This window comes from Marmota monax, unplaced genomic scaffold (assembly GCF_021218885.2).
Source record: "Marmota monax isolate L192 unplaced genomic scaffold, Marmota_monax_Labrador192_F-V1.1 WCK01_AAM20220418_F8-fsc00011, whole genome shotgun sequence".
Taxonomy (NCBI): Eukaryota; Metazoa; Chordata; class Mammalia; order Rodentia; family Sciuridae; genus Marmota; species Marmota monax.
The window spans coordinates 16,240,160-16,384,338 of record NW_026693082.1 but is presented as its reverse complement, the minus strand read 5'-3'; the positions used below and the strand labels follow the sequence as shown (position 1 = coordinate 16,384,338).

Here is a 144,179-nt window from a genome sequence, read left to right as displayed (position 1 = left end):
AAGAACTCTTGAATTTGGAAAATAAATGAGTTTTAAAGGAGTACATATACAGTACATCTAATTTTGTTCTAATTATTGCAGCTTTGGCAAATGATTTTTTTTTAAGAGAAAGGGAATAGCCCTGGATTTTCAGGTTGCCTAAGTAACATTTCAGGAGGGCAGTCTGGCATGACCTGCCTCTCAGTTTCTGATTACAAAATGTAACGCCTGGAGACTATCCTTTTCCTTGGAGGGAAAAAATAAAAGGCTGCTTGATTTCCTAAACTGTTATGATTATTTGTGTAGGTGTGCCTAATAGTATTGAAAAGTGGGGATCATCATAAAAATGGGGGAAGGGTAAAATGTGGAAGTGTTTTAATAATTTTTTTTTTCAACTAGATACTAGGAGCTTTAACCTCAGGGGGAAATATGGTGTTAACCATCCTTCCCGTAGATACAATTTTAATAGGACAGAAATTCTTGGCTTGGGTTGACATATTTTTTTAAAAAATTGTTTTTTAAATCTTCCCAGTCCCTTTCCTTTCATTCATCCTCATTCTCTTACACTTTTTATTTTTTGGGGGTGGGTGGGTACAGGGGATTGAACTCAGGGGCACTCAACCACTGAGCCACATCCCCAGCCCTATTTTGTATTTTATTTAGAGACAGGTCTCACTGAGTTGCTCAGTGCCTTGCTTTTTCTGAGGCTGGCTTTGAACTCTTCATCCTCCTGTCTCAGCCTCCTGAGCCGCTGGGAGGACAGGCCTGTGCCAACGCACCTGGCTCTTCTAAGGAATGTTTTACTCTTGTCCCTGGGTGCCTTTTCTGTCAGGCTTTCTGTTTGAAACAGACATTAGGGTTTTATCCACCCTCTTATTTCTTCTTCTCTCCCATTTCTTTTACCAGAGCTCCCTTTCCTATGGTAATTGTAATGGAAAAAGGGAGCGTGGGATTGGGGGGCACATAGTTCTCTAGTGGAGCTTTGCCTGTGATCGTTATGGGTATGTTTCCATGAAGTTGGAACTTCAGAGCAGAAGATTCAATATGATCTCCCAACTCTTAAACTTTTAGCACAACCAGAGAATCAAACCAGTCTTGAACACTGGACTGGTGCCTTCCTACCTTGGCTCTCTGAGCTAGGAACATAGGAGAAGCCAACGGATCTGCTTGTTTTATTTGTTTGGTCATTTTAATCACTTTTGTTTCAAAATATTATTGAGAATGCGTTGAAGAGTTGAAATAAGGTAAAAGATGCTTCAAAAATAAAGACTTGTTGAACATGACTAAAATGACCCTTTGTTTCACATGGAGGAAAATACTACAACAGATTCTTAGATTTATATTTATATAAAATGCAATATTACATATGCCAACATAAAGAATATGTCCTTTTAAATTCTCATCTGTTCCCTACTATTCACTGTTTGTTAATTAGCAACTAGAGTCTTCTAGAGGGTGATCCGACCATAAAACACAAATGAACCGTAGAAGTGATCAAATGTCAGGCTTCTGTTGGAAAAGTCATATGCAAATTTTATTTGGTCCGTTCTTTCACCTGAAAATTGAAACTACATTTAGAAGGCCCTTTTGTGCCTCTCATTCAAATATGTAAGCTTTCTCAGAAGCTTAAATTGTAGACTATGAAGGATAGATCATTCCTAGATAATGGTAGATAATTGTTAAAGAAACATTAAATGAATTATTATTATCCTACTTAGTTTAGCTAAGAACACAGTCTAATACTTTGTTCTTTTGGGTATCAGGGGTTGAACTCAGGGGCACTCAGCCACTGAGCCACATCCCCAGCTTTATTTTGTACTTTATTTAGAGACAGAGTCTCATTGAGTTGCTTAGTGCCTTGATTTTGCTGAGGCTGGCTTTGAACCTGTGATCCTCCGGCCTCAGCCTCCCAAGCTGCTGGGATTACAGGTGTGTGCCACTGCACTCAGCCAAAATCTAACATTTTCTAAGTGTCAATTTTAATATGAGATTCTATTTATCAGTGGCTTATTTTTTAAAGAATTTTGAGTAACTATTATTCCAATGCCAGAGTAAAATAAATAGTATATACGATGAATAATATACATCTGCCTTGCAATCCTTCATTTTATTTAACACGATTTACACTGTCCTTTAAATTTCATCTTTTCTTTAGCTCCCTTACATTTCCATGCCAGTATTTTCAAATTTAACCCTTGTAGGCAAAGCAATGTAGTATAGAAGCTAACAGATTGGGCCTCTGTGGATGATTGAAACATCTGCCTAGAGAATCCAAAAGGATCAGTTGAGCAACAATTTGAATGAATGAATGCTTACTTCAGATATATCCGGAGGTGTGATTTGCTGTCCTAATAAAACAGTTTGACAGTTTAAGAATAATCAGCTTTTCCATATATTGCAATAACCAATTAGAAATGTCAGAAGGAAAAATTCTAATTAATTCATAATAACAACTAATTTATAAAATAACTGGAAATCAACAAAGAAAACATTTTCAAGATCCATGATAAATATATATATATATATATAACTAAAAGTTATTAAAAAAACTAAATAGGTAGAAAAAATACTCCCTCTCCAACAGAATAGTCCAATATTATAAAGATATCAATTTTCTCTAAATTAATCTAGAAAAACAACACAATTACAATGAAGCTCATTCCAACGTTCATCCAGAGGAGAAAACACCAAAATATCCTGGGAAAATTTTTAAATAAGATTAGGAGAAACTTTCTTTTATATATATCAAAATGTACTATAAGCTACAGTAATTTTAAAACTGTGGAAATGGTACAAGTATAGATCAATAGAGTTTATACATGTATATATACACACATGTATTTTATTTTTGTCAGATCACTTGAAAAATAGTGACGACAATTGGCTATTGTCTTAGTCTGTTTGTGCTGCTATCACAAAATACTAGACTGGGTAATATATGAAGAATAGAAATTTATTTCTCACAGTTCTGGAGGTCAGGAGTTCAAAGCCAAGGGCTGATAGGTCTGGTGTCATTCTTTTTGCTTCCAAGACTTCACCTAGTTGCTGCATACTCTGGGTACCGCATGCTGGGCCCTCACATTGCAGAAGGGAGAAGGCAAAAAGGCATGAATTCTGTCAAACTGTTTTATTAGGACAGCAAATCACACCTCCCGATATTATTGCTTTGGTTGATTGTTTCAACATGAATTTTAGAAGGAGCAAAACCACTTAAACCATAGCAACTTTCTATTTGGTTAAAAAATAAATAAAGTTATATCTGTTTTCACGTCAAGTGCATGCATAAATAGCAGATAAACTAAAGAGCAAATGTGAAATATCTAAACTATAAAAGTATGGGGAGAAAATACTGTTAGATATATTTATAATCATTGATCAAGGAAGCATTTCTGAACAAGATACAGTATTCAGACATTGTAAAGGAAAAGTATAAAATGTTTTTACATAAAATATTAAAAATTTTATTTGATGGAAGATAGCATAATTCACATTAAAAAAAGTGATAGTCTGGAAAAACATTTGCAACACAAAGCAGTTAAAGGATGAATATGCACTTATACAATGATCAACTGTACATATTTTAAAGGACATGGATTTTGATTAAATGTAGGCAAAAATATATAGAGGGAATCCAAGGTTCAACAAGCATGAAAAGATGCTTAACCTCATTAGTAGTCAGGAAAATGTAAATTAAATCGATATGCCATGGGACCCTCCTATTCCCCAATCTTTCACTGGCTGAAATAAAAGTCAGTTCATATACATTTTGCCAGACATGTAGGGTAATGTCTAGTCTGCTATGCCATGGGTGGGAATATGCAGATTCAGTCTTTGGGGAGGATAATTGCTGTCCTATAGAGTACTGACACATAAGCACAGTTGTATACCCAGTATGTATAATAAAATAAAAGAGAAAGGGTGTGGTGGGAAGAACCAAAATCCCCAATTTAGAGGAATGGAATGGACAAATAAAACCAGGAAACACAGTGAAGCATTAGGTCCCTGTTACAGTGAATACTATTTTAAAGAAGAGGAAGAATTCTATAAACAGGGAAGGAAGGATGGCATGAAATAATCCACTCACTTGGCGAATATCAGAGCTGATTGAGCATCTTCCCTGGCCAAACTCTGCTCTGGAGGCAGGGACACACAAATAAGATCAAATTCCTCCCACACAAAGTTTACATCTTAGTGGAAGTTTGATGACAAACAAATTAAATAAATACAACCCACAATGTCCAATAATAATAAGTACTATGAGAAAAATAAAGCTTATTATATTTTTTACTGTATTTATCTATCGGATAAAATCCAATTGGTAGGAGCTTAAATAAGGATTTATTTAGCATGTTTAACAGACACTCAATAAGGGGGAAAGATGCTAGTAGATAGTTCATCAAGGACTGGAGAAGCTTCTCCTAGCTTCCTGCTCTGTTGTCATAGCTCATGGCTTTGGTCCTCTTGTTTTTGTGATGGCCACTGGATCTCCATGCCACAGGTCAGCATTCTAGGCACAAAGGTGGAGGAAGAAATAATACAGACAATAGCAGAGCTCCTTTTATACAGCAGCCCTTACTTGAAAAGAAGACTGGGAAATGAAGTGTTTGGATTTTATGGCATTAAGAGTACAGGCTGTCAAAAAAGAAGAGTCAGAAATGTGTGCCACACGGAGTAAGGGTTAGAACACATGGGGACTTTCCCTTGGGTAGTGTGGGCAGGGTGGGGACACTGGAGCAGAGACCTATGGGAATTGGGTGGGGGGAGTAGGCAAGGTGGATGTCTGGGCTCACAGTGAGGTCAGAGGTGGAAAGGTGTTGGTGGTGTTTGGGAACCACAGAGTGTGGTCCGAGCAGAATGAGTGCCGTGGACTGTGATGGAACAAGAGAAAGTGCTGGAACCAGATCACATACCTAGCCTTTTAGAAGGATATTGGACTTTTTCTTAACTTCTCAGTTTGAAAAGAAAAAAAAAAGTTCTAAGAACATTACAAAGAATATTTCTTTGTGATATTTGCCTAAAATTGTGATCAGTGATCAGCATTTTGCCACATTTGTTTCAGCTCTTCTTCAGTCTCTCTTTCTCACCAAATATATATTTTTAAACTTCTCTGAGGGTAAATCACTGCTATCATGGCACTTGACCCCTTAAGATTTTTTATGAGTCTTCTGAATAAAAGGATATTTCTATGATTTGGAAATAATCCCCAAAAGCTCACCTACTGAAGGCTGGGTCCCTAGCTAATGGTGCTGTTGGGAGGTGGCGGAACCTAGGAGGTGAAGCTTAGTGGAAGCAAGTTAGGTCACTTGGGACTTGACCTTGAAGGGAATACTGGGAACCTGGCCATTTCCTCTTGTTCAGCTCCTAGCCATCATGAGTGAGCAGCTCTCCTTCACTCTGTGCTTCCTGCCATGATGATCTGCCTTTGTCACAGTTCCCAAAACAACAGAGTCATCTGACCCTGGACTGAAACCTCTGAAACTGTTTGCCAAAATAAACCTTTACTCCTTTAAGTTGATTGTCTTGGATATTTTGTCATAGTAACAGAAAACCAACACAGATATGCACTTACATAATCATGATATAATTATCACATCCAGGAAACAGAATATTGACAGGTTACTACGATCCAATATATTCAGATTTTATCATTTGCCCCAAATAATGTCCTTCAGAAATTCCCCCATCCTTTTTTTTTTTTCCTGGATCAGACATTACATTTAATTGTCATGCATCTTTAGTCTTTAAAGCTGGAATTGTTCCTCAGCCTTTGTTTTTCATACATTAATATTTTTAAGAGTACAGGAAAGCTGTTATTTTTTGGTAGATTTTCTTTTCATCTGGGCCCATGTTAAAATTACCTCAGTTTGTGTTTTTGGCAGTGGTACTACATAAATATATTGATCGTGTGGGGAGACAAATGATGTCAATTTGTTTCCTTGGTGGTATAAACTTTGGATGGCTCATGTAAGCTAGGCTCCTATGCATAGGTAGCTTTTCTACTTTATAATTAATCACTTATACAGAGATATTTTGAGACTATATAAACTCCAGTTTCCCCAATACACTTTGACCCAGTGTTTCCAAGGACCAGATTTAAAACAATGGGAAGCCTCCAGAAGGTAGTGGTTTGATTCTAATATGTTAAAAATTACCAACATACCTGAGAGAATAAAAACCAAATGACTAACAGTGGACTTCTACATTGTTTAAGTATTTCACCAAAAAAGCATGTCCTCGAATTTCCTGTGTAACTTTCAAAAACCATTTTTAAAATACACAAGCAAAGTCTAAGACATGGATTTAGTCCCACAACTCCTATAACTAGCTGGTGAAAATTGCATAATTTACCTAAACTCTTTGAGATTCAAGTGTTTCATGTGTAAACTCGGGATAAATATTAATATATGAATTAAATAAGAAAAAAAATATATAAAATGCAAATTTAAAATTTATTTAAAATGCAAAGCAATCACTGAATCTTTTTAAAATTCCCCCCCCCCATAAGTTTTCAGATACACTTTTTATACTGGTTTCTTTTCATCAAATAAATTTCACAGCTTAAAAATTCCATCTCTCTGCCAGGCATGGTGGCACACGCCTGTAATCTCAGCAGTTTGGAGGCTGAGGCAGGAGAATTGCTGGTTCAAAGCCAGCCTCAGCAAGCTAGCAAGACCTTAAGTAACTCAGTGAGACCCTGTCTCTAAATAAAATACAAAAAAGTTCTGGGGATGTGGCTCAGTGGTTAAGCACCCCCTGATTTTCTCCAACAGTACCAAAAATAACAACAACAACAAAAATTCCATCTTTCCTCAATTCAGCTTATATCCATCATCCACAGCTGAAGCAGACTTCTTAAAAAAACCTATGTATCTCCCTGCATTCATGTCCTCACTTCCAATTCTATTCCCTCCATCTCTCCTCCACTCCTGCAAGGGTACCCTTCCTAAGATCCAGCCAAATCTTGGAAACTTAGAGGCCACTTGTCAGTCTCTCAACCACTCCACTCTTGACAAGCTCTCTTCTCATGGCTCCTGCTGCCTGCCTTCTTTCGTGGTTTTCACCCAATTCCTTGTTAGTCCTTCCTTGTGGATCCTTTCTCTCTTTGGTCCTTAAGTGTCAATCTTCCTCTGGCATCAAGTGTGGCCTTAAGCAAAGACTGCATTTAGAATAGGTTCATGGTAAAACTGCTTTTAAGAACATTATCCATTATCAATCTCAATACCCCTCATACAGAGGTTCATCCTCCCAGCAGATTTCTGATGGAACTTAGAGCTTTGAAAATTTTTTTCTTTCCCGATGAACTGGTATGAAGTCATGTTGCCCGTCATTTCTCTTCCTGTTTTGGCTGTCAGAAACAGAATAATGTTTATTCATCAAATCAGAGGCCTTTCTCATGCTATGATTTCTAAATAATCATTTCCTCCAATCTCTCACTCTATTTTACATTTTTACACTTATAAATATACATGTGTATTATGTCTGTATATGCGTCTATATTTATGTGTGTTCTCTTATATATCTATGTATCCAAATCTAAATATAGTTGTTGTTATTTTGCTTTGTTTCCATTCTTGTAATATCTCTCTGAGTATAAAAGATCTGCATATTGTATTATGTATTAGCATCCTTGGAAATCTTTGGAAATAGGAGAAATAGTGTGTACCATCATTATATGTCAAATGTGGGATTCTGTTTTTCTGTAAAATAAATTTTCATGCACGTTTCAAAAAATACACAAAAATCTATTGAAAGAAACTTAAGCAATATAATTTTCAAATGTTGCATGTAGCATTTCTCTAGATCTTTTTTCTAAAAATCCAACTGCCAAAAAAGGGCAATTTTTTAGATGATTTGGGAAAGATGAATATAGACTTTTAGATGATATCAAAAATAGGGGCCTGGAGATAAAGCTCAGTTGGTAGAGTGCTTGCCTCGCATGCACAAAGCCCTGGGTTCAATCCTCAGCACACACACCCCCCAAAAAATTCTTGAGATGATACCAAAGATAATTGGTACTTTTATTATATGTGATAATAGCATTGTGGCTATATAAGAAAATATCCTCATATTAAAGATAGGTGCTGAGTTCTGTAGGAGTATAATGATGTGCTCTCTGTGGTTTGATTTTAAAATCATTGGAAGTGAGGAGAGAAATAGAAGGGAAGAAAAAAAAAGGAAAAGAAAGAGAAAAGAAAATATTGGCTTTGGCAAAAATGTTGATAATTTCAGAATCTGAGAAATGAGCATATTGGGGACTCCTGATATTATTCTCCCTTATTTTAAAATAGTAAAAATAAATAAATTAAGAACTAAATGTTAAATATGTGATGTTTCTAGAAAGAAGACTATGAATATCTATAGACTTAAAGCTTAAAGTTTACAGTTCAGATGCAGAAAATCTCGGGCTGATTTTGATAGCTTCTGATATGTGTGCCTCCTGCCACGTGTAAGAGGGGCTAGCCAAGGTCAGCAGATCAGAAGCAAGTTCACTGGCAGCTTCAGTGGGCACGCTGAATGAGTCAAGAGAGGTAGGAAGCCGAAAACAATGCCTGCCACGTGGCAACTCTTCATAAGTACTGGTTCTTATTATGACTTCTAAAATACCATTGGATCCCCCACTTCTATTTTTAGCCTCTCGTGTTTATATTAAATCCAAGATCAGCTTCTCAAGCCCCAACATCTGCATGTCTGGCTTCTACTGCTTCTCACATCAAACATATTTTCTCTATAAACATAACATGAGCATCACGTGAGATCACCAAGAGAGGCAGGGTATTTGGTTGATAAGAGAGACAGCTATGCTCAGGACCACATTTCCTTTAAGTAGTTAGTGGGGTAGCTCTGTGTTTATGGGGTATGTATATCTTTAATTTAATATTATTTTTTAAAATAACAATGAACACTCTGAAAAGGAGTGTTAAAAACTCTGGGTTTTAATAGGGAATATAGCCAAGATGCACAGAGACCTGCTGTTGAGATGTTTACCTTATTGCTTAGAAACCTTAGGAAATAGAGAAGCCATGGAGAAGCACTCAATTTTGGTACAAAGGTGACTATAAGCCTATTTTTCATATATAAACACATATATTGTTGGGAGTCTAACTGAGAACTCTCTGGGCCTTTCAAACATGGCGGTGGGCAAATTGCCAGTGGGTGGGTAAAACTCCCCAGGCCTTTCAGATAAGGAGCCCCTAATGCAACATGGCGGCAGGCAAGTTGCCAGTGGGCAGATAACAAGTTGTTTTGAAAATTTTCTAATTAGTCCTCCTGTCTTCCGTGATCGTGGACAGCTCGTGCCCTCCATGAATCTTATGCAGGGCAGACGTGCGTGCACCTTAGGTGATGACCTGACCTTTACTATGATTGGCCCTGGAGCTTCCTGGTTTAAGATAACTGACTCTCACTTCCTATATAAGCTAACACCAGCTTACAATAAGGTGCTTCATCTTTGTCACTGCTATCTGTGTGTGTGCATTTTAATCTCCAACGACGAACCTTGGCCTTTCATATATGGTACATATATATGTATACTATATATATTTTTGTCAATAAAGTGTGTGAATGCCAAAATATTAATTATTTAAGGCGTAGTCATTTGGTGATTTGTTTCGTCAAGGTTATTTTCTTTAACCTCATTTACATAATTAAGAGGGTGGAAAATAAATTGTAGTGTATTATACTAGAAACACACTGAAAACAGAAGTATAATGTAAGTACTGGTGTAGGATAATAATCAAGGCATACTGCATTTTTTAAAGTCATGGAACTAGTAAACAGCGATTCTAATGGTTTCTTTTAAATCACTCAAGAAGATATGTACCTATTGTTACTCTGGCAATGGCAGAAGAGTGAACTGGTCTCATAAATCTATGCTTCAAAGAATGACTATAAAAATAGGATAAAATAAAAATATTTTAAGACAGCAGATATGTATTAGAAGAGGGCCTGACTGAATCAGTGAGAGCGTTTAAGTTCAAAAAACTCCAATGATTGGGGTAAAGAATGAGAAGTTGGTGGCTTTCTGGCCCAAGGACACTGCCCAATTGCTGGGACTATGACTGAAACACTATGGAAGGGAACCACATGTTTATTAGTTAAAGGTGCCAGAGATAAGAGTTGAGGGATTGGAAAGCACCCGAGAATCTAAAGGAAAAGACCTGGTAGTGACAGGCAAGAGAAAAAGTAAAACACAAATGGTGAATATAAATTCTTCCCAAATCCCTAACACTAAACTCCCAAGACATAGAAGAAACCCACAGGGTCAAAAAAAAATTGCCATGCAGAAGGAAATCTACTCTTCACAGACACAGTTATGAGGCCAGATCTGAGTTTCCTGCCTTTTTTTTTTTTAACTTAGCATATTCCTGAACCACACAACTACTTGGGCTTCAGAAAGGCAAATCTTTATAAGCCTGAGGATGAAGGACAATGCCTATGGTCAGCAGAGCTGCTGGAAATTAGGGGGATCCCCAGAAACAGAGAAACCACTGAATGAATGAAACCCATCTCTGCCCCAAAACTTGGATCACTGACAAATAATGGTTTTTTGTTTTGTTGTGGTGCTGGGGATTGAACCCAGGGCCTTGTGCATATGAGGCAAGCACTCTACCAACTGAGCTATATCCCCAGCCCTGACAAATAATGGAAACACAGAAGGGGCCAGACTAGAAAGCAGCAGTGGGAAAGCATGAAATGGAGTAAGATCCCCATTGCTTCACTCATCAGGGCAAAGTTTGTAGTTTGAATTCACCCATGTTAACTACCTAAGAGAATAAAAATCAATCATCCCCCGAAGAACTTAGAAAATCAGAGTCACTATAATGTATTCAGGAAAATGTCTAAAAAGTACTAAACACATAAAAACAAAAAAAAAATATGATCATGCTAAGGAAATAAAGTTAACCCATGAATTTGACAACCAGTGTGTCCAGATGCTGAAGTTAGCAAAGACTACAAATAGCAATTCTAAAGAGGTTTAAAGATTTAAAGGAAAATATTATGACACTGAATAATTGAATAGGATAACTCCACATAGAAATGAAAACTCTAAAAAATAGTTTCTAGAATTCAAAAGTGCAAAAACTAAAATTAAGGCAGGCATGGTGGCACACACCTGTAAACCCAGTAGCTTGGGAGGCTGACACAGGAGGATCGCAAGTTCAAAGCCAGACTCAGCAAAATCGAGGCACTAAGCAACTCAGTGAGACCCCATTTCTAAATAAAATAGAAAATAGGGCTGGGGATGTGGCTCAGTGGTTGAATGCCCCTGAGTTCAATCATCAGTACCAAAAGAAAAGAAAAAAAAACTAAAATTAAATTTCACTGTATGCAAAATGCAGCAAAGTGGTCGATAAATAGAAATTACTCAAGAAAAAATAAATAGAAAAAAGGGACTGAAGAAAAATGAACAGAATTTCAGAGACATGTGTGACAATATCAAACAGTGAAAAATATATGCACTTTCAATCTTTGGGGGAAAGGAGAAAAGGTAAAGAATAAGCAATAAGACATTTGAGAAAATAATATCTGAAAAGTTCCCAAGTTTGGTGGAAAACATGAATTCCCAGATCTAAGGAGTGTGATTATTCTTAAATAGGATGAACTCAAGAAAAACCACTCCTAGACGCATCAAACAGCTAAAAGGCAGAGAAAGAGAAAATCTTGAAAACAGTGAAAGAAAAAATCAGGTTACAGAAAGGAGGACAATGAAAGCTCACCCCACATCACCACAAAAGCCAGACTTGGGAGTGCTGAAGGAGAAAATGTCAACCAAGAATTTCATATCGTGTAAAGTTATCCTTAAAAAAAAAAAGAGGTGAGACAAAGATATTTTTAGATAAGTAAAAACAGAGAATTTGCTGCAAGTAGACCTTTGCTGTAGCCAAGGAAGGAAGGCAGGCAGGACTGCAGGAAGGCAGGTCTATCTTAAGGCTGAAAGGAAATAATACCAGCAAGCAACTGAAATTGAAATATACAGGAAGAAAAAAGAACACCACAATGGGAAAATGTGGATAAATAAAATTACTATTAATCTTTCAGTTTCTTTAAAAGACAAAGCTATTTAAAGCAAAAAATTAACAAAAAAAATAATGCCCAGGTGAGTGAAAATATACCGAAATGTCATCTATCTCACTAAAATAGTCCAAAGTTTGGAAGAGGGTGGGTAAATGGAAATATACTGTGTGAGATTTCTATATTTTACCTGGAGGAAGTAAATATTAACTTTAAGCAGACAGAGCTATGCTAAATATTGTAATGCATACACAAAAAAGAAAGCAGAGTTATAACTATAAAGTCAAGAATAATCGAAGTAGAATACTAAAAAACATCTAACTTTAGGGAAAAAAACAGGAGGAAATAAAAAAACAAGAACATAGATGAGAATTAAAAAAAAAACAGGTAGCAAAATGGCAGCCATAAATATAACTACTATAACATTGAATATCCTACAAATATTAAATAACAAATTATTATAAATAATTTTATACAAATACTTTTACTTTAAATAAAATGTATAAATTCCTTAAAGGATACAAATGGCCAAAGCTTGCTGAAAAATTAGATATCCCAATTAGAGTACAATATTAGAGAAATTAATTTATATCTAATAAAGAAAATATGTAGCTAGAAATATTCCCATAAAAATTCCTTATTCAGATGTATTCACTAATGTATTCCACCAAACAATTAAGGAAGATACAATGTAAGTTCCATATAAATTTTTCCAAAGAAATTGAAGAGGATAGCACGTTTCCAATACATTGAGATAATCATTATTCAGATAGCAAAATTTACCAGAGATAGTCCAAGGAAACTGTAGATCCATCTCCCTCATAAACATAGCCCCCCAAATTACCATGAAAACTTCAGCAGGTTAGATTCAGCAATATATTAAATGATTAATTGAGGTTTATTCACAAATGCAAGGTAGATTTAATATTTGAAACTCCTATGAAACACATCATATTAATAGTCTGAAACAGAAAAACTATATCATTCTATTAATAGATACAGAAAAGGAATTTGACAAAAATTCAACATTCATTCCTGATTAAAAATAAATAAATAAAACTTGCAGCAAACTAGGAATAGAAAGGAACTTCTGCATACAAAGGCAAAGACTGAGTGAGTATTCCCAAAGGTGGGGACACAAGATCAAGATGTCCCCTGTCATCCCTGCTATTCAACATTGTTCAAGAAAATTCTAGTCAGTGTATTAAATCAAGAGAAATAAAAGCCACCAAGGTTGGAAAGGAAGTACCAAAACAAACTTCATCTGCATATAACATGATCATCCATATAGAAAATTTAAAGGAAATCTACAAAAAATAAAAACTATCAGGACTAATAAATAAGTAGAGAATGTTTTCAGAATAGAGGGCAATACAGAAAATCATTCATAATTTTATATGTTCATAACACACTCTTAGGAATTGAAATTTAAAAGGAAGTACGGTTAAGAATACAAAAATATATGAAATAATTAGGACTAGATTTGACAAAATATGTGCAATGCCTGCCTGCTGAAAATGACAAAATATAGCTGAGAGAAATTAAAGAAGACTGAAATAAAAGGAGAAATATATTGTATCAATCAATCAAAAGAATCAAATATTGTTAAGATCTCAGTTCTTCCCAAATGAATATACAGATCCAACATGAACTCACTCAAAATATTGGCAGACTTTTTCACATAAATTCACAAAGTGACACTAAAATTCATGTGGAAATGGAAACAACCCAGAATATCCAACACAGCTTTGCAGAAGAATGGTGCTTATTTCAAGACGTCCATAAACCTAGTAATCAAGGCAGATCGTTGTTGAATGAACGAGGCAAACAGATCAAGGACAGATCTGAAGCGAGGCCAGGAACAGGCCTATACACGTATGGTCAATTGCTTTTTGACAAAGTGCTAAGGCAATTAAACAGGAAAAGAAAATCTTTTTAAAAATCATGCTGGAATAATTGCAAAATATTTAGAGTAGCCAGAACAATTCTGAAAAAGAAGAATAAAGCTAGAGAATCTGTACTACGCATATATATTTCAGTGACTTTTGACAAATTCAAAGGAGAAAGGAAATTTTTAAATAAATAGTGATGAAAATGTTGTAGTTATTAGAATTTGTGTAGCATAAAAATAAAAATAATTAAAAATTGTGCTAGGAAAAAACTGAATATATTAAAATAAACTTCAATCTCTGTGTCATTCTATAGAGAAAAATTGAGATTCATCATAGCTGTAAACCATATAATCATACAGTTTCTACAAAGAGAGGTAAAATAATCATAAAGTTCCAAAAATGCTAACTGTATTAGCAAAAATATTGATAAATTAGATTTCATCAAAATTTAACTTTTTAAGAGTCATCATTGAGAAAATGAATAGTCAGGTCACAGAATGGAGAAAATATTCACATACATATCTGACAAAGGACTTATATCTTGATTTGTACAAATTAAGAATTTAAAAATTCTAATTTTTAAAATGGGTAAAAAATAACTTGCTTTCACAAAAGAAGACATGAACAGCCAACAACACAGTTACTTAATGAAAAACAACTGAATTTCATTACTCTCTAGAAAAGGCAAATTAAAACCACAATGTGAAATAACTTCACACCCACTAGGAAGGCTTAAAAACAATAGAGTGACTGAAAGATTGACAACTACAAAAATGGGGAGGATAAGGAACAGTCAGGACTCTTGTACTTTGAGGGTGGGAGTGTAAAAAATGATACAAGCAATTTGAAGGAAAGTTTGGCAGATTCTTATAAAATTAAGTATACATGTTCCCTATTACTCAACAACAACATTCCTAGGTACTCACCAAGAGAAATGCAAACATATGTTAACAAAAGACTTGTAAAAGAATGTTCATAGCATTCTTATTCACAATAGCCAAAAAACACATGTCAATCCACTGGGAGAGTGGATAAACAGCCCGATAAGTTCACAGAATGAAATGCATTGCAAGAAAAAAAGTTTGAATCTTACAGGTAGGTGTAAATCTGGTTGCATCAAGTGAACAACAACAACAACAACAAAAAAGTACTTACTATTACTTTAGGTTTCAAAACTGGCCAGTAGGACATTCATTAAGATGTGATGCCTGTGAATATGCTATACCACATGACAAAAGGGGCTTTGCAGATGGTGGCCCATCAGTTGGCTTTAAGATGGAGATTATTCAGGATTATTCTAGCAGATGCAATTAATCACCAGAGTTCTTCAAGGCTGAGGCCAAAGGGGCAGTCAGAAGCATTCCTGGAAGAGTTCTGTCTAGCTGGAAGATGAAGGAATACAAGTGGATAGTTGAAGAAAGAAAGCGATTCTATCAACAACCTATGCTTGGAAGAGGAGACCTGCTTGACAGAACTTCAGACTCAGCCAGCACCTTGATTTTGGCCTCTTGGGACCTTGAACAGAGAATTCAGCCCCGCTCCACCAGATATCTGACCTACAGAAACTGTGAGATAATCAATGGCTGTTATTTTGAATTTGTGGCAATGGTTATGCAGAAAGAGATAACTAACACACCATCTGATTTCATTTATTTGAGTTACTAGAACAGGCAAAACTCCATGATGATCTAAGTGAAAAAGGCTATCAATTGGGAAAACAAACTAAGATGCCCAAGGGAAACTTCTGAGCTAATAGAAAAGTTCTTCATGTTTTACATGGTGATTACCTGGTTTTAAAAAATTGTCAAAACTTTTTAAACTTTATGTCTCTGTTAAAGGACACACATACAATGAGACAACATTATGTGTCTTTTTTAAATATATTTTTAGTTGTAGATGGACACAATAACTTATTTGTTTATTTCTATGTGGTTCTGGGGATCGAATCCAGTACCTCATGCATATTAGGCAAGCACTGAGCCACAACCCCAGCCCACTATATGTCTTTTATATTTTTAAATAAAAATAAAAATAAGACCAACAACAAATGCTTGTACAGATGAGGAGAAACTAGAAGTCTCAGGCATCGCTGATGAGGGTATAAAATGGTACAACCCGTTTGGAGAAGTGTTTGACAGTTTCTTACAAAGTTAAAAAATAGATGTTCTCCCTATCATTCAGCAGTTACACTCAGGAATTTATCTAAGAAAAAATGAAAAATTATGTCCACAAAATGTTTGTGTAACAATGTTCATAATAACCTCTAGTTGAAAATAACCTTATAGTCATTGACAGGAGGATAGATAAACAAAGTGTAGAAGATCCATATTGTAGATTACAACTCAGAGATAAAAAGGAATGATACCACAACCAAATGGATGAATCCTAAAATTTTTGTATTGAACAAAATAATCTCTGCATGAAAGAATGCATAATGTTGATTCGATTTAGATAAAGTCCTTGAACAGTTAAAAACTGTCTGTGGTGGTAGAAATTGGAGAATGGTTGCCTCTGGATTAGAGGGGTGGGTAAGTAAAGGGAAAGGGACCTGGAGGAAATTTTGGGGGGTGATAGAAGTATGCTGCATTTTGTTTTGATGGTGATGACAGAGGAATAAATAATTATCAAAACTCATTAGACTGAAGGCTTGAATCCAGTGCTGTGGGAGGCCATCCTCGCACGTGATTTGAGTTACCTCCCTGGCTGGGTGAGAGGCGCTTAGACACAGCTGTGTCTGAGCCTTCCCCACCGTTTCCCAGGTCCAAGGGCTTGTTCCTGCAGAGGTGTGCCTGGCCACTGACCTGCAGACCCAATCGTCGTCCTTGACCTTGGGATGCTGCCCCCCTTAACCTTCATTGGAAGGGATTTTCCCCGGATTTTTGGTTCCCCAATAAAAGCTCACTCCCTGGTGTGCTCTCCCTCTCTCGCTAGTCTCTTCTGTAAACCTCTCCACCACATTAGGTGGCTGGAGGCGGGAGCTAGGAGAAGCCACCTTGGAGCTGGGATTAAAGGTAATGAGAGTCTGTCTCTTTAATTTAAAACTCCCTAGTAATTTCTTATGAACTGAACCTTCTTTCATGAAGCGAGCGCTGGTCGCATGGCAGAAGGTGCATTATATTATCTGTAAATCATACCCCACTAAAAAAGAAACACAAACATCCAAAGAAAGTAGGAACAGTATTCAACCATCATTTACCATAGGTAAGGCAGTTCATTACCAAGTGCCCACTGTGTGCCCAACCCCTGCTGAACCCTTAAGCTGGAAAGACCATGGTGGGTTGATATCTCTAAACAGTTATCTTAACAGATGTGTTTCAAACCAGTCCTGTTATTCCTATTCTTAATGACAAATTTCATCATTTCCAATACATCTTTATTACATTGATAGTGGAAAGTTATATACTGTGAATAAACTATTAACCTGAAACATTTGTATTTCCAACAACTTAATAAGAAACAAACTGAAAAGTTCTTTTCCCCATAGGAAATGGAAAATTGTATGTCCAAGGAATAGTTTGATTTAGAATTCTGAGTCCACCCAAACTTTATGGATTTGAAAGCTTTGAGTTAAACTGAAGGAAGATATTGGTTTATTCTATTTTTATTTTTCATTGATTTCAATTCTGGCAGCCTGTGTTTGCTATATACCATTAATTCCCTGCATCTACCCTTGCTGATATTATCTAAGATTTGTCTTAAAAATTGTATTGTGGTATTCTAAATGTTTAAACGTTTTATGGAGAGTAGAGGGATTACCATAGAGATATAAAGTTTATTTAAAAATCTCATTTCACTGAGGCAGAACGTTTTGCTTCAAAATTTAAAGCCATTTACAATTCAGGAAGGGAGAAATACAAATGACTCACAAAAGCATATGATAGAAGTTAAATCATTCTTGTAATCAAAGAAAAATAAGTTAAAAATTAAATACTATGCTTTTGCCTCTCACAAGTTTAAAGTGACATTTTCCAGCTTTGGCTGGGGTATAGCATAAGTTGCTAGTGGAAATGCAATTAAGCAGTTTTTGGAAAAGCACCATGGTCATATGAATCCATATAACCTTACACAGACAGCCCTCTCTTTGGTGGCGCTGTGTTTATTAGAAACTCAATCATAGCAGAACCATGAAAAAATGAAGAATGTTTTATATTCAACAGTTCCACCTCTAGGAATCTATTTTTTTTTAGATAATAAAGATGTATAAAAAGATTAACATACAGAATTATTTATCATTGTAAAAATGATAAATAATCCACATATCCAACCACAAGGAATTGGTTAAGTAAATTATGTTTCTATATAGTAGAACACTATGCTCCCATATGTTTTCAAAAAATAAGTAAGAATATTTGGAAATGCTCATGATATAATACTCAATAATAATAATAAAAATTTTAAAACCCTGGATACAAATTACCAACAGAATGATCTCAATTTTATGTTCATGTGTAAAAGTGTGCTCCCAAGGACATCCATCCACATATGACCCTAGTTTAAGTTGAATCAAAATGTTAAGACTTTTTCCGAATGATGAGATTATGGAAAATTCGTCATTTTTCTGAAAGATTGCTGTACTTTGTTAAAGAAAAAAATTTCAATGATGCTTGTTAAATCATGATAAAGAAGACTTTTATTCAGGACCATTGAGATCGGTTTGGGGAACACACAAGGAAGATTTGCAGTGGTGGGAAAAAAATTGGGCTGAGCTCTGAATCAAGCTCGGGAAAATGGGATTTTATAGCCAAGAAGCAGGGTGGGGGGTCAGTGGGTGGAAAATTACCCAGAGGAAACATCGCAGGAAACAGGGATTCTGGCTAAATGGACCTAACAGAATTCTTGCTGAAAACAGGCCAGAATGAGCAGGCAGTCTGAAGGCTGGCAGAGGATGAGGAACCCAATCAGATATTAAAGGCGATCAGCTATCAAGAGTGAAGTTTCCTGCTAAACAGAGTTAGCAGAGTTCTTGGCAAAATGGGATTTCACCAGGAACTACACAGCAGGGCCTAGGAGAAGGTTCAGGGGACTATCTAAAGTTTGGTCAAGAAAAGAAGCTTTGTCAACTTCCCTAAACTTTGATATAAAATTGGCTTTTTAAATTTTAGATTTGATTTTTTAAAGAAACAAATATACGTTATAACACATTTCTTTTAAAAAATATTGAATAGGGGAACTCTGGATAGGGCAGAGGGGTGGGAGGGGATGGGAGGGGGCAGGGGGTTAGAAATGAGGGTGGAATGTGATGGACAACATTATCCAAAGTACATATATGAAGACACGAATTGGTGTGAATATACTTTGGATACAACCAGAAAAAAAATAAAAAGAAAAGAAAAAGGAAAAAAAAAAAAAAAAGTAAAAATCTTGAACTCTCTAGCATAAAATAGTAAAACACCCAGTTTATTTCCTAGTATTAGTGATCATACAAACCATTTTCTAGGTCTTTGCTTATAAAGGCATATGTCCATATTTTAAAATGACTTCATTGAAGTATAAACTACATAAAATATTCTCCATTCATTTAAAGTGGTCCATGTAATGAATTATGTGCATCTCTATTAAATCTCTACCATAATCCAAGCATAGAACACTCCATTGCCTCCCAAAGGTCATTTATGCCCCTTGCAATCCCAGGTCATTTATGCTCCCTTGCTCCTTCCACTAATTAGTTATTACTGTAGATTAATTTGTTCTTTCTAGAACTTTATATAAATGGAACTATACTGATATAGGCTTTTGTATCTAGCTTCTTTTTCTCTTCATGATTGTTTTGAGAGTCTTCATCTGGTTGTATATATAAATAGCTCCTTGCTTTTGTTGCTGGATAGTATTTAATTGTGTGAAGACAACACATATGCTCATCCACTCATCTGTTGAAACATGAGTTTTCTTTGGTGCTTCACTACTATGAATAGATCTGCTGTAATCATTTGTGTACAGGTATTTGTGTAGACATTTTTCATTTTTCTTGGGTAAACACCTAGGAGCGTGTAATAATCTAGATTCTCAAGAAAAGTAGAACCAATAGGATGGAGATATACATATATTTATGTAAGGAATTGGCTCATATGACTATTTAAAAAAAATTGAGAAGCCCAAGATCTGCGGAAGGCAAACTGAAACCCAGGAGAGCCAATGGTGTGAACTCTGATCTGAGTTCAAGAACCCAAAACAGGAGTGTTCCATCTTGAAGACAGTTGAACAGAGAAAGAGAATCCTTTCTTATTCAGCTTTTTATTTTATATTCTAATGGATTGTATAGGGTCTATCTACATTGAGGAGGGGCATGTTTTATTTAGTCTACCAATTCAAATTTTAGCCTTAACAGAAACACCCTTATAGGCACACTCAGAATGTTTTACCAAATATCTAGGAAACTCATGACCCAGTCAAGTTCACATGCAAAATAAACCAACATAAAGTGGAATGATTATTTGGTCATGTAGTAGGTACATCTTTCCTTTATTCAGAAATAAAAAATTATCCGAAGTGCTTGGACCAATTTATATTCACACCAGTAGTGTATAGAGGTATATTTCCTCTCCATCATCCCCCACCCTCATACCTGAGAGTCTTTTTAACTTTATCCATTTTAATAGGTGTGGAATATTCACTTATAGAAGTTTTAATTTGCATTTCCCTAATGATTAATGATGTAGAGCATCTGTTAATGTGCTTGTTTGATATCTGTGTGTGTTTGCGCGCGCACGTGTGTGTGTGTGTGTGTATATATATATATATAAATAAAAATAAAATTTGCTATCTTTGATAAAGTGTCTTCTCTTACAATATTTTGCCCAATCTTTAACTGGGTTGTTTCTTGTCTTAATATTGAGTTTTCACACACACACACACACACACACACACACACACACATCTTTATGCCAATACCAAACTACCTTGATTACTGAGAAATTATGTTCAGCTTTGAAACCAGGTAATCTTAGTCCTCCAATTTTCTTCTCCTTTTTTTGAAAATTGTTTGTCTATTTTTTGTCCTTTGCATTCTTATGCACTTTAGAATAAGTTTGTTCTTTCCTACAAAGAAATCCTATTGGGATTTTGATTGGGATTCTGATGAATCTATACATCCGTTTGGAAAAAATTGACATCTCAATTATACTGAATCTTCAACTCATGAACATAGTATCAGTATCTTTCTATCATCTATCTGTCTATCTTAAACATTATTAAAACTATCAACTAGTTAAAATTATCTGCAGTAGGTAGAAACATAATCACACATTTTTCTCTCTATCCCACTCCTTTCTGAATATGGTTAAAACCAGTCAATTGTGCAGAGATACGTATCAAACTATATATTGACATTTTCCTTTCCATTCTACTTAATAAATATATTATTCCATTGTTTTTTGTCATCTTTTTTTTTTTCTTAGAGAAAAGCAGTCAACATTCTTACTGTTGTTTCAAATATAATGTATGTTTGTTCTTGGGATGCTTTTAGGATTTTCTTTCTGCCTTTGGCTTACAGCAGTTTGACTATGATGTGCCTAGATGTGGTCTGCTTTGTATTAATCCTGATTGATTGGTGTTCACTGAATTTGTTAAATGTGTGGCTTGGTGTCATTCAACAATTTTAATAATTTTTGGTCTTGTTTTGGCAAATATTCTGCTTTCTTTTGTACTGAGGACTGAACCCAGGGATGCCCTTTCACTGAACTACATTCCCAGTATTTCTTACTTTTTATTTTGAGACAGGTTTCACTGAGTTGTCCCAGCTGGCCTAGAACTTGCAGTCTTCCTGCCTCAGCCTCCCGAGTAGCTGGGATTCCAGATGTGCACCACCATGCTTGGCCTCTTCTGCTTCATTTTCTTACATCTTATTCTAGACCCATTATTATAAATATGTGAAACAGTTTGGTATTTCTTACGTTTTAAAATAAATTTTTAAATGAATAGTTTTTAAATTCTAGAAAAAGTGCAAAGATAGAACTGTTCCCACATAATCTACTGCCAGTTTCCCTTGTTAAATCTTACACTAGCCTGGTATATTTTCGACAATCAATAGTGAATACTAACATATCTTATTAACTAAAGTCTGCACTTTATTCACATTTCCCTGGTTTTTGCCTCATGTGCAGGGTCCCAACCGGGATAGCACATGGTGTTTGATCATTACACCCTCAGGGGTCTTTCAGACCATAACGGATTCTCAGACTGCCCTTATTTAGATAACGGCCTTGACAGTTTTGACAAGTTCTTCTCTCATGATGTCCACCTTTCTCACTAAATAATCTGATGAATTTATCATCATTTAGCATTTTCCTGGCTACTGATTCTAATATCTGGACCATCTGTGGGTCTGTTTTTAATGACAGTCTTTTCTCTTTAATGACCCCCATTGTCCTATTGTTTTCAGTATTTCACAATTGTTGTTATTGTTGTGTGATGGTGTAAAACAACAACAGTGACTAAGGCAAATAATGAGTACGCCTATAAAATGGTGGGACCCCTGTGTCACCAGCTGGCTGGGCTGGCGAGATGAGCTGGGTTCAAAGGAACTGGCTACACCAATGAACGGAGAAAACGGCTAAGAAACCACGCAAAACAGAACATTGTTTCTAAGGTCAAGGGCGGGACTACTTTGTGACCCCAAGGGTCAGCTTGCTGGGCAGCACTGGAAAGAGAGCAAGTGAACACACCCAAACCTTCCTATATATTGGGGAGAAGACATTCAATAGAATATTCCACCCAAATAAGGCAAGGGGTAGGGTTTCGAAGAGTGGAGTCTAGCTTGGTGATGTCTTGTGGTTAGTAGATTGATTGACATCTTGGCAAGTCACACCCATCTCAGGTGCTGTGTGGGATCACAGGCAGAGCCAGAGGAAAGGCACATTTGCGTGGCTCAGCCCAATCAGCACGCAATACCAGACCAGTCCCCTCATAGACTCAAATGCGCGTAGCTCACACACACAGCCCATGGCTCGCGACACCCCTGCTCTTTCAGCCCTCTGACTGGGAGACAGAGTCCCTCTGATTTAAGGGTGGGCAGAGTCTGGGCTTCACTGCACCTTATTGGAATTCATTTCATGGTTGTTTTCAGTGTTTTAAAAGTGAGGTTGGGACTTTTCTTTCAGTTATCTTAGAGCCCGACAGCCAGCAAGTCTCTAGAAATTTCTCTGATCTTCATATCCCAGCCCCCCACTTTTTTAGTTGCAGGAGACCTCTTCATGCTTTATAGCCTGGCCACCATCTTTGGGGGTTGCTGGGGCCTTGACTTTGCTCTGTGACTCTGCCTCCACATCTCAGAGCCTTCGGATGGCTCTTTTCATCATGATGCCCCGTCTCAGCATTCAGTACCTGGTACAACATGCTGAGAAAAACACCTGGTGTGGGAGGTCCGGGAAAGGGGGGAAGAATTTCTCTCCCTTCTCCAGCTTTGCCCCAGCTTCTGCAGACTGCTTGCCTTGCGCTTGGTGAGAGCCCAGTGCTTCTCTCAGCTTTTCTGCCTCATCGTCCCTATTTGTTTGTTTATTTTTGGTACCAGAGATTGGACCCACTGAGCCACATCCCCAGCCCTTTTTATTTTTTATGATACTGGGTCTTACTAAGTTGTTTAGGTCCTTACGAAGTTACTGAAGCTGGCTTTGAACCTACAGTCTTCACGCCCAGCACCCCCAAATCTGAACAAAGACTCACTGCTGCTTGGCTTCCAGTGTTCAGCAGTCTCCTTTCCTGTCCTTTGGGGACACATGGTGTACATACATCTACAGGGTCTCTCAGTCCACCTACCCTGGCACCAGCTTTCAGTGTGTGACTCCTATGGGCTCAGTGGAGGCCGGGTGGGTATGGATTGTCACTGGAGCACCTTGGGATTCTAATCAATTATGCCAGCCCACATTCAATCATTCCAAATTTGTTTAAATAAAGGGTGGTTTCTCCCTTCCCTTTCTGCAATCCTTCTCACACATCCTAGGGATGAAAACCACTTTCAATGGAAAAGGTTTGAATCTTTATGAAATTTAGTTATTTCCTTTTCAAACATTTATTTATTTCTTTATGTATGTATGTATGTTGTCTGATGGGTATAAAAGGTGCAAATAAAACAACAAATAAAATTGTGGGTTTTGTAGTGTTTCTGGCCTGTTCTTGTTGAGATGCTCCACCACTTTCTGCATTTTATACAAAATCCCTCAGATTTTGTGCACTATCATCAGATTATAGGTTGTACACGTGTCACTAAGTTATCTTAAATGTGTGTGCACATGCGCATGCACACACATACACACACACACACTTATTTTTAAAAATGTTTGAGCAATACTTCAAAGTTCTAAGTTCAACATCCATACCAAATGTGGAAGAGCTTAAACTTGCTTTGGTCTTCAAACCCCACCCCCTGAAAGATACTCACATAATAAGTTTATTTGACAAACATTTACTGCACACCTACTATGCGCTAACGATCATTTCGGGACAAGGAGATATGAGACAAGTGTCCCATGGAGCTTACGTTCTAGTGGACTTCTGGAAAAATGAAAGGATCCTGACTTAGCTGTGAGTGCTGCACAATATGCAAGTTCACTGCAGTCTAGAGTTTGAAACAGTCATTTCAGGAGCCAAATTATTAAGGATAATTTATTCCAGACCTCTGCTGAAATAAACAATGCTTCTGACTTCTATACAGATGTGCAGCCAGCAGGGAGCTGACTGCCTCCATCAGTTTCTAGCATCCTTTCAGCAAAATCAGAGCTCCACATGGAAAACCAAGTATTCATCGTCCTCTGTGCACATTTAGGCAGCCCTGGGGCCTCTGGCTAATGAGGAGATTACACTCTTCTCTGTGTATAATTTTTTCATCTGTGACAGATTTAATGTGGATAATAATGCTCAGTCAATAAGCAGTCCAGGATCACTTAACAGAAGTTCAAATGAGTCCTTCATCTGTAATTTTAAGGGGGCCATATGTATGACAGGGGAGGACAGTGGGTGAAGAGCTGACCTAAATGCAGGACATCCTGAATGACCCTGTAGCCTTCATTTTTTCCACTTCACTCACTGAGGTTATGAACAATGGAAGAATGCATTTTATGGTAGATATAATTTGGGAATGACATTGAGAGCTTAAACCAAAGGATGATACTATTCATCTAAGACATGACATCATGTTTACTTATCCCATTTTAGGTTATTGACCAAAGCAGAGGTCAGCGAACTTTCTCTACGGGTCCAGATGGTAAATGAGTTAGGCTTTAGTTTCTGTGGCAACTACTCGACTCTGTGGCTGCAGAATAAAAGCATCCATAGACAGCAGGCAAGCGAATGAGTGTGGCTATGTTCCAACAAACTTTACTTACAGAAGCAAGTAGCAGTCTGCATTTAACCTTTGGGCCACAGTTTGTCAACCCTCAAAAGAGAGTTGGGAGCGTTGGAGCTATAATTCAACTCTCCAGAAAACGTGTGTGGCTGCAGGTAGAAATGGTGGCTGCCTTGGTTTGTGGGCAAAATATGACACTATTATGAAGCATTTTAGACCTAGATGATGGAATTTGTGAGTGAGCTTCATATTAGTGCAACACAACCCGCTCCTGGGTGTGGTTGGGGAAATAGATTCTCAACAGACTACTGCAGACCTAAATAGATTCTCAACAGACCTAACTAGTGGTTAGGTCTCCTGGGCTTGGGGAAAACATTGATTAGATGAAGGCTACTTTAAAGCTACAGATGCTTTCAATACGATTCATTCATTCAACCAGTCTTGATGTTGTTCACATTGTGCTAGAAACCAGGAACACAAAGATAAATAGAAAATAATATCTGCACCCAAGGGCTCACAGTTTAGTGACAGAAGGTGATGAAAAATAGTTAGAGTTCTTTTAACATTCCATCTTAACAGCATGAACAAAGCACTCTGGGATCAGGAAAAAGAAGCTCTTGACTTTGCTTGAAGGTAATGGAAGTACCACCCAGTAAGAGAGATGTTAAAGAGCAAAAGCAATATCTTTTCCTCACCCATCACAAGGTTCATGGCTGAGACTCCTTCAGTAAGAGACAGATTAACCAAAGAAAAGCATACAAGTGTATTTAATGTAAATTTTATATGATACAGGAGGCTTCAGAAATGAAGACCCAGAGAAAAAGGTGAACTAAGTATTTTTATGGACAGTCATGCAGAATTCCAGAGGGAGCGCAACAGGGTAGGATCTAATGGTACCAAACTCAGGGCAGTTTGATAAGGCCTATTTGTTCATATTCTTTTTTGTGTCCCTGTGTCTTTAGAGATAGGGATTTTCCTCTTTTCCAGGTATGGGAAGGATACCTCCAGAATGAGGGTCTCAGGACCTACTTTAAAAGAAAGTCAGATAATTCTTTTATGCCCTGCTTCAGAAGAGAAAGGTGTAATGGCACCCTCTTCTCCACAGAAAATCTTAACTAAGCTTCTCCAGAACTCTTCACCATAATTGGTTTTAAGATTATCAGGAAAAGAGTCTCTACAAAAGAGTTCAATGTAGGTAAACTTCCTATTTTCCTGTTGCTCTATTTTACTTGGCCACTGGCCTGGAAGATATCAGCAATCCAGATGCTAAACGCCCCCTTTACTAGTTTTTCACAAACATTTATCCAGTATAATAGTTTGTAAAAGTGTGTTTGCAAATGCAAAATGTGATAAGAAAATTAAAAAAAAAAAGGCAAATCCTTTAACAAGGCCTCTGGCCTTGAGCTGGGGCTTCACAGAGATGTCTACATTTCTAAGATAAGAGAAGTTATCAATTGGGCTCTGTGGTCACAGCTGGTAGGGGGAGGATAGAAAGGGGAGAAGAAGCTCTCCCCTTCTCAGGTGTTGTCCTTGAAGGGTTAACTTGCCCAGAACAGTGAAAGAAAAAGCTGCTTTTATGTGAACTTCTGCAGACTGTGAACTTCTGAACCCCTCCCCTTACATTCTGGGTATAAAACTCTAAAACTGTCTGAATTCGGGGTTCAGCAGGATTGATTGATTACAGCTAAAGCTCTGCCCTCTGAACCTGGCTGCAGCCAAATAAAATCAGCTTCCAGTTCCTATTTGGTGTCTTTTCTCGTCTGTTCCCTGCAACAGGAAAAGATCAGAAAGTTACCGTGTTGCTTTAACTGTGTCCTCAAATGCCCAGGTGCCATACTTTGAGTAGTATTATGGTTTGTGGATCTGAAATGTCCCTCAAAGTCTCTTGTGTTAGAAGTGGGGATTTTGGGAAGTGACTGGATCCTGAGAGCTCTGACCTTATCAGTGGGTTAATCCACTGATGGCTAAACGGACTCCTGGGAGGTGGGACATAGTTGGAGGAAGCAGATCACTGGGGTGTGCTCTGGAAGAGGCTTTATCTTCTCTCTGGCCTCTTTCTCCACTTGGACCCCCACTTCCTGGCTGCCATGAGCTAACAAGCTTTCCTCCACCATGCCCTTCCGCCATGACCTACCTCACCTCGGGTTCAAAAACGAAGCGAGCCAACCATGGAGTGAAACCTCTTGAAACTGTTGGTCAAAACTAATATTTTCTCTTCTAAGTTGTCCTTCTCGGGTATTTGGGGCACAGCAGTGAAAAGCTGACTAACACATGTACCATGTCCTGAATGCCATCAGACCTCAGAGCCAGGGAGCCAGCCAGGGGTGTGAAGGTGTGGGATAAAGCCTTCTGGGCCTGAGCTTATAGTAACCTGTGAAGTTCTTAACTACCCTTATTTTATGTTTCTTCATTTATAAAGTCAGAATTAATAATAATAATAATAATAATATCTAATCTATTCTGCCTTTACCCAAGATTATTAGGTAGGATCAAAAGAATCACTGTATATAAAATAAACCTGCCTGGTATGTAGGAAAAGAATATACTGTAATAGTACAAAAAACCTCCTGTTGGGGGTCACCAGGCAGTCTCAGTGATGGAGAATATGGTCTGTCTTTTCCAAGAATATTCCATGTCTCTGGGGACCTTCAGGCCTTTCTTCTCCTGGCATGCTTCCCTCCTGCCCTCCGTGCCAGGAACCCTCAGCATGCTTCAAGCTTACTCCCTGACTCATCTCCTTTCTTGCAGGCTTTGCTGAGTCTCTTGGGTGGAGTTTGTGGATCGCTATTGTACACAGCTTTCTCTGGCCATTGCTTTTGGTGTCTTTCACCCTTAAGCCAGGAGCATTGTCTGATATATCCTTTCCTCCCACAGGACATGACAAAATCAGTGGGCTTGCAGTAGGTAAGGGCTGGGGAGTAGTATAATAATTCCTGAGCAGCTTTTGCCTGCTCTCAAGGGCCAAGTGGGCACATCATTTTGGGTTCTGCAATGTCAATGAAAGCTAGAAATATGGCATTGTTGGGAGTATTTACACCATAGAAATCAGCAATGGCTACAAATCCCATCTCCTTCCCCCACCAGCCGGTAACATTTACCAGCACACCATGCAGCAAAGGGGAGAGTGAACCCAATTCCTAACACACAAGTCACAGCCAATATAGCTCCATGCAGGAAGGTGAATTAAGCTTTATAAAGGGTGCCCATATTCAAATTAGGTCTTCATAGGCTATATAAATATGAAAAAGCCACCAGACCTTTCTACTTCACTGTCAGTGACCTCCTGTTTTCATCAAGTGTATTACAAAGGAGATAGATGTGCATTATTGTCAGAGTATAGAAATAAAAAAAAATGATTTAAAAATTCTTCCCAGCGACTCGAGAAGCTGAACCCAGGAGGCGGAAGCAGGAGGATCACCAGTTCAAAGCCAGCCTCAGCAATAGCAAGGCGCTAAGCAAATCAGTGAGACCTGTCTCTACATAAAGTACAAAATAGGGCTGGGGATGTGGCTCTGTGGTTGAGTGCCCCTGAGTTCAATCCCTGGTAGCCCCCCAAAAAACAGAAAAAAATTCTTTCAGCATATGTTTGAGGGAGCATATAAAGACCTGACAAAACTTTTAAATTGCATAATTAGCTATGAGGAAAATGTGATTGCAAGGCCTTAGTTTTTACATTTCAGCATTCATGATATTGGACATTTTTTCTCAATTTTAGTACAAAAGAGATTTTGTTTTGGACAAAGAGGAAGTGAGAGCTGATACAATCTCATCATGTGCAAATGGCTGTATAAGGAGGCAGGGACCATGGTGAGCACCCAGGGGTCAAAAAGAGAGTGGTTGAAGTGAAATGATCCATAGCCTTTTCCATTTCCATTCCTTTTTAATCCTTTTTTTAAGAAATTTGTTTTATTTATTTATTTTTACCAGGGATTGGACCCAGGGGCACTTCAGCACTGAGCCACATCCCCAGCCCTTTTTATGTTTTATTTAGAGACAGGGTCTCACTGAGTTGCTTAGAGCCTTGCCAAGTTGCTGAGGCTGGCTTTGAACTTGAAGATCCTCCTGCCTCAGCATACAGAGCCTCCGGGATTACAGGTGTGGGCCTTCACCTGGCTTAATTCGTTTTCTTAAGGTCAGTTTCATTACATAAAACACTATAAAGTAAGAGATTTCTTTTCTAAATTAAAGAATAGGATTAATTAAATCTTTTGCTCTATTTACATGAATAAATAAACTTAAAATTTTATTTTCAAAATACTTGCCTATAATTTCTTAGTAATAGGCCCAGTTCTCTGGGTAGGGGAGTATGGGTTTGGGAAGGTTGTATGCATTTGTCCCCTTGGTTTTGTCTTTGAAGGTTGGATCTTGGTTGGAGCCCATAGGACTCTTAAAATATTTTCAGACTATAATCCCAGTGACTTGGGAGGCTGAGGTAGGAGGATTGCCAAATTTGAGGCCAGTCTCACCAACTTAGCAAGGCCCTAAGCAACTTAGTGAGTCCCTGTCTCCAAATTAAAATAAAAAAAATTTAAAGGACTAGGAATGTGGTTCAGTGGAAAAACAACCCTAGTTTAATTTTTTTTTCCAGAGAAATCACTCACACTATAAAAGAAATGAGAGTAAATGAAGGCAAAAGGGGACATGGGAAAGAGAGCCAAGAAGAGGGAAGATAAAATAGAGGGGCTGTGGTTTTGACACACAAAGCCTGACAAACAGGAAATGAAAACAGAAAAAGAAATAAAATGTTAAAAGCTATGAAACAAAGTAATGAGAGAAATAAAGTCTTAGATATGAAAAAATGTGTAATTATAACAGAATTATCAGCTGCTTTGGCTAGAGGTACTGACTCTTCACTAGGGCCTGCAGATGCCCAGAGGATAACTAAAAGCAGGATGAAGTTTAGCATCTCTGCCTTCACCTTAAACGGATTCCTGCTCAGCCCTGAATGTAGACATCATCACCTGAGGAATGCAATATGAGGTTTATTAGCCCTAAATTTAACTAACCTAACTCATCCCTCTTGAAGACTGAGATAAGAGTAACTGCATCATTTTCAAAAATTTACAGGGACATCCAACTGCCAGCCTTTACAACATCACATCCTAGTCCAAACTCTCTGTGGGTGCCTGCAGCCTCCAGTCATTGCCCTAAACGTGCAGTACCTTGGCTTTCAGGAACAGTGCAGTCTCACAGGCATATCATCCCTTGATGAGATCACAACCCTAATGGAGCCGTGATCCCAGGACGGAACAGAGGCAGCCCCCAGGAAGCAGAAGCAATCATCTATGGGAACCAGATTGGCTCCTCAAGTGAAAAGGGCTTCTCCAGAGCCAACTCACAGGCCCAACCCTGAAATAATAATGGACCAGATTGTAGTCCAACCAGGGTGACTCACTCTACCAGCTCTGCAAACCCCTCAGTCATGCAAGCCCCCAACTCTTGCCTTTGTTCTCCTTTTCTATAAAACCTCAAAGTTTTTCTCAGTCCTTTGAAGACAGCTCTTTAGTCACTGAACCCCTATATCTGTCCTTTCCCACATTGCCACGCTGATTAAAGCTTCTTTCCTGCCCTTCATTACTGCCTGTCTCTTTGATTGGCATATTGGGACTGGTGACAGAGCCTAGTCTTTTGGAAACTTCTGAGCTAGGACCTTCATCTCCAAACCACTGTAACATATTAGATAACAACAGAAGAGTGACCCTAGCCTCCTGAAACCTCCTCAATTGTACCAAAGGGAGACTTGGCCTAAGGGTTCTCATGGTCATTGACATCTATGAAATAAGGATAGTAGCTATCAATTCTGAAATGATGAAAAAATAACCATGTAAAGGAGAGAGTTGGATCTAACACTGGCCAGTATGAGTCAGATACATTCACTTCATTAAAGTGCCCTGCAAGGGTGAGTTGGCTTTTTAGATTCTATGAGCCCATCAGAATTCTGTCTCCGCTTGGACTCTCCGACTGGATGGTGTTGGTACCAAAGCCTTACAAATATGGTTTATATAGAGAAATCGATGATGTTAAGAAAGCAATTTTTTTCTAAGAAACATTTCAGAGAGCAGTAACATAAAATGGTGAACATGCCAAAGATATGAAAAATAAAGACTATTATTACAAGATGCAATGGCTCTGGATGTTTGCTTTTATGTGACAGATGTTTTTAAGCAAAGTCCAACACTGGCAGCTAGGATACACTTCTGATTTTAATTTGTGTTCTCTCCCCTTTCTATATTGATATCTGCTTGCAACATTTGCAAAGGCTCTGGAACCTGAATTTGACAGGGGGAAAGTGAAGAGCCCGCTTTTGGAGGGCTTCCATTAAGTCCACGCAACAGACTGTTAACAAAAATCTTAAATAGCTATTCTAATCATCAAGAGCAATCTTACACAAATTAAATTAGACCCAAAGGGCCCCATTAACTTTAAAATGCCTTACAGGCATGTAACATAAATTGAATCCCCCCACCCCTTGGAATAGAAATAGAGGATTGTTCAGTGTGAGTCAGATGCACAGTTAAAAAGCAAAAAAAAAAAAAAAATGTTAGCCTGCATGTTGGATTCATACTGGCATGGAGACAGGGTTTCATTTTCTTTATCAGGAAACCACACTTCGGTGAGTAGAAATTCAGTTAGACCATGGCCAGGCCTACTTGTTTACATGCAAAGTGGCTTGCTTTGAGAGAGGCAGGGTTTTCACAGATGGGATAGATCCCCTAATAGGCTCAAGTAATTCGTATTATTTAAAGAAAGGAGCCATATGTAAACTGGCATTAACATTAAAATAACGCCATGGCAGAGGGAAAGATTCAACTAGAATTTCTCAATTCAAACCCACTCATCAAGAAATAGGTTAGATGCATGATTTAAAGTGTAATTATCCCATGAATCAAGGCAAGATGCTTTTACAAATGTCTGCCCTTCTCTGTTTTAAATCTCCAGAAGTCTATCCAGATATATTTCTTGAATTTTCATTCATCCCATATCCTGGTCAGCAGGTTCATTATCTCTTCATCTGCTATAGTCTCCAACTCTCACATGCATTTGGTAGTTTTTCTTAGGTAACTTCCCTCTAGCTGCTTGGAACATGGGATTTCAACTCAAATCAACAGCTGTAAATGAGAAACCCAATTCATACTAAATAATAGAAACCATTAGAATCACCAAACTACATTTTGGTGGGCTTATTAGTTTGAGGAACACATGTTCTTGCAACTTCTAAAAAAGTATTAGACACCCATCTTTGTCCACAGCTTGGTGTTCGGGTTCCCTCACATAAGACGCTTGCTCCTTTCTCCCACCAGCCCCAACAGTATATTAGAGTCATGGGAGATGCTCATTGTCTGGACAGTATTCATTTGCACCTTACAGAATCAACGCACTTTTGAGAAACTACCTCTTATTCCACAGATCTCAGGAAGATTCAACTTCATCAAATCACCAAGGCTAGAACTTTATTAATTTAAACCAAAGGCCAGTCTCAATTCACTGAGATTAGGACAAGGGTGGACACTTTATCAGAGATGATACAGACACAATAGGAAAGATGGTGGAATGAGAAGGACATCATTAGCCTAGGTGCACGTATGATTGCACAAATGGTGTGATTCTACATCGGGTACAGTCAGAGAAATGAAAAGTTGTGCTCCATTTGTGTACAATGAATCAAAATGCATTCTTATGTCATGTATAGCTAATTAGAACAAGTTTAAAATAAAAAAGACTCAAGGGCTGGGGGTGTCGCTCAGTGGTAGAGCTCTTGCCTAACATGCAGTTACATTGGGAGCACAAGGAGACCTCTGGAGTCCAGTTTGTATATATAAAGATTTTTATTGCTGATATCATTTTGAGTCAGGGATTTTGATTCCTTGCAGATTTTGATTTCTAGCCAACTAATTATAGTGATTTCATGAGCAATGTGTATTCCAATGTCTCTGAATTTTCCTTCAAATTCAGCCATTCGTCCACAAGGACTAGCCCAGAACAGGCTCTCAGTAATGGACAACATATGCATATGTTCACTAGCGCTGGGGAACCGTGATTGACCCAAGCACATGTGCTCCACTCTCTTAGAATGGGTTATTTTCCAAAAGAAGTCTAGCTTCATGCCAATTAACTTTGCCTATCAAATAGGCCCTGATGTGCCCTAAAGAATCAGGCTGGGGTCAAACTGGAACCCAGATTCATGAAGAAATGTGCTTTTATTTGTGTTTAAGCAAGTCAATTTTTTAAAAATCCAGCTTAATCCCCCCTTTTTTTCAGGTGAAACCTAGAATGGGGATGTGACTTGACCAAGGAAAGAATGGACTGAAGACAGGGACAGGAAGAGCCCAAGGTTCTGTGCTCAGTCTACTACCCTGGTCCACTGAGGCCACAGGCTCCATCGCAGTGCCCTCTCCCAACAGTGTGTGAACATTATATAAGCATTATATTGGGAATTTGGAATTAAGCTGTTACTATTCCATAGTTTAGAGTTATCACTACTATACTATCCATGGTTCCCTTATGTGTTTCTAACTATTTCATGTGTGTGGATCTTCTTAAACTGGGATTATAAGCTTTTTAAGAATAAACAATACTATTTTTCTCTCTTATATTCATTCTATGGAGCATTTTTGTGCAGCATGGAAATTCAAAGCTTTCTTATAAATGCTTATCAATTGATGAATAGAAATAACTGTAATACAGGTGAAAGGGGGCCCCTCCCTGCACCCCTGCCCTCCCCATGCCTTTGTTGCCACTGGGTACCACTTGCTGCTCACATTGGATGGGCTCTGGAGGACTGAGCACTAGGCTTTCTTGGTCTCTTCCATGGCTTGCTTTCTGTCTTGCTGTAGCTTCAGAGCAGAACAGCAATGACCTTCATACTCATAGAGTGGGAAGATGGAATCTCAAACTTCAAAGCACATCCATGATGCTATAATTCCCTTCTAGTTCCAAGTAGGATAGAACCTATACTGACTCAGCAGAATTCTTATTCTCCCAAGTCCCCAGGCAGGGCCAAGCATCTTGTGCACACAGTTAGTTTTAATGTCTAATCTCAGTGTCTCTGGCTGCAGCTCAAGACTCTTCCCTTTATTACAACCCTGAGTGAAAACAAAAACTAGGGCTTTCTTTGCTGAAAATCATGTCCTCACCACACAAGTGTTCTTTTAAAAATGTATTGACCAGCTTGTTTTCTTTACCAAGTTAAAGATGTGGTGTCATTTTTTATATCTGGTCTCAGTTTTAAAATAAATGGCCATCTGTGGTGCTGATTATAAAGAGGCCAGTCCTTTAAACCTTCAAACACACAGAACATACAGAGAAATTTTGGCATGTTTGCTTTGAATATTTTATTTTTAAAAATAAAGATATTATAGGGCTGGGGATATAGCTCAATTGGTAGAGTACTTGCCTTGCATGCACAAGGCCCTGGGTTCAATCCCCAGAACCACACACAAAGAGAAGATATTATAGATATAGGTGATTCTGCCTTCATACCATTGCATATTCCTCCTCCTCAAAAATAATGACTGTTCTGGTGAAGCTAGGTGCATATTCCTCCTGGCTAGTTTTAAAATTACATGTATACACACACATTTATAATATACACCAATCATATACACACATGACATGTACATGTCTGTTCTTATTGACGTGCATTGCTCATTGTTATCATATCAATAAGCTTATTGATTATTAACATCATTGCTTATTACTTGTCAATACATGTGCATATGATTATGTATGTATATGATATATACATATATTATTCATAGACTATATATTCATATGTTCCACTTATACTATGTACTATTTTTGAGTGTTCATATTCTTTTCTACTAAATATGTATCTCTCTAGAATTTACTTATGTGTTGGAGTCCTCGTGACTCACTGGAATAGAGTGCCCACCCGTCTCTGCCTGATTCTGGATCAACAGGCTCATAGAACTGCCACGCCAGCCCCAACTGACTGGATTTCCTCTCCATTGATGGTCTATGAAGATGTTCCTCTTGCTTGATAACAAACATTGCTTGTGTGGATTAGTGTGGGAGGCCATCTTGAGCTGGCATGTCCTTTGTTTTGAATTGCCAAGAGGGGATGAAAGAAAAGGTCTAATTTAGTTCTTCATTTAACACCTAGTAGGAACTTGGGCATTGGGCGAGTCAAGGAATGATTGCTTCATTAAGATGAGCTGAGAATTGGTGGAATATCAACAAAATCTTGATGGTCGGGGAATTCTTGTTTGATCTTCACAGGTTGTATTTTGAAGGTTCAAAACTTTTGAATAAAGTAATCTTTATAAGCAAAAATAAATGATAACTTTAATTATGCATAATTTTTCCTTTTATAATTATTCTGAAGCAATTATTCTTGATATCTAGATTTCAAAAAATCATGTATGTTCTATGAACAAGAACATATTGAGCTTTGATTATGTGCCAGTCACTGTATAAGGAGAAAAAAGACAAGATAGTTAGGGTCCTGCCCTTGTGGAGCTTATAGAAATTAACTAAATACTTGATCACAGGGCAGCTTTGCACAGCTGGGATAAGTGTTCCTCAGACCCTTCCTTCCATTTTTTCCAGTCACAGACCTTACAATGTCTTCTTCAAGTCTGTGGTTATGTTTTAACTGACGTGCCATTAAAATTTTTTTTTGATGTACTCAAATTCACCAATCTTTTCTACAGCTTTTTTCTTTTTGAGTCTTGTTTTAAATTCACAAAAAGCTATATATGTACCTCCTTCTTTCCCTGCAGGCTGTCACTGAACATGTCACATCCCTTGAGAACCTTCTCCCCAGCCACCATCATTCTGTGGTTCAGAGCAGCATCCCATTTCAGGATACTTACCACAATTATTTACTTTTAAAAGTCTATCATCCCGACTACACTACGAGCTCTACGGGGAGCCTGTTTATTTTATTTCGTTTCTAGTCTTTGCTGTCCTCAGCCCCTACACAATGCCTTGCTCATAGCTGAAACTTAGCAAATATTTACTGAATGAATCTGAATAAGTGAACTAATAAGAGAGGACCTAAAAGGGAGAAGGGCATGCAGAGGGACCAATCTGTGCCAAGTCCTTGAGGGGGGGGGGGAAGGATGTGGCACAGTGACCAAGTGGCTGCAGGCATCTACTCTATTTGTGATGACTGAGAATGCCAAATTGAGGATTTCCTTTTATTTTCTTTTCTCTCTCTCTCTCTCTCTCTCTCTCTCTTTTTTTTTTTTTTTTTGGTATCAAGAATTGAACCCAGAGGCACTTAACCACTGAGCCAAATCCCCAGCGCTTTTCATTTTTATCATTGAGACAGGATGTCACTAAGTTGTGTAGGGCCTTGCTAAGTTGCTGAGGCTGGCTTTGAATTTGAGATCCTCCTACCTCAGCCTTCAAAGCTGCTGGGACAAACTGAAGATTTTTCAATTTTAGTTGGAAGGTGGTTTGGAAGCCTCTGAAGGGGTTAAAGCAAAGAAGTAACTACTATTTCCGTTTTTCATTTTTAAAATGTTGTCCAATATGGTAGCCATTAGTTCCATATGGGTATTCAAATTCAAATTAATTGAAAATAAATTAAAATGAACAATTCCTTTCTTGGTCACAACCATGTACACTGCAAGTGTTCAAAAGCTCCCAGGTGGCTAGTGGCTCCCTTACTAAGAGACAGCCCAGATACAGAGAATTTCCATCACTGCAGAAAGATCCCATAGAGAACAGTGGGCACTGAGGCTGTGTAGAAAGTGGGTTGAAAGGATGATTCAGTGTATTATATGTAACACTTAAAACCATCCAGTGGTAAATCTAAGAATGTTTTGCAGCAACAAAAAAATAAAATTAAAAAAAAAACCTTTAAAGCTGTAATCTAGCTGAAAATAAATGTTGAGTTTTGAAAGGGCAATTTAACAGTTCAGGAAAGTACCCATTCTAGTATACTCGTAAAACTGTGCTGCTCTCAAACATTTCTTTCTAAATTATTTTATTTTATTTTTTTAGTTGCTGATTAACCTTTATTTTATTTATTTTATTTTATATGTGGTGCTGAGAATCGAACCCAGTGCCTCACACATTCTAGGCAAATGCTCTACCACTGAACCACCACAGCAGCCCCTGCTCTCAAACATTTTTAAAAACTCTCAGAACATTTTGAGATGCAGTTCTAAAATTTGCACTGTTTTCTAAAAGCAAATATATCTAGCGACTGGTCTGCAGATAATGAAGAAAAATCTACTTGCAAATTTACTCATTAAGGTCATGTCAATGCTTTAATGAACACATCAAACATTTGTTTATTTGTAGTAAAATCTCTGGGTGACTACCATAAATATTGGCTGTCTGTCAGAAATGATGTACCCAGATTTCACATGTTTTACATTTTCTAGTAGTGACCCAGCCCACACAATATCTTTATATAATGACAGCTGTCGTGAAAGTGGGATATCTTATAATACACATTGGATTTTGATTAATGAACTAATGGTGGTTCCCTGCTTAAAGTCATTAGCCCTTACATGGTTTTTAGCCAAAGCACACTCAGAATTGACAATGATTTTGATTATATTATCCACGTGTTAGGGCGTAGCCAAAATGACCACATTGCTTATGGCAATGCTTTTTAAACGGCAGATCACAACCCATTACTAGATTGTGAAATCAATTTAGTCAATTTTATTAGCATTGAATAAAGGAAAGAAACTAATAGATTAGAACAGCCCCCAAAATACCAGACTACATTGAACACAATGTACAGATACTGGTGTGTGAAATCTCTGTTTTAATCCTGTGTGTCTTTTGAGGGACTTCTGAGTCTGCTGGAAGATGTACATTTCATTGTGTTCTACAGTGAAAATATTTTGAGAAACACTGGGCTTCCTTTGGGTGTTTCATTGAAACTAAAATAATTTTTTTTTCCTCTTGGCCACATAATGTTCAAGGTGATTTTTTTTTTCAATAAATGATTATGCTCCTTTGCCCCTCCCTAGTCAGCCCATGATGGGTCCCATTTTAGTCCCATTGATGGGTACTGGGTCCTCCCTTCTCCAGGCTCACCTCTTGCTCATTCCACAGCTTCCTTAGCTGACCTTGAACATACAAGGAAAGCAGCACCCACAGAGCCCTTACACTTGCTCTTCCGCCTCTCAGAACACCCTTCCTTCTGACATTCACAGGTCTGACTCTTTCCTTCCTTCATGTCTTTGCTCAAATGTTACCTTCTGTTTGGGGCCCACGCTGACCATGTTACAATATTTAAAATTATAACCTTCCTCATACACATGAACCGCCCCCCCCATTTCCTGTTGTATTTTTTTGATTGCATACCACTAACCACCTTCCACCATCCTCCAGAATTTATGTATTGTGTGGATTGTTTCTCTCTCTCTCTCTCTCTACTGGATGTAAAATCCTGGAGGGTAGGTATCATGTTTAGTTTACTGACTTAACCCAAGCCACCAGAACAGTGTCTGGCACAGACTAGGTGCCAATTCAGATTGGCCTAAATCATGAGGGAGAGAAAAGAGAGAGGGGGGGAGTTGGGGGTGAGAGATACACGTAAGTATTAAATACAAATTTATGCGATGTTCATTTTGCATCCTTAGCGTGTTTCCTGTCTTTTATCAAAAACTTCAAACTCTTCTTGAAAGTAGCTCCTCTATATTACACTTTTGTCTTTCCAGGGCCCAGTCTTCATCTGGCTGTGTAAGACTAGAGCAAGATCTTCAATCAATTCCTCTTAGGAAACCATCCTCGAGGAGTGTATTGAAAGTTAAAAAACTGAGCCTCTGGTTACAATTTATAGTCTTAATATAGTGAGCCTAGGCAAAATCAGCAAAACATGTGCCTCTGCTGAACTTATTTATCCAATATAGAAAAGGAAATAGTAAAGGAGTTCAGAAGATAAATCTTGGGTTGGTTGGTTTACAACATGAAACTAAGGGAGAAAAGTAACAGAATCCATATAATGGGCCTGGATTCTCCCCCTCACCCGCCGCTGGAGCCAACCAGTTTGGTGAATATAGTAAGTGGTTGGGTTGGCTCTGCTCCTAAGGAGGAGGACCATGTGCTTGGACATCTCATTTATTTCCCACTTGAAAATTTCCACTTGTTTAGAGAGAGAAGCTGCTCCCTGCAACTAAACTAGTCTATAGTTGCTGAGGTTGGCCTTGAACTTGTGACCCCCCTGTCTCAACTTCCCTAGTTGCTGGGATTACAGGCATGCACCACCACACTGGGATTACAGGCATGTACCACCACACCTGGTTTAATGTCATCTATAGTGACTTTGTGTGAGGCCTTCACAAAAGGTAGCTTGGGCCAGACTTTGTTAGGAGGAGCACTATGAAGTAGTTTCTGGTTTTGAATGAGAATTAGATTATTACTAAATAAATCACTTCTGGAAAAACGGTAGAAAATCACTTTTGAGTTGTATGGCTGCTGTAGGAATGTCATTTGTAGGATGGATCGTGACACATCTGATGTTAGAAGTTAGAAAAAAAAAGGAGGCAATTTCAAGTAGATGGATATCATATTAATGTCAAACAAATGGAAAGACTCACAGAAGCTCAGCAGGGATGTCTAAAGATGTAACCCTTCCTTTTAACAGTGCCTTAATCTATGCTCATTTATTTCACATACTGTTAGAATTACATGAAAAAGTGAAAGCAATATTTTTTCCTTTCTCCATAAATTTATACTTCCTTTCCCCCAGTCTGTGCTGATAGTCTGAGTAATTTGAACATAAACTCAACTGTAAGAAGTTCCCTTTAGCTCAGGGTTTAATTCTGAACATTGCACCACAGTTTGCTCATAATTCTTCTTTCTCCTCCTCTTCTTCTCTTTTTCTTTCTTCTCCTTTTCAAATCTTGAGATGCATTTGAGAAACCCGCCTGATTGGGATCACAAAGAAGACAATAAAGAGTCTGTGTCATTAGAGGCCTGTCACTTTTTAGTTAATTGAATCACAATTTAGTTTATTGTTGGCAAAGCTATGAAATAAATATTGTGCTGAAGTCCAGTGCAATTCTTCCACATTTTAACTATTAAATCATTTTGAAATCTCTTGGGTTTCCTCCCAACTCCAGCAACAAAGGATGCTTGATTTGTTACACATTCTTCACCTCTGGTATGATCTTAATAAGAAATACTTATGTTACTCATTTGCTCTGGGCTTGAAGTTTTGATAAAGACATAAAAAAGGTATGCTTCATGTTCATGCTAAAAAATAGAAAAATCATAAGAACTTTTAAGGATAATCCTTTTATTAATTGAATTACATTCACAAAGACTTAGAGCTATTTGATGAGCTAATGAAGTTTTTAGGCTTGTTGCTCTTGCGTAATCAAATTACAAGAGTCAACATGAAATTGGCTATTATCCTGTAGAAGTCACAATAATTCCTCTTTAAATATTTAACCAATATTTCTTATTTTTGCTTTGAACAAGACATTGTGAAACTCTCACATTACTGGAAAATGTTTTCATTTTTGACACTACATTAGTCATATTTAACAGTTATAATTCCTGTTCTCAGATGCTCTGTTATAATGGGTTAATAAAATATTGTGTCTTACTAGTATTTGAAGAGTATTTTAATTATAGGGAAGAAGCAGCAGACATAGGTGCTTCAATGTTACCAATGTATTTCTCTCCTTATGCCTCTTTATTTTAGAGAGCATTGGTAAAAGTGAACAGGAAATGCCAAAAGAGAACCAGGATGTTATTGTCTAGGTTCATAGGAAGAAGCACAGAGTAAAATGAAACTAGGAATTAATACTATTTCCATTATCAAATTAAATATTAATGGAACAATTTTAGAAAATATATCTCAAAGTAGAAAAATGATTGAAGAGGAACTATGATTATATTTTAGTTGACTGTCTTTTATTTTATTAACTTTTTCTTTTAAGCTGTAAGCATAGTCACTATGCAAATTTGCATCTGGCTTCTGAAAAATAGATATTTAAATGCAAAACAGCCAATATTTTAGTAATTCTCAATTTATTAACTTGTTGGCAATGCTTGAAAAAAACACAATTCCAGTGTATTGTGCTGTAGAAAATATTAAGAGCATATATAAAAACAAAATAAGTGAAAATAACTAAAATGTCAGGATATTAAGATTATACGAAGTATGTGGTGATTGCCTAGCCTACCGTGCAGCAAAACATGTAATTATCTGGTAATCCAATTGACTTGATTTTGGTAGCCTACCTGTACATAGAGTTCAGGCACAAAAGTATACTTTGGAGTTTGAATTGTCTGAGTTTTCTAGCTACCTTGATTTTATATGAACATATATGTATTGTGTCTATCTGTATACACAGATAAACACATATGCACATGGAAATGTGTAAGCATAGTGACATAAGCTTCTGCCAAAGAAACTAGAAAATCTCTTTTGGTAGAGCAAGTTTGGTTTGAAACTCACTGCAGCAAAGGAGCATACACACTTACTGAATTCTAGGCATCTCAGAAAGACGTTAGAAAGAAACTTTATAGGATTGAAGCTCTGATTGGGCAGTTTGAGGGAAGGTCTGAGGAAGCAGGGATTCACTCTAGATTGGATGCTGTTAGAAAGTAGAGTGGTCTGAGAGCATTTCGATGGCTCTTACTCTTAGTGAGTGTCACCCCTCACTTTGGTGAGGACAAAGCTATGATTAGTTAACAGATAGCAGTCCTCATGTGGGCTAAGAAATAGGTTGTTTGGCATTTTATGGGTAACACAGTGACCTTATTTTTAATCTGTGCTTAGAAAAACTTATGAAGTGAACCTGCTTGGTCTTATTTTTTCAAGGTCTCAGAGTAGCCTTATCAGAGATAGGTATTCTGAAATGGCTGAAGTCTGAGAGGAGAACCTAGTCATGAAAGTCAAGCCCATCAAGGGATAATATTCATTCTTTCTCAATAGCTTCATCCTTATTCTGTAACTGGCAGACCTCATGATTATTGTGTGTCCATGTGTTAAATTGCCTCTTTTGCTACAAGTATAATTCAGCTTCAAGTAGGTGTGTTAGCTCTCCATTGCTATGACAAAATACCTGAGATAATGACTTTAAAAAGAAAAAATATTTATTTTGGCTCACAGTTTTAGAGGTTTCGGTCCATAGTTGTTTGGCCCCATTGCCTTTGGGTCTGTGGTGAAGCAGAACATCATGGCAGGAAATAGTTAACAGAGGAAAGTTGCTTACTTCATGGAAGCTGGGAAGAAAAGAGCAAGAAGAGGTCCCAATATTTCCTTGAAGGGCTCATTTCTGGTGACTTACTTCCTTTCATTAGGCCCTACCTTCTAAAAGTTCCTCCATCTTCCAATAGTGCCATCAGCTTTGGGACCAAGCTTTGAATGCATGAGCCTTTGGTGGACATTTAAGATCCAAACCACAGCGGTTGAATTAGAAAAGAAAGAACATGAAGATGATATTCTCCCCAGAAAAACAATTATTACTTATTGGTCCCCTGGCTAAAGAGTTGCCTTTTGGAGGGCTGATCTGCTTTCCATCTCACGCTTTAGGATCATGTTTGTTTTCTCCATTGTCATTAGAGGAGCATTTAGTAACAGGACAAAAACAAGATAGCAACTTTTTCCCCAATAAATTGTATTTTTTTATCTTATTTTGAAAGAAGTATTAACTTTTCAATAATATGTAGAAGAAAAAAAATTCTTCCACTACCTTTAGTTCTATTTCTCTCTGATCACCAGTAAGCATTGCTAAAGGTCATCTGACACTTAACTATTCCCCTGCCCACAGTTCCTTCCCCACTAAAAAATTAATCTATTGTTCCCTTTTTTAAAATTAGTGCATTGTATTTATATGTAACAGTGGGATTCGTTTTGACATACTCATAAATGCATAAAACATAGTTTGCTCCAATTCAATCCCCAGTACTTCCTCTTTTCCTCCATTCCCCTCTCCCCCAACCCCTCCCTCTATTCTATTGGTCTTCTATTTTTTAAATTTGTTCATTATAGTTACATATAAAATTAGAATGCATTGTGATATATTCATATATGCACAAATTATAATTTAGGTTAACTTCATTCACCAGTTCTTCCCCTTTCCCTCCCCCCCGTCTTTTCCTTTGGTCCCCCATCCCCTGTGCTTCTACTTTACTGATGTAAGGAAGATCTAAGGTCATCTATTTTTGTGAAATCCCCCTTTTTAAGTTCCTTTTATTCCAACTTCCACATGAGAGAGAACATTCTACCCTTGACTTCCTAAATCTTGCTTATTTCACTAAGCATGTTATTCTCCGGTTTCATCCATTTACTTGCCAATGACATAATTTCATTATTCTTTATGGCTGAGTAGAATTCCATGGTGTACGTACATACACCACATTCTCTTAATCCACTAGTCTATTGATGAGCATCTAGGCTGGTTCTATAACTTGACTATTGTGGATTGTGGTGCCATCAACCTCGGTATGCATGTATTTCTATAATATTCTGATTTTTTTTTCCAATACATATCAAGGGGTAGGATAGCTGGGTCATATGGGCCCATTCCTAGTCTTTTGAGGAAGCTCCATACTGCTTTCCAAAGTGGTCATTTGGGGTCCTACCAACAATGTATAAATGTTTGTTTTCCCAGTAATTTATCATTATTTGTATTCTTGATGATTGTCATTCTGCCTGAGGTGATTTTCATCTTCCTGATTGCTAAGGAAGATGTGTTTGTTGGCCATTTGTATTTCTTCTTTTGGCTAGTTTCTCAAGATATTTGCCCAATTACTGACTGTGTATTGGGTTTTTTGGTGTTAAGTTTTTGATTTTTTTCCTATATTCTGGTTATTAATCCCAGCATTCAGACACTTGTGGTTCTACTCAGAGATGTTAAGGTTGCTGCTCCCTCTTATTCTCTGAAGAGTGACTTACTTGTCTCTTTGTATGTTAGTGTGACTAGTACAGACTAGTATAAAAATTCATTTATGGAGTATTTTATCACATACTGGATATAATCAACTTGTTCTTATTTATAAAATCTGGGAATACCACAAGTTATTGACCATTGTCATGACTACTTATCTGCAGTCTGTTGGCATAGATATTTATTAAAATAATATTTGCCCACCACATATATGCCCATAGACATTGGGACAACAGAGAGGGAGGAAGGAAGGCTAAGGGTCCAGTCTTAGCTCAGGTACTTTTTTTTTTTCTTTTGAGAGAGAGAGAGAGAGAAAGGGAGAAAATTTTTTAATATTTATTTTTTAGTTTTTGGTGGACACAACATCTTTATTTTATTTTTATGTAGTGCTGAGGATCGAACCCAGTGCCCTGCACATGCCAGGCAAGAACATTACTGCTTGAGCCACATCCCCATCCCAGCTCAGGTACTTTTTAGGTGTCCTATCATAATTATCCATTTCTCTGAACTGTGTCCTTTGTACAATGTGGGTGACCACAGTAATACTTGACCTTAGGGCTGTTTCAAGAGTTGAAACAGTCAGAGATTAGTGCAGGGCTTGGCAGTGAGTATTCAAAGAGAACCACTGTAAATTTTTGGAAGATAAAGTGGTGAGCTACTAGATGCTCTCTTTCCTTCAATGAAGTAAGGGGCTCTTACTACCTCATGAGATCAACAGGAAGACCAAGACTTCTCACTTATTCTTGGGGTCATTGTTAGCAGGAGGGGAGAGGGGATATGGAAAAGGCATTATCTAAGTGACACTTGATGGATGAGTTAAAGCCACCCCAGTGGTGATGCATGGTAAGGGAGAACTAGCAAAGTGGAGAGCTGGGGCCCTCAGCATTGGGAACACAATGTCAAGTGCTGGGTGGGCAGAAACACAGGCAGTTCTTTGTGGCAGAATGTGGATAGAAGAGGACTGAGATATCTGAAATTGTGGCTGCAGAGTCCAGCAAGGACCAGATCTTAAGGGTTGTGTTTAAAGCTTAGTACCTTGAACTTTACCTTGAGGACGACAGGGACCTAGAATCAGTACACACACTACTACTGGTCTCCCTTTCAAGAAGGTATTTGATATGTATTAAGTGAGGGGGGCACTTTCTTATTGTTTTGTGCTGCTATAAAGAATACCCAAGACTGAGTAATTCATAATGAACAAAAACTTATTTGGCTCTGGATTCAGGAAGCTCGAACTACATGATAGGGGGTCAGCATCTGGTGAGGGCCTTTAAGCCCTCATGATCTAAACACCTCCCATCAGTCCCACCTCCTAACATTTTAACATTGAGAAGTAAGTTTCCAACACATTTTTTGGGGCGGGGTGTGTGTGTATTCAAATCATAAGAAGAGACAAAGGAAATTGTTTAGAGAAGGTGCAGAGAGTTCACTGTACTCTTATACCACATGAATGTGGCCCATGTGAGCCTGGGCCTCTTATTTGATTTCTTCTGCCCTTCTTTTCCTGTCTCATTCACCTCCACTTTAAAGACACCCATTTTTTATGTTTTACACATGGCCTTAAATATGCATGTATCCTTGTAAAACATATAGGACTGGTTTTATGTATGTTTTAAATTTACCTACATAGTACTTTGCTATAATTTCCTGCATCTATTTTTTCCCCTTTGCTATAAAGCATTCATATTGTATAGGTGCATCTAGTTTGTGCCGGGTACTAATTTTTCAATTAAAAGTTTAACCCCCATTTCATGATCACGACTTCTTAAACATAATTTTTTCAAACTACTGCATAGTCCATATTGAAACATTATTTATAGTAAGTTTGAGATAATATTAATATTGTACACTAGAGAATGGCTAACTTTAGATTAGTAGTGTGAGATCACATGCCTCCATTAATAATGACAGTGCTGGATACAATGCAAAACATTTTTATGACAATGTTAAGTGAGAAAAGCAGACGAAATTGTCTTTATACTGTGAAAACAACCACATAAAGATACATACTCAAACAGCCAACGGCTGGAAAGGATGAGAGAAAAATGAAACCAGCTACACATGGTGGAGCAAGGGAACCATGGGTAGCATTTCTCCCTTAGCTGTTTTAGTAATCACCATGGGGATTTGGGTTTATACTACAGTGTCAGGGAAGGTCACAGCAGTACTAATCTGCTATCTGTTCCAGAATCTGCATTAGGATGCTGTTCCTTTCCACTGGTGTCCTGCAAGTCCATTTGAGCTGTGTTTGTAAGCCTGTGAGAAACAAGCTTAAAGTTAAAAATATTTTCAAATGACTCAGTTAGATCTAAGTGGTACAGAATCCACGTATCTTCAGGATTAAACAAGAAAAGCAAAATACATAAGAGTTATGCATATTATTCTCCCATTTGTGCAAAAAATAAACGTGAACTTGTATTGGCAAGAGAAAATTCTGGAAAAACAAGGAAATGTTGGGGATCTGCAAGTGGGGCACACAAACATTTACTGCTTTCTAAAAACCCTGTGCCGGGTACTAATTTTTCAATTAAAAGTTTAACCCCCATTTCATGATCACGACTTCTTTAAACATAATTTTTTCATAAAAGTCATTTTTAACTCATTACAAAGTGTTCTCTAAAATTAAAAAAAAATCATATTTTGAGCCCCAAACTGTGCACTTTTTTTGTTGTTGTTGTTTGTTTTTTGTGGTGCTGGGGATTGAACCCAGGGCCTTGTGCATAGCACCTTTTTTTTTAAAGTGATGAGGTGCAAGCCCAATTTGAGGGCTGTGGGGTGCATTATAAACCACCACGCACACAACATTCTGACTTTAATTCCAAAGCAGACCTAACTGATGTCAAGACACGTTCAACCAAGACTTAGAGGCCAAGTCCCTGGGTTACAGTAAGATTCGGATGTGTCAACTGTTGTCCTTAGAGAGCTGTTGCTCTAGGAGTCTCCTGATCCTTAGAGTGCGGGGGGCGTCATTTGTCCTCCAGGCCCAACATTGCAGGGACCCTGGCAGCTGCACCACCTCGCAAGAGCGCCCTGACAGTCTGGCTGTGCGACTCCGCCCGCCGCCTCAGCGTCCCCGGGTCGCCGCCCTCTCCGCCGCGTCACTTGTCCCTGGGGGGCGCGGCGAGCACCTACCACTGGTGGAGAAGCGCAGGGGAGAGGCGAGCGTCTCTTCCCCGGCCTCGCGCCGCTGATCCGGGCGCCTCGGCCTGGCGCTAAATTTAAAAACGTAGCGCGAACGAGCGCAGTTTGGTCCCGGAAACGAAACCGAATTCAACCCGTGGGTCGTCTCCTGGGCTCGGCCAGTCCCTTAGCGCGCCGCGCCACCCGGAGTAGACCCTCCTCCCGCCATTTCCGGCGGGGCGCGGGGACGGGGGCCTGTGGCTACGGGTTTGTGGCCGCGCGCGCGTCCCGGAGGAGGCGGGCGCCATGGCCACGCGCGTGGACTGCGGGGACGGGGCTCGCGCCCGGCAGCACGTATTCCTGGTTCCAGGTAAATACGGCCGCCCCGCGCGGCGGCGGGCGGGGAGGGCGCGGGGACGCGCTCCTACTGCGGAACGACGGCCCGCTGTGCGCAAACTCCGCGCGCCAACTCCCGCGGCTCCCAACCCTGCCCAGGGAGCCGGAAGGACTTCTCCCAGACACCCGCACCGCGTCTTGGTCACGTGTTATAGCCAGCCGCGGTTTTCAATCGCGGGAGCGCTCCAGGGAGCCGCTCTGATCCTCCTGGATCCAGTGAGCGGGCGGGAGCAGACCCCGCCTGCAGAGGGCCAGTGGGTTCCAAGTCTCCCGTGCGTGTGGTACCCTGGAGGTTCCTGCACGTGTCCCCAGTTGAGCAGCTGGAATAGCATCTTCCATCCTAGTGCATCGGAGACAGGGATCCAGTACGCCCGGAGTGGCCTCAGATACAGCTGTTTTTACTGGGCCTCTTACCTCGAACTGGCCTGGCATGGCCTAGCAAGAGGGAAGCTGGTTGGGGGTGATGGTTAGGCCAAGGATGGTCATAGCTCTGCAGGATAATGACCACAGTAGCCCTAGAGCCAGGCCCTTCTTCCTCTCTGTGCACGGATGACCAGACCTCCAGAGTATGCAGGGAAGTGGGTGGAGGAGGAATGGAAGGGTGGATAGTCGGTGCCACAGGAAGAGGGACCCTTTAAGCGCAGAGTAAATTCCTCATACAAATGCCACATACATATGATAGTATAACTTTGGAAAGAAGGAAAGTCCCCTGTTCATTATATTTAATGTCGAGATTTAGACTAGCAACTGCATTGTATTTTTGCAGTAAATATACACTGATATGACACAGTTACCCACTAATCTAGATTTTTTCTAAAATTACATGGCAGTGTATCAATATATTTTGCATATATGCTTAATTCTCCCACCCCTTTGTAAATAGTTATAATGTACATGCAGTAAAATATAGGGATTTTAAGTGTGTAATTCACCCAACCTTTCATCTGTTGTGCCCCAAGTCAAGAAGTAGAACTTCTCTAGGTGCCTCCTCTAGATATCCACAGTTGTCTCTGTGCTGACCTCACTCACCAGAGATTAGTTTTGCCTATTTGGATACTAGCGTACCCTTCCGATTTTTGGCTTCTTTCACTCACCATTGTATCTATCAGATGTGCCTGTGTTGTGGGTACCAGTGCATTAGTTTTTTGGTTGGTTTTTTTCATTGCTGCTTCTGGTTCATGATATGAATACCCATGCTATTTGTCTCCTTTACTGAGGATAACATTTGGATTGTTTTCAGTTTGTAACTTGTATAAGTTGTACTTCTAAGACTATACTTGTGAGGCCCTTGGTGGACATGAAGACTCATTTCTCTAGGGTATATACTTTGGAGTGGAATGGCTGGATCTAGGTACTTGCATATTTATTTGGCTTTAGTAGTCACTGCCAAATGGTTTTCCAAAGTGGTTGTACCGATCTGCACTCCCACCAGCAGAGCATCAAAGTTACTGCTGCAAAATTCAGGATTTTGACTGAGTCTAGCAAGGGGTTAGATGTATATACATGCTTTTCATTTTAAAAAAGAAAGAAAGAAAGAAATCCTACTTTCATTTCACTTTTGTCACATCAGTACAATTAAATTTTTAGGATAAGAACTCTAATCTTTCAGAATCAAGTACATTGTTATTATGACAATGCAATTGCTGATAATAATTCGAGTTTCTTATTTTGTTGTCTGTTTACTAAGTATTGACATTTTCATTCTTAAAGTATATTTGTGCCTTCATTATATTGAACACCCCCCCAATAATTAAATATTGAACGTATCCCTGAAGGTTGAAGATTTAAAATATCTACTGAGAGGTGGTGAAGAATTTTGTCTCAGTTCCTGTTCAAAGATGAGATGTACTGTCACCTTTTAAGCACTGGGGAAGTTGAACAACTGTTAGGGAACTGATGGTGCTGTGTGGTCAGGTGGGAGGAGAAGAGGAAGGCCTGGTTTCTGGAACACTTAAAACTTGAGCTCCCTCCCTTCCTTCTTCCAGCTGGCCTTTAGTGCCACCTTCAGGCTCTGAGGGTACAAACAGTTTGATAGCTACAACTTGCCACAGTGGTTCTCAAATTTGGAGGCATCAGCCACCTGGGGGCCAGGCCTCACCTCCAGAAGTGCTGGGGCCTGAGAATGTGCATTTCTAATGATTTCCCAGGTGCTGCTGCTGGTGGTCCAGGGACCCCCCGCTGAGAACCACTTCAGTGAGGTCCAGCCCTTGGGAGCTAGATGGAGATGTAGGAGTTTGAGCCTCAAGCTTAGAGCTGGTTTTGCAATGGGCCAGAGTTTACATAGTCATCAAGTATGCAGAAGTGCAGTGTACCAGGCCTGTCTTCATGCTGTTTGTATTTTCCAGGAAATGGGGCAGTGCAGTTAGTTATGCATCCAGGAGCAGGAAACTGAATACCCTTTGCTGAATGAGCATGTTCGCTACAGTGAGGTTGGACCCTTAATAAGGTCTTATGAAAATTTTCAAAAATTTTGGTAGAGATAGTGTGTATTCAGTTGTAGAAAACTTCTGGGATCTGGAGAACCTTTATGTATTGAACAGTGAGCACATTGTCCACCAGAACAACAGAACTTTTAAGGAACTTTTAAGCCACCTAACCTTGTGATGACGCATGTCCAACAGTTAGTTTGTATTTTCTGAGTTGACTATTGTACTGTTGTATCATGAAGGAAATATTAAAAAGTTGAACCCACTTTTGTTAGGTCCCTAGACGGCTGGCTGCACCTTATAGAGCAGCCTGGCAGATACTCTCTGTCAATAAACCTTGGCTTGAACTCAGAGCTGTGTCTCTCTTGGATATTTGTGCCAGCTACCCTAACAGCATTGGCTTCTAGTTTGCAATTTTGGTTGGCAAAACTCAAATATCCCAGATAAAAGCTGGAACTTGGGAGGGATACTTGTAAGATATTCAGACTTAGCACCTGCATTTTAATAGGCAGGTGGAGACAGAACTGCTTCTCATTTCAGCAAAGGTAAGCACTTCTTTTAGTTCAAGGTGTTCTTAATGTTTCTCTACAATTATCTGGCATACTAGGTTATTGGCAGTTGTAGTTTCTCTAAGAGAACGTTAACATCTCTGCTTTTAAGAACATGTTAGAAGTTTTGCCCCTCTCTGCTTCCCTAAGAGTTTTATATTTTTAGTATTTTTCTTTAGTCCAAGTTTTGTACACTCGTCAGTTCTATTAAGCTGGGATGGCCTAGGGGTGAGGATCAACTGGGAACACACTGGTTGAGTGGGACAGACAAGTTTATTATTGCTATTGTGGCTGAATCATTAACAGGATTCACCTCCTATTAAGTATTAAAACATTTGGAAAACCCAATGTTCTTGTGAGGAAAAATGGGAAGAACAGAAATTATTTCAAGACAATTTTTAAAAGCCCAGAACTTGGGCTGGGGATGTAGCTCAGTTGGTAGAGTGCTTGCCTCACATGCACAAGGCCCTGGGTTTAATCCCCAGCACCACAAAAAAAAAAAAAAAAAAAAAAAACCAAAGCTAGATCTCATCTGGGTCTACTTAGCCTGATTAAAATTTCTACATGAGTCCCCTGAGTAAAAGGTTTCCAGACCAAAATGGACCTCAGATCGAATCTTCACTTACAGTATTACTTTTCATATTGCTAAAGGACTTTCCCCCTTTATTTCATGAAAATAAATGTTAAAAGTTATTTTAGGAAAGGTTGTATGGGTCATTTCTCTACAAGTGAGGGCCAGTTTCTTGTGGGTGGAAGATGGGTAAGTTTTTGAGAGAAAAGAATCCCAAGCCTGCCTACCTTATACATTTCAGGTACAATAAGAGCTTTTTAATTGGGCATCACAATAACACAAATAGCAGTATCAGAGTTTCCTCTCCACATGGAGAGCAAAAACAGAAGTGAAAGTATTGTGTGAACTCACCCTTTAGAGCTGTGTCCTCTTCAAAGATTAAAAAATAAATCAACTTTAAAGCAAAGGTTAATTTCTTATGTAATGATGGTTGAAATTTATTCTAACGCTGTTGACTCTGATGGTCTGTCTCATAGCTTTTTGTAAGTCCTGGAAGACACATGTCTTGTTAGGGATGAGGGGAGAAAGAAAGTAAAAGTGTGTATGACGACAGATGAACTACCATAGACCTCGTTGACTTTTCTGTGCTACTACAAAACAAAAAACAACTTTTTCTCCTCTTTTGCCTAAGGGTGGGCATATGTTAGAAAAGTTGAATCAGGCTTTTTGCCCTTTGTCAAAACTGTTTGCATATATGCATGCACGTATAAATTTGTGTTTAGAAATATGCCTTGTGGGCCGGAAGTTGCCTTTCCCTTGGCAGAGGTAGGGAACCTGGCCAGTGCAAGTGCCGACTTCAGACAGCCCCTGGCTTCTTGGAAGATATGTCATTTACTCTGTATGAGTGTTTGAGTTTTCCAGTATGGAGCGTGTTTAGCATTTTCCACAGGGATTCTGAGTCTGCCTTTGCCTTTAAAAAACATTTTTTGATAGGGCTCATCTGACCTATCTCAGATGGCCAGTGGATCTGCTCCCCTGCCTGAGCATGTTCTGAAATGGATGGACTAAATCAGTTGCCAGTTGGTGTAATCAGGCTGTTCCTGGAACCTGATCGTGCCTTCTTAGTATTGTTCCAAAAGACCTGGCACAAGAACTCATGGCTCCCACATATTTATCCTCCAAGAGGAAAAAATTTATTAAGAAAAGTAAGCAGTGGGACTTCAGGAGTTCTCCCACATCCTCTGAGCTTTAACTGTGATGTTAAAAACAAACAACTCTGGTGCTGGGATGTAGCTCAGTGGTAGAGCATTTACCTAGTGTGCTGGTGGCCCTGGGTTCCATCCCCAGCACTGCAAGCACAAAAACAACTTAAGGCTTTCTAAAGCCTGGCTATAATAAGAGACACCTACAAACTAAATGTGTGCTATTTGGTAGCTCTATGTCCTTGAACTAATTGCTTCCTTATTGTGAAGTGTCTATTCCTCATTACTGCAGTGGGGAGACCAGAACCAGTCTAATGTGGTAGTTGTCTGTGGCTCAATTTACACCGAAGTCCTCTCCAACTTAACTGGGCCTGGGATACAGTAGGTATTTGATAGGTATTTTCTGGAAGAATGTCTCTCCTTCTATTTCTTCCTGCAGTATCTTTGCTTACACTGACCTTTCCCCCCCCCTTTCCACTTCTATCCAAATTCTACCCATGCTTCAAGGCTTGGTTCAACTTTATTTTCCACAGAGCCAAGCCATTTGCTGGACCCCACCTTCTCTCTGAATACCCACGGTGTTCTATTTCCCCGGAGCTCTGCCTGCTCTTCTCCACTTTCTCTGCCTGTTAAATTTCTGCTTTTCCTTTAAACCCAGCTCAAGGGTCACCTCTACCAGAAGCCTTCCCACTGGGCCTGTCTTCCTGTTAGTGTACAAGTTAGTGGTACCTCTGGTCACCTACAGGTCAGCATGATTATCCATTGTCATTTTGTTTAAATATGTGTTGAACACCTAACACATGCCAGGAGCTGGGGAGGGTCCAGGCGTGTTCCCTCTGAGCAGCCAGAGGCTTCTCAGTGGTGGTCCCTTTGGCCTTCAGCTTCAGACCACAGTCATTCCTAGTGCCTGTAAAGAGCAGATCATGCCACTTAAAACTTCTGGACTTTTGTTCAGAACTTCCTTTGTGATTTCTTTTCTAGGGATGACTTTGCTAAGTGGAATGGGCCACTGATGAAAAGACACGTAAGGGACTCAGATCTGTATATCCTGGTGTCTCTTTCATTATCTTCCCCTGAAACCGCGAGGCTGGAGTCTGGCCGAGCTGCCTCCCACCAGAGCTAACCCCATGAGGGCCCCAGTTCGCCAAGGCTCTGCAGTGATTGTCAGATTTACCTTGTTTTTAAACTTTTTGTTGTTGTTCTTTAAATATCAGTTTTTGACTCAATTAACTCTACATTTACACATTTTTATTTGCCTACTATTTTTTAAATAACTTTAAAAAAAAAATTAGAATGGTAGTACCCAAGATGGAAATTTTAGTAATGCAAAGAAAAATAAAGAAGGAAATAATTTGTCTGTCAATCCGCCACCCAGAAATAAAAATACCAATTATTTGTATGGAGATGTTTATTTCCATTTGTGTGTGTGTGTGTGCTATTTGTATTACAAAAGGAATTTCAGGGTTTTTAATTTTTTAAAATTTTTCTATTTCGGCCTTTCTTTCATTTTTTACTCTTACTATTTACCTACAACAATACTAAAACACTCAGTGGAGTTGGGATTCTAGAAGAGTGCTGTATGGCACTGTTATACATGGAATTAGAGAAAGCAGTTGCATTGATTTAACAAAAGAACTGAGGGGTTGAATATTTTTCTGTTAATGACCTGTCCCTATAGTCCCAGCTACTTGGGAAACTAAGGTGAGAGGATTACTTGAGCCTAGGAGTTTGAAACTAGCCTAGGGAACATAGTGAGACCCCTGTCTCAACAACAACAACAGCAACACACACACAATATTAAAAAGAAAAAGAAAAACTTGTAATATGAACAAAGCTGACAAAGAGAATTTGTATATCATACTTTGAGTATTGAAGAGGCATGAGTTTATGTTCACACAGTAGATGATATACATTTGGAATATATTATCTTTAAAAATGGATAAAGATTGAAAATACAAATGGTTGCAGGAGAGATGAAGATAAACTCAGAGTCCTAATGGATACAATGGCAAACTAGGATGTTTTCAAAGCCACCAAAACGGGATGAATTTTTGATGACAGCCTCCTGCATACCTTGCTCTGTGCACTGGGCATAAGCTGGAGGACTGTTTGGATGGTGCCTGAGTCTCTTACATGAACTTCGTACTGTTTCTCCCTGTGGGGTCAGTGTATCTGGGTTGCATATTGCAAAGCCTGACTTGAACTCCTCCAGGAGTTCCTGAGCAGGTTCCCATTTTCCTAGGAAAGGCCAGCTGTGTGCTGGGGCAGGGCAATGGAGTGTGGAACATGTGAGGACATCTGGAAACAGGGTGTCATGGCAGCAGGAGGCCCTGGGTTTCTGCCTGATTGGTAACTTCCTCTGCTCAAACCAACTTCCTCCACAGAGTGGAAAACAGGCTGCACCCATGCCTCAGGTCTCCTGGTATGAAACTTTTCAAGTCAGCCTTTTGATTGGGCACCCTGTGATCCAGACATCCCCATCCTCCACCAGCTGTTGAATGTGGCTAGGAGGGTAGATTCCACTACAGGCACAAGATGGGAGAGGAAGACAAAGGGGACTTGAGAGTGAGGTACTTTTCTGGAAGAAAAGGATGGAAGGTCAGCACAAGAACTAGCTGCTGCCTTCACTTACCAGTGGGACTCAGAAGCCTTAGCCAGCATTTGGAACATCTCAGTTGTTGGCCCTCTCTCTGACGGGCTTATGCCTACATAGATGGCAGAGGTTTATTTGTATAGAGAATTGGTTATGGTGAATTGGAATCTGACTTCAGCTTTTACGGTTATCCCTTGGTATTCAAGGGTGATTGGTTCTGGGACCTCCAAGATACCAAAATCTGAAAGTGTTCAAATCCCTTTATATAGAATGGTATTGTATTTGCATATAACCTAGGCAGTCTCCTTTACTTTGGATCATTTCTGGATTATCTAAAATACCTAATATAATGTAGGTACCATATAAATAGTTATTGTATTGCTTAGGGAATAATGACAAGGAAAAAAGTCTCTGTTCAGTATAGATTTTTTTCCATCAGAATATTTTTGATCCAATGTTAGTTGAGTCCATAATGTGGAATCTGTGGATATGGAGAACTGATTTTACTTGCCTTCATTTCCCCAAGGTTTATGTAATTTTTAGGAAATATCTCTTGTCTTTGGATCTTATATCACTTATAACTCTGTAGTACACTTTCGTGTTATTATATTTGACCCTCACAGTGACCTTGGGTAGCAGTTCAGGCAAGCTTTATGTCACTGTTTTTTTATACATCAGGAACCAAGACTCAGAAGTCAAAAGTGTCTGTCCAGGAGGCAGTAGGATTTCAGTGACACGTCAGCTCTCTCAGGTTCTCTAGGACTCCTGCTTTACTCCATGGGCCATCCTACTGCCTGCAAGGAGGCATCCCAGCACGTGGCAGAGACTGGGGACACGGACGGGCTGAGGCTCCCTTTGCTCTAGGTTTGATGACCTGGGCTCAGGCACACCTCCTCTTCTGGAGCCGGTCCTTGCTGCTGTCAGATACCCCAATCAGGTCTGTCCTTTCTGCCTCTCCAGAATTTCCCTCCTTCTTAGATATTTCAAGCTCCATCTCTGTACGTTGGTGGCATTTGTTGTTCTGAGCTAGTTGTGAACCTGAATTTTATCACCGGCTTTTTCTCCAGTGCGTTCTCCAGGCGATTCCTAGAACATGGCTGTCAATAGGGGGTAGCCCTGAAAGATTGAAGGTTTTGTTTTTCATGGTCTTGGTGAAGGACAGTTTTTACTTTTTTCCCTAAAGCCTCAAAAGAAAATTATATTTTGAGGAACCTATCACTTGGAAATCATTTTCCTAGTGTCTGCCTCTGTCCCCCACCCCCACCTTCTCTCTCTCTTCCTCCTCCCTCTCCCTCCCTCCTTCTGGATTTGCCTCTGTAGCCTTTGAAGAAACAGAGCCTCGAAGCCCAGAAAATGACCCATATCTCTTTGATGGTGGTGCTAACATCTTGGGAAGGGAAAGGCATACACTTATTACTGAAATTAGCATTCCTAGAAGCTGTAAAGAACTTAAAAAGTGTGCTGATTTGTCTTGCATGCATTATCTTTGTGTGCTAGCAAAGTGTTTCCAAGGAAGACTCTCTGGCAACCAGGCAGGAGGGAACCAGGGGGTCTGAATATGTTCTAGTGGTTAAACTTGAGCCATTTAGGACTCATATTACAAGAGCATGGAAGTGATAATCTCATTTTTTTATATTGGATTTTCTTTAAAAAGCTGAATAGCCCTGATATGGTATCTAAAAATGGAGCCAATGGTGCTTTGGTGTCTCTCCTTTCTTCTCCGTGTAACATAGGTGTGGGTTTCTCAGAGCTTATCTCTTATGTGCCAAAAATGAGACAGGATCTTGAACAAATGTCCATTGCTTCCAAGTCATAAAAGCACTTGGAAAAAAGGTGATTCTCTCCAGTCTCGTGTCTTTGAACTTTAAATAATACGAAGAAACTTGCCTTAAACAAGAGAGGGATAAAAAAGAGCTGCCAAGTTTTAAAAACTGGTTGATGAATAGCTTCATATCAACTGTGCAGCAGCCCATGCTGTATGGTCTGTAGGTGAGAAAGAATGGACCGTTTTGGCTTGTGAGAAACTGCGCGACTAACTTTTCAAAATTACAGAGTGATTAGAGCAGGATGATAAATAGGTGGAAGATCTGCTACCAGTTAATGGTGACCAGTGGGGCATAACTGGATCTTTCCAAAGTCCAAGAGAGCAAAATACTGTGAAATCCGTTAGATGTAAGGAACCAGAGTGGCAGGCTTGAGATGATTATGGAATTTGAAATGGCTAACAAGACTGATATGTGCTTCTGATCTGTCTAAATTTTTCTTTCTTTCCTTTTTTAGCAAAAAATACTTCTTAAGCTATTTATTGAGCTTGAGGGCATACATCATCTTAAATAGGGAGAGTCAAAAGGCCAAAGCTTACTCTTAAAAATAGTGTGAATTCTCATTTTTTTCAGTACAATTTGAAGGAAGTGTTTCACAAGAATAAATGTTTCTACAAAAGAAAAGTTTGATTCTATAAGTATCAAGATTTGCTTATATCATTTCTTATTGAACTTTTTATAAAATTGAACACATTACAGTTTTCAAGCACATTTCATGTGCAAAGAGCTACTGGGTACTTAACCATACATTTTCTTGATTTTATTTTTTTTAACACACATACAATATACATTGTTCTGGCTTTCTAAGCAAGATATACTGATTCTAGTTTAAACTTTTCTAGGAAGGCTAATTGTTAGACCTTTAGGAACTCTTTGCTTGGAATTTGTATTTAACTTTTGGTCTTCAATTCCCTACCTGTTCTTTACTTTTTCATAGAGTTGAGGGAAGGGAAACTGATTCTTAATGAGTAGTCATTACATGTTCTAGGCACTTTCATATACATTTCATTTCAATCTAACAAAAACCTATATACTAATTATGATTGTGCCCATTTTATAATTGAAACAACTGAGGCACAACAAATGTTGAGTATCTTGCCTGTGGTCACACTGCTGTGTAAGAAGAGGTGCTGGGGGTTTTGGAAATGGCCCTGTCTGATCCATGGATCATTTTGTGCTAAGATTGTTGAAGAAATAGTTGCCAGTTAAAAACAGGCTTATAGATGAGGGCCCTCTTGATAGTCCCTCTTTCTTACTTTTCTGATTCTCTCTCATAACTTTAAAAAGCAGGATTTTTTGTTTCTTCCTAAGTAATTTAGCAGTTACTCATCTGTGCTAGGTGCAGGTGAGAGAAAAGACATTAAAAAAGAATTCAGCTTCACTTGGTGAGTGAGGACTAGCCCATGGGGTGTCCCAGGGTTTTCCATATTTAAATGAAAACTCTTTAACTTTGATAGAACCTTTGACCTGTGGTCACAAATAATTTTGCATGGCTAAAAATACCAGGTACAGACTAAGGACTTAAATAAAAGGTCTAATAGTAGTACAATTCTTTTTTTTCATACTAAGCCTTTAAAATGCAGTGAGAGTAAACCAACACCTCCATAAAAGCAATGAAAATCCTGACAAGGAGAGTTCAAAATCAACTTTTTTAGAACTCTTAAAATTAGCCAAAGACTTCCAACAGTCTAACGAGTGTTTACTCAAGAAAAACTGCTGAAACTCATTAGGAACAGCAAGCAGGGTTTGTGGCATTGTAACTTGAACTACTCCCATTTTTCTCTGCTCAGTTCTATAGTAGCCTGGAACTGAGCAAAGTAGCAGTCTTGCAAACATGGTACTTGTAAAAGCTAGCAATCTTTTTTTTTTTTTTTAATTTTTTTATTTGTTATTAGTTGTCAGTGGATCTTGTTATTTATTTATATGCAATGCTGAGAATGAAAGCTTCACACATGCTTGGCAAGCGCTCAACCCCAAAGCTAGCAATCTTTCAACTGTTGGACAGGATAGACCTGGTTTGAAGCTCTTCAAAAAGTCCCATTCCTGGAGCATTGTCCCTATTTGACCTGTCTCACAGTTCCCTAGAAAAGTCCCATTTGCAGGGCACAATTATTTGGCCTGACTTAGAGTTCAGAGTCTGTTCTTTGGGAAAAGCCCTATCCCTAGGACATTTGTCAGAAACAATCAGTGGCAATTATATAACATTGTAGCTTCTGATGGGACTATAACAGTTGGGCAAATAATAACCTGGCCAAAAACTTAGAGAGAATATAGGGAATAAGATGTTCATAAGGGGCTTGGAAATCTCATTCCTAGGGACTTAGAAGGCTAAACCTGTATGTAGGGCTGTAGGTATCTGAGTGGGAATTGAATTTCCAGAACTGTCACATTTACTGTATCTGATTCGACATGTCCAGTTTAAAAACTATATAAGACACACACACAAAGAGGAAAATATGGTCTATAAACAGAGGGGTAAAGTAGTCAATAAAAACTGTCCCTGAAGGACCTGAGGTGTTGGATTTATTCTATAAAGATTTTAATCAGCCAGGCACTGTCGCACATGTCTGTAATCCCAGTGACTTGGGAGGCGGAGGCAGGAGGATTGGGAGTTCAAAGCCAGCCTCAGCAAAAGCCAGGCACTATGCAACTCAGTGAGACCCTGTCTCTAAATAAACTACAAAATAGGGCTGGGGTGTGACTCAGTGGTTGAGTGCCCTTGAATTCAATCCCTGGTACCACTCCCCCCCCCCCCAAAAAAAAAAGATTTTAATCAGGTATTATAAATATATTCAAAGAACTAAAGCAAACCATGTCTAAAGAATGAAAGTATGATAATGGAATTTTACCAAATAGAGGATGTTAAAAGAGAAAAATTATAAAAGAATATGTCAATTCTGGAGTTGAAAATATAGTAACTAAAATGAAAAACTCACCAGTGCTTTCAGTAGCAGATTTGAGTTGGTAGAGAAAGGAATCAGAAAACTTGGACATAATTGAAATTATCCAGACTAAAGAATGGGGGTGGGTTGGGGGGAAGCATAACCGGATAATCCTAGGGACTCATAGGACACTATCAAGCATACCAGTATATGCTTAATGGAACCTGAGGTGAGTGGGGGGAATATTTGAAAAATTTATGACCAAACAACTTTCCAAATTTGATTTAAAAAATCATTTGCTATCTAAATAGGATAAACTCAAGGAGCTCTAGGCCTACATGCATCATAGTGGGACTGTCAAAAAAAGACAAGAAGAAAATGACGCATCAAGTTGAAGCTATCTTCAAACTAAGAGCTGACTTCTCATTGAAAACTAGAGACTAGAAGTAAGTAGGGTGACATACTCAAGATGCTGAAAGGAAAAGATTCTCAACAAAGAATTCTATATCCGTCTAATCCTTCAAAAATGAGGAAGAAACTAAGATGTTCCCCGATAAAAATAAAAATTCATTACAAGCAGGCATGTCCTAATATAGCAGTGATTAAATATGAATGCATTATACACGTAAGAGGCATAAGAGAGAGAGAAAAACCATCCCACAAAGAATCAAGAGGAGTTCTTCAGATTGAATAGAAAAGACACTAGATAGTTAACTTAGATTCACGGAAAGAGTGAAGAACACTGGTAAAGATAACTATAAATGGGTACCTACCATATGAAAATAAAATTTGTATTAAAGTATAAATGCATTTTTGTCTGTAACTCTTCCATCTAATAGACACCTGTATAAAGCAATAAATACAGAACTGTGTCAGTGGGTATACACTGTATGTATGACAACAATAGCTCAAAGCAGCAGGAAGGAAAAGGAAAATATTTCAGGAACGTTTCTAAATACTGTTAAGCTAAATTAGTATTAATCTGAACTATATTGTTTTAAGTTAAAATGCTAATTAAGATTCCCAGAACAACCACTAAGAAAACAACTTTCCCAAAAATAAAGAGAGGAATTAAAATGGTGCCCTAGAATGTATCTATTAAATATAAAAGAAGGCAGTAATTCAAGAATAGAGGAACAATTACATAATGTATAGAAACAAAAGAGATAGATGGCAGACATAAATCCTACTTTTTCAGTAATTATATTGAATGGGAATGCATTAAACACTCTTATTAAAAAGCAGAGATTCGCAGAATCGGGGGTAGGGGTCTATGCTCCAGCTGTATGCTATTTATAAGACACATGGTTTAGATTCAAACAGGTTGAAAGTAAAAGGATGAAAAAGATATTCCATACTAACAGTAGCTCAAGGAGAGCTGGAATGGCCATACTAATTTCAGAGGAAATAGAGTTTAAGACAAAAAGAGATACATTGGGCAGGAGCTTGGTTTCCCAGCTAGATCCCCAGTGCCTGACCTGGTAGCATAGAATTGGTAGAATAAGAAGGTCCAATAAGAGGGTGCTGTTTCATGGCTCAGTGGTTTTTTTTTTTTTTTAAGAACCTGATATTTACCCTGTCCTGCCGTGAGTACGAATGAGAAGGCAGTTTAGTGAGGGCAGATATGGCATTTGGTAATTGTCCCGTCATGAGGTTCAGGATGCTAAGGAGTGTCAAGGAACCAGGGCATGGTAGTTGCCATCATTGACGTGAGCTGCTTGTTGCCATGGTTTTTTGATTGTGCAAGGTGAAATTTTTATCTAATGACTTTTTTTCCATGTTTAGGGAAATATTTATATTTAAAACCTGCATTTTATGTAAAATCACTCAACTTTCAAAAATTGATATTAAATCAAGTTTTAAAAAATGAGCATATTGGGCTGGGGATGTGGCTCAAGCGGTAGCACGCTAGTCTGGCATACATGCGGCCCGGGTTCGATTCTCAGCGCCACATACAGACAAAGATGTTGTGTCCACCGAGAACTAAAAAAAAAATTTTAAAAATTATCTCTCTCTCTCTCTAAAAAAAAAAAAAAAATGAGCATATCAAATAAAACCAATCTCTCAGTCTAATGATCGTTTCTTTGTTGATTGTTCCCTTTGCTATGGAGAAACTTTTAGTTTGATACAATGTCATTTGTCTGTTTTTGGTTTTGTTGCCTGTGCTTTTGGGTTCACATCCAAAATAATCTTTGATCAGAGCAAAAACTCTTTTGTTTTCTTCTAGTAGTTTCATAGTTCAAGCCTTACTTTAAGTCTTTAATCCATTTTGAGTTGACCTTATATATTAAGAGATAGGGGTGGGTGTAGTTTCATTCTTTTGCCTATGAATATACAGTTTTCCCAACACCATTTATTGAAAATACTGTCCTTTTCCCAGCATATGTTCGTGACTCCTTTGTCAAAAATAGGTTGGCTGCATGTTCTCATTTGGAACCTAAAAAAATTGATCTCCTAGAAACAGAGAGTAGAATTGTGGTCCCCAGAAACTGAGGGGTGGGGTAGGTAAGAAGAGGTTATTTAGTGGGATACAAAATTACCATTAGATAAGATAAATAAATCCTAGCATTTTTATAGCACAGTAAGGTGGCAACATTAACAATAATTTATTATGTGTTTTAAAATAGCTCAAAATGTTTGAGGTGACAGGAATGCTAATTACCCTGATTTGATCATCAAACATTGTATACATATATCAAAATATCATACTCTGTGTAGCCCATAAATATATACAATTATTGAGTATCAATTAAAAAAAATTTCTCTGCATTGGTTTTGGCCCAGGAACTAGCTAAAGATTTAGTTGGTAAAGTGAATATATAATTCCCTTGACCCCTTAACCATAAAAGCAGAGAACTAAGCAATTCCAAGGCACAGGAAGCCTTGCCAGACCTCCCCATCTAGATCTTCTATCATAAGGTTTCATATTCCTCGTATTGTTTTTCTTCTTGGCTGTTGTTACACTAACAGCTTACATTTCAGTGATTATTTGATTTAAAACCCGTTTCTTTCATGGGATTTGCATGAGCTCCATATGGATAGGGGCTGGGTCAATTTTTACTTGTCAGTAATGGATGAATTAATAAGTGACATAAATGTTTTCTCTAGTGAAGAGGGGCAAACCACCTGAGTACAGCATCTCACTAGCAATTCCATGTTGAAAGATTCAGTCCAACAGCAAGTTGTTTTGTCTGTGCCATGTGAGAGCAGATCCCAAATCATATTTCAGAGAACATTGGCATTTGCAGCATAATACATTAGTGTCCGTGTTTATTTGTAGTTAGTAATTTCAGAAGTTCTTATAGCTTGACATTTTAGGCTATAACTAATCCTCTGGTCTTACTGCTTTTCTTGAGAAAAGTAAAAACACTACTACCCTTGGAGAATTATTAGAAACATATTTTTTAGACTTTTAGTATTTAAAATTTTTGATTAGTGTAGGCTCTGGAGGAATGGGGAAAACTGAAGGAGAATGTGTCAGGCTTACGAGATCCAGTAACTTTGGAAAAAAAAAAGAAACAAAAAGTCAACGATAATTCATCAAGATAAAATTGAAAGGTCTACTGTTATAGTGAAGCTAACACAGAAAGAGGTCACCTGGATCTTAAGATATATATGAAGGTTCATGATGCTGGGGGTGAGTTGGATGAGAATCAGCAGGAGGGGAAGGGAGGAAAACTACTCTTTAGTTTTTTGGAAAAATGTTAAACAGTGCTCAGCTTTATCTGGAAATAAGTTACAGAAAGAAAAATCTTAAAAGATTCTTAAAATTAAATCTGTATGGTTCCATTTATATAATATTGTTAAAATGGCAAAATGAATAGAGAAAACAGATTAATGGTCCGGGGGGAGGGATAGAGTAGAGAGCCCCATCAGTTTTTGCTTTATGCATTTTGAAGCCTTGTATTGGGTGCATATTTAGAAGTGTTATGTCCTCTGAGCTAATCCCTTCTATCATTATAAACTGGCCTTCTTAATCCCTGGTAATAGTCTTCTGTTATCAATTTAGTCACTTTCCTTTGGTTGGTATTAGCATGATAAGCACAATATAATCTTCCTTTTACTTTTATTCTGCTTGTGTCTGTGACTCAAGTGTGTTTCTTGCAAGCAGCATATAGTTTTATCTCACCTTTTAAAATCCAGGCTGACCATGTCTGCGTTTAGTTGGGATGTTTAGACCTGACACGTGAATGTGATTGTTGATATGGTTGGGGGTGAGTCTGTCCTCCTGCTGTTTGTTTCCTGTTTGTCTCATCTGTTCTTTGTGCCTTTTACTCTTTCTCTATCTTCTTTTATATTAAATATGTATTTTTTTTAGTTCTATTTCATCTCCTTTGTTGTCTTATTAGTAACAGCATTTTTTGTTTTTGTTTTATGTTTGTGATTGCCTTTGAGTTTATTGTACACACATTTAAATCATCACGTCTGCCTTCAAGCGATTTGATATTTGATATCAAGCGATATTCTATCACTTCACACATGGTATAAGACACTTAGAGGAGTATCCTTATGCTTCTTCCCTTCTGGCCTTGATACTATCTTGTCATACATTTTATGCGTACATATGTTATAAACCCCACAGTAAATTGTTCTTTTTGTTTAAAGAGTAATATTTAAAGACTATTTTTTATTTACCCCTGCAGTTACCATTACCTACTTTCTTGGTTTCTTTGTTTAGATTCTGATTTTCATCTGGTATCATAGTGTTTGCCAGAGGATTCTTTTAGCATTCTTTGTAGTGTGGGTATGTTGCTGATTTGCTTCAGCTCTTATATTTCTGAAAAAGTCTATTTTCTACCCTTGATTTTCAGGGGAGGTTTTATGGGATTGCGGTATTTTATTTGAGTACTTTGCAGATGTTTCTCCATTGTCTTTAAGTTTGCATTGTTTTCACAAAAAAATTGCTGTCATTCCTTGTTTTGGTCTTCTGTACAAAATATGTCTTTTTTCTCTCTTTGGCTGCTTTTAAGATTTTTCTTTTTATTGCTGTTTTCAAACTACTAATTATGATGTATAGTTTTATTCTGATTCTTTTGTGGTTGAAATCACTGAGCTTCTTGGATGTGTGTGGTTACAATTTTCATAATTTGGAAACATTTCAGGCATACTTTTTTCAAATATTTTTCTGTTCTCCTTTTCCTTTCTTTTGAAAACTTTAATTAGGTGTAATTAGGTGTATATTATCTGTTTATTATGATAAGTTCTTGAATTTGTCCCATAGGTCACTGATCCTCGTCTTTTAAAAATTTTCTTTTTATGTTTTCATTTTAGACTTTGTTTCTCTGTCTTCAAATTCATTAATCTTCTGCCATTAATCCTGTCTGATGTATTTTTCATCTCTAAAAAATCAGTTTGGTTTTTTAAAAAAATCTCCTATCTATACTTAACTTTTTGAGCATGAGAAATGCTGTTTCCAATGCCTTTGTAAATTCTCATACGTGGTGTATAATATCAGTACCCCTCTTTCAATAATTGAGGTTTTGTTCCTCACCATCGGCCATATTTTTTCACTTTGTTGAATGAATTTGATTCAGTGTCAGACATTGTGAATTTTACCTTTTTCAGTTCTATAAATATTCTTTAACTTCAGGAATAAGTTAAGTTACTTGGGAAGAGTTTGATCCATTTAGGTGTTGCTTTTAAAATTAGTTCGGCGAGACCAGAGCAGCATTTAATTTAGGTCTCCTCCTTCCCTACTACTGAGTTAACACCCTTTTGCGTACTCTACCTAATGCCCTGTGAATTATGAGGAACAGGAATAAGGGCAACTTAGAGGTGTGAGTGTGAGGTGCTGTTTTCCCTAATCTGTTCAGATGGTTTTCACCTGTCCCTTGGGTAGTTTCATCACATGCACACACTGATCAGTGTCTTGAGAACAGTGGTTTCCTATGTTTTGTGTGGTGTTTGTTTTGAGTTATTTCAAGTGGGAGAGTAAATGGAATTCTATCTACTGTATCTCAGTTGAAAGTAGAAATCTCAAAATCAGGTTGTCTTTTTCTTTGCATATTTAATAGCAATGTTAGTTTTGGGAAAGAGTGGTATTTTAATCATGTATTAAAGCACTTCCTCAACGTGCTTGCTGTATCTAAGTGTATATAGATTCAAAATGGAGCAAAGGGAGTACAGACCATAGAGAATAAAAGCTCCCTTCCCTCCCCGTAGCTTTCTGTTTTACTCTTTTGGTAAACTGTTGCTACATTGCCTTTCTAATCAGAATTTAAAAAGAGTTCCCTGAGTGTGCCATTCACAGTGTATAAAAGATGTTATCAGTGATATTGTCTTATCTTTCTCTTTTGATCTGCATGATTAAAACTTTGATAGTCAAATATTGTAAAGGAAACAAAATGAGAGGACTAGTCTTACCAGATATTAAAATTAAATCCATAATCAATAAGAATTTGAGATACTTAGTAGATCAAAATGGAATGTCTTTAAACAGACCTAGAGATGTATTTTAAATATTTTTGCATAATGGTAATATTTTTATGATGAGTCTATTCAGTAGATGGTGTTGATACATCTGGCCAACCCTGAAAAAAGAATGCTTGATTTCCCCCCTCTATCTTATACCCAGATAAGTTAGAGATATTATTTAAAAATATTAGAAGAAAATACAGGTAATTCACATGCTTTTGAGGAAGAGAAAGCCTTTTAAGTATGACACAAAAGATATAAGCATATTGAAAAATAACGATCTGATTGCAAGAAGATTTCATATTTTTATATGGCAGAAAAGATTCATTATAAACAATTAAAAACAGAGTTAATATCCTTATAAAGACTCCTTTTAAGATTCCTCATAAAGTAAAGGGGGAGAAAAGGTGAATATTTTAACAGAAAAATGGCCAAAAGACATAATTCAGTAATGATGGAGGTAAAAAATATAAATGTCCAATAAATATTTATTTTAAGAATGTTCTGCTTCATAATAATAGTATTAATGATAGCTGTCATTTATTTCTGTTTATTATGATAAGTGCTTTCTATAGATTACCTAGGTTAATTCTTTAAAAAGCACATGTCCTATTATCACCATCTTAGAAAAGGCGTTTGAACCAGGAGAGTAAAGTCACTTGCCCAAGGTGACAAAAGTTATATATAGCCCAGGCCATGTGACGCCAGAGCCTGAGCCTCATCACTTGCCAAACAGATAAATTAAAACTCCCCGAAATTCCACTGCAACTCCTGGAGAAACCGGTCATCAGCTTGTAAGTGATAAATTAAGTTAAAATTTAGGAAGGAAAACAGTGAAGTAGGTAAAATAAGAAGCAGATCAAGCATCTCTTAATTTTATGACCCCCATTTCTTTTCAGAATATTTAAAAGATGCTTCAAAGAAGACGAAAAGTGGTCTGATGTTTGTAAAATTGGTTAACCCTTGTTCAGGTGAGCTCTCCCTCCCTCCCTGTTCCTCAGATGCTGGTGTCCTGAATGTCCTTCTCCCTGTGGCTGGTGTGACTGATGAGTGCATGGACGCATTTGGTACTGGTGTGTCTTCTTCCTAAACAGCTTTTAAAGCTAAGATGGCATCATGAGGTCACAAAAGCAAGCTGATGACATTTCCTAGTTTTCCTAGATAATTTCCCCTCGACATTTTTTGAAAAATTTCTTCTTATAGCTTTAATCCACAGAACTTTAAGGTCAATAGAAATGTTGGCAAAACAAAAAAGTAGCGTGTTTGAGTTCTTTCTGAAAACAGATGAATTTTCTTTGGCTTTCTTAAGCCAACTTTTCTTAGTAGTTATTCAATGTTAGCCTTCATTTATATTCATTTTATATTACAAAGTAAAATAAACAACCAAAGTAAAAAAGCAGAAGGCTTTTACTTGACATGCCAAGATTTTGATTAGTTTTATTTTTAACTGTACTTCCCTTATTTTATTCCTGCCAAAAAGTAGTATGTTGTTTTTTTCTCCTGTCAGGGATGATTTTCTTTTTAATTAAAAGTATTGTACATTGAAGAGATTAATATTTTCTTGGATATCAGTTTTATTTTAACTTTACATTCAGCATATTTTCAGTTTTCTGATTTTTAGGCAAAAATATTAAAATATTCTGTACGTATGTAGTATAGTGATATTGGTGGTGTTTTTTTGAGTAGATACCTGATTCTTAGCAGATGAGAGCATTCTCCTGGTGCCCATAATGCTGGATAGTGAAATGAGGGAAAGCAAATGGGTAGTGCCTTATTGTTGGAGAGACATGATCAATAGAAGCAACAAGAGAGGTGAAAAAATTCATGACTTCCTCCAATGTTCTTTTCCCTAAAATGAAATTGAATGTAATTGGTGTCATGTTTAAGCCTAAGTTGAGGTGAGAAATGTTTGTTCAAGAGAAGTTTTGGGTAGCAGTACAGATTCTAAAGCATTTAACAAAAGCCAGATTTCTTCTAAAAATTTGGTTTTGTCTAATTATCATAGGAATAGAGGAACAAATGTTCTTATTTGCTACACTGGCAAGAAAAAATAAAGGCCAACATTTGCTGAGCACATACTATATGCTAAGTACTGTGTTATTTATGTTTTCTGGGGTTTTTAGCCCTTATTAAAAAAAAAAAACTATGAGATAAGTGCAATATTGCCCCATTTTACAGATGTAGAAGGAGAGGCACAAAAAGGTTTATATAATTTCCCTAAGAGCGCATACCCAGCTCTTGGTGGAGACAAGTTCAGGCTCAGGGTCTTGACTCCAGAGATGATACTCCAGTTGGAAAGATTTTTTTTCTTCTTTTCATTAGTTGAAGAGATCAAACATGAATATATGAATGGGCTCCTACCCTCTTTTGAGAAGTAAACGAAAATCCTTTCAGCTTTTCGGTTGAGTGGGGCTTTAATTACTCCCTATATCTTGAAGCATATCCTTGTCTTCCCTATTTGGATTGACTTGTGGGGTAAGAGAACTTGGTTTCTGTGTTGATCCCTGTGTGTTGGGGCTGGGGGGGCGGGGGGCGGGGAACATGGTGCCCTGGAGACAGGGACCCATGTGGCAGCTCAGACCATCTAGCTGAACTCTTAGGGTTTGCTAATTTAGGAATGGCTTTCCTTCTCCCTGATCTGATGCAGAAAGTCTTTGTAGTAGTTAAGATAAATAACTTACACTTTTACTTTTTTTGATTTAAGTTCAGTAAAGATTATAGAGCTGGAAAATAAGCACTTGCATATAATAGCTCTAAGATTTTTCTGGGAGTCAGCGTGTATAGGATGTATCTATGTATGTTTATGCTCATATTAGTAGCAGTCCTCAGAACTGTAGGGCAGTATGTTTGATATATGTATGAGTGGTGTGTGTGTGTGTGTGTGTGTGTGTGTGTGTGTGTGTGTATAAGAGAGAGAAAACTTACTTACATATAAAAACCAGATTTGTCTTCCAGGGGAAGGAGCCATTTACTTGTTCAATATGTGTCTACACCAGCTGTTTGAAATCAAAGTTTTCAAGGAAAAGCACCACTCTTGGTTTATAAATCAGTCAGTTCAATCAGGTAAGTGACTAATGTGAATATTTTCCAGTAACTAAGTGTGCACTCTTGCTTTTCCACTCTTCACACCTGGGCTTATGGGTCCATCCACCTGGTTGGGAGTCTGGTCAGTGGCAGCAGAGCAGGGTTTAATCAAAGAGAAGGGAAAGATTATTAGTTATGTCTTTTTTAAATATATTTTTAATATTTTATTTTTTAGTTATAGGTGGACACAATATCTCTATTTCATTTTTATGTGGTGCTGAGGATTGAACCAGTGCCTCACGTGTGCTAGGCAAGCGCTCTACACTGAACCCCAACCTCAATCCCAACCCCTATTACTTGTGTCTTTGATGCTAGGAAAGTTTAAACTAACCAGTGTTGTCTCCTAAAACGCTACCATATCCTCAGGCAGAAGTTAGATTACCTTTGTATCATGGAATGCCTATCTCATTGACTGTAGACTTTCTTTTGAGGATCTTCAAGTTTTTAACATCATTTCTTTGAAACTGGATATTTGTATAGCTTCTAGACACTAGAATATAGCAACCTTAAAAAAATACTTTTCATATAAATTACTGCCCCCCCTGTGTTACTCAGGTTTCCATTACTGTAATGAATACCTGAGATAATCAGCTCATAAAAAGAGAAGGTTTATTTTGGCTCAGTTTTGGAAGTTTCCATCCATGACTGGTTGGCCCTGTTGCTTTGGGCCTTTAACAAGGCAGAACATCATGGTAATAGCATGTGACAAAACTGCTCAGCTCATGGACAGAAACAAAAGAAAAATTGGAAGAAGTGGAGGCTGAGTTCCCACAGTTCCCTTTGAGGGAATACCTGCAATAACCCAAGACTGCCCACAAAAAACCTGGAAGATTCTGTAATTTCCCAGTAGTGGCACTCTGGGGCTCAAGCCTTTAACACATGGGCCTTTAGGGGACATTGCAGATTCAAACGATAGGATGCCCAACCCCCATACACACACACACACACACACACACACACCTCACCACCAAGCTCTAGATTCAGAGGGAGAAAGGGTACCAAGAGAGCTGTGTTCTGACCCCTGTTCTGGGGCGCGTTGGGGTCCAGCAGTGGTTGGGTATATGAGGCATTGTGCATTTCTTCTGCCCACTTTCATTGCTTCTTTTTTTACCCCCTAATTATTTATTTTTAGTTATACATGAAAATAGAATTTATTTTGACATAATTATAGAAGCATGAAATACAGTTTGTTCTAATTCAGTCCCCAGGCCTTCCGCTCCCTTCCTCCCACCTCTTGTTCACCTCCCTCTACTCCATTGATCTTTTTTTCTTTTTTTAAACTGATATCTTCAAGATACACATGGCGAGATTCATTGTGGTGTATTTATATATGTACATAGGAAAGTTAGGTCAGAGTCATCCCACTGTCTTTCCCTATCCCATCCTTTCTCCCTTCCTTTCATTCTCATTTGACTTTTGACCTTTGGACTAGCTTATTTCACTTAGCATGATAGACTCCAGTTCCATCCATTTACTGGCAAATGCCATAATATCATTTTTTTTTATGGCTGAGTAATACTCCATTGTGTGTATATATACCATTTTCTTTACCATTCATCTGTTAAAGGGCACTTAGGTTGGTTCTCTAGTTTGGCTGTTATGAATTGTGCTTCTATAAATATTGATGAGGCTGTGTCATTGTTGCATGTTCATTTTAAATTTTTTAGATATAAACCAAGGAGTGGGATAGTGCGTCAAATAGTGGTTCCATTCCTAGTTTTTTGAGGAATCTCCATACTGCTTTCCAGAGTAATTTGCACCAATTTGCAGTCCCACCAACAATGTGTGAGTGTACCTTTTCTCCCACATGCTCACTAACTTTTATTGTTACTTCTGTTCTTGATAATTGCCATTCTGATTGGAGTGAGATGGAATCTCAGTGTAGTTTTAATTTGCATTTTTCTAATTTCTAGAGATATTGAACATTTTTTCATATATTTGTTGACCATTAGTATATTTCCTGTTGAGCAGTGTCTGTTTAATTCCTTTGCCTATTTATTGATCATGTTTTTTGGTTTTTTTTGTGTTAGATTTTTTTTAGTTCTTTGTATATCCTGGATATTAATGCTCTGAAGAGCAGGTAGCAAAGATTTTCTCCCATTCTGTAGCTTTCTCTGCACACTCTTGATTGTTTTCTTTGCTGTGAAAAAGCTTTTTAATTTGATGCCATTCCATTTATTGATTTACTTCTTGTACTTTAGGAATCTTTTTAAGAAAGTCAGTTTCTGAGCTGACATGTTAGAGTGTTAGGCCTGCATTTTCTTCTAGCAGGTCCAAGATTTCTGGTTTAATTTCTAGGTGTTTGATCCAATTTGAATCGAATTTTTGTGCAGGGTGAGAGATGGGGTTAAATTTTATTCTGCTACATATGAATTTCCAGTTTTTCCAACACCATTTGTTAATAGGCTATCTTTTCACCAATGTATGTTTTTGGCATCTTTGTCTAGTATGAGATAACTGCATTTATGTGGGTTTGTCTCTATCTTCTGGTCTGTTCCATTGCTCTTCTGCCTGTTTGGGTACTCTGACTGCTTTTTAAGAGTGCTTTCTGTTGGCTCTGTGTTACCACTGAGTGCTAAGATACACAGGCCATTTTTGTCCACCTTCTAAGACATTCCCGAAGAAGGATTTGTTGCTTTGATTAGTTTTGCATACCTATTTCCATGAGGAAATTGAAGCAGTTTTTAGTTGAGCAAATGCAATGGTAGTTTGTGTGTAGCCTAGAGGGTGGAGAGTACTCCCTTTTCATTGTTGTTGATGTGTATATTCATCGGGCAGTATGTGAGAGTTAGGGTTTCTAATGTAACACACTTGCCGTCAAATGTAGCTGAGAGACACAGAACACAGGAAAATATTGGGCAGCCGTGATTGCTCATCTATCTTGGATGTCTTGAGTTGGTACTCACTTTTTTCTTTCCTTTATTTTTAATAGACTGTTTTTTTTTCTTTACAACAAATTTATCTTCACATCACAACAAATTTATTTCACATGCATTTTTTTTTTTTTTTTACCATTGTCTTCTTTTTAAACTTAATTCTAAAGAAAAGAACTGTTTTTAAGAATAGCCACCAAGATGTCACTGTTTGATCTGGAAAACTGTTTCTAATTTCTGCATATAATGGATACCTCATATAAGGTTAACTTAAAACTTATGGTTTTATGAGCTTTCACTTTTCAAAATAATTAAATAGTGTCATAACATAAAACTGCTTCTTTGAATTTTTTTTGTTCTGTACCTTGAAAGGACATGGGGAAAATTTACTATGAATTTTTTTCCTTACAATGAAATGGATTCTCATATATATATGTGTGTGCATATGTGTAGATATATGTGTAGATATATGTGTGTGTATATATATATATATATATATATATATATATATATATACACACATATATATGAATCCTTACCTTAAATTATAAATATATGTATATTTATATATATTTTTGATCTAAACTATAAATATATATTCATGGTTTAGGGTTAGGATTTCTTGTCTTTATAGGTAGGTTGCTCAATTAGAAAATAAATGTAAGTACACATGTTTCCTGAAACCAAAATAAAACACTTGGGCAGGGGTAAGTGAATCATTTATTGTTTTGAATTTGTTTATTTTGATGAAAATACCTCCTCCAAAGCAGTTCTGTGGAAGGGTGGGAGGGAGTTGTCTGGGATCCTTGGAGGGGAGTTCAATAGAGGAAAGAGAAGCAGGAGCCTTTTTTGTGATTGCCTGTTTCCTTCAGCCAGAGAGTGGGATTTTGGGTTTGTTCAAGCTGATTGCTACCATTTTGACTTTTGCTTTGGGGGCAGGGGTTGGTATTGGATCTGGGTTAGTGAAGTGCCTGATGAGCTTTGAGCCCCCAGGCCCAGAAGAAGCTGTCCCAAGAGAATAACAGTGCTTTCCCAGGGCTTCCTTTTCAAAAGCACAGGAAATTACTTTTTACTGCAGCTTTATAGATAGATTTATATGAGTTTCCCAATGTTTGCCTGGTTTAGGTTCCCTCTGTGCTACCCCCACCTCTACTTTCTTTGGGGATGGAAGGCTTTATAAAATACGAATTCTGAAAAAGAAATGGAAAGTTAAAATCAGATTTCAGTGTCTTAGCTCCATTCTTCACACAGGGATTTGCAACTTTTTGAAGTAAAATCTGGTGGAGCATATTCTGCCTTTTGAGACTGCTTGAACGTGAAAGAAGCAAGATTTAAGGTAGAAATGTAAAGATTTTTGTAAGAAATTTGTGAAATCTGTGATTGAAAAAAATGACAGCCTTCAAATTGAGGCATCTCTTGCCACTTGTTGCACTAAGGCTTGGTAGGATGAGCTGTCACACGTGTTACTAGATCAGTAAATTTCTTTGACCTGTATAAGAAGACCTTTTGGATTGGGGATTTCACATGTGTTTGTCAGTGAATGATTCTCACCTTGAGGTCAGCAGGAATTCACCAGCTTGCCTTCCTGAGCCCTACTGTTCTTTTAACCTCTAGGAGGTCTCCTGCACTTCGCCACACCCATGGACCCCCTGTTTTTGCTCCTCCACTACCTCATACTGGCCAACAAACAGGTGAGTTTCCCAGTGGGGGTCATCTACAATGACCTCATCTTCCTGCTCTCCTTTTCAAATGTAGATTCCCTGCACTTCCGGTTTAATTTGGTAAGTATGGAGGGTATGTATCCTGTGTGCTAGGACAGGTCAGAGCACCCACACACAGGCCTAGAAGCAGCGCTGCAATCTTGATCCAGTTTGATATTAGCTTGCCCATCACTTCTGAATTGCTTAGCTCACAGTGCTCTGTGCCTTACTGGTTGACAAAGCCTGACACTGAAAACATTTATCATTAAGTGCCCAGATACACGTAAAAATTGACCACCAGCTTTAGGAGAAGAAGGGTTTATCTTCTGTGAGACGGTGATATAGGGACATATCTAATGAAAGCTTATTGAGGAAGATATAGTTGAGACTTAAGAAATTCCAGATAGATAAAATTTACCCTTGTAATAGAAAGATGGAGTTTACAAAAAATATTAGTTTCAACCTAAAGTTCTGAAACATTTTGGTCTCATAATATGTTCACACTTATTAAGGGTTTCCAAAAGCTTATGTTTTTATGAGCTCTAATTATCAATATTTACTATATTAGGAATTAAAACTGACATAAATAACACATTTTTAATGAAACAAACAACAAAATTTAATAAGGCATGTGGCAGTGTTTTTAATGGCTGGCTTAAAAGAAGATCACTGAATTCTCATGTCTGTTTATACATTCAGCCTGTTTATTGTTTTGGTGGAACTGTGTGAAGAATATGTGGCCTCACACAGAGATATAATCAGAACAGGGAGGAAAGGGCATGATAGCCTTTTAAGATAATTTTGGATATTTTTCTCTGATATTACTTCAAAAATCAATAAGGAGTAGTTTCTTTTTTTTTTTTAAAGAGAGAGAATTTTTTTAATATTTATTTTTTTAGTTTTTGGTGGACACAACATCTTTATTTTATTTTTATGTGGTGCTGAGGATCGAACCCAGCACCCCGCGCATGCCAGGCGAGCGCGCTACCACTTGAGCCACATCCCCAGTCCCGGGAGAAGTTTCTTAAAGGTTAGTCATAAAGTGGAATCTGAACCCTTGTCAATGATCCTTGCATGCTGTCTTACATTAAAATCCACTGGTTTGTTTTTCACTTAGCATGGATCTTTTTTTATAACATCATGTTTTGGTTTATTTGAAAAATATTGGTTCACTGAGTTATATAAATCTTCCAAATGTTAATACATCCCAGTTTATACATACACACCCTTTGTAAATGTCTTACTTCAATTTGGTTTCTGTAACACCTGAAAGTGGATAATTTTATAAGCAAAAGAGGTTTACTTTGGTTTAGGGTTCTCAAGGCTGGGAATTCAAAGAGCATGGCACTAGTCAAGGTCTTATGTTCCTTTAACTCATGGTGAAAATAGAAAGGCAAACATATTTGCAGAAGAAAGAACATGAGGGATAAACTTGCTCTTGTAATAACTAATCTAGTCCTTTGAACTCACTCATGTAAGAAAGGATTAATCTGTTCATGAGGGCTCCACCCCCAAACAGCTCCCATGAGCCCCAATGGCAAGCAGATTCCATATTCATATCATATCAGTTACTACCATCAAAAAAATCCTTGAAGTATTGAGAAGCTGTGATAGTGGGAGATACAAGTTTTCCACAGTTCTGATTTTTGCCTGAAAGTTCAAGTTTTATTATAGGCTACAAGTGCTTTCTTTCCCTTGAAGTGATGAGCTTGCATCACTCATGTTCTTCTGCTCAATACCTGAGTCCAAACTGACTTATAGTGGGTTTTCAAGTATAAGTAATATCCATGAGTAAGTGGTTAGTTTTGTAATTAGTAAAGCTAAGAAGAATTAAACTTAACTGAGAAGAATAGTGGTCTGGATTCTGTGTGTGTGTGTGTGTGTGTGTGTGCTGGATTCTTATGGTCTACAGTTTTCTTCTTTTGGTACCCAGGCTTTATGGACTTAACTAGCTGAGCCTGGCTTAGCCTGAGTACACCTTCATTTATGTATCCCTCTAGCATTCTCTCTCTCTCTCTCTCTCTCTCTCTCTCTCTCTCTCTCTCTCTCTCATTCTTCCTCTTAATTTGGAAGCATTATCTGACAGCACTAACAGGAGTGGATTTACTTTTGAATTTTTCTTTAAGTGGCTGGGTTTTCTTTCTTCAGCTGTGGAATGAGGATGGAGAGGCCGAGGAATGTTCTGGGCCCATCTGGGCTGGTTCCAGGCCTGTGTGATGGTGGGGCTCCTGCTCTGGGGCTCTTCTTCAAGTTGAGTGGTTGGACCAGCCCTAGGCAATCACTATCATCTTTGCAAGTTTCTGTGGCTTCATGTACTTTTCTAGAATTTTGTTTCTTGTTTCGTATGGTGACTGTACCCCTGGGGTAGGGTGCTTGCTGCTTGGAAACCAAGTGCTCAAAAGAGCTTCTTAAAGGGAGCCCTGCATCAGTCCTAGAACCTGTCCCCATTTAGGGGTTTCTTAGATGGAACAGAGGCTCTGAACTAAGTTGCAGGGACAGACCATGAGATATGTCTTTTTCTCTTTTCGTGTGTGTTTTGGCTGGGATGCTTGCATTGTAACTGACCAAAGTGTTTTTTCCAGGGAAAGTTTCAGCCTCTAGATCAGGTGGTGGTGGATGATGCATTTCCAAATTGTGTCTTGTTGCTGAAACTTCCTGAACTTGAGAAAGTACTTCACCACGTGACAGAGGAAAAAGGTATGGTATGTGGGCCTTGGAAGTCAGGCAGAAAGACTGGGCCTTTCTCAGAACATGTAGCTGCTTAAAGCCTCCCTAGCTGTAATGCCCATTCTGTGTCAGTGGAAGACAAAGTGTTACTCAGATGGGCTTCCAGTCGTCAGTACCCCTCCTGGGTCCCATCGGATTGTTCATTCTCTGGAATTCTGCCCACTGAAATCTTCTGGCCTCTTCCACAGCCAGAAATCACAAAACATGGCTTTAGTCTCAGTTCTTTGAAGTAGCTTTGTGACTAAAGGCAAGTCAACTGCTTTCTGCTTCAGATTTTTCATTTGTTAAATTATATAAAACGACTGTTAGTGATCCAAGGGGTATTTGAGTACCTAATGAGAAGCAAATGTTGAATATTAGCGCTGGGCTTTGGGAACAAATAAGACACTGTCCCTTCCCTCACTTTTCTTTGAGTCTGATGGGGCAAGCAACAAGCAGGGCAGTGACAAGACAGTGATGGAAGTAACTGTGTGTTTCCTGGGGATGCACAGGCCCCATATGGGTTGGGTGGGGTACAGGTGGGTGAATACCGTGTTGCTTTCCAGGGGGAGGTGACCTAAGTGGAGTCCCGAAGGATGAGTCAGAGCAGCAGTATAGCAAAGGCATGGATATATGGAAAAGGTTGTCCTGTTTAGGTGGTTCCATGAAATTCATTACATCTGGGAAGGTTTGGGGCTGTAAGGAATGGGGTAGGAATGCTGGGCACGGGTTCAGATGGGAGGGAACGTTGTATGCATCTGGTGGTGGCCCATCTCTGAACTTTTCACCAAGACAGTGCTACCGTGTGGAGAATATATTCAAGAAGCCAAGGCCAGGTCCACAAGGGCTGTTGCAGTGATCTAGACAGAATATCACGAGAGCCTGAGCTTAGGAGGAACTGCAATTTAGGGGGAAAACTAGCCACATCAGGTGACTGAATGGTGGTCAGGGAAAAGAAAGAGTAAGAATGGCTTCTAGGTTTATGTCTTGACCAAGAGGATGTACAGTGCTGGCATCCTGGAGGCAGGGAAAGGGCTGGAGGAGTAGGCGAGGGAACAAAGAGGTGAATTCTAGATATTACTCTTGAGTTTTGAGAAGAGGAGGTGAAGCATTGTGTGTCAGGTTAAACAAGTTTTGTGTTTTAATGGGTTAAAAAACACTATATACACTTAGCATCAGGGTTTCAAATAATCATCCAAGTAGTTTCAGGGTTAATCTGGAAACATAATGTGAGAACCAGAACAACAGGCCAAGAGGCTATTGCCATCTGGGGTCATAGATGGTTTGTTAACAATGGCAGTTCTTCTGGGACCAGGAAAGTGGTGATTCCAAGAAGTGTAAGCTTACAGTGGGAAGGGGAAAGCCTCACTGGTTGCATTTCATGTTTGAGAGGCTACTGATTCTTACTTGGCCCTGTTTGGGGATCCAGTTTGGATCTGAGGGCTGCATGGAGCCAATGTTTTATCAAAGCAGCCCCATCAAAGGCGTTCCTGATGCTGAGCTTGGCAGGGGACAGCATCTTTTTGTGGGTGACAAATGAAGTAGACCATAACCATTTTTGAAAACTAAAGTAATAAAGAAAATAGAATTACAAGTCATTTTAATTTTTGTTACTTTAACATGAGTTGAAGATGCAATGAAGTTGTTATCCAGGATTCTGCCATGGGATGTGTAAAAGCAGTCAACTTAAAGCAATATCCGGAAACAAGATTCTGAAACAGTATCAATGCCTCTGCATTTGTTCACTTCGAGTCTCTGCCCTCTCCCAGCCTGGGCATTAGCTGCATCACTGTGTGGACTTTGGTCCCAATCTCCATCTCTTCTCAATTTTGCCTGACTTTTAAAAGATTTGCACTTCCATTTTTCAAAGTGGCTATATTATTAGCCTTTATGTAAGTATGTAAGTCAGATTTCTAAAGTCCCAGTCCTCAAGTTTCTCTTTCTTTGTTATTAAGTGATGGTAAGGGAAAGCAAAATATTTTCAGATTAAATGTCCTACAGTAAAAGATACGTGCAGTGCCCAGAGGTTTGGAAGTTTACTTATAATCCGATTCTACCTTTAATGAACTCCATTTTATAAATTTGAAATAATGGAAAGTTTAAAAGCAAAACCAAAAAAAAAATTAAGAATAGGGAGGAAAAATTAAAAAGAAGTGAGATTCTCCATGCCTCATCCATCAGAATACTTGAGTATAAGCAACCCTACAACATGTTCTTCATCCCTTCATCCAAAATATAAATATATGAAATATTTTTCTTTATGTGAGGTCTGTGTACAGGACAGTGTACTCAGATGAATATCTTTTTCCATGAAGATCAGCAGGGGAAAGCCCAGCATCCTGAGGTTTACCACTGGTTGTTATAGGCTGTCCACAGAGAGAAGGGTAGAGGATCTGCACTACAGCAGGAGGTGGTGCTTATGGTTTTTCATATATTACTTAATCATCGCAGTAAGGCCCTTTCATTGTTATTATAATCTGCATTTTTAAAAATGAGGAAACTAAGTGTTAGAGAGTTAAGTAACTTGTATGACATCACAGAACATGAAGTAGCAGAACCAGGATTAAAGATAAACTTATGTATTAATAAATTAAAGAACTGATAGTGGCACTTGCTGTTCTTTCTTAGAGCTATGAAGTACTTCCAGGATACTCTGTTAGAGTCTTTAGAGAGTGTCTCTTGTAAAAACAGAAAACACATTTTTTCTTTTAAAATCTTTGTATCCCCTCTTAATGATTTTGCTTTGTATGGCAAAAAGATAAGAAAGGAGACAGAAATGGAATAGCTTAAGGAGCAGACAGTCCTCACCCCTGCAGTGATCTTTCTTATTTTCACGCACTGTCCTCCAGGTCATCATAGTGATTGTATTGAAGACTGGCTGCTTAAAGTTTGGTTCCCCCTGATAAATAAGCCCAGCCACTGCTGCTATTGCTCTGAACGATGAAGGCCGTGACCTTAGCCTTGCCTGCTTCATTAGTAATGGAAAGGCTCTACTTGCTCGCTCTAGGGCCCAGAGCACGTTTCTTGCCAAAGAAGCTCACATTCAGTGGAGAGATGACACGGGAGAGGACTAATACGGGGTCATGGACTTTGCCTTGAACGTAACACTCTGCTTCATGTTGCAAGCCAGAGCTGCATTGCACTGTCTGATGCAATTAATGGGAAGAGCCAGGAAAACTTACCTGATTAAAATTCCCCAAGTGCAGTTGCCAAGTTTCTATCCCCAGAAGACAGGGGAGAAGAGGAGGGCTGAGTTTCTCAGTTATGGAAAACATTGAGAAAGCAGAAGTGAAAATCTGCTTTAGGCAGTTTATTCAACAATACATCAGGGAAATTCAGGTTTGTGAACTGATTACCCAATTGCTGAACATGTTATTTAATTGTAGACTCATTTTTATTCCATCTTTATTTTGTAAACCCAGTATTTCCAGATGTTTGAGGCCAGTTTTATAAGCACCAGACACATAAGGGAAAAAACCCAGCCAGTGTGTGCACGTACTGTCCAACTTTCTAACTCTCACAAATATTAAGTTTAGGACACGGATGAACATGCTATGCTATTTTTCATAATTATGGGCCGCCTGTGGTCTTCATGAATATCTGAGATCTCCTTGTTTTTAGAAATTTATAAATTTCAAAATTAAGCTGTAGTTTATACACTGGATCTGTGTAGTATTCTGGGACATAGTGATCATCACTGGGGGGTATGTTCTGAGAAATGTGCCGTTAGCCGATTTCATTTTTGCATGAACATCTAGAGCGCGCTTCCACAAACAGGTGGTGTAGCCTGCTGTACACTTGGGCTATTGGTATACCCTGTTGATCCTGGGCTACAAATCTGTACACCATGTTACTGTAGTGACTGCTGTAAGCAGTAGTAACAGGATGGTAAGTATTGGTATGTAGAAATATAAATCAAGTACAGTAAAAATATAGTATAAATTTTTAAAAACTGTTACACCTCTACCGGGCACTAACTCTGCATGGAAATTGCAGGCCTGGAGGGTGCTCCGGGTGAGTCAGTGAATCAGTGAATGGTGACTGAATGTGAAAACCTAGGACGTCCCTGTACATTGTTGAGACTTTACTGATACTGTGCACTTAGGCTACGCTAAATTTATTTTTAAATCATTTTATTTTTTCAATAATATATTAGTCTTAGCTTACTGTAACTACTTTATAAACTTCTTAATTTTTTAACTTTTTACTTATAATAGCTTAAAATACAAACCTATCATATAGCCTCAAAAAAAAAAAAAAAGGATATTTCTTTGCATCCTTGTTCTGTGAGCTTTCTTTAGTTGTTGTTCTTGTTCTCTTCTTCTTCTTTTTTAATTGTGTTAAAAATTAAGATGCAAACACACACTAGCATAGGCTTACTTAGGGTCATGATCATCAGTATCACTTCTGCCACCTCTACATTTGGGCCCACTGGAACTTCTTCAGGCACAATAACACAGATTGCCAATCCCCTGTGATAGCAGTCCTTTTGGAATCCCTCTAAAGGACTTGCCTGTGGCTTTGTACAATTAACTTTTCTTTTTTTAAAACAATCCAGAATACACTAAAATAACAATAAAACGGATGAATCTCACAGAAATTTTGTTGAGCAAAAGAAGATGAACACAAAAAAGTACACACTATATGATTCCATTTCTAAGAAGTTTCAGAATAAAGTAAGAACCAGTCTATAAAGATAGCTCAGTGGTTCCCGGTGGTCTGGGGAGGGCTGGGAGGATTGATTACAGAAAGGTTCAAGGGAACTTATGGACATGATGAGTACATGACTGCATTTATTTCTCAACACGCGTCCCATTGTACACTTAAAGTGGATATGTTCATTATATAAATAAAGTTGATTTTTTTTTAAAAAAATGTACTTACTAATCCAGCACTAGAAGCCAGGCCTCCTGATTTTTGACTCAGTAATTGTTTTTTCCCTCCCCCATGTCAAGATAAGGTTGACTCCTTCATTCTCCATACTTCCCGTCGCCTTGGGATCAGGTGCTGTAGTGTGGGAGGCAAGGCAGCCTGGGCAGCCAGGAGGCTAGTTTGGGAAGATGACCAGTTTAGCTTCAGACATGTTGAGCCTTGGCTCAGGGCTTTATGTTTGCTATTTGCCAGCTGAGCTTGATTAAAGTCTTGTTGAACTAGGATATAAAGCCTCTCCAGGAGAACGGTGCAGTTGACCTTGGAGAAGGGCAAAGGAGAGCTGGAAAAAGATTTAGAGAAATCATCAGAGAAAACCAAAGGAAAGCAGTTTTGTGGCTACCCTTCTGGAGAGGTCTTTCCTACAGAGAATAGGGAGGACAGAAGTTCCTAGGGGAGCATGTAGATCTCATTGTCCTTGGTAAAATGAGCATCGGATCCATAGCTGAAAGGTCAGCTTGGATGGGAATGCAGTGCCGCTTCTTAATTGCTAGTGACTTTGGACAATTTACTTTAGGTCACTCAAACCTGGTTTTCTGTGATGAGTACAAATAAAGCTTTTCACTTGAAATCCATTCTGCCCATCAATGAGAAAATGTATGTGAAGAGCCTGAATAAATGTTAGTTTTCTGACACATAATTGACAAATATCAACTGTCATCATTTTTGCTTAGCTGATATCAACTATTTTCTATTCGGCAGGCATTGTGCCATAGGGTTTGTAGGGACTATTCCATTGCACGCTCAAAATAACCCTTGCTTTACACCTTGAGAAAACAGGTTTTGAGAATGAAGTGGCTTCTCAAGGTAACAACACATACTGGTGTTTGTGTGAGCCCTGGAAGTATGTATGGCTTAATCTGTATTTTTGACTTCTTCTGAGAGACCATTTCCAAGAGGGACAGGAGAGGTCTGCCTAGGTGATTCAGGGAGTGTGAGCCAAGAACAAAAACTATGTAAGTTGTAGTTCTTGTAGCATTTTGGAGGTAGGAACAAGAGAGGTAAAGAGCAGAGACAGGTGGGATTTCTTAGGACAGACTTGAGCACTGAATTTTGTTAGTGAGTCTTGATGCAGGTGATGAATGGAACTTCTAAAGGCCATTCAACAGTGTACACTTATTGGGTGAGCTATGTCCTGTTAAATTTCCCCTGATGTCCTGATTGAGATATTGTCTCCAGGGAAACTGAATCCAGTCTTGCTTCTGTAGCGGGCTGTTTTTCTAGGCTATCCTGGCTTCAGGAGAGCAGAAATCCTCCTACTTCTGATGGAATATCATATGCAACTGTCCCTCCTTCAGTGACACATACTCAGGAGACAGGTGCAAAGGTTTAGCTCCCACTCCATCTTCATTTTGACCACTACAGGGAGAAATGGGGAGGAAATGCACAGAGACTAGGGCAGGGGTCCTCCAGCCTTTCTTCCATTCAAACCATTTGGATTGCAGAAAACTATCCCTGAATAAGCAGTTTCCATTTCCCGTGATATGGAGGGGAGGAAGGGGAAGTGTCATGCTGTATAGCTCACAGATGGTTGGTCTGCACTGGCCTTAAAGTTTCCAGTAGCCATAAAGATGACTCCTATATGGTCATAAAGGAGGCTGGAGTGGGAGAGCTGCCCTTGCTAACCACACAGGAAGAAGAAATACCACGGACTAAACGTGTTATGGAGGAAATCCTGGTTTAATGACGTAGCGTATGAAGCTAGGTGGATTGTGAGGAGAAGTGTAATTTCTAACAGTCAGAACTTTTATATCCATAAAGGGCCAAGTTGAGCCTACCATAAATCTCAATTCCCCTGAAATATCTATGACTATGTTAGTAATACTTTAAAAGAAGCATATATCTGTTGCTGCACCAATTCCACCAGGGCAGCATTGAGTAGTTAAGATGTTTTTGTTTCTTTTGCCCCTGAACATGGACCTTCACAGGCATCTGCCTGATTTTAGTGTTTTTATCCCTCCCACCCCCTGCAGGTTTTTTATTTTAGAAAGGAAAGTCTTTCTTTGAAAACATTGAGGTGAACTTAAAATTAATTCAGAAAAATTGAGATTATTTAGCATGTTAGATTGCTGCGTTTTAAAAATTACCTTTTTTACAGTGTTGTTTGTATAACTTGAGGGTTTTTAAAAATTCATACTCATTCTGTGATTACATCACTTCTGAGGTCCCTAAACTCTGGGAGTTTTTAAAAAAATGTCTCAAGTATGTTCTCCGGTTTATAGGTTGGGCTTTTCAACAATGTATTATGAAAAATTTTAAATTATTGTATGTGATGTTACCTTGAGCTTTTTTGTTTGTTTGTTTGTTTTGTTTTTTAACTCACTGTACTAAGGGTTTTTTTCCCCCATTAATCCAGAAATATGCAACAAGAAATATTACAAGTATAGCAAAGAGAAGACATTGAAGTGGCTGGAAAAAAAGGTATAGTACCTCTCTAGTGTCTTGTGATAAAACAAAAAAACAAAAAACAAAAAAAAAACTCTATATCCAAAGACCATCCTATATATGTAGTGAAAATGGGAAAACTGTATAAAGATATCCAAGACTGAAAAGAAACTTGGTATTTTTATTTGACCTGAATCCTCATTTCTTTTGGTCCTAAATGAAAGAGTTTCTGGCTGTTGATTAGTACAGATTTGAATCTTCCAAGCCAGACAGTGCAGGCCTCTTCACTGCTGTTAGCTGCACAGGTGTCTCCAGGGTGGTGTTGCTCACATAGCCAGGCAAGAGATGGCAGAAGAAAGCTGTTCAAGCTTAGAGAAAGTTAGTCCACTCTAAGTGTCCAAATGCTGAAGAAGGATCATGGCAAACCGTATGTCTTAAGTGATTTTGACCTAATCTAAGGTCCAGGGCAGTATTTTTAAAATTGATTTAGGAACATCACAACCAGTATTTCTCTTGGAATGGAGCAGGACAGAATGAATTAGGACAAGACAGAATGGGTTCATATATATAGCCCAGAGTACAAGTAAATGTTAAGGATGACTCTATGAAATGTATTCTTGTATATGTGTTTGATGTCAAATTGCTGTGTATTTCTTACTGTGGGTTGTAGTTAAAAAAAAAATAAATTGCCACTGGTCTAAGGAAAGTATCATGTACTTTCACATGGATTAAGAATCTTAGTTTTTACAAGATCAGTGCGGACCAGTAGTTATAATTCTGTTTCCTAAGGTTCCCTTGGATCTTACATGTGAAGGCCATGCTCGTTTGTCACACTATATCACTGAGCAAACTGGAGTCGAAACATGCAAATGAACACTGTAGAATTAGTCAGGCTCCTATTGTACAAAGTAACAAAAATTTAGTAAGTGCCATCATGTTCCACTTGTCATGTGCTATGTCATAGCATATTATATATAAGTGAAAATGCTGAGCAAAATCTTGGCATTTCATTTTTGCTTTTAGCAAGTGATAATGATATGACCATAAAGTGAAGTTTATGCTTATTGGGAAATTTTATATTTTTTGTTCTGTTTAGAAATTACTAACATAGACGCTTTGTACCAGGTTCTGTTCTAAGGGTTCTACATGCATTAACTCATTGTCTCACAGCAGTCCAATGGGGTGGATACTCTTTATGCCTAATGCACAGATAGAAGCACAGAGAGGCTGAGTGATTGGTCACAGAGCAAACCAAAGCAGCCTGTTTCCAGAGTCAGTGCTTCAGTCACCACCTTATGTTGCTTCTCTTATTGCGTAGGCTCAGGAAGTCCACGTACTGAGGTTATCCAGAAATGTGTCTGCCCTCAGCCTCTCTCCAAGCATGTAATATTTGGTGGAGATATTGCTCAGTTCTCAAATACTTCTTCCTGGATCTTAAGTGGAACGAGGGTCATCTGGAAAGTCATGCATTTCTAAAGTTATGTTGAAGATTCCTCCGATTTCTGCCCTATGTTTGCTTCCTAGGTTAAACAAACTGTGGCAGCATTAAAAACCAGTAATGTCACTGTCAGTGCTCGGGTGCAGTCATCTGCATTTTTCTCTGGTAACCAGGTTTTGAGTGACAAGGAAGGTAAGTAAACCACTTCATCAGAAATAATTTTTGTCTGGAGTAAGTTGCTCATGTGCAAATGCGTATCTGAGAATTTAAAAATCTTTAATGTCACTGAAGCATCATTCTTGCCAATGTTTTTCATAGATTAGGGCAATTGTACACCCTATTTCAGAATCAAAGGCTGTTTCTAACAGATCAGTTCTCTCACTGAATGGCACTTGAATCATTCATTCAGCAAATAATTATTTTGCACCAACAGTAATAGCAACCCTGAGAAGCCTGGCTGTCATTTCTTGAGGGTATGTTATGTGCCAGACCCTTGGCTAGGTTGCCAGGATACAAACATTGTCTCCTGATTACCCCAGGAAGTCCCATGAGAATCAAGGTTCAGTCCACAGTTACCCACCAGCAAATGGCAAAACTGAGCTACTCGTGGAGCTTCTCTCACTCTCAAGCCCATGCTTTTTGCCCTTTTCTTGTGCCTTTCCTCTGGTTCAGGGTTTCTAATGGGCTGCTTCTTTTTGCATCTTACTGCCATAAAGCTTAATTCCTAAGGTAGCTTTGAATGTTTTGATTTTAGATGAAAATTGACTCACTTAGCAATTTTCTTAGGTTATTAAGGTACTACATTCTTTTGCTTTTTCCAATATAGTGTATGTGTGCATTGTTTAAAAATAAAAACAATTATATAGTGCAATTAGCATTCTGAAAGGGTGAGACAGAAATTATTCTGACCTTCAGCTTCAAGGTTCTGTGTTCCCCTGTTCTGGCTATACAATTTTCAATACCTGACTTTAGCCATTAAAAAAAATTAATATGAGGAATAGGGACCTTTTTTGTGATGGATTATTCAGACGGTCTTTGATGTGCAGAAATCTGTTTTACAACTCATTACTTATTGACATAGCTGGCCACTGCCATTGGGGGGTGGTGAACAGCATGCTTGCCATACCAAATTCATGAACTGTCAGTGTCTTTAATTGGCCTTAACAGAAGAGGAGGAAGTAGTGAATCACAAGGGGAGATGGATGGAGAGTTGACCAATGAAACCATATATATGTGGTTTATTTATTTTTCTTTTTTTCTTTTTCTTTCTTCCTCCTCCTCCTCCTCCTCCTCCTTCTTCTTCTTCTTTTTTGCAGAAGAAGGGATGTTAGAGAGTTTTATAGACAGGTCTTCTTACTTTAAAAATTGATAACTATAGTCTCAGAGAGATGGATGGTTTATTCTAGCTGATAAATAAGGTCTTATGCTCCGAGTCCAGGGTTTTCACCAAGACTCTACATCTAAGTTTCTGGGCATGGCTGTATTGCTGGTTAGTGTTCCAGCCATAAAGTAAGCTTTACATACTTTTAGATCTTTAGCTTGGGGTATGGTACCAAAAGCAGAGAATGAATGACCTGTAAACTGACTTTCTTAAAATAGTTTTCTTTGTCTCTTCATGACTAACTGGATAAATTACTAGCCCAGAACCCTGAGCACATTTTAAGAAGGGTCCAGTGATAACTTTGTGTTCTACATCAGCCATGAAAATTTCTACTAAAGATTTTCAAGATCAGGTAACTACCAGACTGCAGTCATTTACTAAGTAATACTGGGGTATATTGTTGCCTTATTTTGAAGACAGAAAAGAAGGAAAGCAAGGAAGCAAGTAAACATCTCTGCAGCAGACCCGGGCTTTGCTTTTTGATAATTCATCTCCCCCTGTGGTCATTCCATCTCCTGATTAAGTTTGATTGCCCCACATAATCTGCTCACAGGACCGAGTTAAAGAGCGGCATTTGGAAACAGATTTTATTGGCTGTTTTTAATCAATGGCAGAGCTGCATTTTAGTACTATGACTTCAGATACCCTGAACTAATATTATATTCTGCTGTGTGAGTTGTGTTTCAGGTTTTAAAAGGCATTTTATTTGGAAGTATATATAGTGTTCAAAATATATGTAGTGTTCTTATGAAGCAAATACCTAATAGAGATAAATCATGTTATTTTATTTATCTTAAATGAATATTATCACTACTATTCAATGATTATATTTGTTATTTGGAGCAGATTTAGAAAAGATTAGCCTTAGAAAAAAGAGACATTAATATTTAATATTACCACATCTGATTTTTAAATTTTATTTGTATTCAAAGGCTTCAACTAACAAAGCAACCCTGAATTTTTGCTTTTCCTGTCCTTAATTTAGTACATGTCTACTATGTTATATCATCACATCTTTGGTATCATGCTATATCATATATCATCATCACATCTCTGCTCTGACACATCATATTAGTATCGCCATTTACCAACAAGGAATCCGAGGCTAGAGCCTAATGAGTTTCCTAAATCCATATAGACCAAGAATTTGAACTCTGGTCAATTTGACTCTAAAATCACTGTAATTATTCCTAATTGTTTTATTTCACTCTCTTTCATTTATTTCAGAGGATTACATTCGTTATGCCCATGGTCTGATATCTGATTATATCCCTAAAGAATTAAGTGATGATTTATCCAAATATCTAAAGTAAGTGTTGGTGTAGTCCTAATGAACAAGGACCTTTGTTCTTCTTGGTTTCCCCAGCAAAAGGTTTCTCTGTGGCATATGATATCACTGTGTGATAAGAGATTATTCTTGAGCTTTGTCTTATACTGTATGGATTGGGGAGGATTTTTTTGTAAATATTTTTTTAATTGTCAATGGACCTTTATTTTATTTATTGATACATGGTGCTGAGAATTGAACCCAGTGCCTCACACATGCTAGGCACGCACTCTACCACTGAGCCACAACCCCAACCCTGGAGAGGATTTTTAATGGACATTGATTGATTTGGTAGAAACTGATTACAGCAACTAGCGAGTTTAGGGATTGGAAATTTTTTTTTTTTTTTGTATTAGAGGACAAATGTGTTTAAAGTTTTATCCCCAGTGAGACTTAACTAACTTGATTTTTGTGATCATTTAAAGAGAAAGAGATAGGAAAGGAAGGGTGGATGGCATGTAAAATATTTTTGAAAATTGTATTAAAGGTTTTATACCATTTCACTACCATTAGATGTTCACTAACTACCTTTATAATGCTGAGTACTTCAAATTGAAAGTCACGTGGAAAATAATCTCTGTCCTTTAGAGATGGAAGAACAGTTTTAAGAATGATTTGATTTTCATTCCTTCCTTTTTAAAGATCTTTTTTTTTAATATTTATTTTTTAGTTGTAGTTGGTTGGACACAATACCTTTATTTTATTTATTTTTATGTGGTGCTAAGGATTGAACCCAGGGCCTCGCACTGCTAGGGGAGCGCTCTACCGCTGAGCCACAACCCCTAAAGATCTTTAATATAATATAAAGACCATACTTTTGTTGAAAAGTATGTGCTTATTTTCAAGATTTTAGCCATTATTAAGAGCTTATGTTTATGATGATTTAATAGCTTTTCCCAATCCTTATTAAATCCTTTTGCTTCTTTAATAATCCATGATAGGGAAGAATATGGTTATTTTTAAAAAAAAAAATCCATAATAGATAATAATAGAGTTGTTTGTTGTTTTCAGCAAATTCCACAGATCCTGCTTTAAAAACAGTCAGTGGAAATTGGTCCTTATACTAGTTAAAGCATATTGAAAGCTTGTTTTAAATTGATAACCATCCTTCTGTTTAATATTCCCTTGGATTTCTTAGCTGCTTGTTTTATTAGAGACTATATCTTTGTATTCCATTATTTGTTTAGTTTTTTTTTTTCTTTCCCTAAAGTTTCAAGTTTGATTTAAAGACTTTGGAAGACAGAGCATGCCAGTTAAACTTCTTTTTAAAGGGAGAAAAGTTTGTGTGGCTTTTGTCAACAGTTATAATGCTATTCACTTTTAAATAAATGGTAGCATCATAATTTATGAAGAAAAAACACTCCAGTGCCAAAACTCTAATTTGTGGAGGCCAACAAAAACCCACTGTGTTTCAACAAATGAGTTTAGTGTTTTTCTGTTTAAACAGTTTTAATATGAGGGATTAAGTAGTAAAATGAAGATGCATTAATTTAAAGAGATTCCATTCTTTACTTTGAGGGGATTGAACAGGAGGATCTATAGTGGCAAAGCTATATGAAAAGCAGGACTCTCTTAAGTCTTAAGTTGCCCAGTTTCTATTTGCCTTTCAATGAAAACTCATGGCTGTGATCTTTCTTAACTTCCTCAGGCTTCCAGAACCTTCAGCTCCATTGCCAAACTCTCCATCAAAGGTAAGAAACTGGGACCAAGATATTTTTGAGTTTAATTTGTTCTAGTATATATATTAAAGCACACAAAATCCATCTTTCATGGAGTGGTGCAATATGGAATATATATTATTCTGGGTTCTCCATGAGTATTTTTAATTATTGTAGATTTTACCCAAAGTGAAAACCAAGTTCATTTTAGAAAGCACCTCTATAAAAATATTATAGATATATAATAAAAATGAAGCCTTCTTGAGTAGGCTAAGCCATTTAATTACTTTCATTAATGACCCAGAACCATACAACTAAAACTCATTTTGCCAAATCTAATTATAAATAGCCCAGAGGCACATCGAGCATGAGTTTTGTAACTCAAAGATGAATAAGGATGACCATGTTTCTATTCTGAATCTGAAATGATTAACAAAATTAGTTGTAGTTGCCATCTGTTATTGAGAATCCTCCTTTTCCAAACATCCTCAAACAGCTCTCCCTAGCTCCTCTATAGCTTGTGTTTATTCCCTAGATCCATAGACTAGAAAAGCAAATCATAACCCATGCCTGAACTGTAGCATCCCTTAGTCTAGACCAGATCTCAGATGAGTAAGTGTTGCTCTGAGGCAGGGGAATAAACACATGCACTGCTGTGGATGAGCTCATTCTCCAGCCAGCAGAGGACTTGAAGCTTTGAGCATGTGCAATAGAACACAGATACAAAACAGCTTTCCTTCCCCCTGCATTCATTGCTTGGCCTTCAAGGTACTCAGCGTGCTCAGGAATTTTCTCCTATCAAGTCCTATTTGGAGGTGGGGTTAGCAGTTTAAAAAGCTGCTTTTGTTGAGCTTTCTTTGATTTTTAGAAAAGGACTGAAAATTGAAAGTGCATCAGTGTTTATTTGGGGCCACATTCAGCAGTTGTCAAAGAAGGTGCATCTTTTGCTTCCTTTGAAGAAGAGCACTGGGCAGAAGTCAGTTGCTGTAAGATCTAAGGACATCCTAGGTCAGACATATGCTTCTTCCAGTTCCATAGTTAATCTCTGACAGTATCCAGGGGACAAAGAGTAAAATAATAGGATGCTCTGAAAGTGTTTGTTTCTTATTTTTCTACCTCAAAAAATAAAGCGTATTTCTTTCTCCCACATGTCTATCTTCCTTAGAAACTTAGATGTAATTCATGAATTGATATAAACTTAGCCTAGAAAGTGCAAGCCTTTGATACCTTTTAGAGTAATATATCTCATAAGTTTATTCTTCTCCATTCTGGTTTTCTGTTTCTTAATTTCCAAAATTTAAGTCATTTGTGGTCTTGTCATTTTTGATTTAGATCTAGGGTCAGCAAACTTTTTCTGTAAAGGATATATAATAAATGTTTTAGGCTCCTGGCATAGACAGTCTGTGTTACAGCACAGGGGCTATGTTGTTGGAGGGCAGAAACAGCTATAGACAATACATAAGTGATTAGTATGGCTAGGTTCCAATAAAATTTTATTAGTGAAATCAAGGGCCAGCTGGGTTTGGCCTGTGGGCCATAGTTTGCCAAGCTCTGATTTGGATCTCAGCATCTTGTCCTTTCTGCACCTCAGCCTTATCTCCTAGATGAGGTATGCACATTACACACTATACTGGATAATGTACCATAGTTGAAACAAGCATAGACTATATCTTCTACTAGCTTTCCTGTCTGTGCCAAGGGTTTGATTGATTTTTTATAGGAGTATACGTGATCATTTTCAGGAAATACCTCCCAGCAGCCACCAGGCGTTCTTGTATCAGTTGTAATGCAAGCATGGAGTCTGCATCTAAATGTGTTTTGCCTCATTTTCCCTTATTGTCACATCTCTGCTTTTGTTGGGCTCAGCTTCCTACCCTCATCCCCCGAAATCTTTTGAATTTGTCACTATCAACTGACGAAGTTGGATGTAATCAGTGTTTGGAGATGTTCCCAAGTTCCCTTTTTGCAAATCTTTTGTATTAGTGAGAAGACCAGGCCTAACATAAATCCTCATGTTAGTCTAGTGTTTGTTCCTCTCTTCCCAGAATTGTACCCATTTAGTCACATCCTTGGTACTGTCTTTCTGAGCTACTTCACCATTTCTGCTGAAGAATCTTCAGCAGAAATCTCACTCCATAGTGATTTGGTCTTTTAAATAACAAAAATTTCAGCGGAGCACAACAGACACTAGTATGGCAATTTGTAAATCAATGGATGTGTAACTGATGTGATTCTGCAATCTGTGTATGGGGTGAAGGTGGGAGTTCATAACCCACTTGAATCAAAGTGTGGAATATGATATGTCAAGAAATTTGTAATGTTTTGAACAACCCACAATAAAAAATTAAAAAAAAAAATAACAAAAATTTATCAATAAAATTTTCCCCCAATATATTCAACAATGTGCTAGAAATAACATGTGCAAAGATATACCACAATAATTTTTATTTTTTTTATAAGAAGAACTTATAACTGGTATATTGTCTGGTTGTGAGCTTTTAAAACACACGATCATTTTGCTTATTAAATTAAATGTTTACTATTCAGATGGAAGTGAGATAGGTAAACTGAGGGGTACAGAGAGTACTGAGTCTCAACAAAGGAATGCCTCTGAAACCATTGACATGTTACAGAACAAGCAACTCATGAGCAAACCTACCTGCATTCTGTCACCTTAAGCCCTCACCACCACTTACTGATTAGCCAATAAAACAACAGCTAAGACACCATGGCAGGATAGCTCCAAGGCACCCGGAGGAACACACAACTCCTTGTAGCATGCACATCAGGAACTTTGACCAAGATGTGACCAGACCCTCTTCCCCAACCGCATCTCCCATTGTAATAGTAAAACCCAGATGGGAAGAGATATGAGTCTACTTGTACTTCCCATATTCCCTTATACTCACAGATATGTAATGATGGCTCAGTATATGATAGTAATGTTGTCTTATAAGCAGGGAGACTTTCCTCAGGCTCTCTGCAATCTCCTGCACTCCCATTCCTATGTGTGTACTTTCCCTTTTTAATAAGTCTTTTGTTTTGTTACTCACCAAATGCATCCTTAAATTATTTTCTGTGACATTGTTGTATAATCTGCAAGATTAAGGTAGAGGTCTCCTTCACTACTGGAGTCTCTTGGACCTCTGTGCAGTAAACATTGTTCTGGTGAGCCAGCTAGGAGGTAAAATGACAACAACCGACCCCTAGTGAGTGACCTGACATGCTTTTCTTGCACTCTTAAAAAAGTTCAACTGATATTTTTTCCATTCTATTCCATTTTCATGAGCCACAGAACTTAATCTCAACTTGTCTGTCTGATTGTGGCTCTCCTCTTCAGAACTAGTTTGTTATATTAAGCAGGTCCAAGGACCACACAGGTGACTCCTAACACCAATCTTTGGGTTTAGGAAGTACCGTGCCAGTTCATTGCCCCCCCCCCCTTCTCTCTCTCTCTCACACACACACACATTCTTCTCTGAAATGTCTTCAGATTCCTTCCCTCTGGGTTTAGGGAAACATGAGTGTCAGGTCATAAAGATGTCAAAGATAAAAGGCACTGGGTCAGATGGAACTTAACAAACTCACATGGGGAGACACTCATGAGGGCTGATCACTCAGTGTCTTCAGCACCCTCACATTTCATAAAACAAGTAGGTCACACCTGAGGCAAGCAGAGGAAATTGGCCTTGGCATGACAGCCTCAGAAGCAACCTCCAAAATCAATACAGTAATTGTTGTAGAACCTTACATAGTGCAGAGGATGGCAGGCAATCTCCCTTCCAGCCTTGCTCTTTGTATTTCTTCTTTTTTTCCCCTTTGCTGTGGAAATCTTGATTCCTGCATTGTTTCCAGGCACTGGTAAATTTCCTTTTTGGTGCTCTGCTGCCCTTTTACATTGCCTCGATCACTGCTGCTTGCTGTGTTCATCTAGTACTAATTATCCTCTGTGTGATCTGGGATTTGAGTGACCCTCCTTTAAGACCTTCTTTGATTCTTTTTCATAATCTTTCCAACTGCCAAACTCCTTTGTACCAGCAGTCCAGATGTTTTGTTCCCCCTTTGGTATAAGTGCAGACCCCAGAATCACTTGTTTTTGGATCATAATGTATATGCTATTCATATGCTCTGGGCTTATGGGAGAGATGTGGATTATGAGATTTGAAATTGCTCACAAGGATCCTATGGTCATTTTAAGCCTTATCCTTGATAGGGCTCATTGGGGGCAATAAAAGGAGAGTGGACCATTTTTCATCATTAAAGACATCCTCAGACCTCTGTAGACCTTTTTTTTTTTTTTTTTTTTTTGGTACAGGATTAATCCCAGTGGTGCTCAGCTACTGAGCTACATTCACACCCCATTTTATATATTGTTTGAGACAGGGTGTCCCTAAGTTGCTTTGAACTGGTGATCCTCTTGCCTCAGCCTCCTAAACCACTGAGATTATAGGCATGCAGACCCATACCTGGCCTCTGGAGTCCTTTCTGTCTCTTCTCATATAGGACCTCAGGCAGGCTTGAAGAATCCCGGGGCTCCAGGGATAATTAGAAGCACAGGTGTCAGTTGGAGGCAAGGATGCCTAACTTTTCTGTTGTAAGACACCAGTTAAAATGACATAAGGTCATACCTATGGACAGGACTTCGTTTATTTCAATTTCTCTTTTCTTTTTCCAGAACAGAGAGGCACATTCATCACTAAACAAGATAATGTCACCTCTCCAAATGGATAATACCACATCTGTGCCCGCCAATTCTCCTTTGGGCTGCATCTTAAATAATTGGGATGCTTTTAAGGCTGACAGTCTAAATAAAAGCAGACTAACTTTTCTTTGCAACATGGCATGGCCTCAATACAAATTGAAAAGTAGGGAGATTTGGCCAGAAAATGGGACCTTAAAATTGAACACTATCTTGCAGCCGGATCTCTTTTGCAAACAAGAGGAGAAATGGACAGAAGTACCTTATGTCCAGGCCTTTATGGTCTTATACCAGGACCCAAAACTTAAGGGTCTCTGTAAAATACACAATGACCATTTTCCTTTAACTAAAGTCCAGGAAGAAAGTGCTCCCCTAGAGGATGCACTTTTGAGTGGTGGCCTTAGAATGCCACGTGGGCCCTCCCCATTGAAAGCCTGCCACTTCCCCCAGACTGTAATCCCATGGGTTTCTCAGCCTAATCTGTCCCATCTGGTCTACCTATCAGCCCACCTTCTCATCAACTCTCAAACCCCCCTCTATCCAAGGGGAGCGGCCCTACAGGGGAGTGCTGAGAACCGTATCCCTTCATGGGGACCCCCAGCTCACCAGTCTTCATCCACGTGAGGAAGTCTCAAATGGAGAAGGGGAAATCATGGGAATATATGATCATTTTGTTCTGTCAAACTTGGCTCAATGCAAACAGAAGTTAGGAAATTTTTCAGAGGATCCAAACCAATTTATAGATGAATTTCAGGCCCTGACTCTGACCTTTAATCTCAGTTGGTCTGACCTACATGTAGTGTTGTCCACCTGCTGCACTCTTAAAGAAAAGGATAGTATTTTGTTTTTTTTTTTTTTTTCTCATTGCAACATGTAGTTTATTTATTTATTTATTTTTTTTAAATTTTTTATTGTGGGTTGTTCAAAACATTACAAATTTCTTGACATATCATATTCCACACTTTGATTCAAGTGGGTTATGAACTCCCACCTTCACCCCACACACAGATTGCAGAATCACATCAGTTACACATCCATTGATTTACAAATTGCCATACTAGTGTCTGTTGTGCTCCGCTGCCTTTCCCCTCCTCCACCCTCCCCCCTCCCCACCTCTCCCCTCCCCTCCTCTCCTCTCTTTCTACCTCCTCCACTGTATAACCCTGAGGGTCTCCTTCCATTACCATGCAATTTCCCTTCTCTCTCCCTTTCCCTCCCACCTCTCATCCCTGTTAAATGTTAATCTTCTTCTCCTGCTCTTCGTCCCTACTCTGTTCTTAGTTACTCTCCTTATATCAAAGAAGACATTTGGCATTTGTTTTTTAGGGATTGGCTAGCTTCACTTAGCATAATCTGCTCTAATGCCATCCATTTCCCTGTAAATTCTATGATTTTGTCATTTTTTAATGCAGAGTAATACTCCATTGTGTATAAATGCCACATTTTTTTTTATCCATTCATCTATTGAAGGGCATCTAGGTTGGTTCCACAGTCTTGCTATTGTGAACTGTGCTGCTATGAACATCGATGTAGCAGTGTCCCTGTAGCATGCTCTTTTTAGGTCTTTAGGGAATAGACCGAGAAGGGGAATAGCTGGGTCAAATGGTGGCTCCATTCCCAGCTTTCCAAGAAATCTCCATACTGCTTTCCAAATTGGCTGCACCAATCTGCAGTCCCACCAGCAATGTACAAGTGTACCCTTTTCCCCACATCCTCGCCAGCACTTGTTGTTGTTTGACTTCATAATGGCTGCCAGTCTTACTGGAGTGAGATGGTATCTTAGGGTGGTTTTGATTTGCATTTCTCTGACAGCTAGAGATGTTGAGCATTTTTTCATGTACTTGTTGATTGACTGTATGTCCTCCTCTGAGAAGTGTCTGTTCAGGTCCTTGGCCCATTTGTTGATTGGGTTGTTTGTTCTCTTATTGTCTAATTTTTTGAGTTCTTTGTATACTCTGGATATTAGAGCTCTATCTGAAGTGTGAGGAGTAAAGATTTGTTCCCAGGATGTAGGCTCTCTATTTACCTCTCTTATTGTATCTTTTGCTGAGAAAAAACTTTTTAGTTTGAGTAAGTCCCATTTGTTGATTCTAGTTATTAACTTTTGTGCTATGGGTGTCCTATTGAGGAATTTGGAGCCCGACCCCACCGACTGTAGATCGTAGCCAACTTTTTCTTCTATCAGACGGCGTGTCTCTGATTTGATATCAAGCTCCTTGATCCATTTTGAATTCACTTTTGTGCATGGCGAGAGAAAGGGATTCAGTTTCATTTTGTTGCATATGGATTTCCAGTTTTCCCAGCACCATTTGTTGAAGATGCTATCCTTCCTCCATTGCATGCTTTTAGCCCCTTTATCAAATATAAGGTAGTTGTAGTTTTGTGGATTGATTTCTGTGTCCTCTATTCTGTACCATTGGTCCACCTGCCTGTTTTGGTACCAGTACCATGCTGTTTTTGTTACTATTGCCCTGTAGTATAGTTTGAAGTCTGGTATCGCTATACCGCCTGATTCACACTTCTTGCTTAGCATTGTTTTTGCTATTCTGGGTCTTTTATTTTTCCATATGAATTTCATGATTGCTTTCTCTATTTCTACAAGAAATGCCGTTGGGATTTTGATTGGCATTGCATTAAACCTATAGAGAACTTTTGGTAACATTGCCATTTTGATGATGTTAGTTCTGCCTATCCATGAACAGGGTATATTTTTCCATCTTCTAAGATCTTCTTCTATTTCTCTCTTTAGGGTTCTGTAGTTTTCATTGTATAAGTCTTTCACCTCTTTTGTTAGGTTGATTCCCAAGTATTTTATTTTTTTTTTGAAGATATTGTGAATGGAGTGGTTGTCCTCATTTCCATTTCAGAGGATTTGTCGCTGATATACAGGAATGCCTTTGATTTATGCGTGTTGATTTTATATCCTGACACTTTGCTGAATTCATTTATTAGCTCTAATAGTTTCTTTGTAGAGCCTTTTGGGTCTGCTAGGTATAGAATCATATCATCTGCAAATAGTGATAATTTAAGTTCTTCTTTTCCTATTTTGATGCCTTTAATTTCTTTCGTCTGTCTAATTGCTCTGGCCAGTGTTTCGAGAACTATGTTGAACAGAAGTGGTGAGAGAGGGCATCCCTGTCTTGTTCCAGATTTTAGAGGGAATGCCTTCAGTTTTTCTCCATTCAGAATGATGCTAGCCTGAGGCTTAGCATAGATTGCTTTTACAATATTGAGGTATGTTCCTGTTATCCCTAGTTTTTCTAGAGTTTTGAACATAAAGGGATGCTGTACTTTGTCGAATGCTTTTTCCGCATCTATCGAGATGATCATATGGTTCTTATTTTTAAGTCTATTGATGTGGTGAATAACATTTATTGATTTCCGTATATTGAACCAGTCTTGCATCCCAGGGATGAATCCTACTTGATCATGGTGTACAATTTTTTTGATATGTTTTTGTATCCGATTCGCCAGAATTTTATTGAGGATTTTTGCATCTAGGTTCATTAGAGATATTGGTCTGTAGTTTTCTTTCTTTGAAGTGTCTTTGTCTGGTTTAGGTATCAGGGTGATGTTGGCCTCATAGAATGAATTTGGAAGTTCTCCCTCCTTTTCTATTTCCTGAAGTAGCTTGAAAAGTATTGGTATTAGTTCTTCTTTAAAGGTTTTGTAAAATTCTGCTGTATACCCATCCGGACCTGGGCTTTTCTTAGTTGGTAGTCTTTTTATGGTTTCTTCTATTTCCTCAATTGATATTGGTCTGTTTAGGTTTTCTATATCCTCCTGACTCAATCTGGGCAGATCATATGACTTAAGAAATTTATCTATGCCTTCACTATCTTCTAATTTATTGGAGTATAAGGATTCAAAATAGTTTTTGATTATCTTCTGTATTTCTGAAGTGTCTGTTGTGATATTACCTTTTTCATCACGTATGCTAGTAATTTGAGTTCTCTCTCTTCTTCTCTTCGCTAGCATCGCTAAGGGTCTGTCGATTTTGTTTATTTTTTCAAAGAACCAACTTTTAGTTTTGTCAATTTTTTCAATTGTTTCTTTTGTTTCGATTTCATTAATTTCAGCTCTGATTTTAATTATTTCTTGCCTTCTACTTCTTTTGCTGTTGTTTTGCTCTTCTTTTTCAAGGATTTTGAGATGAAGTATGAGATCATTCATTTGTTGGTTTTTTCTTTTTTTAAGGAATGAACTCCAAGCAATGAATTTTCCTCTTAGAACTGCTTTCAATGTGTCCCATAGATTCCGATATGTTGTGTCTGTGTTTTCATTTATCTCTAAGAATTTTTTAATTTCCTTCTTGATGTCTTCTATAACCCATTGATCATTCAGTAACCTATTGTTCATTCTCCAAGTGATGTATGCTTTTTCCTTCCTTCTTTTATCGTTGATTTTCAGTTTCATTCCATTATGATCAGATAAGATGCATGGTATTATCTCTACTCCTTTATATGGTCTAAGAGTTTCCCTGTGACATAATATATGATCTATTTTTGAGAAGGATCCTTGTGCTGCTGAGAAAAAAGTGTAACTGCTTGATGTTGGGTGGTATACTCTATATATGTCAATTAGGTCTAGGTTATTAATAGTGTTATTGAGTTCTATAGTTTCCTTATTCAACTTTTGTTTGGAAGATCTGTCCAGTGGCGAGAGAGGTGTGTTGAAGTCTCCCATGATTATGGTGTGGTGGTCTATTAGACTCTTGAACTTGAGAAGAGTTTGTTTGACGAACATAGCTGCACCATTGTTTGGGGCATATATATTTATGATTGTTACGTCTTGTTGGTGTATGGTTCCCTTAAGCAGTATGTAGTGTCCCTCTTTATCTCTTTTGATTAACTTTGGCTTGAAATCTATTTTATTTGATATGAGTATGGACACGCCTGCTTGTTTCCGAAGTCCATATGATATGATTTTTCCCAACCTTTCACCTTCAGCCTATGTATGTCTTTTCCTATCAAATGCGTCTCCTGTAGGCAGCATATTGTTGGGTCTTGTTTTGTGATCCATTCTACTAGCCTGTGTCTCTTAATTGGTGAGTTTAAGCCATTAACATTTAGGGTTATTATTGAGATATGGGTTGTTCTTCCAGCCATATTTGTTTATTTCTGTTACTAAACATGGTTTGTTTTCCTCTTTGATTATTTCCCCCCCCCCTTTACTGTCCTACCTCCCACTGTTGGTTTTCATTGTTATTTTCCATTTCCTCTTCCTGTAATGCTTTGCCGAGGATGTTTTGAAGAGATGGTTTTCTAGCTGCGAATTCTTTAAACTTTTGTTTATCGTGGAAGGTTTTAATTTCATCCTCCATCCTGAAGCTTAATTTCGCTGGATACACAATTCTTGGTTGGAACCCATTTTCTTTCAGTGTTTGAAATATGTTATTCCAGGATCTTCTAGCTTTCAGAGTCTGTGTTGAAAGATCAGCTGTTATCCTGATTGGCTTACCCCTAAATGTAATCTGCTTCCTTTCTCTTGTAGCTTTTAAAATTCTCTCCTTATTCTGTATGTTGGGCATCTTCATTATAATGTGTCTAGGTGTGGATCTCTTATGATTTTGCACATTCGGCGTCCTGTAGGCTTCTAGGATTTGGGATTCTGTCTCATTCTTCAAGTCTGGGAAGTTTTCTTGTATTATTTCATCGAATAGACTGCTCATTCCTTTGGTTTGGAGCTCTGTACCTTCCTGTATCCCAATGACTCTTTAAGTTTGGTCTCTTAATGTTATCCCATATTTCTTGGATGTTCTGCTCATGGTTTCTTAACAGTCTTGCTGAGCTGTCTATGTTCTTTTCCAGTTGAAATACTTTGTCTTCATTGTCTGATGTTCTATCTTCTAAGTGTTCTACTCTGCTGGTAGTATTCTCCATTGAGTTTTTAAGTTGGTTTATTGCTTCCTGCATTTCTAGGATTTCTGTTTGTTTGTCTTTTATAACCTCTATCTCCCTGTATAGTTGATCCTTTGCTTCCTGGATTTGTTTGCGTAATTCGTTGTCGAAGTGATCTTTCATTGTCTGATTTTGCTGTTTAATGTCTTCCTTGATACTCCAAATCATCTGAAGCATGTATATCCTGAATTCTTTATCTGACATTCCATCTGCTGCAGCTGTTACCTCTTCTAAAGTTGCGTTGACCTGCATTGCTTGTGGTCCTTTCTTTCCTTGTCTTTTCATACTGCTTGCGTATCTTTCCTGCAGGTGCGGGCGGCGGCTCTGCTCTCTCCTTATTCCAATTGGGGTGTCGTGGCTACCACGCCGGCAGGTCACTGGGCCTGTTCTGGGAGCTGGCGGCGGCTCTGTTCTGCCCCTACTCCAATTGGGGTGACGAGTGTACCACGCCGGCAGGCCACCGGGCCTGATCCGCCAGTAGGTTGCAGGTTTGCCTACCCTGCAGGCGCGGGCGGCGGCTCTACTCTGCCCCTACTCCAAATGGGGTGACGTGTCTGTCATACCGGCAGGCCACTGGGCCTGTCCTGCTGGTCGGTCGCAGATCTGCTCACCTTTCGGGCACGGGTGGAGGCTCTGCTCTGCCCCTACTCCAATTGGGGTGTCGTGACTACCCCGCCTGCAGGACGCTGGGCCTGTTCCTGGCACGGGCAGCGACTCTGCTCTGTCACTACTCCAATTAGGGTGGTGTTTGTACCTCGCCGGCAGGCTCCTGGGCCTGATCCGCCGGTCTGTTGTAGGTCTGCCTACCTTGGAGGCGCGGGCGGCGGATCTGCCCTGCCCCTCCTACCACGCCTGCGGACCCCTGGGCCTGATCTGCAGGTTGATCACTGGTCTGCTCACCCTGCGGGCACGGGTGGTGGTTCCGCTCCGCCCCCACTCCGATTGGGGTCACGTGACCACCACACCGGCAGGGCCTGATCCGGGCGTGGGAGAAGGATCTGCTCTGCCCCTACTCCAGTTGGGGTGATGTGTGTACCACACTGGCAGGCCACTGGGCCTGACCCGCCAGGCTGTCACAGGTCTGTTTACCTTGCGAGCGCGAAGGGCGGCTCTGCCCTGCCCCTCCTACCACGCCCATGTACCACTGGGTCGCGGGTCTGCCTACCTTGCGGGTGCGGGTGGCGGCTCCGCTCCACCCCCTCTCCAATTGGGGTCACGCAGTCACCACGTTGGTGAGCCGCTGGGCCTGCTCCAGGCGCTGGCGGCGGCCCGGCTCCTCCCCTCTGGCTCGAGGACAAATTGAGGAGACTCGGGTGACTGTGCCTCACACCCCTACCAGGAGACCAACTGCTTATGTCACGGCTGGTATTGATGAAGTTCTCTCCTCCGCCGCTTTCTGCTGACATCAGATCTCTGCCATGTTGGTATCCTATGCGAATGGCAGCATTTCGTTCCCCTTGCCGGGCAACCAAAGCAACGGGTGAGTCCTGACCGGCCCTCAGCAGGACCCGGACCGAGACGCAGTTTCCGCGGGCTCCTAGCCCCGGTCCAGGGAAGTTCCAGGAGCCGGAACTCGGCCGCCCCGCGCTCGGTGTTCGCTCCGATAAGATCAGATTCTAAGAAGCACCCAGGCGCTGAACCCTAGCAATCTGTCTGCAAGCCGCAGGCGAATTACAGCCTGAAATTACCTGTTCTATGGCTGAATGAGCTGCGGTCAGTCGAAAACAGGGAAGGTGACGTCAGTTTACCAACATGGTGGCTGCTGGCCTCCTCTGTGGTCTGACCGGTGTGGAGAACCGAGATGGACCGCTTCCTTCCCCCGTCTCGAACCCAGAATTCAGCCCTGAGTGCGGTGCTTGCGCGGCTGGCAGAAACTGCAGCGCTGTATCCCTGCGTCGCTATCTCCTCGTTTCCCAGCGCGCGCTGCAGACTCTAGCCGCGGGGCGTTTTGCTGAATAAGCAGTGTTACCCTCCGTGCGACAAACCTCTCGCGTTTGAGTCCCCGTAGCCGATCCTCGTGCGATGGAAATCCTTCCTCCAGGTTCCGGAGCACCCCACTATTGCTGGAAATTCCTAACAAGATATCCTTTAGCCGTCCTGACTTGTCATACTCCCACACAGTGAAGCAGCACACGGGGGCAATGCACTCCCCTCGCCGCCATCTTCCTTCCACCAAGGATAGTATTTTGTATGAAGCTCGGGCACATGCAGGTAGCCTGTCTTTAACCAACCACTAGGGGATATAGCCATACCCCGTGAGGACCCTAACTGGAATCATCAACCAGAACACATCAGCCTTGTTAGGCGTAACCACATGATAACTTGTCTTATCGAAGGATGAAAAAGTATAAGGAAAAGGAAAAATGTGATAATTTTGGAAGGTAAAACAGGAAAAAGATGAAAATCCTTTATTGTTTTTAAATCAGCTAACTGAGGCCTTCCAGAAATACTCTTCTGTTGATCCTGACTCTGTGGATGGGCAAGTGGTATTAGGGATATTTTTCACCTACCAGTCAACCCCATACATCAAAAAAGAGATTCAAAAGAAGGCCTTGAACCAGTTCTTGTCCTTGAAGGAGCTGAAAGATTTGGTCCCTCTGGCATTCCACAGAGAAAGAAAGGAAAAGTTTAGGAGGTCCCAGAGGAGATGGCAACAGGCTAGAGAACAAGCCCAACTAATTTCATTTGGTATGAGAAGCACCTTGCAATCTCAAGGTGACCCTAGAGGCAGATGTAGCCCAAAGGGGAAAAACTGGAGACCTGACAGTTGTTTCAGGTATGGAGAATCTGGACACTGGAGGAAAAATTGACCGCCTCAACCTGGTTTTGTCCCCTATGTAATGGGAGTGAGACTGCCCTTGCCTCCAAAGGGAAGCTGGGATGGACATCCTCTCCTATGATGACTGCCCTTGAGGACTGAATGTATCCAAGGTTTCATATTGTCCCCATTGGCCAGCTGGACTTCACTCAGGAAGAGTCTCAGGTGACTCTTGACATGGCAGGTAAAAAATATGGGATATGGGGATTTCATATTTTGCCTTACTTGAACCTCTTACACTACTTTATAATCAAACCTTTTTTGTGATTGGTATTGACAGAATCTCTAAAGTTAAAAGATTTGTATCTCTGACTTGCAGATTTGGAGAACTAATTATGACTCAAGCCTTCCTGGTTTTCCCAGAAAGCCCCACTCCCCTGTTAGGTTAGAAATTCTTAGGCTCTCTGTATGTAACTCTTCATGTAGCACCTAAACATTCATCTCCCCCTTCATTGGGGCATTGATAACATTGATAATATCTGGAAAGAGATTGGAGTTCTGCCTGTGGATACTTTGACTAAAATAATTCCTCAAGTTTGGGACATTCAGATATCAGGAAAGGCAATAAATGCCCAGACAATCTTAATTTTTCTAAAAGACCCAAAAACATATCTCCATAAACATTAGTCCTCTAACAGCCTGAGGCCTGCCAAGGGTTCCAACCCCTTATCTCTATTTTAAGCATGGTATCCCAGAGCATGTCATACTCCGATTCTCTCAGTGCTAAACCTTTCGGGGAATGTCGACTGGTCCAAGATTTGCAGGCAATTAATAAGGCTTTAATCCCCCTTCATCCCATAATCCTAAACCTATACATTATTTTGACTTAAATACTGAGTTGATCTGCATAGTACACTGTCCTTAATCTCAAGAATGCTGTCTTTGCATCCCATTACACCCTGAGTCACAATAACAGTTTAGACTGACCCTGGCACAATAGAAATTGGTCAATGTACTTAGAAGGTGCTGCTTCAAGGAATTAGAGACAGCTTGCACCTGTTTAGAAATGCCCTAGCAAAGGGGAATTAAGTTCTCAAACTTCAGAAAATGGAGCTCTGTTCAAATATGTGAATGGTCTTAACTGCAGCCCCACAAAACAAGATGCTGACAAAAATACTATCAGAGTTCTTAATTTCTTGGGCTTTCCTGGGTTCTGAGTATCTCCATGAAAGGCCCAGATATCCCAACAGAAGGTAAAATATAATACTACAAGAAAGTGATTAGTATGCTACCATTTGGATATAGAGGTTGAGAATAAGATGGCTAACATCAAGTGGAACTCAGTGATTGTGTGGAATTAATCTATGGGCCATGGCTTCCCCTTTGGTGGTTGGTTAGATGTACCCTAGGATATCCCTGGATCATAGATGTTGGATTAAGACCACAGGTGAGCCTACTAATCTCCCAGATTTTCATGAAAGATGGTCACAAATTGTTCTTTACTGGTATGACCATTTAGCTTCCATCTTTGTACTCCAGATATGGCTGGAAGATGTAACGTGGCACATAGAAGCCTTTCAGTTTTACTCAAAGAAATTTAAATGACAATGTGGTATCGCCATGTTGGATTAATCCTATTAAGTATTGAGGTAGCCTTAATGAGAAAAGCAATCCAGAATCATATGGCATTTGACATCTTAATAGCTGCCCAGTCAAGGGCCTGTGCCATTATTAAAACTGATGTTGTGTATATATCCCTGATAATTAAGGCAGCATTACTTTAGCCTTGCAAGATCTGCATGTCCAGGTAAAGGTGATGGTTGATGATTCTGCCCTTAGCCTAAATGCTTGGCTCTCTTGGCGGGATAAAGGAAATTGCTAGGAAAAATTATTAATATTCTTTATGACCCTCATAAGTGTTGGGTTGCTTTTGTGCCATGGATTATTTTGTTGCTTTGGGATACTACCTCAACTATCTACTTGTTTTCCTAGGCAAGTAGCCAGAATGATGGTGGTGAATGGATTTCGACCTTTTCCAGCAACTGAGACTAGAGACTTTAGATCCCTGGATAGGTAGGGATGACATCCCATTACAGCTTGAAGCAGCTACAGAAGATAGACCACCTTCTTTCGGCAGCCTGGTAAAAATAGGGATCTAAGTCTGGTGCAGGAGATAAGATAGGTAAATTGAGGAGTACAGTAATTCTCAACAAAGGAATGCCTGTGAAACCATTGACGTACAGAACAACAACTTGTGAGCAGACCTACCTGTGTTCTGTTGCCTTAAGCCCTCACCACCACTTACTAATTAGCCAATAAAACAGTGGCTAAGACACCGTGGCTGGATAGCTCCATGGCAGCCGGAGGAACACACAGCTCCTTGTAGCATGCACATCTTTGACCAAGATGTGACCAGACCTTCCACTGTAATAGGTTTAACCCACATGGGAGGAGATATGAGGTGCTAATCAAGTGACTGGTTTCTACTTGGACTTCCCACATTCCCTCATATCCACAGATACGTGATGATCACTCAGCATATGATAGAGTAATGTTGGCAGCATAAGGAGGGAGGCTTGCCTAGGGCTCCCTTCCTGCACTTCCATTCCTGTGTGTGTACTTCCGCTTTTTAATAAATCTCTTGCGCTGTTATCTTACACCTGTTATGTTCTTAAATTATTTTCTGCAACATGGTTAAGAACCTGGAAGATGCAAGTAGAGATCTCTGCTCCTATAGATCTCAGATCCCTGTATGATGACAGAAGTACTTTTATTTATTTTAAGTTATAGCCATGGATATTTTTTATTTGAATCATCAGCGAAGTGAATAATGTCCCAATGTTTATAATGACATCTGTGTTAGAAACATTGCACCACAGATAAGGAACACAAACATCCTCCTGACCTTGTGCTCTTTGAGTTTTGAAAATAATAACCTTCAGCATTATGAACCACAAGAAGACACCTTTCCAGTAAAAATATACATAGCCTGACCACCCTTTACTGTCTCAATTTATTAACAAACATGTATTAAGAAAGTTGCATGTATCCATGCGCTTTGTAGTGGTAGGTAGTTCATATGTGGTGAAGTAGCCTATTTTTTCCCCCTCTGCAATATGTTTGGGGGGTGGCTTTTGTAGAATGTGGCTTTCAGTGTGGCATATTTACACATGCACATAACATGATTTCATCAGTTTCACCCCCCAGCATCTCCCCCACCCTTCGCTCCTGTCTGCCCCGCCCCCCATCCCATCTTTATCCCTATTGGCCTCCCTTCTACTTTCATGATGTTCCTTTGTTTTTCCTTTTTCTTCACTACCTTCTACACTTGAGAGAAAACATACAACCCTTGACTTTCTGAGTCTGGCTTATTTCACTCAATATGGTGCTTTTCCATTTCCATCCATTTTCCTGAAAATGATGTAATTCCTTATGACTGAGTAAATCACTGTTGTGTATATAAACTACATATTCTCCATCCACTCATCTGTTGATGGATACCTTGGCTGATTCCATAACGTGACTATTGTGAATTGTGCTGTGGTAAACATTCGAATGCATCTATCTCTAAAGTATGCTGACTTTAATTCTTTTGGATAAATACCAAGAGTATATCATAGTTCTATTTTTAGTTGGTTGAGGAACCTCCATACCGATTTTCTTGGTGGCTGTACTAGTGCACATTTCCCAGCTTCCTCGCTGGCATTTAATATTATTTGCATTCTTGATTATTACCATTCTGATTGGAATGAGATGGAATCTGGATAGTTTTGATTTGCATTTCCCAAATGACTAAAGATGTTGAATATTTTTTTTATTCATAGAATTGTTGGTCATTTGTACTTCTTTGGAGAAGTGTCTGTTCAATTAATTGGCCCAATTATTGACTGGGTTATTTGGTTTTGGGTGTTTAATTTTTTAGTTCTTTTTTTCCCTATTATTTATTTTATTTTTTAATTACTTTTAAAAAAATTTACATAACAGCAGAATGCATTACAATTCTTACTACACATATAGAGCCCAATTTTTCATATCTCTGGTTGTACACAAAGTATATTCACACCAATTCGTGTCTTCATACATGTACTTTAGATAATAATGTCCATTACATTTCACCATCATTTCTAAGCCCATGCCCCCTGAATTTTTGAGTTCTTTATGTATTCTGTATTAGGTGTCTTTTGGAGTAGCTAGCAAAGATTTTCTCCCATTTTGTGGGTTGGTTTTCTTTTCTGTAGATGATGCCATCCCATTTATTGATTCTTGCTATTACTTCCTGAGATATTGGAGTCCTATTGAGGGAGAGTTTTTGCCTGTGCCTATATGTTGAAGTGTTTCTCCTGTTTTCTTGTAATGGTTGCACAGTTCCTACTATTATACTTAGGTCTTTGGTTCGTTTTGAGTTAACATTTATACAGAGCAAGAGAGAGGGATCTAGTTTCATTCTTCTGCGTATGGATATCCAATTTTTCTAGCACTTTCTGTTGAAAGAAGCTCTCTGTTCTTAAAAGTATGTTTTTGGAAACTTTGTCAAGGATCAAATGACTGTAGCCATGTATGTAGGTTTGTTTCTGTATCTTCTATTCTGTCCCATTTGCCTATGTGCCTGTTTTATGCTGGTACTGTTGTTTTAGTTACTATGTCTCTGTAGTATAGTAACTACCCCCACTGTCTTCTACATATGAGATAAAATAACATACATAGAGAAAAAACAACCAATTTTTTAATATTTATTTTTTTAGTAGTAATTGGACACAATACCTTTATTTTATTTTATTTTTATGTGGTGCTGAGGATCTAACTCAGGGCCGCTGAACCACAGCCACAGCCCCAACACAACCAATTTTTCAACCACCATTTCAAAGCTATTTGATAATGTGATGCCTCCCACAATCTTCATTTTGCCCATGATTGCATTGGCTATTCTGGATCTTTTGCTTTTCCGTATGAATATTAAAAATGGTTTGTCAAGGTCTGTGAAGAATATTGCTGGTATTTTTATGAGGAGTGCATTGAGTATGTAGATTACTTTTGAATAAGGCCATTTTAATGTTACTAATTTTACCTATCCATGAATATGGGGAACATGGGAGGTCTTTCCATCTAATAGTGTTTTCGATTTTCATTGTTCTATGATTTTTACTGTAGAGGTCTTTCACCTTGTTAAATTTATGCCTAAGTGTTTGGGGGTTTTGTTGTTGTTGGTGGTGGTGGTGGTGGTGGTGGTGGTGTGTGTGTGTGTGTGTGTGTGTGTTTTAAGCTCTTGTGAATGGAATTGTTTTTCTGATTTTTTTTCTCAACAGATTCATTATTGGTATATAGAAAAGCTGCTGATTTGTTTTTATACTGATTCTTTGCCAAATTTGTTCATTAGCTAAAGAAGTCTTCTTGAACCTTTAGGGTCTTCTTAGTATTGGATCATATCATCTGCAAATAGAGATAATCTGACTTCTTTCCTATTTGTATCCCTTTTAGTTGTATTTCTTGCCTAATTTCTATGGTTAAAATTTCAAGTTCTATATTGAATAGGAGAGGTGACAGTGTACATCAAGGTCTTGTTCCTGACTTCAGAGGAAGTGCATTCTAAAAAAAAAAAAAAAAAAAAAAAAAGTTTTTTATGGTTTTTCCCCATTTAGAATGATATTGACTTTAGGTTTGTTACATGTAGCCTTTATGATGTTGAGCTAAGTTCCTTCTACCACTAGTTTTTTCAGGGTTTTTGTTATGAAGGAGTATTGAATTTTGTGGAAGGCTTATTCTGCTTCATCAAGATGATCATGTGATTTTTGTCCTTAGTTTGGTTCTATTTATATGGTTATTGGTGATGTTTATTGATTTGCATAAGTTATAAACAGATCTTGCATCCAACTTGATCATGATGGATTATTGAATTCAATTTGCTCCTATAAGAAAATAAGTATTTTTGTGTCTATGTTCATCAAAGATATTGATCTGTAATTTTCTTCCCTTAATGTGTCCTGATCTGGTTTTGATATCTGGGTGAGAATAGCCTCAAGGAATGGGTTTTAAAGCATTTCCTCCCTTTCTATTCCATGAAATAATTTGAGGAGCATTGATGTTAGTTCTTTAAAGATCTGGTAAAAATTCAGCTGTGAATTCATCGCATCCTGGGCTTTTCTTGTTGGGAGACATCTTATTACAGTTCATTCTCATTGCTTGTTATTTTACATATTCTTTTGAGTCAACTCTTGTAGGTTATGTTTCTCAAAATTTATTCATTTTTTCTAGAGTTTTTATTTTATTGGAACATAAGTTTTCAAAATAGTCCCTCACGATCCTCCGGATTTCAATTTTGTCTATTGTAATATTCCCATTTTTGTCTCTAATTTTGTTAATTTGTCTCTCTGCTCTTTCTTTTAGTTTGTTTGGCTAAGGGCTTATCAGTCTTGTTTCTCCTTTCAAAGAATCAACCCTGTTTTGTTGATTATTTATATTGTTCTTGTAATCTCTATTTCATTAATTTCAGCTCATATCTTTGTTATTTCTTTTTGGGATTGGTTTATTCTTGTTTTCTAAGACCTTGAGATGCATCATTAGGTTATTTAAGATATCTCTCTCTCTCTCTCTCTCTCTCTCTCTAAATGTAGGCACTCATAACTATGAGTTTCCCTCTTAGAACTGCCTTTGGTGTATCCCATAGATTCTGGTATGTTGTGTTTTTATTTGCTTCTAAAATTTTTTTAAATTTCTCTCCTGATTTCTTCAATGACTCACTCATCATCCAAAAGTGCGTTGTTGAGCTGAGTATGGTAGCACACACCTGTAATCCCAGTGATTTAAGAGGCTGAGACAGGAGGATTACAAATTCAAAGCCAGCCTCAGCAACTTAGCAAGGCCTTCAACAATTTAGCAAGATCCTGTCTCAGAATAAAAAATGTTGTAAAAATGGCTATAGCTCAGTGGTTAAGCGCCCCTAAGTTCAATCCCTGGTACCAAAAAGCCAAAAAACAAGAAATAACAACAAAAGTGCAGTATTTATTCTCTGTGTATTTATGTAGTTCTGTAACTTTTCTGGCTATTAATTTCTAATTTCATCCTATTATGATTCGAAAAGATACAGGGATTACTTCATTCCTTTTGTATTTGCTCAGATAGTTTAATGGCTTATTATATATATTATATCAATTTTGGAGAAAGTTCTGAGTGAATGAAAAGAAAGTATATTCATGGACACTGATGTGTATTTGTCTCTTTTTTCTCATTTCTAGCATTTTTTGAAGGTGGTTATTTTTCATGGCTCAATCTTTTGAGGGCTAGGATTTTTAATTAGTATATTTCAGTTTTGTTTTGTATTTTTCTATTTTTATTTATTATGTTTTTTATTTTATATCTTTTTTCTCTCACTTATCTATTTCCCGTAATTCTCTTTCTCTTTTCTTCTGCTAACAGCCAACCTCTCTGGTTCTCTCTTTCACTCTTCCTTTAATTTTTAAATTCTATTTTCTCACCTCCTCTTTCAGAATCATGACATTCTACATCTCTTCTGTTCTCTCCACTCAAAATTGTAAATCCTTTCACAAACACTGTTTTCATGTGGGCAATAACTGATGACATCATTTCTGTTTATTGTTACAATTAACATTGTATATGTCATAGTAGGAACTATTTGGCTTAATATTGTATATTTTTGGCTCTGTTTATTGTTATTATTTGCCTCCCCCCTAAACTATGAGGTTCTGGAAACCTCCAGGGACACTATAAATCCACAGATCCATACTTTTAGATGAGTAGACACACACACAATATGAAAAAAAGCAAGGGAACAAATCACCTCGTACAAACAAATAATTCAATAACAGAGTCCATTGACACCACAGTGTCAGAGAAGGAGTTTAGAAAGGTTGATGTAAGGAACGAAATCAGAAAATATAGGAAGTGAAAGATCACTTCAATAAAGAGAAATTCTGGGGGGAAAAAAATCAAGTGGAAATCCTCAAAAGGAAGAAATCAATAAACCAAATAAAAAATTCAGTGGAAAGCATCACCCACAGACTAGACCACTTGGAAGATAGAATTTCAGTCAATGAAGACAAAAATATATAATCTTGAAAATAAATGACCATGGAGAAAAGATATTAAGAGACCATGAACAGAACTTCCAAGAAATATGTGATAACATGAAAAGACCAAATATAAGATTTATCAGGATAGACGAAGGCTCAGAGATGCAGAACAAAGGAATGCACAATCTTTTCAATAAAATAATATCTGAATGTTTCCCAAGACTTAAGAATGAAATGGAAAAATCAATAAAGGAGGCTTACAAGGCACAAAATACACAAAATTACACCAGACCCATACCAAGGCACATTATTATGAAAATGCCTAACATGCAGAATAAAGGCAGAATATTAAAGGCTGATAGAGGAAAAACAACAGTTACATTAAGAGGTAAATGAGTCCATTTCTTAGCTGATTTCTCAACCCAGAACCTAGAAGCTAGGAAGTCTTGGAATAATATATACTAAGCTCTGAAAGAAATTAATGTCAACCAAGAATACTCTATCCAGCAAATTTAGCTTCAGAATTGATGAAAATAGCAACCTTCCATGATAAAACAATAGTTTCAAAAATTTGCAATTAGAAAGCCTGCACTACAAAATATAATAAAATATTTAATGAAAACTGCAATTGAAAAACAGCAAAGGGAGGAACTACTAGAAGAATAGACAATCAAAGGATAAACTAATTCAAGTTAAAAACCAGAAATCAGAATGACAGGGAATAAATCATTTTTCAATAATAACATTGACAATAAATAGTCTAAACTCATCAATCAAAAGACATAGACCAGTAGATTGGATTAAAAACAAGACCCAACAATATGCTGTCACCAAGAGACTCAAAAATATCTACAGACTGAAAGTACAGATGGGAAAATAACATTCACATAGATATTGTAAACAAGCAGGGGTTTCTGTCATCATATCAGATAAAGTGGACTTCAAGCCAAAGTAAATAAGAAGGGACAAAGAAGTTTATTTTTTACTGCTTAATGGAATTATACACCAACAAGATATAATAATTGTAAATATTTATGCCCCAAACAATGCAACATCTATACACATCAACAAACCCTTCTCAATTTCAAGTATAAATAGACAATAATACTTGGTAACTTTAACACTCTATCTCACCACTGGATAGATCCTCCAAACAAACACCAAATAAAGAAACTATAGAACTAAAGAATACAGTTAATAATTTAGACTTTTCAGGCACATATAGAATATTTTATCCATTAATGATTGAATATACTTTCTTCTCAGCAGCACACAGATCCTTCTCTAAAATAGACTATATTAGGCCACAAAGCAACTCTTTGTAAATAAAAAATAGAGATAATACCTTGCATTCTATCAGTCAAAATGGAATGAAATTAGAAAACAACAATAAAATAAAAAAATAGAAGCTACTCTAACACGTGGAGACTAAATAATTTGCTGTTGAATGACCATAAGAAATCAGAGATAAAATATAAAAAAAAATACTTAGAGGTAAATGAGAATAGTGACACAACATATCAAAATCTCTGGAACATTATGAACGAGGTTCTAAGAGGAAAGTTCATTGCATTGAGTTCATTCATTAAAAGAATAGAAAGTCACCAAACAAATAACCTAACATTATATCTCAAAGCTCTAGAAAAAGAAGAACAAATCAACATCAATAGCAAAAGAGGATGGAACATAATTAAAATCAGAGCTGAAATCAATGAAATTGAAAAGAAGAAGAAAACAATACAAAAAAATCAACAAAACAAAACTTGGTTCTTTCAAAAAATAAATAAAATTGATAACTCTTAGCCAGGCTAACTAAGAAAACAAGGAGGAAAAATTCAAATTACTATAATCCACAATGGAAAAGGAAATATCACCATGGGCACTACTGAAATACATACAATAATCAAACTATTTTGAACATTTATACTCCAATAAAATAGAAAATTTTGAAGTCATTAATAGATTTCTGGAGACATATGACCTACCCAAATTGAATCAGGAATACACAGAAAATGTAAATAGATCAATTTCAAACAATGAAATTAAAGACATTATCAATAGCCTACTAACAAAGAAAAACCCAGGACCAGGGCTGGGGTTGTGGCTCAGCGGTAGAGCGCTCGCTTTGCATGTGCAAGACCCTGGGTTCAATCCTCAGAACCACATAAAAAATAACAAGTAAAATAAAGGTGTTGTGTCCAACTACAACTAAAAAATAAATATAAAAAACAAAACAGGACCAGGCAGATTTTCAGCTTAGTTCTACCAGATCTAACTTTAAAGAACTAACACCAAGCCTCCTCAAATTATTCCATGAAAGAGAAAAGGTAGGAACCCTCCCAAACTCATTCTGTGAAACTAGTATCACCCTGATACCAAAACTAGACAAAGACATCAAGGAAAGAAAGCTTCAGACCAATATCCCTGATGAATATGGATGCAAAAATTCTTATAAAATACTAATAAAGCACATACAAAAAATATTTAAAAGATGGTATACCATGATCAAGTGGGTTTCATCCCAAGATGCAAATTAGATTCAACAAACAGAAATCAATAAATATAATTCACCACATCAATAGATTCACAGACAAGGATCACACGATTATCTCAATAGAAAAGCATTTAACAAAGACAACATCAATTTATGTTCAAAACACTAGAAAAACTAAGGATAGTAGGAATATACTTCAACATTGTAAAAGGTATATACATTAAACCCAAGGCTAACATCTTTCTAAATGGAAAAAAGTTTAAAGCATTCCTTCTAAAAACTAGAACAAGACAGGGATGCCCTCTTTCACCACTTCTATTCAACATAGTCCTTGAAACTCAAGCCAGAAAAATTAGACAAAAAAAAAAAAAAGAAATTAAAGAAATACAAATAGGAAAAGGAGAGCTCAAACTACCCCTATTTGCCCACAACATGATCCTGTATTTAGAAGACCCAAAAAACTCTACCCCAAAACTTCTAAAACTTATAAACAAAATTCAGCAGTGTAGCAGAATATAAGATTAACACCTATAAATCAATTGCATTCCTATACCAATGATGAATCGACCAAAAGAGAATTTAGGAAAACTATCCCATTCACAATAGCCTCAGAAAATAAAATATTTGGGAATCTATCTAGCAAAAGAGGTGAAAGACCACTATTAAAAGTAAAGAAAGAAATTGAGACCTTAGAAGATGGAAAGATCTCCCATATTCATGGTTAGAATTAATATTGTCAAAATGGCCATACTACCAAAAGTGTTATATAGATTTAATGCAATTCCTGTAAAACTCCAATAATGTTCTTCATAGAAATAAGAAAGGCAGACATGAAATTTATTTGGAAAGATAAGAGGCCCAGAATAGTGAAAGCAATCCTTAGCAAGAAAAGTGAAACAGAAAACATCATAATACCAGACCTTAAATTATACTTCAGAGCTATAGTAGCCAAAACAGCATGATTTCGCACAAAAATCATACATGAATATCAGTGGAACAGAATAGAAGACAGAGACAAACCTATATAAATTCAGGTATCATGTTAGACAAAGGCACCATAAACATACATTGGAAAAAAGATAGCCTCTTCAACAAATGGTGCTGGAAAAAGTGGAAATCCATATGAAACAGAATGAAATTTAACCTCTATCTCTCATCCTGCACAAAACTCAAAGTGGATCAAGGACATAAGCATTAGATCAGAGACCCTGAACCTAATAGAAGAAAATGTAGGCTCAATATTCTGTTATGTTGACATAGGAACTGACTTCCTCAATAAGACTCCTAAAGCTCAAGAAGTAAAGAATCAATAAATGGGATGGTATCAAACTAGAAAACTTATTCACAGAAAAGGAAACAATCAAGAGTGTGCAGAGAGAACCTATAGAATGGGAGAAAATCTTTGCCACCTGCCCCTCAGAACATCAACGTCTATATATTAAGAACTCTAAAAAGTTACCACCAAAAAAACCCACAAATAACCCAATCAATTAATGGACAAATAAACTGAAGAGGTACTTTACCGAAGAAATACTAATGGCCAACAATTTACAAAAAAAAATGTTCAACATCTCTAGCAAGTAGAGAAATGTAAAATAAAACTATACTGAGATTTCATCTCACTCCGGACAAAATGGCATTAGTCAAGAATACAAACAGCAATAAATGTTGGTGAGGATGTTGGGGAAAGAGTATACTCATACATTGCTGGTGGGACTGGAAATTGGTGCAACCATTATGGAAAGAAAGCAGTATGGAGATTCCTCAAAAAACTGGGAATGGAACCACCTATTTGACCCAGTTACACCACTCCTTGTTATAGATCCAAAGAATTTAAAATCAGCATACTTTAGTGACACATCCACATCAACGTTTATAGCAGCTCAATTCGTAATAGCTAAGCTATAGAACTAACCTAGGTGCCCTTTAATAGATGAATGGGTAAAGAAAATGTGGAATACCCTATATAATGGAATATTACTCAATTACAAAAAAAAAAAAATGACTTTTACCAGTAAATGGATGGATCTAGAGACTATCATGCTAAGTGAATAGCAAGTCCCCCCAAAACAAATGTTGAATGTTCTCTTTGATATATGGATGCTAACTCACAATGGGGGTGGGGGGAGGGACTTCAAGTTCAGTGGATTAGACAAAGGTTAATGAAGAAAAGCAAACTTTTTACCAGACTCAATCTCATCTCTCTTGTTCTGATTCCCATCCCAAATACACACCCAACCTGTTTGTCTCTAATTATGAAGCTTAGACCACCAGTTTCAAAGGGAATAGGAAGACAATGGAATGAATCAGACATTACTTTTCAATGTTCATATATGAATACACCACAGTGACTCTCCACATCATGTGCAACCACAAGAATGGGATCCTAATTAGGATATACTCCATGCATATATCATATGTTAAAATACACTCTATTGTCAGGTATATCTAAAAAGAACAATTAAAAATGGGGATGAAAAGAAGAAATGAGAGAAAGAAAGAAAAAAGAGAAAGGAAAAAAATTAAAATGATGAAGAAGAAAAGAGATTGAGAACAAATCTAATTCATTGATAAAAATATTTAAAGTTAGAACTATAAAAACCCAATAATGGATAACAACAAAATTGACCAAGAAAGTGAATGTAAAAATAAATATTAAAAGATTAAAGTTTCTCACAGTTCCCGTTGGCCATTCAGTTGATTCCTTCTCAACTCTGGCTCAAGGAGGCCAAACCTGTATGCTGGGCTCCGCCTCTCCTTGCCCACCAACCAGCAAGCATTGAGGAAACGTGGTCTGCTCAGAGCTAAATTCACATAGCCCTGGTTTTTGTATCAGAGGAAAGGATGGGCATGGCTACAGTATGTGTGTGAACTGACCTGGATTATCTGGCACTGCACATCCTGAATGTCTCAAAATGTGTGTGTGTGTGTGTGTGTGTGTGTGTGTGTAAGTGTCCAGCTTACAGTGGCGACTTTGGGGGTGCTGGGGTGTGCTGTAAGCAGCAAGCTTTTCCCCAGACCCAGTCTCATCTCTTCCATTCTGAATCTCATCCCCAATCCACACCCCACCAGTTTGTTTGCCTCTGGACACCCAGCTTAGACACCAATTTCAAAGGGAACGCTGCTCCACCTTGTGCTTCTCAGAGCTGTCAGCAGGTCAGTGCCACAGTCTCCCTCCTGATCCCAGCTTGAGACTCAAGGTAGGTGCCCGCTGACCCAGTGAAAGAAAAGCAGTGGCCATTGGGTTTTGAAGACAGAAAAAAACACAGAAGTTGTGATCTCTGGCATAGTTCATCTGGACAATGAAGCCCCTTTCCCAGTTGTCACTGAAATTCTGGGGATAGTGAGGCAACCCCATTCCCATACTGACTCCCTTCGCAGACTCGAAATCTCCTTTCTGCTAAGACTCCATGTTTGCCTGAGTCTGCATTTTTTGAATCATGAGGGTTTGCTTTAGCTCGACAGAGAGGAGCTCCCCTCCCTGGTGCACACCGTTTCTTTGATCAATCCTCTTATTCCAAGAACCAGTATTTCTGGGTTTCACCTGGTGACTGCTGACTCACTGGTTGCACCTCAGGGGTTTCCCTCAGCTCTCCCACCTCATCCTGCAGCTGCAATCTAAAAGCAGCCACTGTTCACTGGGTCCCTCAAGTCCGTCATTTGCTGAGTCCCCTTAGGGTCTTTGTTCCTGTGCTTCCTTCTGCTGAGAATCAGTGGTCTTGCTTTTGACAGCTGATTTGCTGTAGGTTGCTGTGTGGTCAAGAGAAGATTTTCCCACAATATGTGATATAGTCTCAGGATGCTCATCCGTTCTTTACAGCAAAGAATTTAAGAATTTCGTTTAGTTTTACTCCCCTGTGTGGTTCAGGTGGTGGCATATGTTAGCACTAAACTAACTGATTCAGTTCATTGCTTAGGAAAAGCAGGGCTGTGAAGAATGAAGCTGATGATAAGTCTGTTTTCCTAGGGGAGACCCATGTTGGCTTTTACCCACATGGTATCTCCACAAAGAGCTTGAAGACATGCAGTGGTCTTGTACAGTCAATCCACCATGTCAAACATGACTCGTCTGCTCACCTTTGCACCTTTTACCATAAGCATGACATGCTTTCTTTTCTTCTTCTTCTTTTTTTTTTAATAGTCATTAAGGTCACAGTCTAGCTCCTGACAGAATTTTCACATGCATTGCTGCAAAACACCCATGTGAAAGGCGAAAATATTTAGGGAAGGTTCAACTTAGCTGCATTGGACTTAATGGGAAGAACACTTGTATAAAAATAGAAATCTCACCCCACGTCCTGTACTAGACTCTTAAGCTATTCATTTCGCTTCCCTCTCCTGCTGCTTGTTGTTCAGTTGTTCTTGTGTGGATAAGATAATTAAATTGAAAGGAAGTAAGGAGATAAAGCTATGCAACTATGGTAATAATAGAATAATATTGCTCCTGTATTCCTCAGTGGATATTAATTAGCCTAGGAGGTGACGGAAGCCTAGTTACAATTGGATATCTGATCCATTTTAAAGGAATTCTTGTCTTTGACACATCCATGCATTGTGTTTAGCCTCAGACTGTCCTTGAAGTCTTATGCCACCTAGGTTCTCACTGTACCTGGCACACACAAAGTGAGAGTTTGCTTCTATTGCTACACGGGATGAGAGATTGAGTCTTGTATCTACCTAATCCCATCACCCCATGCTTCTTGGAAGTGGTACGTGGCTTAGTTCAATAGATAGTTGTCAAAATGTAGGGAGTTTGTAAAAAGCAAATCCATTGCCAGGTCTGTGCTCCATTTGTCCAGTGTGAGTCCAAATTGCACATTTGTTTGTTTTTAATGCATCATGTAAGTGGCAAGGTGACATTTGACACCACTTCACTGCTCTAACATTGCAGAAACTAAAGTTATCAGATGAGCCTGTAGAAGCAAAAGAAGATTACACTAAATTTAACACAAAAGATTTCAAGACTGAAAAGGTACGTGTCCAGGTGTAGTGACATATTATACATTTGCAATGGGTGACCTGTATAGACATCAGAAACAATTGCACACTTGATTGTGATTAGTTTTTGAATATGGAAAATTATTAATTTGCATCTCTGTGGCTTAATTTATTCAAAATTGTGCATGACAATGAAAATGTTAAGCAATTTAAACTTTTTACAAAACAGAGAAGAGCAATATGCTTGGCAAGAATGTGCCTACACTTAGCCATGTGTTCATAGAGCGATGGGTGGTAAGGGAAGAAGCCTCTACAGGTAAATTTTTGGTCAATCTTACTGCCCAGAATCTTCCCAGAAATTATGATAACAAAAATTTTTAATAACTTGACCATTCAGCATTTACCCATAAATGTTATTTGGGTAACATTTCGTACTAAGTTTTATCTGACACATGCATTATAAATATCACGTAGCTTTTAAAATTGGCATTATAATGCTTACATAGTTTTTGGTTCTGCCCTTTTATCATTGTGTTGAGAAAATGTTCACATATCATTAAACACTCTTTGAAGTTTTGATCATCCTTTCATATCCAGTCATGAGTGTTAATTTACTTCATCATATGGAATATAATGTAATCCGTCCCCTGGTCTTGGATTTATGGGTTACTTCTGGCTTTTAAATTTTGGGGTTTTTGTTTGTTTTAATGAAGTGATAGACATTTACAGTCTATATCAGTTTATTTTATTAGACACAATTTAGAACTAAGAGTAAATGCTTAGAGAACATGAACTCTTTCATAAAATATATAGCTAAATTGTTTTCTAAAGTTGTAACAAAAATCTGTAATCTCAAACATAGTTGCCAATGACTGTTTATCTAGCATTCTGGATAGCATTATTTTTATTTTGAAAATATTTGCCTGTCAAGTTTCTTTAACTGGAAAGATTTGGTTTTCCAATTGTTTATCGTTAATTTACAATTTTTGCAAAGGGCAGTTGTATCCCTTTCCTGTTTTCATGTTGGAATAATAATGTTTTCTGTTGATTTGTAAGAACTTATTCTAAATTGAGATTGTTAACACTTTTTATGACACAGGGTACAGATAAATTTTCCAGAATGTTTTTAGCCTTTTCATTTGATTTTTTAGTTGTTTTAAGTTTTTTCTGAAGAATGTATGTTTCCTTTTCCCTATTGTTTCTATGTTTAACTTTCATTTAGATTTTAACAGTGGATAGTCCCCTTAGAGTTTATGTGTCACTTATTAAGGCATAAATACCCTGAACAACTTGTCTGGATGAGATGGCTACTTTTCACCATCCAGTCAAGGATTAAGCCTCCTATGTGATGTGTGATAGAACGTGGGAAGCCAGATTGCAGGAATCATATGCTGTGCCTTTGAACTTATCTTACAGTTCCAGGGAGATAGATGAGTTTTTTTTCTTTACTGGTTCCCATTATTTATACTTCTTTTCAACAAGTTTTGATGCATTGCAGTAAAATCAGCTGCTATTTACCATCTTCTAGTGCTTTTTAAAGGACATAGGTCAGGTTAAAGGGGAGAACAATACAGTAACCACGAAAGAGAGAAAAATTTAAAGGGCAGAGTTATTTGGAGTCAGCTTTTTGGAGAGTATTTCTTTGTTGAAGAAGTACTTTTCAGTACTAGTTGAAGACCAGTGGATGTTTTGTAATATAGGTCATCTTTTGAATATAATAGAGTTGTGCTTGGTTTCCCATAGAGCAAATGAATAAAATCAGATTGTAAGTTGATGTGAATTATTCATCGTGTGGTAATATAAGGCTGTAATTCCAATCTCTGTCTGTGTCAGTTCTATTGTTTGTGTTATTGCACTAATGCACCCTCCAGAATTATTCCCCCTGCAGTAGATCATTGACTGTAACCGTCCACTCCTTAGAAGGCAGCAGTCTTATCTTAACATATTTTGTGTCTGAATTATGAATAGATATCCGAATTTTTTTCATTCTCTTGGGAAGCATGTTAATAGCAGAGCTTTCCTCCCTTGACGAACCTTGAGACATACACAATATTGTCTGATTTGCATGCATGACTTACTAATGTTATATTCATAACATATATTTCTCTCTTATTTTCAAAAACAGAAAACAAGCAAAATGACTGCAGCTCAGAAGGCTTTGGCTAAAGTTGACAAGAGTGGAATGAAAAGTATTGATGCCTTTTTTGGTGCAAAAAATTCTAAAAAAATTGGAAACCTTCAAAACTCTAAAAAATAAAGCCTAATAAAGCAAAAAGCATCTTTTCTTTTTACGTGTTCCATTTTCATTCTTCCTCCATGCCGCGGTACTTCCTGACCCTTGATTACCACCTTTTGGAGAAAGATGGCAATGTTCAGGTTCTCTTGAACATTTTTTAGGATTTGATATTTGTGTCTCTGAACAAAATATGGGAAAGTTATTGTGTGATTTCATGTCGGTGGCCTTTGGTGTCTTTGAGAAAGTAATCAAGTGAACAGAATTTAACATGTAGCATCACAGTGCCCTCTGCTAACTGACCCATGACAATATTTGAGTTATTGTTATTTTATGTAATTTTGCTACACAGTAGCTTTAACAACATGGTTTTCAGTATACTGAGAGAAACTAGGTAACAAAACTGTCAGGTAAAATTGCTACTTTTTAATTGACTAGTTTTTGTAAATCTTATTGGAATTTTTCTGTTCTTACAAATATATGTTTTTGGTTAAAAAAAAAAAAAAGGGAGAGAAAAGAATAAAGCTAAAATTGTAATCTATCTTTTCATTACCCAGAAATAATTTGGTGCATGTTCTTACAATAAAAAAAGTTAAAGGAATTATAATAGCAATTTTATAACCATTTTTAAAAATATTTATTTTTGTTTTTAGTTGGACACAATACCTATTTTATTTATTTATTTTTATGTTGTGCTGAGGATCAAACCCAGGTCCTCACATGTGCAAGGCAAGCGCTCTACCGCTAAGCTACAACCCCAGCCCCTATAACCTCCATTTTTGTAACATAATTTTGTGAGATTTTTCCCAGGCTACTAGGTATTTTTCACAAAAATGATTTTTAAATGACAATATCCTTTTTAATTATTCAACATTTGATTATTTAATAAATATCCTTACATTTCTTTACATATGTTCATGTTTTGAAGAATCAGATTGTATGTAAATATTTGTTTAGATATTTTATTGCTTCCTTAGAATAGATTTTTAGATGTGAGTTTACTGGTTCAAAAATAAGTTTTTCAAATATATACTTATGGAAATATATTTCAAAAAAGTTGTCAGAAATTTGCACTCTAACAAATGGTGGGTGGGACATTTGTACATACATGTAATCTGATCAGCTTAATTCCCTACTAACTCCCCTTTCCTCTCCTCTCCTCTCCCCCTGAGCCCCTGCCTCTATCTACTCTATTTTCATAAGATCTCCTTTTTTTACATTTTTATCTCAAGCTTCCATATATGAGAGAAAACATGACCCTTGACTTTCTGTGTCTGGCTTAATATAATTTTGCTTAATATAATGCTCTCCAGTTCCAACCTTCTTCCTGAAAATGACATAATTTTGTTCCTTTATAACTAAATAACTCTCCTTTGTGTTATAAGCACCACATTTTCTTTGTCCAGTCATCTGTTGGCAGACACCTAGATTGATTCCATACTTGGCTAGTGTGAATTGTGCTGTGATAAACATGGGTATGCATGTGTCTCTCAAGGATGCTGGTTTTAATTGTTATGCAAAGACGTCGAGAAGTGTTTTAGCTACTTCATTAGATGGTTCCATTCTTAATCTTTTGAGGATTTCCATGGTGGTTGTTTCTATTTCTGAAAAGATTATCAGAGGTAAAATTGTCTAGCACTGGAGTCTTTTTTTATTGTTGTTTACTGTAGCTTTCTTTAAACAGGAAGAATTTCTTACCTGTTCCTTTGTCTTGTTTGACATTTTTTAAGAATACAAGCCACTTTTTTTGGTATAATATTTCTCACTTTGGGGTTGTCTAACTTTCCTCTTGATTAAATCCAAACTATACGCTTGAGACACCCACAGAAGGAGTGTCCTGTCTTTCTTACTGAACTATCAGGAGTCACAGTTTGCCCCATACCAATCTTGTTGACTTCCTCACTCAGGGTGGTGTGCATAAGCTTATTCACTGTAAATTATTATTGATTATCTTTATAATTAATTAGTATTTGGGGGTAAACATCCTGGAACTCTTAAATATCCTATTCTGCATCAAACGTTGACTCACTATTTTTAGGATCTACCAATGATTTTTCTAACTCTAGCATGTCTTCTGCATTGGTAGGCATCCTTCAGTAATGAAGAGCCTTCCCTTCTCCACTTCTTTATTCATTAATGATTTTATATCAATATAAATTTTTAGACTTTCATATTATCTAGGGAATTATTGTAGTAGTAATACTAGTAGTAGTAGTGATTTTGATGCTCATATTGTTCCAAAATGGCTAGAAGAGACCCTTTAAGCTTGCTCCTACATCTTTTTAATCTTTTTATTATTCTTTAGTACTTTCTTATTTCTGCAGCAGGGAATTCCAGGCTCTTTTTGCACTTTCCCTACCCAAAGCCTGAATCAGCCTTTTTTCCAAGGAGCCCTATTCCTTTAATTGGAGAATGGTGTTTAAAGCCAACATCTAGGCAGTAGCTGTGCCATTACTGGTACAATATTGCTTAGTGTCCAAAGCCAGAAAGTGTGTGTGTGCATGCGTACATATATAACTATGTACTCATATCAACATTTCTAGAGCTAACTGTTTATCAACAGCTATGTATATGTGTGATAGTTTGTAGATTCACTTTATCAGGGTAAAGAAGCTTTTTTCTATTTCTACTACTGTGAGAGTTTGTATCATAGTTATTGACTTTTGTCAAATAATTTTCATATCTATTGAGATGATCAGAATTTTCCCCTTTTGGGTACTAGGGATTGAATGGGGGAGGGGTAGTTACTACTGAGCCATGTCCTCAGCCCTTTTGATTTTTTATTTTGAGACAGGTTCTCACTAAGTTGTTTAAGGCCTTGCTAAGTTGCTGAGGCTAACCTTGAACGTGTGATCACACTGCCTCAGCCTCCCAAATTGCTGGGATTATAGTCATGTGCCACCCTGCCTGGCAGTTTTCCTTTAATAAAGGAGTATCTTTTAATATTTGGATTATAGTTATTTTTTTAAATTTATTTTTTAATTGTAGTTGGACACAATACCTTTATTTTATTTATTTTTATATGGTGCTAAGGATCGAACACAGGGCCTTGCACGTGCTAGGCGAGTGCTCTACCGCTGAGCCACAACCCCAGCCCCATAATGATTGTTTAATGTTAAACTAACCTTGCATTCCTAGACTAGACCCTATTTGGTCATAGTGCACCATTCTTTTCATTAACAGATGGGTTTTTATTACTAATATTTTGTTATGGATTTTTATATCTTCTGTTAATATTGGTTTGTAGTTTTCTTTACTTGTAATGATTTTATTTGATTTTGATGTCAGTAAAACCAGCCTTATAAAATGAGTGGGGAAATACCTTTACATAACCTATCTTCTGAAGAAGTTGTGGGAGATTCATTTCGTTTGTTACCTTATGTGTTGAACAGAATTCACTTGTGAAGATGGTACTGAGGGTCCGATTAAATAGGGGAAGAACATAAGTAGCCAGGGGAGTGTGGAGAGTGTCGGGAGAGACTTGCACATGTATATTCAGTTAGTCTTATGGGCCAGAGGTATGTTGTAATTCGGGTTCTTTGGATCTCAGTGGCATCCTTTTGGCTGCAGGGGCCAGGGCTTTGGGGTGCACTTTCCATTCTGCTTTTGTTCTCAGCATGAGAACTTGTTGGAAGCTAAGATGCAGAAATGAAGAACAGATTAGCAGGACAATGATTAGTACTATTTCAAATTTGTCAAGTTTATAGGAGCAGCTGTTAGAGGAAGAAGCTGTTTCAAAGCCATTTGGGCCAGTCATTTTCTTTCTGGGAAAGTTTTTAATTACTATTCCAATTTTTGTAGTCAAAATAGAGCTATTCCAGTCTTCTCCTTTTTCTTGCACCAGTTTTGGTAATTTGTATGTTTTAAGAAATGTCTATATTTCATGTCAGTTGTCAAATTTCTTGGCATAAATATTGTTGTAATGTAGTAACAGTAAGAGCATATTTTATATTATCCTCTTAGTGTTTGTGTTTGTATAACAAAGTTTCTTTTTTCACACCTGATATTTGTTATTTGTGTCTTTTTGGTTTTCTTCATTAGCTCAAGCAAAGCTTACCAATTCCTTTTATCCATTTGAAGAACCATTTTCTTCTGGTTTGCATCATGTCTGATAAGACATCTGTTTTAATTCTTACATTTCTCCTACTTCTTATACTTGTCCATTCCTCTCGCCCCTAATAGTTTCTAGCATGTTGGTGTGGTTTTCTTGATCTTCTTTGGGAGTCAGTTAAGCTTCTTGTATATTTGAGTTTATAGTTTTCAACGAATTTGGAAAACTTCTGGCCAACATTTCTTCAGATATTTTTCAGTTATTTTCCCTCCTTCCTCTCCACTTCATCGGTTTCTGGGACCTCAGTTACATGTATACTGGGCCTCTTTTGATAGCAGTCCTGACATGGAACTTCTGATTTTTTTTTCCTTGTTTCATTTGTAGACAGCGATTTCTCTTAATGTATTTTCAAGTTTATTTTGGATATAGGATTTCATCTTCCATTAACCTCCAGTAGTGAATTTTTATTTCAAATATTATAATTTTTGGTTTTAGTTGTTCTATTTGGACCTTTTTTATGTCTTCTCACTTTTCTGCTCATATATTTGTGTTTTCCTTTAGATACTTTGTAGCTTTTTAGGTAGCTACATAGATGTCTGCTAGTTGGTCATTTCTGTGTCGATTTGTTTCTTTCTCTCCTCTCCCTTTATTATTATTTCTTACTTTGAAATAACTTTAGACTTATAGAAAAGTTGCAAGAATACTAAAGAGAGTCTACCCTCCCCTTGGCTTCCCCCAATATTAACCCTTTACATAACCACAGTACAATTATCAAAACCAGGGAATTTAGCTAACTCATGACCTTATTGGAATTTCACCTATCTTTATACTAATGTCACTTGTTTGTTCCAGAATCCAATCTGTGATCTCAAAGTGTATTTAGTTGTCATATCTCCTCAGTATTTTCTGATTTATGAGAGTCTTTTAATATTTCTTTGTCTTTCAGTGACCTTGACACTTTTGAGAGTATTGATTGGTTATTTTGTAAAAATGATCCTCAATTTTTTAGATAGGAACTGTGCTAATATGCTGTTTCTCGTGTAATCATTTCATAGCACTACTAACAACCAATAGTAACAGACACTGGATAACATTGATGTGCTTGGCACTGATCTACACACTTTGCATGTAACAACTCGTTTAATCCCTATGGTGGCAGGACGAGGTGTGATAGGAGCCAGAATAGTGACACCAACCCAGAGAGCAAAGGTCAAAAGGAAAGGCCACTGAAACATTTGCATTATCCTTATTGGAGGTCAGCTCCTAGCATCAGGGACTATTCAGGTTTGCATGTTTCACAATGCTAGGCACATATACGATAAGCAGATGATTGAACAACTTAACCAGTATCCTCACTAGTTGAGAGGACTGTTTTTTCCTAAGGGACAAAGTCAAGATCTCTATCCACTGTGGCCCTTCAGAGCACTTAAGTTATTTTCTGCCCTTTGTTTTGGTCTTGAATACACCGCACTCCCCGCCACACTGGTGCCTTTGTATGACCAATTTCTTTCTATCTCTTCTCCATCTCTTCTCATGATTTGTTCTGTCTTGTCATTATCACCCCAAAATCAGAGAAGCAATTCTAACCCTCCTTGCCTGCCTCCACCATGCTCCTACTCAGACACCCTCCATCCCATTTTCCTGCCTTCCTCTCTCCAGAGACCCCTGCCTGACTACTGCACAAATACATACTCAGCTGGGGATAGCAAACAGAGGTGGGTGTTGCATTAGGGATTAACCTGCTGCTGAATTCATCACTGAATACCCAGGCAAGTATTCTGCAGTACATTGAAGTTCTCAACAGCCTCCTGGCTGAAACTTGAACTTCAGGATTCATACTGTGAATGGATTTTCTGTGGTGCTCTAGTATTTGAAGTCCAAGGATGACGTATTCGTAAACTCATGCAAAACTTGCATGGGCCTTAAAGTTATATGCTAATGATTCTGGTCATTAAGTGAAATAGAATCATTAATCTCTCTGGATCAAGAGCTGTGAATTAGACAACACTTGCTACAGTCATTTTACTTGTATGTCCCAAGACTCGCAGCCAAGACATTATATCCATATGTGACTGTGCCAATGCTAATAAATTTGCTTTCACGTGGCATTTAGAGATTTCTATCGAGCCCACAACCTCAATTATTAAAGTTTGAGAATATATGTGAGTTTATAAAATCCTTGTCTCCCCAGGAGTTTTAAACAGGAGCTTACATCATGGCTTCGCCACAAATTAAATGGGAATTTGGGAAATAAGCAACTTTGTTTTCTTGCATATTTGACTTCACCTTTGTGTTAGTCCACTTTTCATTGCTGTGAGCAAAATACCTGACAGGAACGACTTAGGGGAGCAAAACTGTATTTTGACTCATGGTTTCAGAAGTCTTAATGCATGGTTGGCCACCTCCATCTCTCTGAGCCCAAGGTGAGGTAGAACCCCATGGCAGAAGGGCATGGTGGAGAAATGCTGCTCAGCTCATGGCAGCCCAGAAGCAGAAAGAGAGGGAGGAGCCAGAGGGACAAGATGTAATCCAAAATGACATGTCCCCAGTGACCTACTTCCAGCCACATCCTGCCTGCACACCCTGCCTGCTTACAGTTGGCACCCTCTACAGTAGTCCTTTCAAATTACTAGTCCATCAACTGAATTAATTACCGATTAGCTTACAGCTGTCATGATTTAATCATTTTACCTCTGAACATGAACACAGGAGCTTTGTAGGCATACCTCCTAACTAAACCATAGCAACCTCTGACACCAAGATGAAGATTCTGATCTTAATTGCAATGTGCAACATTAACCAAGAGTTGGATAATTCTTGAAAAAGAAAAACAAAAGATGTTACACATGCCAGGTGCCACATGGGGAAATAATATTAAGAACAAATCAATCTGGACTTATATGGAAGAGTGTATGGGTAGTATGAATCTACCATAATGTACACCTGTGCACATACATGTGCACAAGTTCTTTCAAACTTTTAAAGGAATTTCAAATAAGAGTCATTTTGTACACTTTATACCAAACATTAGGATACTTTAGCTTACTCAAGTTCTTTGGCCCCTTTTTTTTCTTGCATCTATTATTATTATTATTATTATTATTATTATTATTATTATTATTATTATTCTGAGTTTGGGAAAGCTTCAGAAAATTCCTGCAAACTATAAAACCACTTGCAAACACACACCAGGGCTTCTGTTGTTTTCATCAGACCATACATTTTTTTGAAACTGATCCCAGATTACCTACATTCTTTCCTTTTGTATGTCTCTAATATCTTCAATTTAATTTTTCCTTGTATTCTCATCCTTGGGTCTTTTGTTCTTTCAAGATTTATACTTTGATTCCACACTCCCACGGAGATTCTTCTCTACTGGCTTAAGGTAGATGTCAAGGGGAATTTGTCCCTCGTTTTTTCTGGTCTATTTCATATTGTCTACATGTAGACATTATGTATCTTTTTGGAGGGGACCTTCATAGGACATGAAGGCAATCTGGAAGTAGGTCCGTAGACATGCCCATTTACTTACTAAATGTAATGTTTTATTCCGACTTGTGACAACAGTACACATATCTTAAATCTTAAGGGTAAATGAAGTGAAAAAGAGACTAAATGAGCGACACCATGTTTCAGTACGAAAAGGACTGGTGAATTTTAAAGTAGCTGAATTGTTCCTGGTTGAAGTCTCCATCCTGCCTTAACTTTGAGCTTTGGCCAAATCACTGGTATTGCTGGCCTGCAGCCACCTGCTCTGTGACATGGTATTAACTCACAAAGCCATCTTATGACCTTTCCTACAATCGCTGGTTCTTGGGGTGCCTCATTTCCTTCTCGCCTGGGAGGAAGGTGCTTTTAGAGTGAGCATTCATGAGATGGGACAGTGCACGCAGCACTTCCCTAAGCCCCTTGGAAAGATCATCTGTTTTGCTGGAAGAAAGTCTGAAGGGAATACACCAAATACTGACCATTATAGTCTCTGTGTGTTTATTTTTCTTGCCTTCAGTTTCCAAAGAGCACAATTACTGGAAAGTAATCACAAAGTCTAGCAAGGTGCTTTGTAATTTTTAAAGCACCTTTCCTAGGATTTTATGTGCTTAATCCATATAGAAACGTGGCACAAGTGGTATTATCTCTCCCATTTTACAGTCGAACAAGGTGAGACCAACTTATTTGCCCAAGATCACTCAGCTAACAAATAAGGAGCCAGAACTTGAACTTGGGACCTCTGACTGCGGACTTTCCACCACCCCAAACTCCCTTTCCCTAGATTGCTCCCACATCCTAGGAAGTCCGTCCTCACTAGATGTTTTAGTCAACTTTTTCACTCCTGTGACTAAAAGGCCCGACCAGAACAGTTGTAGGGAGGAAAGGTTTATTTGAGAACTCACAGTTTCAGAGGTCTTAATCCATAGAAGGCCAACTCCATTCCTCAGGGCTGGACATGAGGCTAAACATCATGGAGCAAGAGTGTGGCAGGGGGAAGCAGCTCACACAGTGATCAGAAAGCAGAGAGACTCCATTTGCCAGATACATAGCCATGCCCTCCATGAACCACTTCCTCCAGCCACACCCCACCTGCCTCCAGTTACCACTCAGTTAATCCCACCAGGGATTAATTCACTGATTAGGTTAAGACTCCTATAACCCAATCATTTCTCCTAAACCTTCTTGCATTGTCTCGCGTGAGCTTTTGGGGAACACCTCTCATCCAAACCATAACACCAGATTTCAAGGACAGCTTCTTCATATAGCTTAGGGATTGACCCTCTTTCCCTGTTTTTAAGCCGGTCTAATTTGACTAGCCATCTTGTATCACAAAGGGGTATTTCTCCCAATCACTCCAAAATTCAGTGATGCTGGGAGTTAGATACAGGATGCAACAAAGCCTCTCCCTTGGAAGAGAGCCCAGGCCCAGGGAGGCAGGAGGGCGTTGTCTTAGTGTACTTGGAAGGTGTCCTGTGGCTTTGATCTTGTCTGAATAATCAGTACTGAGTTGATTTTTGTACCTCTTTATAAACTCCCGAGGTTTCGGCATCCCTTGGGGCCATAGACCAACCAAAAGTTTTTCTCGCAATGTGCAACAGTATTTTACATCTTTCACAGCAATCTCTGATCTGAATTTAAATTAATCTTTACAACTCTTCAAGGTACACAAGAAAAGGGGTGGTACCCTTGTTGTACAGGTGGTTAAAGTCTTCCAGACTGTAGATGCCAGAGCCCGGATGTCCTCCCTGCTCCCTGCAAGCCCAGGCTGCTTTCCTTTTGTTTTTTACCCAAGGTTCTTATTCATGCCATTGTTTGTATAGGTTATGGCCATTCATCCTTAAGTCCTGATTACAAATCTCATTTTAAGAAAGGAAAAAAAAAACTCAGATTCATTCTGCTTCATCTTCTTGCTATATTCTTAATGAATTCTACAGGTCAACTGATCCTTGGCAGAGTGGCAAGCCAGAATTTAAGTTCTTAGCTGGTGCATTTACATGTCCAATCATTCCTTCAGCTGTCAGCTTTTTAGCGGTTACTGTACTTTCATTCATAAATGTTATTTTGATGGTCTGACCCTAATCAAGCCCTTGTGAGAAGGGAGCAGGAACCCAGTGAGATTTACACAAGGAATCGGAGCATCTTCATAAACAACAAAGGGAATGTTACGTTACACGTGGGTTTTGAACAGAATGTGTATAAAATTAAAGTAGTGTTGTTAGTTCTTGCTAAAGAAAAAAAAAAAGCCAAGGAATAACTTAGATCCTTTCGTTCCTCTGAGAATTTGCACAGAGCACCTGCTACATGCCAAATGTTCTAGGTACTGAATATGAAGCTGTCAACATGGCAGACAAAAATCCCTGTTCTGCGAAGTTTCGGTTCCAGGGTGGGTGGCTCTGGGAAAAGCTGAGCTGATTAAGGACAGGGTCTGGGGAGAGGGAGTCAAGGAAGGCTTTGCTGCCTTTGTATCTTATCCACCTTATAACATAGAAATATGATTTCCATCCACATTTTTTTGTAACTTACAGTTCCACAATGAATTATTTTTAACATTGTACTAAAAAAATGTTTTTTAAAACTTGTAGTAATTACACTTGTTCAATTACATTCTTCAGAGAAACGTTAGTGATTTCTAAGTCTACTATGAGTCTATGCCCGTCTATTTTGTTCGGCATTGGAGTCTACATAATGCTTCATGCTTTTTAAAACAGGATCTGAAAAATAAAAGCCAAAAATATAAAAATGGTTTAAGAATTATTCATCTCAGAAGCTTATGTTCATGTTATTTTTGTGTGTGTGTATGTATTTTTTTTTCTAAAATGATGGTTTGGGCTCCAAAGTTTGGGTGATGCTAACACTATTTTGTATTTTTTACATTATTTTATAATGCCTTTGAACACTGGGAGAAAAAAATGTGCTCCTTGGCCAGTTGTCCAGGAGCCTGATATTAGCCCTAGGATGAGATCACCAGTGCCGGTCACCATGGGAACCCTGTGCTGCACCTGAGGGCCTCTCTTGGAAGGGAAAATGCACAGCTACCAATTCAGTACTAAACCAGTCTGCCTTGCTCCTCTGTTCTAGAGACTGCATATGGTGCACGAGTTATCAGGTGACTATTTTCTTTTCCTTTTAGATGGCAGCGCAAAGAGTGAAAAGAGGCAAGTGACACAGTTCCACATGAGGCTTGGCTGCTTCCTGTACAACTTCAGACACCCCCAAGAGCTAAGACTTTGTCTCCCACCTTTCTAGAAAACCACCAGTTGCCAATAGATGCATTTTAAGGGGCCAATGATAAAAGCTTCATTTATTTGATCAATAACAGGCAATGACATTTGCCCTCAAGATGGAGGCATCCCCAGAGTGGATTTGAGGAATTCAAGCCACCTCACCTCTGCCCGGGCCTATCCCCATAACAGTGTGGCTCTTTCCAGTATAGTGCATTATATATCAAAATGTTGAGGGTACAACCCCTTTTCACGGTCATTTCTTAGGCCTCTAACCACATTGGCTTGTTCCACTTGGGTCAAATCAGCATGTTTTAGGTGTGTACGTGGTGATGGAAACACTGGATTCTACACTAGGAGCACCAGCAAACCCCATTTCAACCCTTTCTTTAAATACTTACCCAAAACCTGACCTTTCCTTACTCCTTACCAACTTGGCAGCTTCTGGTTCAGAACAATATCTAAACATGTGCATTTTATGATGGCTTAGAGTTATGGAGTCATAAACATTGCTTCATTTTTAAAAGATTTGTTTGGTATGTGTATTATTATTTTCTTAGAGCAAGGGCATAGGATATGAGAGAAAGAGAGAAGTCAATGCCAAAAAGTAATTTAGTGGGAAATTCTAGTGCCTAGTGAATGAGTTTCAGGAGGAGAGGGTGGGGTGTGCAAACGTGTCTGGGGGTTCAAGCAGGCTCATTCACTAGACGAGCAGAAGGAATGGGGTTGCTACGGTTCAGTTCATCTTCCTGTATTCTAATGGGACCCCCAACCTCTTTTGCAGGAAATAATTCTTTTCTGAATTTCTGACTCCATCAGTTTAGTTGAATCTAGTCTGGCAAGGAGTCTATATTTTTTCAATGCCTCCTTTCATATGTTGAAAATTTTCCGTTCACCTCAAGGAACTTTTACATTCCCGTGCTTCCATAGTCGAGAAGCAATCTTCCTCTCCAGAACCCCAGCTCCAGAAAGTCAATGTAGAATTCTGGCTTCCAGGAGGGGGCGCTCTATAAAAAGAGCGGCTTGAAACCCAGGCCATTTAGGGTAAGGATCAAGAACCTGATGTGGGGTTCTGCACATAGCTGAGGAGTTTAAAATGTGGCTTTTCCCACCCTCTTCTTGTACAGTCCACACACTGTCATTGGAGGTCAGTGTACATTTTGGCCCAAAGCAATTGCCAACTCCATGGTGCTCCGGCTTAGTAGGTTCTGTGTCTGAGCAAATCATTTATCCTCTCAGAGCTTCATCCCAGAGACAGAAAGCCTTCTAATATAGTAGCTGTCATCTGCAGGTGGACCACTGCCCTTGTATCTCCTTCCTCTGGAGAGATTTACCTTTGGTAGATTTCTGGGTGGACTCCATGGTCCCCGAAGTATAAGGCTCCCCCAGTTTCTGAAAGACTTCTCTTTCTACCACTGTCTTCACTTACCAACCATGTGTTTGACCCTCTGCTTCTGTGCCTTCCTCCCCTCTCCCCAGTCTCTCTTATTGTCTCCATGCACACACCCCAAAGCCACTGGACATGACGATGCCCAGGTGGTCACTAGAAGCCCTGCTCTTTTACTTGTGCCCCAAGTTCACATTCCATTGGCCTCTGAACTTTGAAAAACTACCAACCCTTCAAATTTAACACAATTAAAATGACAAAAAAATTGTGTCATTTTTTTTTCCATTGGAGAAGTAATTCATAACACATTGCAAATAAAAGAAAAAGCAAAAGGGACCCTACCTCTTACCAGCACTGCTCAGGACCCTGTTGCTAATTACATTCTTGGCCCTAGATCAGGTCCTTCTCTTAGCTACCCAATCCAATGTCCGTTGTCTGTCATTCTTCTAACTAGCAGCCCTATAGTTACTGTGTCTGCAATTCACTTTGTCATTTTATTTCAGAATCAAATCCTATTGAGTCGTCCTTCAGAAATGTCTCATGGGAAAATTAAAATTATAACAGATATAAAACGCTAGCCCTCTCTCAAGTCCTTTCCTCTCCACGCCCACTGCCCCCAAAAGGAAGCCACTCCAGCTGGATGGCCAGCTCACTGGAGTGCAGAGACCATATGGCTCGGGTCTCAAATAGAGTCTTGCCCACAGCGATGAGCACGCGGTGTGGGCCCCACGCTCAGAGCGTGAGTCACGATGGACACAGCCAGATCTTCTTTCCCACAACTTGTCAAGGACTTTTAGAAAGCAGTCGTGCTCAGAGCTAGAGAGGAAGTGGGAAACGGGCACTGCTCAGGCTATAAAAAGGCCCGACTTCTGGAGGCCAACTTGGAAATAAGTGTCAACAGCCTGGAGATTTTGCTCCCCCGAGCCTCAGCAATACCCACTGCTAAAAGAACAGTCTCAGGAAGAATCATAAATGTGTGCAAAGAGGGAGCTACAAGAACATTCATTGTAGGATTGTTAAAATAGCAAATAATTGGGAGGAAAAACCCTGAAATGGGAGGGCTGAGAAAATTTGTGTTTAAAATTCAGTTCTGAAAATACAAGGACCCTCCTCTCCCCTTTGTCTCCCTTCATGCCTTCTTTTCTTCCTTCCTTCCACTTTCTCCCTCTTTCCCTTGCCCAACCTTTCTCAGTTTTTCTTCCTTTTCTCTTTCTTCCTCCCTCTCTCTTGCTTGCTTGCTCTCTTTCCCTCCCTCTTTTAGCAATTTTCTATGATAAACATGTATTACTATTGCATTAATACAAAAACAATCTTAAAATATGACTATTCTAAGTCATACCATTAGTTCCTTAAAATTTTTTCTCTCTTATGATTATAATCTTTTAAAAAGGGTTGTGTCTCATTTAGTAAGTTTTTTTGGAGAATCGTGGTACATATATTTCACTATTCTATGCTTTGTCTTCACGTGGGAGATTAGTAAATAATAAAAGGATGCTTGGCTACCAATAATCAAATAGTGGTTCTTCTTCCATTCCCATACCTTCAAAGGTTTCAGATACCTACTATGTGATTCCCTGATCCCTTCCCCCTTATCTAGTCAAAAATATATGATTTGTTTTTAATGGTGTGTTTGGGACATGAACATGGATGCTGAAATCAATTAACTTTGCTTTGAAGTTCTCCTTAGAGCCCTAGAAATAATTGCAGATACTCTAGGGGAATATCACAACCAGGCCTGAGAGTGACTATTCTGATCCACAAAACTGAGGAGACAGGAAAACATACAACCAACTGAGGAGGGCACAAAAGAGAATGTTTCAAATTAGCTCATGTTCAGCTTTTATAGTTTTCCCCTTAGCAGATAGTAACTATTAGTCAGCTTTCTGTCGCTATGACACAATAGCTGAGATAAGCACCTTAGAAGAAAGGTTCATTTTGGTTTGTGGTTTCAGAGGTTTTGGTCCATGGTCACTTTGGTCTTATTGCCTTGGGCCTGTGATGGCACAGTACATCATGGTGGAGGTGTGAGGCCAAGGAGGCCTGTTCATCAGAGAGAAAGTCAGGAAGCAGCTTGAAGTACACAGACACCACTGATCTAACTTCTTTCCACTAGACCCCACCCCATAAAGGCTCCATCACCTCCCAATTGCACCACAGGCCAAGCCACTAAAACATGGGTCTTGGGGGGACATTCCAGGCCCAAACCATAACCTTAGCCAAAGTCGACTTTATAGCAAGAACTTTAGATTCAATTCGTAAGCACTAGTAGTCAATTTTTCCAAAAAAGTTTATTTAAATGAATCAAGATGGAGCATTAGTGGTTTTGAAGTTGTCTAGGCCACTTCTAGAATTCTGTAAAATTATAGGATCCTAACTTAGTGTCTCTCATTCCACCCTCATCTTTTTCATGATTTGATAACTTAATGAAGGAGATCATAAAACTTTATTGTTGAGGCATTTTTAGGAGATGGAGACACGTTTTTCTTTGTATCATTATTGCCAAAAGGCCAGATAGCCTTAAGTATCCTGTGAAAAGGCAAAAGTGTGGTGGCAGAGTCGGTGGGCTGTGCTAAATTCAATAAAGTTCTTTCCTGATTGACTTTGGAGCACAAATCTTAACAGACACTATAAAACTCCTAGAAATGCCCATTCTTTTCAGCATCCGTCACCGTGTTTTACTACTGAATCCTTTGTCCTTTAAGTGTCTTGTAAACCCTTTGGGGACCTCCCTGGCACCTCCCTTGCATACATGCTAGCACAAGTGATAGTCACAATATTTAGAATAGCTTTTTATTGACAGCACAGCCCAAGACAAACCAGTCTGTCATTGCACCCTTGACCTCCTTTCATGGGACTATCGGAGATATTGTTCTATTTGTAGGTCTAACAATTAGATTAATGTTTATCTCCCAGTTACACAGAGCTTCGTGAAGGCGGGGTCCATTTTAGTGTCCTTTTATTGCAGATGATTATCATGGCAGGCCGGGGGTAGGGTCCTTAGAAAGGTCTGCTTGCAAAGTTGGTCTTCAGCTGGCGTCTGGTAAACAGTTCCTCACACTGAAATGAAATACTGTTAAGATCAGAGTGACTCTCTGTACCCATCCTGTTGGGATAAGCAGCATGGTTTATGCTGACCATGTGCTTTCCTTCTGGGGTCTAAAATTTTGGTACAAGGCAAACAGAGAGTGCCTACACCAGCAGCCCCCAAAACGGCCTTAGGCATGGAGTCTACAATGGGCTTCCCTGGGCAGAAGCATCACAGGCATGACACTGAATTGTCACTCACCTACAGGCACTCTGCCTGGCCCTCACAGGAGGGAGAGAGCTTAAGGAAGCCTGTGCATGGATTCCCCAGACACTGACCCAGTCCTTTTCCCATCTGGCTAGGCGTCTCCACTGCACCACTGGAATTAATCTTAGCTGTGAACACGACTTTGTATTGCAACTCCTATAGCACATGCTTAGTGATGGGAGTGTCTTGAGGACCCTCCAAATACCACATGTCCCCACAACCATGCCCAGCATTTGGCATTTAGTAAGTGGCTTACTACATGTTTTCTGAAATGGAAATGAAAATAACTCAAAGAGCGAGGACTAAATCTGTCCTCTGAAAAATTCTCAAACAAATCAAGAAGTATTATAACACATCGATGACATCCTGAGGACTCCAATTGTTCCAATTGTAAACAAGTCTGGATGGCGCCTGGCATTTTGCCAGAGGGAGTGGTTTGTGAAGTAACGCCAGCGAGCCATTAAGTGTGGAGATTCCTTATTGGTTGACTGATGTATCTAGTTTATGTTAATTAAGATAAGCTGTGTGAAATGTATAAATACCTCTGTTGTCCTACAATAAACGGCTCCCACTCCTGCTGTATCAACGTACACAAGTTGTTCGTCACCCCCCGGTTATTTTGCCCAGCCAGCCAGGCTGCAGCATCCAATGGAGAATGTACATCCTCTGGAAGGGGCGGAGTTAAAATATGATTCTGAATATTTAGCTCAGGCAAAGCCTTTCTCGTGAAGATGGACCTTCTGTATTTGAAGTGGCAGTGGGAAGAGCAGAGCTAGGGGCTTCACTGGCGTGGAAGCTATTTCCCCAGCTTTCCGTCACCTCCCTCCATACCATGTGTTGGCACTGTTGGCCAATTGAGTCACCGAGAGTGACACTTCAGTATGGGTGATGAGGGCAAAGAGAGCAAGTGCTTCTCAACATGGCTGCACATTGGGAAGGGTCTGGAAAGCTTGAGGAAATCCTGATGCTGGGGCCCACCCCTAGACATGCCGCCATCACTGGTTTGAGGTGTGGTCCAGATGTTCATTGGCATTCCCTCCTGACACCAACCCCATCCTTCCTCCCCCACCTCATCTTTGACCATCAGACTTCACAAGGTGAGGTCCACACTTCCACCAAGCCCAGTTTATTCTTACTTTCTAAATGCTTTATAAATTTCAATTTTCTAGTTTCTGAGTGTTAGGGTTTGGATATGAGGTATGGCCCCCAAAAGCTCATGTGCTAATGTGGCATGTTCAGAGCTGAAATGATTAGATCATGAGAGTTGAAACCTGATCCGTGAATTGGTCCAGTTGATGGATTAACGAATCAAAAGGACAACTGTACAAAGCAGTAGCTGTAGGCAGGTGGGCATGGGGGTGTGACCTTGGAGGTTCTATATGCTCCTCATGTGCATGTACGTTCTCTCTCTCTCTCTCTCTCTCTCTCTCTCTCTCTCTCTCTCTCTCTCTCCTCTTCCTCTCTGTCATGAGCTGAGCAGCTTTCCTCTGCCATGACCTTCTGCAATGATGTTTTGCCTCACCTCAGACCCAGAGCAATGGAGCCAGCCGAACATAGACTACACCTCTGCAAACAAGAGCCCCAAAATAAACATGATCCTCCTCTAAGTTGTTCTTGTCGGGTGTTTTGTTCCCAGCGATGATGAGCTGACTGACACACCTAGTTCACAGTCAGTAAGCAGGCACCCTGTTCTGCACCCTGTTCCTCAAGTGCCTAAGAAGACTGGAGCTGGGACAAGCTCAAAGTCACACTCAAGGACATCACTGTGGTATAGAACAGACCTCTTCAGCCGAGGATTGTTTTTAACAATGACCAATCGTCTACATTATCAGTTGACCATTATCAGTTGACTTGGAAAATACACACTTCACTTTCATATAAAATGAAGTTGGTTGATTTATTTTGAATATTTGGTGATGGCTGGTTGTCATGACAAGAATGCATGTTATCTACTCTAAAGGGGAAGCCCTCTCTACCAGTGAAGGTGAATCCATTCATCTGCCAGAGTTGCTGGGTGTCAACAGGCAGAGCTCCATGGAGAGGGTGGACCTAGGCTGGAGCACATGGGAGGTGCCACCTAGACAAGGCCAAGGAAGGGAAGGGAACAGTCTGTTCACATCCCGCCTTCCTGTCCCTCAGAGTCAGAAGCACTGAGAATTCAGACAGGAGGCCTCCTTGGCTACTTGGGTTTAGAGAATCTCAATGGGATTTATTTTCACCTTTTCTCTACCTGGTGCTGGAGTCTAAAGGTACCATGAAAATTCCAATTTAAATTGGGTTAGAACTACAAGAGCTGGCAAAGAGGCCAGCAGGGACACACCCTGGTAGGGCAGCAATTATATGGGGCTCTGGGGTTGGACAAGTCCAGGCAGGACAAGTGCAAAGTCAGGAGACTTCTTTTACCCAGGAGAGAAGACAGGCGTCAGCTTCCCAAGCCGATCAAGTTTTGGCCTTTGTTAACAAGGGGACCAGGGTCAGCTTATCACTAAATGCAAACTAATCATTTTGCTGCTCATTTATTTTCTCAGTTAACGCTTTCACATGTGTACCTTTCCAATGAATAAAGACTCATAAAAAGGGTGGCGTTGTTTATGACTATAGCAGAGTGGCCCCCACTTTCCTTTGCTGACAGGTTTATAAGGGCCAAGGAAGTTCAAAAGGTAAAAAGAATTTCCAAACAATGTATTTTTGGCATGCTTTTTTACTATTTTTTTTTTAATAGAAAGGCTATTTGTGTTGGCTTCATTACTGAGCATGACAAGTGGTAAATTTTAACACCTTATTTTTTTTTAAGTGAACAAAAGTACCCATGGGTGTTTTTGTTTGTTTGTTTGTTTCAAGGAAATGATATGGGTAAAGATTCCTTGGCTCTTCAAAGGTATCAATGCGGTCTATTTAAAAAATGAAAAATAGTTTGTCTGCAATTATTTTATTAAAGTTTTAGTAAATAAATATCCTCCTATTTGGAGTGTGGTTTTGCCCTGAGCAGGCTGAATGCAGTCACCCTTAGCACAGCCTGGATCTGATTACCAGGAAGTCGTAACAGAGTGATCCAGTCCTCTTAATTACTTCTCCTCTTTCTATTCCAAGACCCGTAACTTCTCCCCGAGCCAAGAATTCCAAGTCTAAATTCCACCACCAGGGATTCATCTCTTGGAGTTAAACCTTGGGTTGTCCACTTTGCCTTAAGTCTTTTGCAATCCTCTCATTAAACCCATGCAATGGGAAAACGAGGTCCAGAGGAATTAGATGAGTTGCTCAAGTGATAAGCAAAGACAATAGCTCGACCCATGATCAGAGGCTAAATTGATATGTTGAGTATTAGAAAGCCTGGTGTTAAAATAATTGTCATGAAGATGGGTGGAAGGCAGGGGGACAAAGGCAGTGGTGGCTGGAAACATGAACACTGCTGGTGGATTTCAGGCAGGAGGGGCCTGCACACCTCTGCATGTCCCTCTGGGAAAGAACTCTCGGCTCCAGACCCAGAAAGGCCAGGATTTCAATTCTGGCTCTGCCATCTTGAGTAAGTCCTTTAATCTCTTTGCACATGAGATGTCTCCCCAAAGCTCCCTGTGTTAATGCAGAAGGAGAAATGATTAGATTATGAGAGCCAGAACCTAATCAGCCCATCCCACTTTGAATGGACTAACTGGGTGGTAATTCTAGGTAGGTGAGGTGCGGCTAGAGGAAGTTAGGTCACTGGGGGCGTGCCCTTGGCCTGTACTCCTGGCTCCACCCTCTCTCTCTGCTTCCTGGCCACCAGAGTAGAGCAACTTTCCTCCACTGCACCCTTCTGCTGGGATGTTCTGCCTCACCTATGGCTTACAGCAACAGAGTCAGCTGACCATGGACTGAGGTCTCTGAAACTGGGAGCCAAAGTAAACTGTTCCTCATCTAAGTTATTCTTGTCAGGTGTTTCCATCAGAGCAATGAAAAGCTAACTAATACACTCTTAGAGCCATTTTCTATGATCCTAAAATGGAGCTCATAATAACCCCTATCTTCCAAGAATATGGACAGAGCCAGGCACATAGTAATTGCTCAATTCAAGTTACTTCTCTTTCTATTCCAAGGCCCTTAACTTCTCCCGGAGCCAAGAATTCCAAGCCTAAATTCCACCACCAGGGATTCATCTCTTGGAGTTAAACCTGGGGTTGTCCACTTTACCTTAAGTCTTTAGCAATCCTCTCATTAAACCCATGCAATGGGAAAATGAGGTCCAGAGGAATTAGATAGTTGCTCAAGTGATAGGCAAAGACAGTACCTCAAACACTGTAAATCCATCCAAAATATCCATATGCTCTGGAAGGTGAATCCCATATTGTTTTCCTATACAAGATTTTTGAAATTAGCTGCCTCCAGCCCTTTAGACTATGCACATTGAAATTTAAAAATGTTCACACCCATGTTTCTGTTTGGAAATGGATGTAGGAAGTCTGTCCTTCCCCTTCTCCTCCTTGAGATTTTTTTAAAGATGAAATGAAAATAAAAATTTCATTTTTGGCAAAACTAGGAGGCAGTTAAAAACCATAAACAACAACTAGAAACACAAAGCAGGGAGCACTGAGGAGACAGAAGAAGAGAGATCACGTGGCTGCAGAATCACACCATGTCAGCAAATGCACACTTGTAAACAGGGAGGGGGGAGGCAAGGAGCTGATTCTAAGCCCCACGTTTACACCAGAGAGAGCAGCATACCAGCCAGGGTAGCAAGAACTCCCCAGCGCCCAATTCCATCATGAAAAGCAGAGATGATGGGATATAAATATTGCTGACACCAAGATGAAATCATTTTTGTTGGACCCAGACAAAACTGGAGCCGGGAAATGAAGGAGGAGAGTTCCTGCCTGCCTGTCTGAGATAATGACTATGTCAAGGACGTTCTAAAATCCCCAAGAGAAATTCTTGCACATTCTATACACACCCCATGTTTTGCACGCCTCGCATGTCTACACAGATTTCTGTAACAGAATTTATCTTTAATATTCTTTAAGACTGCAGCAATCCATATAAAACGTCCTTGACAGAATACTGGTCCAAGAATGGCACCTCCACCAATAAGCTGAAGCCAAGTTCTTTATATATATATATATATATATATATATATATAAATGTACAAAATATATGTGAAATGCATATTAAAACATTATATAAAATGTATATGAAATACTCAGCACCTACTATGATATCTACAACACTGATTTCCACAAAAACGAATAGTGGGGGCTGGGGCGGTAGCTCAGTAGTAGAGCACTTGCCACGCATGTGTGAGGCACTGGGTTTGATCCTCAGCACCATATAAAAATAAAGAAAGAAAGATATTGTGTCCATACAACTAAAAAAATATTTTTAAAAAATTTAAAAAACAAAAAACAAAAAAGCGAATGGTGGGATCAGCAATCGCCAAAGCTAATGCCAACTTCTGCCTCAAGTCTCCAAGTCCTTTGGCTGCTGTATCGAAGCAGCTTACTTGACTTTCTTTCTTTTTGCTAATACAAATCTCCTCTAGCCCCTACCTCCTTGAGTGTGCAAGTAGTTTACAGCGACATGTGTGTTCCCATTGCAATGCACTCCCAAATAAACTTATGAATCTTTGGAGAATCTCACTCTGTTATTTAGTTTGATGGTGTTAAAAAAAAAAAGTTACATGTACATACCACATTTGCAGGGAAGTTTCTATCTCCGTGCCAGCAAGAAAGAAGAGACATTGCTTTTGCAGAACTCCATAGCTTCCCCTCTGTACTGATAAGGGAGAAATAGACCGAAAACTCACTTGCAAAACTTGGTTCACAAAGAAAATTCCTAGATGTGCTCCTGCAAATATCTACCCATCCCCACTCCAAACCTTGTCTGCCTCAAAAGTGAGAAATCAAAAAGCGCCAACTCAATTTGTTTCAAAGATGCAAGACATTAAAGAAGGAAAAATTCAGGAAAAATGGTAGATAAAATATGGCCAGAAAGCAGTTGAAAATGGAGTATTTAACTGCAAACACGCATTATTTAATAACACTGTGACCTCTACAATGCTTGAGCACAAAGCAGAGGTGTAGGAGTCCGTGGAAGCAATAGAAAGGCAAGAGATGAGATTGGAACTAGTGAGGTTGCAGAGTAGACATGGGAGAAAAAGTAAGCCATCAAAGAAATAAGCATGCAATTAAAGGTGTGAGGGAGGAAAGGATGATAAGGAAAGCACAGAGCTGTGTGAGCGGGCAGGGCTGAATCAATTCGGAACTGACTGACCATCTCTCTCCACATTGACTATTTAAACATGGCTAGCTTGGGCTTCCTCATGAAACGATGGTGTCAGGGGTCAGACTTCTTTCCTAACACCTTGCTGCACCATGAGCAAGTGTGCCCAGTGGCAGGAGGAGGAAGCAGCCACTCCTTGTGCCTGAACTGGCACAGCCTCTCACTCGCACTGGATTCTGGAAGTTGAACTAACCACTAAGGTTGGTGCACACTCAAGGGAGGGGAACTAGGGGAACTAGAACCTACCTGTCAAAAAGAAGAGGAGCTAAGAATTAGAAGCCATATTTCTTGTAGCATAGAATGCAAAAATACACAGTTGAAAAAAAAGAATAAGGAAGATTTCTACACACTAACATGGAGAAAGTGAGACTTTATTATTAAATGAAAACAGTTGAGTGAAGAACAGTACAAACAATCAAGTAAGGGAGCTGCCCCCTCCCATCCTATAGTTTCTCATTCCTCGGCTTCAGTTACCCAGAGTCAATTGTGGTTCAAAAATATTAAATAGAGGGCCTGGGGTGTTGGCTCAGTGGTAGAGTGCTTGCATAGCATGTGTGAGGCACTGGGTTCGATTCTCAGCACCACACATAGATAAATGAATAAAGGTCCATCAACAACAAAAAAATAAATTTAAAAAATTATTCAATGGAAAATTTTCAGAATTAAATAGCTTCTAATTTTTTTTTGTTTGGTACCAGGGATTGCACCCAGGGGTGATTAACCACTGAGCAACATCCCCACTCCTTTTTAATATTTTATTTTGATACAGGGTCTCACTTGGTTGCTGAGGCTGGCTTTGAACTTGCAATCCTCCTGTCTCAGCCTCCCGAGCCTCTGGGATTACAGGCATACGCCATTTCGTCCTGCAGATTATAAGTTTTAAACTCCATGCTAATCTGAGTAGCCCAATGAAATATCTCACCATTCTGCCCTGTCCTGCCAGGGACATGAATCACTCTCTTGTCTAGTGTATCCATGCTATATGCACTATCCACCCATTAGTCACTTAGTAGTCATTTTAGTTATCATGTCTACTCTTGCAGTATCACAATGCTTGTGTTCAAGTAGCCCTTATTTTACTTAATAACAGCCTGAAAGGATCATGATGTCAATTCAGATATGCCAAAGAGAAGCTGTGAATGCTTCTTTTAAGTGAAAAGGTATGTATATATAGGAAAAATCAAAGTATGCATAAGTGTCTGTACTAGCCATGGTTCAGGCATCCGCTGAGGATCTTGAAATGTATCTGTCATGGATAAAGGGGTAATCACTATATCTTTTGAGTAAGAAAAGTAAAAATGGGGAATAAGAATACCTATGTACGTCTTCTATTTTCAAAATGAAAATACGAGCAAATCAATAAAAATTATTATTGCTAGTGAACAATGGCGAATAGGGATGAGGGTAGGGGTGAGAACACTTAATATGTGCCTTTTTAATCTTTTCATCTTTTAAAATGAATTGAATAAAGAAAATATTTGCATCTTAAAAAACCCAAAGATTCTCCAACTTGCTCATTTCCTCAGGGCGATGAAATTATTTGGAGAAGTAATGCTGGGTCCTGTTTTTACAATTTCATTGGTTTCCAAGGAATCTTACATTTTGCAACCAGAGTAATAAAAATTAGCTTAGAAAACGGTCCATTTGGTCATATGTTTAGTTACAGCTATTAATGGCCCCACTGGTAATATGGCCTGTAAATTAATTGCCATATTTGTGTTTGCCTGAGGGTATGGAAAGGAGTTTATGTCCCTTTATTGTCAAATCAAAATTACTATTTAACATGCAATTTAAAATGTTGAAAGTGTCAAAACAGAAGATCAGCCAGTGGTGTGCTGTCTCATGAAATCTATTTATTAAATATTCAAGGGTTTTGCAAGCCATTTCTTAAACCACTGGTAGCTTAAAAATCAGCCATGGTGGCAGATGCAGGTACATAAACAAAATAATTTCAGGTTGCGATGCGTGCATTGAATGGAAAACACTGCAGAGAAGAAATGAGAGGGGAGTGCTCACATGTACCATGTGATCAGGCAATGTGGCATTGGAAA

The 144,179-nt window shown here is 38.6% G+C and overlaps 1 protein-coding gene across 1 annotated transcript; it reads left to right on the top strand.

Annotated features, from left to right (window-relative positions):
* Nucleotides 1-47,121: 47,121 nt before the first annotated feature.
* Nucleotides 47,122-120,497, top strand: Rnaseh2b (ribonuclease H2 subunit B). Its single transcript, XM_046454169.2, is given in 12 exon segments — nt 47,122-47,487; nt 66,812-66,883; nt 68,868-68,975; nt 73,484-73,560; nt 76,152-76,266; nt 83,561-83,625; nt 85,114-85,219; nt 87,636-87,717; nt 89,384-89,426; nt 118,160-118,240; nt 120,332-120,427; nt 120,429-120,497. Coding segments are annotated over 12 exon segments (951 nt in total). The 5' UTR covers nt 47,122-47,423; the 3' UTR covers nt 120,471-120,497.
* Nucleotides 120,498-144,179: the final 23,682 nt, after the last annotated feature.